Genomic DNA, 144,179 nt, shown 5'->3' with positions numbered 1-144,179 from the left:
AGGATTAGTCTGCCCAGAGGTTTGTTAATTTGGTTACCTTTTCAAAGAACCAGCTCTTGGTTTTATTTATTTTCTATTGCTTTTGAATCTCTATTTTATTGATTTCCTCTTTGATATTTATGATTTCCTTCCTTCTGTTGACTTTAGATTTTGTTAGTTCTTCTTTTCTATTTCTTTTAGGGGGTAGGTTAAGTTGTCGATTTGAGATTTTTCTTCATTTTTGAGGAATGCCTGTATTGCTATGAAATTCCCACTGAGCACTGTTTTTGTGGCATCCCATAGATTTTGAGTGGTTGTGTCTTCTTTATCATTTGTCTCGAGGTATTTTTTAGGTTCCTTCCTGTTTTCCTCATTGATCCATTGGTTTCTTAGTAGCATGTTGTTTAGTCTCCACATAGTCAGTTTTTTCTCATTTCTTTTCCTGTGGTTGATTTCTAGTTTCATGCAGTTGTTGTCAGAGATGATACTTGAAATAATTTATATCCTCTTAAATTTGTTGAGGTTAGTTTTTTGCCCCAGTATGTGGTCAAACCTTGAGAATGTTCCATGTGCACCTTAAAAGAATATACATTATTATTTGGGGGGTGTAATATCCTGAAAATATTGATTAAGTCTAATTTTGTATTGTGTTATTTAAGATTTCTGTTGAATTATTTATTTTCTGTCTAGAGAATATGTTCATTGATGTGACTGGGGTGTTACAATCTACTACTATTATTCTATTTCCATCAGTTTCTCCTTTTATGTCTATTAGTATTTGTTGTATATATCTGGGTGATCCTACTTTAAGGGCATATATTTTGACAATTGTAATATCCTCTTTTTGCATGAATCCTTTTATCATTAAATAGTGTCATTCTATGTCTTTCTTTATGGCCTTCATTTTTAAGTCTATTTTGTCTGATATGATTATTGCAATCCCTGCTTTCCAGTCTTGCCCATTGTCATGAAATATCTTTTCCCATCCCCTCACTTTCAATCTATATGTGCCCTTTGCCCTAAGTTGAGAGTTTCTTGTAGACAGTAGATTGAAGGTTTTTGCTTTTTTATCCAATTTGTCACTCTATGTCTTTTGATTGGAGCATTCAGTCCATTGACATTTAAGGTAATTATTGATAAATATGTATATACTGCCATTTTAAAACTTATTTTCTAGTTGATTCTATGTTACACCTTTGTTCCTTTCTTTTTTGTTGTTATTGGATGATTTCCAGTCATTTTATTCTTGTGTACTTTTCTTTTTTTTGTTTTTGTAAATGTAATTTTTCTTTTTTGTCTTTTCTTTTCTAGGGCCACACCAGTGGCATATGGAGGTTTCCAGGCTGGGGGTCTAATTGGAGCTGTAGCCACTGGCCTATGCCAGAGTCACAGCAATGCCAGATCCAAGCCACATCATCTACCTACACCACAGCTCATGGCAATACCAGATCCTTAACCCACTGAGTGAGGCCAGGGATCAAACCCGAAACCTCATGGTTCCTAGTCAGATTCATTAACCACTGCGCCACAATGGGAACTCCTAATGTTTGGTTTTGATTTGTGGTGTCCCTGTTTTTTGTTATCCCCTTCCTATATCTGCTTGCTGTAGCCTGATGGTCATATAGGCTCAAACACATTATTAAAAAAAAAAAAAAGGAATCTAGATTTTCTTACTTTCCTTTCCCACAGTCTGTGATTTTGAAGTCCTTTTTTAACATCTTTATGTTTGTCATTTTGCTGTTCCTTGTGTTTATCATCACTTTCACAATATCGCGGGTTTGATCCCTGGCCTCGCTCAGTGGGTTAAGGATCTGGTGTTGCTGTGGCTGTGGCTGTGGCAGGTGGCTACAGCTCCAATTCAACCCCTAGCCTGGGAACACCCATGTGCCTCAGGTGCAGCCCTAAAAAGACAAAACAAAACTTTCACAATAGTTTTTTTTTTTAAGTATTGTATTCTTTATTTTTTATGTGACTGCTTTCCAATTGTGATTTCCGCCACCCTATTTCTTCTTACTTGTTTTTTATTTACAAAATCCCTCTCATTATTTCTTTTAGAATGGGTTTGTATTGCCATACTCTTTTAGCTTTTATTTGTTGAAGAAATTCTTTATTCTTTATTTTTCCTTCTATTTTAAATAATATTCTTGCTGGGTAGAGTATGCTAAGCTGTATGATAATCTCTAGTTACAAACATGTTGGTGCAAATGGCATTATTTTCTTCTTTTTATGGCTGAGTAGTATTCCATTGTGTATATATACCACTTTTCTTAATCCATTCATCTGTCAATGAACATTTAGGTTGTTTTCATGTCTTGGCTATTGTGAATAGTGCTGCAGTGAACATTGCGTGTGCATGTGTCTTTTTCAATGAAAATTTTGTCCAGATATATGCCCAAGAGTGGGATTGCTGGGTCATATGGTAGTTCTATATTTAGTTTTTGGAGGTAACTCCATACTATTTCCCAAGTGGTTATACTAATTTACTTTTCCAACAATAGTGTAGGAGGTTTCCATTTTCTCTACACCATCTCTAGCATTTCTTATTTGTTGACTTGTAATTATGCCCATTCTGACTGGTGTGAGGTGGTACCTCATTGTAGTTTTGATTTGCATTTCTCTAATAATTAGCGATTTTGCACATTTTTTCATGTGCTTGTTGGCCATCTGTATATCATCTTTGGAGAAATGTCTATTCAGGTCCTTTGACCACTTTTCAATTGGGTTGTTGGATACTTTGCTATTGAGTTGTATATGTTTGTATACTTTAAAGATAAAGCCCTTGTCAGTTGCATCATTTAAAACTATTTTCTCCTATTTCATAGTTGTTGGGTTTTTTTAATGGTTTTATTCACTGTGCAAAATCTTATAAATTAGATTAGGTCCCATTGATTTATTTTTGTTTTTATTTCCATTGCCTTGGGAGGCTGACCTTGCCAGAGTCCAGCTCCGGCTGCCAGGAAGTGTACATTTTCTCTGAAGGAGATGGACAGCATCGGCATATGTAGCAGATACAGTCTCTTTGTCCCTTCTTTCAGAGTGCTGAACTGCTCAAATTTTATTGGCATAAGTGTCTGATTATATAGACAGTTTCTAACTACAGATTACATCATAATCTGTACATCGGTTAACTTTTACATGGTACACCAGCTATACATTATGTTCTAAGATCGTTATCTTAAATAAATTTAGTGAGTACACTTTAAGGGCAATTAGGTACAATACATCATGTGAAAAGGAGGAGACTCAGTACAAATCATCCCATGGCCAGTCAATCTTTACAAGTTGAAGAGGTCACAGATACAAGAATTTGGCATTCACGAATCTTGATTTTAGACTAGTGCTTATCTTTAAAGCATTATGGCAGGGAGACAGTATGAGAAAATATAAACCAACTTAACTAGCTATTACTTAAAAGATTCTATAATTCATAGCTAGATGTCATGATCAAAAATAATATATGTCTAACTTCTATGAACCTCATTAAAATCCTAACTCTAAAGTTTACTGTAGAACTAGTTAGTAGATAAACACTATGTTTTTAATTAAATTGGATTTGAATAGGAGAAAGTCCTTCAGGATGAAATTCTTATTATATTATTGTTATAATTGTGTAATTTAAATCACAAATCACCACAGGAAAATAAGAAAGGAAAATAAAAATAATAAGTAAATACGGAGTTCCCATCATGGCGCAGTGGTTAACGAATCCGACTAGGAACCATGAGGTGGCGGGTTTGGTCCCTGCCCTTGCTCAATGGGTTAACGATCTGGCATTGCCGTGAGCTGTGGTGTAGATTGCAGACGCGGCTCAGATTCCAAGTTGCTGTGGCTCTGGCGTAGGCTGGCAGCTACAGTTCCAATTAGACTCCTAGCCTGAGAACCTCCATATGCTGTGGGAATGGCTCACGTAAAGGCAAAAAGACAAAAAAAAAAAAAAAAAAAAAAGTAAATAATCAGGAAAGACTGAAGAAAAAACTGAATAACAAATAAATAACAGAAAATACTAAGTCATCCATGGAGCAATCCACACTCAGCAATGCAAAATGGAAATTGTTTCCTGGAAAATTTAGTTCCCCACCAAGGTCAGCGGGTGAGACTTATTGTCTTCTAGGGCCTGTCCTCCAAATTGCACCATACAGGCAGGTATCCCCTTGTTTGGGATTCTGCTCTCAGAACTGCACCATTCAGACAGGCCCCTTTTTTTGATCAGGAGCTTGCCCTCGGAATCAAGCTGTTCAGGCAAGCTCCCTTCCTTGGCTCTTTGCATCTTCTCAGCTCCCTGCATGACCTAAGAAAATATTTGTACAGTTGATGTCAGAGAATGTTTTGCCTATGTTCTCTTCTGGGATTTTTATGACATCTTGTCTTATGTTTAAGTCTTTAAGCCATTTTGAGTTTATTTTTGTTCATGTTGTGAGGGCATGTTCTAGTTTTATTGATTTTCAGGCAGCTGTCCAGTTTTGCCAACACCACTTGCCGAAGAGAATGTCTTTTTCCCATATTATATTCTTGCTCACTCTTCCAAAGATTAACTGGGTTTTCCATCCTGTTCCATTGATCTATATATTTGTTTTTGTGCTAGTACCATACTGTTTTTTTTTTTTTTTTGTCTTTTGTCTTTTTTTTTTGTTGTTGTTGTTGTTGTTGCTATTTCTTGGTTCTTGGGCCGCTCCCGCGGCATATGGAGGTTCCCAGGCTAGGGGTTGAATCGGAGCTGTAGCTACCGGCCTACGCCAGAGCCACAGCAACTCGGGATCCGAGCCGCGTCTGCAACCTACACCACAGCTCACGGCAACGCCGGATCCTTAACCCACTGAGCAAGGGAAGGGACCGAACCCGCAACCTCATGGTTCCTAGTCGGATTCGTTAACCACTGCACCATGACGGGAACTCCCCATACTGTTTTGATGCCTGTAGCTTTGTAGTCTGAAGTTAGGAAGTCTGGTTTATCCAGTTCCAGTTTGGTTTTGTTTTTGTTGCTTTTCTTCAGTATTTCTTTGTCTATACATGTTCTTTTGTATTTCCACACAAATTATAAAATATTTTGTTCGAGTTTTGTGAATATTGTGTTTGGTAATTTGATAGGGATTGCATTAAATCTGTAGATTGTCCTGTGTCCAATCTTCATTTTCACAAAATTGAGTCTTCCAATTCATGAGCATGGCATAATTTTCCATATGCTTGTGTCACCTTTGATTTCTTTCATCAGCACTTTATAGTTTCAGAATACACGTTTGTGTTTCTTTAAGTAGGTTTATTCATAGGTATTTTTTTCCTTTTGATGTGATGGTAAATGGGATGGTTTTCCTAATTTATCTTTCTGTTATTTCATTGTTAGTATATAGAAATAGAATAAATTTTTGTATTAACTTTGTATCCTTCAGCTTTATCAAATTCATTGATGAATTGTAGATCTTTTTGGGTAGTGTTTTAGGATTTTTTATGTATAGTATGTATAGTATTACTTCATCTGCAAACAGTGATAGTTTTACTTCTTTTTTGGCAATTTAGAGTCATTTTCTTTCTTTTTCATCTCAAATTGCTATTGCTAGGACTTTCAAAATTATGTTGAATAGTATTGGTTAAAGTAGACATTCTTGTTTTGTTCCTGATCTTAGCAAAAAAGCTTTCAGTTTTTCCCTTTAAGAATAATGCTAGCTGTGGATTTGTCATATACACCTTTTATTATGCTGAGGTAGTTTCCCTCTATGAACCCTCCTATGCTGTTGGTGGGAATGTAAATGGGTACACACACTCTGGAAAACAATATGGCGGTACATCAGAAAACTAAATATATAGCTACCATATGACCCAGCACTCCCACTCTTGGGCATATATCTGGACAAAACTTTCATTGAAAAAGACACATGCACATGCGTGTTCATTGCAGCACTATTCACAATAGCCAAGACATGGAAACAACCTAAATGTCCATTAACAGATGAATGGATTAATAAAATTAATAAAATGGTATGCACAATGGAATATTACTCAGCTACAGAAAAGAACAAAATGATGCCATTTGTGCAACATGGATGGATCTAGAAACTAAGTGAAGTAAGTTCAGAAAGATAAAGACAAATACCATGTGATATCATTTATGTCTGGAATCTAATATATGACACAAATGAACTCTTCCACAGAAAAGAAACTCATGGACTTGGAGAAGAGACTTGTGGTTTCCAAGTGGGAGGGGGAGAGAGTGGGAGGGACTGGGAGTTTGGGATTAATAGATGCAAATTACTGTATTTGGATCTTGATGTATAGCACAGGGAACTATATCTAGTCACTTATGCTGGAGAATAATGTGAGAAAAGGAGTGTATGTATATATGTATGACTGGGTCACTTTGCTGTACAGTAGAAATCGACAGAACACTCTAAATTAACTATAATGAAAAAAATAAAAATCTTAAAAACACACAGATAAACTGATGGGAATTTAACGGGGATAATATATGACTATATAATAATTTGAGGACAATTTTCCTGTTTTTTTTAATCTTAGTCATGGGTAATATATATTCCTCCTTTAATTTTTCAACCACATTGATTTTTTAAGATGATCTTGCCTTTATTTTTATTTAGTCCTAGGGTTTTGATGATTTTAATGTGGTTATTTGATATTAATTTAAATTTCACATTAAATTATAAAGTTTATAATTCTCATTTTTGTAATTTAGTTTTATGATCATATAGTAGGATTTTTTATTGAATTATATTCTACGTAGAATATAAGACCAAACAATTCCATCCTAAATATCCCTCATCAAAAATGCATTCATATATGTTCACAAGACAAATAATAGGATGTTTACAGAAACCATAGTAATTTCCCCAAAGGAAATAACTCAAATTCCCATCAAAGGTAGAATGCATCAAGAAATCATATTTACTCTTAGAAAAGACTATCCTAAAGAAATTGAATGAACTATTACTAACTATAACTTTGCAGATAAATCTCACAAACATAATGTTAACTGAAAGCAAATACAATAAAGAACACACAATATGATTGCATTATATCATTTCAAAAATATGCTCAAATAATTACCTTTTATAAGTAAATGTAGTTAGTGGCTCTTGTTTGAAGGAAGAATGGTGAAGAAATATGAGAGTATTTGAAGGACATTCTTAATTTGCTACTACTTGCATAGTGCTTTGTACACTATGTGAAAATTGGTCTTATAATTTTGATTTTACAGTATATAACATGTTATTTTCTTTAGTGTGTATAAAAATCATCATTCATATGTACTTGATCCTTGAACAATATGGTTTTGAAATGAGTGAGTTCCATTACACATTTTTTTTCAATAAATACATTAGAAAATTCTGAGGGATTTGTGACAATTTGAAAATAACTTGCAGAAAAAAATGCATAGCTTAGAAACCTCAGGAAAAGAGAAAAATTTAGGTATGTCATGAAGGCACAAAGTAAATGCAGATACTAGTCTATTTTATGAATTACTATTATAAAACCTAAAACAAATTTATTATAAACAGTTAAAATTTATCTAAACATACAGTGTCATTTGTAGTTAAGAGAAATATAAAAAAATGTAATGATGTTGTACTAACATATAACTGCATAAAATTAACCATAGTATATACTGTACTACTGTAATAATATTGTAGATACCTCCATAGATATTGCAGAGCCTAAGTGTTTCAATATTTTCTTTTTATTTTTTGTTTTTGTCCCTAAGTCAATTTTTTTTCCTTCTTTAAATTTATTTTTTATTGTTATATTTCCCAACACACTTTTTATTTTCCACTGTACAGCATGTGGACCCAGCTACACATAAGTGTATACATAATTTTTCCTCCCATTGTCATGCTCCATTGTAAGTATCTAGATACAGTTCTCAGTGCTACACAGCAGGATTTTCATTGTTAATCCATTCCAAAAACAATATTTTGCATCCATTAGACCCAAGCTCCCAATCCCTTCTACTCCCACCCCCCTACCCAGGCAACCACAAGTCTACTCTCCAAGTTCATGATTTTCTTTTCTGTGGAAAGGTTCTTTTGTGCTGTATAGTAGATACCAGATATGAGTGCTATAATATGGTATTTATTTGTCTCTTTCTGACATACTTCACTCAGGATGAGAGTCTCTAGTTCCATCCATGTTGCTGCAAATGGCATTACTTCATTCTTTTTCATGGCTGAGTAGTATTCCATTGTGTACATATACCACCTCTTCCTAATCCAATCAGTCATCGATGGACATTTGGGTGGTTTCCATGTCTTGTCTATTGTGAATAGAGCTGCAGTGAACACGCAGGTGCATGTGTACTTTACAGGGAAAGTTTTTTTCTGGAAAAATGCCCAAGAGTGGTATTGCTGTGTCATATGGTAATTATACATATAGATTTCTAAGGTACCTCCATACTGTTCTCCACAGTGGTCATATTAGCTTACATTCCCATCAACAGTGCAGGAGGGTTCCCTTTTCTCCACACCCCCTCCAGCATTTGTTATTTGTGGACTTATTAATGATGGCCATTCTGACTGAGGCAAAGTGGTATCTCATAGTAGTTTTTATTTGCATTTCTCTAATAACCAGTGATGTTAAGCATTGTTTCATGTGCTTGTTGACCACAGGTATATCTTCCTTGGAGAAATATCTATTCAGGTCTTCTGCCCATTTTTCCATTAGTTTGTTGGTTTTTTTGCTGTTGAGTTGTATAGGTTGCTTGTATATTCTAGAGATTAAGCCTTTGTCAGTTGCATCAGTTGAAACTATTTTCTCCCATACTGTAAGTTGTCTTTTTGTTTTCTTTTTGGTTTCCTTTGCTGTGCAAAACTTGTCAGTTTGATAAGGTCCCATTGGTTTATTTTTGCTTTTATTTCTGTTGCTTTGGGAGTCTGACCTGAAAAAATGTTCATAAGGTTGATGTCAGAGAATGTTTTGCCTCTGTTCTCTTCCAGAAGTTTGATGGTGTCTTGTCGTATATTTAAGTCTTTCAGCTATTTTGAGTTTATTTTTGTGCATGGTGTGAAGGTGTGTTCTAGTTTCATTGATTTGCATGCAGCTGTCCAGGTTTCCCACATCATGTGACACTAATAATATTGACCTGTGCAGTTTTAATCTGCAGTAAAATCGTATTAAAGTAAAAAAGTCATCTTTCTTGGTTCTCATGTATTTTCATGTTTAGTTCAATAGTGGAAACCTTAAACAATACCAAGGTACCCAGTCAAATTCCTGCTAATGAGGCTGGAAGTGCTCTTAAGTAGCAGAGAACAGTCATGACATTATAGCATAAAGGTTAGTTGTTTGACAGTTGCCATTGAGGTCTGCAGCTAAAGTTACATCCTGTTTCATGATATTAGCTTAAGGATCATTTTAATAAAGCTTAAGAAGCATTGTAATAAAATGAAAAACAAATCCATGAGCAAATCTGTGAAGCTATCACCGCAATTACGCCAGCAGTCAAAAAAAAAAAAAAAAAAAGAAAAGAAACAACACAAAAATAGTATTGGCAAAAGTAACTTTTTTCTCATATTTAAAATGCAGCTTTTATGTATGTACAGGATTGCTGTAAGAAAGTCCTACCTGTATATTAGAGTATGATTCAAGAAGAAGGGAAGTCATTGATGTCTTTGGGACTTTCTGGATCTATATATATATATATCTCCACTCCCATGTTTGAAAAATGTTTATACATTATATACTTGAGTAATCTTTCTGCTGCTTTCTTTCTCTCTCCTCCTGATACTACCATAATTTGGATTTGGGCTTATTGTTTTTTGTCTCATAAGCCCTTCAAGCTACCTTCACTGTTTTTCACTCTTACATTTTTGTTCCTCAGAATGGATGGTTCCAATGTCCTTACCTTAAGTTTCTAGTTTTTTTTTTCTGCTTGTCCTATTCTATTCTGCTATTGAATTCCTCCACTATTTTTTTTGAATATAGCATAATCTTTAATTCCACTTTTCTTGGAATTTTAAAATGATTTTTATCTCGAGTCCTCAATTTTTCATAAGTTGCTGTCTTGACTTTCTGATCATTGATATGCTAAAATTAAGAGCTGCCATGCAAGAAAGCTTTATCCACATGTTGATTTTCAGGAGTAAAGAAGAGGTTAAATAAATTCCCAAACAAACAAATCTTAGTTAATGCATCATTGATGAACTGTCTTACAAGAAATACCAAAACTCATCAAGCTGAAATAATTAAGATGTTAATTAGTAACATGAAAACATTTGAAAATATAAAACCTTCTGATAGAGATAGTAAAATTAATAATACTCTAATATTGTAAAGTGATTGTGTTTAATCACTTAAATACTTCATTTGATATATATATTACCTAGTATATTTAGCAGAGTACAATGAACAAAACATTAAAATTATTTATAGTTAAAATAATTTATTAGTTTTTATACAAGAAAGAGAAAATTTGTGACAACAAAAACAAAAAAATGGGGGGGATTTTACTCCTACCCTTTTAAGGGTATGCTTTCTAACGTAGCTAAATATGAGTCATTTGATTAAAATATACTATTATATTCATGTTTTATCTGAGCTTCATGGTAACCATTAAGAAGAAATCAACAAAAGTCAAAAATGAGAGAGAAAAAGGAATCAAAGTATACCATAATGGAATCTAATCAATTGACAACAGAGTAAAAAAAAAAATAGAATAAAGAATCAAAGAAACTACAAAAAAATGGAAAAGATAGTGAGTCCTTACATGTCAACAATTAATTACCCATATATAAATGAATTACCTTATCCAATAAAAATGTATAAAGTAGATGAATGAATTTAAACAACCTATCTCTATATGCTGCCTTATATTAACACTTTTAAAGACACCTAGAGACTTATAGAGAAATGGAAAATTTATTTTGTGGTAATGGAATTCAAAAGAAAACAGGGGTAGCTATACTTATATCTGAATTTGTATAACAATATAGCAAGATAAAAAGAAGCAGTTTGTAATGTAAAGAGGTAAGTTTATCAGGAGAATTTAACAGTTATAAATATATATAAATCGACCATTGATAACTAAATATATTAAGCAAATACTAACAGATATGAAGCGAGCAATATACTACAACACAATAATATTAGGGGGCTTAAGTACCCTATTTTTCACCTTGCATTTAAAATCCACAATAATCAATAAGGAAATATAGGACTTGAAATATAAATAGAAAATTGTAGACCTGAGAGACATATATGAGAAAATCCATCCAACTGCAATAACATACCTATTTCTCTTATGTGCAAACAGAGATAAATATATGTTTGATATATCATGTGTTTAGATTTAAGACAAGTGTTATCAAATATAAGGACCTTGAAAACATACCAAATACTATTCTGTCCAAAATGGTGTGGAGCAATATATTAATATCAGAAGTAAAACAGAAAAAATTAAATAGAAATGAAAGTGCTAGTGAATGAAATATGGGTTAAAGAAGAAACCAAAAGTGAAATCAGTAAATACCTTGAAACAAATGAAATGGAAACACGCAAACTAAAACTGGTGACATATAGTAAATCCACATCTAAGAAATGAGTTTACAGTGATGGCTGAACTGAAAAAAAAAATCACTATTAAATAATGTAACTTTACACCTCAAGGAATTAGATAGAAAAAGCCAAAGCACAAATATAGCAAATGGAAAGAAAATAAAATGAAAGATAAAATAAAACAGAAGAGAAAAATAACAGAACAAATCAATGAAACTGAATTGGTTCTTGAAAAAATAAACAAAATTGAATCTACTTAGACTAAATAGAAAAAGAAGGAAGACAAAAAATCAAAAAGAGAAAAAAGGAGATGTAACTATCGACGTCATAGAAACACAAAGAATCATAAAATATTACTATGAGCAATTACATGAAAACAATTTGGTTAACCGAGAAGAAATGGATAAATTCTTAGAAACATATAACTTACCAAGAATAAATCATAAGAAATAAAATATTTAAAAACAGAGGTAACAAGTAATGAGATGAAAACAGTATCAATAATTTTGTTAACAAAGATTCCAAGACCAGATGCTTTATCTGGTAAATTATACCAAAGAGGCAAAGAATTAGCAAACATTCTCAAAAAATCCAAAAAGAGAACAAAAGGAAACATTTTAAATTCATTTTTATTAGTCCAATATTATTCTGACACAAATGTTAGATAAGGACAATACAAGAATAGAAAACTATGGGCCAAAATTTAAGATGACTATAGATGCAAAAATTCTCAACAAAATATGTGCAAATTGAATCTATTAACACATTAAAATAATCATATATGATGATAAGTTGGGATTTATACCTGTAATAAAAGGATGTATCAACAAAATCTCATCAATAAATGAGATGTATCACTTTAGTGGATTGAAAAATAAAATCCTTATGATTATTTCAATAGATGCAGAAAAGCATTTGACAAAATTCAATATAATTTAATGATAAAATTTTTAAACAAATTATGTATAAGAAATGTACTTTGACATAATAAATGTCAAATAAGACAAACATATAGTTTACATAATGGTAAAAATGTAAAAAACTTTTCACTTTTAGGAACAAGTTTAGAGTAACTTCTCTAAGTACTTCTATTTTAACATATAATGAGAATTCTAAGAAGAACAATGAAGGAAGAAAAATAAATAAAATCCATCCCAATCAGAAATAATGAAATAAAATTTTCTGTCTTACATATGATATGACATTATATAGAGAAAATCTGAAGAATTACACTAAAATCAGTTAGTACTCAATAAAAAAATCAATAAAATGCAAACATAAAATCATTTGTGTTTTTATATGCTAATAGTAAACTACCTGAAAAAGTGAAAAAACAACCTCATTTACAATAGTATAAGTGATAATTTTAGAATAAGTTATTAAAAGAGGAGTAAAACCATATACTGAAAATGCAAGATACTGAAGAAAGAATTTTAAAACACAAAAGGAAATATATCCTACATCAATGGATCAGAAGAATTTATATTGTTAAAATGCTCAACCACTGGATCAATAAAATTCATAGCAAAATTTTACGGCATTTTTATTAAAATAGGAAGGATAATCCTGAATATTTTATGGAATCACAGATGGTCAAATAGGTAAAGCAGTCCTTAGAATGTCTAACAAAGTTGGAGGCACCACAATTCCTTTTTTCAAAATTGATTACAAATCAATAGTAATCAAAAGAGTATAGTACTGGTATATCCAGACACATAGATGAATTAAAAAGAATTGAGATCCCAGAGGCAGAGCAAGATGGCAGAAGAGTAAGAGGTCTTGCTCACCCTCTCCCCAAAACATCAAAAAAAAAATCTACATATAAAATGATTCACACAGAACATCAACTGAATGCTGGCAGAAGAACTTAAACCTCCAAAAGGGGCAAGAAACACTTGACATAACTGGGTGTAACAAAAGAGAGAGAAAGAGAAAAGGAATCAGGACAGCACTAGCATTCCATAGAGGGAGGTGAGTAGGAAAAAAGGAACCCACACCCTTGAAAGCCACCTAACTGATGGAAAGATCAGCCTAGCTGGAGAGACCTCAAAGTACCCAGAAAAGCACAGCAGCAGCACTGAGAACAGAAAAGCAGAGTGAGAGCTGCACAGATCATCTGAACCACTGGCCCAGAAACCACAGCCTGAGATGCTCTGGGTGGAGGCTGGGCACAGAAACTTAGACTCCAAAGGTCAGTCCCTGGGGGAAGGGCTGAGACTGGTGGTATGGAGACAGCCTAAGGGGATAAGGAGCAATGTGCCATAGACAGGGGAGTGGTACGCCACAGGCTGGGGAGTGGAAAACCTCAGCAGAGGGAACCCGGGAGAAGGTGGGGACACATATGAGAAGCAAAGTGCCATTGTTGGGGAGAGAGTGAGGAGGAGGGGCAGACTGCCATAGGAAACTCCATGAACTGGAGTGTGTATGCATGCCAGGGGACTCTCAGAGGGTGGGGAAGTTCTGCCCAGGGCAGGAAGCTGCTTGCTAGTCCATGAGGACCTGGCATCTCTGGTGCAGGCTGCCTGTGGCATAAAGCCCTTCACTAGTCTTCAGGAGACCAGACAGCTCTGGCAGACCTTGTGTGGTGAGAAGCCTCTTGCTCATACATGAAGGATTGGGCACTTCTTGTGCAGTCTACTGGTGGCCAGGCACCTCTAGTGTGGGCTAAGTGCATCAGGGGGCAAAATGCTACACGGTACCCACCAAGCACCATATGCTGTCACTCTCACTCCCCTGGGAACACACCCACCCTGCAGCTGCCACTGCCAAATGCTCTGGGTGGTGCCCAGACACTTGGTCACTGTCCCTTCCCAAGACCATACAACTATGACCTGCAGGTACAGCACCTCTAGCATGGTCTACGTGGAACAGGGGCTTCTTGCATGGCCTCAGGAGGTAGGGGTAAATCACTGCAGTTACCCATGACTCCAGAATTGGGAGTGGCCAACTGCCACTGGGGATACCTGAACAAAAATCACCTGCAACCCCAATCTCATAGGGCACCACAGAGAAGGACATTATAACAGAACACCACTTGTTATTGCTCTCAATCCCCTGGGAGCACACCTGCTCTATTGCTGCCACTGCCAAATGCTCTGGGCGGTGCCTAGACATTTGATCACTATCCCCTCCCAGGAACCTACAATTAAGAGGAGCTTGTGCAGAACTTCCAGTGTGTGCTAAACAGGATGAGGTGCTTCTTGCATGGTCTACAGGAGGTGTGGACAAACCACCACAGTTATCTCTGGCTCCAGAGGTGGGAATGACCTGCCACCACTAGGGGTCCATGAACAGGCACCACTTGCAGCCCCAATCACATCAAGGGCACCTAGAGGAGGGCACTATGACTCAACATCACCTGTTGGTGCTCTCTCCCCCTGGGAACATACCAGCCCTGCTGCTGCCACTGCTGAATGCTCCAGGCCATACCCATATGCTGATCTCTGTTGCTTCCCAGGATCCTACAACTAGGAACCTGTGAAGCACCTCCTATGTGGGTTAAGTGAGATGGATTGCTTCTTGCTTGGTCTACACATGGCAGGGACAAACCACCATAGTTATCACTGATTTTAGAGATGGTCATGGTCTACTTCCACTAGGGGTCCCTGAATAGGTACCATCTGCAGTTCCAATCATCTCAGAGGAGGGCATTGCTACCAAACACAAGCTATTGTTGCGCTCACTCTCCTGGGAACTCACACACCCTGCTGCTGCTACTGCCAAATGCTCTGGTTACCTTGTAGATCAGCCTAGAGCTCATTATCACTTCTCAGGGCACTGCAACTAGGAGCAGCCAGTGCCACCTTCCTGCAGATCCTTGCTGCTGTTGAGAGGCCAGCAACCAGGCACAGACTACTGGCCCTACCCATTGCCTCCTTATCCCTGAAAACACACTGAGCATCCTGGGGATGCTCACACCAAAGTAAAAGACAGCAAATAAGCAAATTCCTACACCAAAAATAAATAATGTCCCCCCCAAAATAAAAAGGGGTGACTTGCTTTGAAGTAGCCTTACAAGACTACAGTTTGGCTTCCCTAAACTCACAGAAAATGAAAAACATAAGCAAGACGAAGAAGCTCAGAAACGATTCCCAGCTAAAGGAACAGGAGACTTCACCTAAGGCAGTCACAATTAAACAGACCACTGCAGTCTAACAGACATTGAGTTCAAAAGGGAGATAGTGAAAATACTGAAGAAATTAAGGCTGAATAAAGGAATTAAGAGAAGACACAAACGGTAATGCAGATACCCTTAGAAAGGAACTAGAAAATATAAGAAGGAGCCAAGAAAAGCTAGAAAACTCATTTGCAGAGATGCAAACTGAGCTAAAGGCAATAAAAAGCAGACTGAATAATGCAGAGGAATGAATTAGTGATGTGGAAGATAGAATAATGGAAATCACCCAATCAGCACAGCAGACAAAAAACCAAATGAATAAATAGGAAAGCAATAATAGATCTATGGGATAATATAAAGCAGGCCAATCTATGTATAATAGGAATTCCAGAAGGAGAGAAAAGAAAAGGGGATTCTTTTTTCTCACATTAGCATGCATATGTATAACTGGGTTACCATGCTGTACAGTAGAAAATTGACAGAACACTGTAAACTAGCTATAATGGAAAAAAAGAAAAATCGTTATATAAAAAAAGAAAAGGGGATTGAAAATACATTTGAAGAAATTATGGCTAAAAACTTTCCAAATCTAAAGGATACTGATTTCAAGACACAGGAAGCACAGAGGGCCCCAAACAAGTTGATACCAAACAGGCCCACCCAAGATATATTATAATGAAAATGGCAAAAGTTAAAGAGAGGATCATAAATACATCCAGAGAAATGCAAACTGTTAATTATAAGGAAACCCCCAATAAGGCTATCAGCTGATTTCTCTACAGAAACCTACAGACCAGAAGGAAGTGGCAAGATATATTTAAAGTGCTGAAAGGAAAAATTTTGTAACCTAGAATACTCTAACCAGAAAGAATATCATTTAAAATAAAAGGGGAAATAAAGAATTTCTCCAACCAACAAAAGGTAAAATAGTATAGAAATGTTAAAACCTTTCAAAAAGAAATTCTGAAAGGGCTTCTCTAAATAAAACAAAAAACAAAGAAGAAGAAATAGAATGGAGGAAACCACAATTGGAAAGCAATTACTTAAATAAGCCAGCATACAGATCTAAACATGAAGATGTTCTAAATAAATAAATAAATAAATAAGACATCAAAATCTTACACTATGGGGAGGGAAAATAAGAAAATGTAGATTTTTTTTAATTTCTTTAAAATTTTTTTTTTTTTTTTTTTTGTCTTTTTGTCTTTTGTTGTTGTTGTTGTTGCTATTTCTTGGGCTGCTCCCACGGCATATGGAGGTTCCCAGGCTAGGGGTCGAATCGGAGCTGTAGCCACCAGCCTACACCACAGCCACAACAACGCAGGATCCGAGCCGCGTCTGCAACCTACACCACAGCTCACGGCAACGCCGGATCGTTAACCCACTGAGCAAGGGCAGGGACCGAACCCTCAACCTCATGGTTCCTAGTCGGATTTGTTAACCACTGCGCCATGACGGGAACTCCAATTTCTTTAAAAATTTTTTAATGATTTGTTTGAGCCTATATGGCTATCAGGGAAAAGTAAGCAGATATAGGAAGGGGTTAACATACTTAAAAAACAGGGCAACCACAAGTCAAAACAAGATCACATTCACAAAAACTGAAAAGTATTTGAGTATAAAATAAATGGAAACCATCCAACCAAAAGAAAAGAAGATAAGAGAAACACAGAATCAACTGGAAAACCAGGTCTAAAATGACAATAAATACATATTTATCAATAATCATCTTAAATGTCAATGGACTGAATGCTCCAATCAAAAGACATAGAGTGACAGATTGGACACAAAAGCAAAAACCTTCCATCTGCTGCCTACAAGAGACTCACCTTAGGGCAAAGGACACATATAGATTGAAAGTGAGGGGATGGGAAAAGATATTTTATGCCAATAGACAAGACAGGAAACCAGGAGTTTCAATACTCTTATCAGACAATGTAGACTTTAAAATGAAGGCCGTAAAGAAAGACAAAGAAGGACACTATTTAATGGTTAAAGGATCCATTCAAGAAGAGGATATTACAATTGTTGTATATATGCCCCTAATATAGGAGCACCCAGATACCTAAAGCAAATACCAACAGACATAAAAGGAAAAATTAATGGGAATACAATCATAGTAGGAGAATTTAACACTCCACTGAAATCAGTGGACAGATCCTCTAGACGGCAAATCAATAAGGCAACAGAGATCCTAAAGGACACAATAGAAAAGTTAGACCTAATCTACATTTTCAGGACATTACATTCAAAAAAAAAAATCAGAATATACCTTCTTCTCAAGTGCACATGGAACATTCTCAAGGATTGATCACATACTGGGGCACAAAGCTAACCTCAACAAATTTAAGAGTATAAAATTATGTCAGAAGTTCCTGTCCTTGCTCAGTGGTTAATGATTCTGATTGGGAACCATGAGGTTGCAGGTTCAATCCCTGGCCTTGCTCAGTGGGTTAAGGATCTGGCATTGCCATGAGCTGTGGTGTAGGTCGCAGATGCGGCTCAGATCTTGCATTGCTGTGACTGTGGTGTAGGCTGGTGGCTACAGCTCCGATTCGACCCCTAGCCTGGAAATCCCCACATGCCGTGGGTGTGGCCCTAGGAAAGGCAAAAATACAATAAGTAAATAAATAAATAAATAAATAAATAAATAAATAAATGGAATTATTTCAAGTATCTTCTCTGACCACCATGGCATGAAACTAGAAAACAACCACCATAGGAAAAGAAGTGAGAAAAAAACTGACTACATGGAGACTAAACAACATGCTACTAAAAATCCAATGGGTCAATGAGGAAATCAAGAAGGAAATTAAAAAATACCTTGAGACAAATGTAATGAAGGCAAAACCACACCAAATTAATGGGATGCTGCAAAAGCAGTACTCACAGGGAAATTCATAGCAATACAGGCCTTCCTCAGAAAAGAAGAAAAATCTCAAATCGAAAACTTAACCCAACACCTAAATGAATTAGAAAAAGAAGAACAAGCAAAACCTAAAGTCAGCAGAAGGAAGGAAATCATAAAGATCAGAGAGGAAATTAATAAAATTGACATTCAAAAAACAATAAAAAAATCAATAAAACCAAGAGCTGGTTCTTTGAAAAGGTAATCTAAATTGACAAACTTCTTCCTAGACTCATCAAGGAGAGAAAAAACCCAAATAAACAAAATAAGAAATGATAAAGGGGAAATTACAACAGATACTACGGAAATACAAAAAAAATGAGAGAATACTATGAACAATAGTATGCCAACAAATTTAACAACCCAGAAGAAATGGACAAATTTCTAGAGACTTACAGCCTGCCAAAACTGAATCAAGAAGAAATAGATCAACTGAATAGACCAATCACTAGAATTGAAATTGAATATGTCATAAAAACACTCCCTACAAATAAAAGTCCAGGACCAGATGGCTTCACAGGCGAATTCTACCAAACATACAAAGAGGAACTTATACCCATCCTCCTTAAAATTTTTCAAGAGGCTGAAGAAGGAACACTTCCAAAGATATTCTATGACACAACAATCACCCTAATTCCAAAATTCTAAGCTTAATCATATTTTAAGAATTTTTCCACTAAAGACGTAAGATCATTATTTTTTTTTTCTTTACTTTTTGTTTGCTTGTTGTTATATTTGTTTTCTGCTTCAAATAGTAATACTTAGACTTTGTTACTTGGAAAAATATAGTGGAAAATAATATTAAATTTAAAATGACATTTTCCCATTTTTATGAAAAATTTTAACTTTTCAAAGCAAGTGGCTCGAGTGCCTAATCATGGTGGAAACTTATGTGTTGTTGCCAAGGGATCTTGTGGGAAAACTTGGTCTCTAGTCCACAATTAATGTCATTATCTGCATTTCAGATGACACTGTTAGATCTGGTGTCTCCAATCCAAAATAAAAATACATTGAATTTGAGGTGATTAATGTGTTCAAAAAACAATTAGATAATAATTTTAAATAGATTTTTTAAAAGATTATTTAACATTATATTATTTTTAAAATATGCATAAAAATTAGACTTAAAATACTTAATAATCAACTGATGTATATTTCCTTTGTTGTGTACAAGATAATTAAGGAAATCAGAGTAATTATAATACAGTGGTAGTAAATATAATACAGTAATTCTAAAGAGCAAAGTTGAATACAAATGCTATAGACATTAAGGTTTAAATATGACAATGTTCAATCAGAAGAATTATATAATGTCATGACAATTAATATTCTTGTATTGCCACAAGAAACAATTAAATTAGGAACAGTAGAGTGAGGTTAATTTAACAAGTAAATTCCTTTTAAAAAATGTATTCTGGAGTTCCCACCATGGCACAGCAGAAACAAATCTGTCTAGGAACCATGGGGTTGAGGGTTCAATCCCTGGCCTTGCTCAGTGGGTTAAGGATCTGGCATTGCCATGAGCTGTGGTGTAGGTCGCAGATGCGGCTCAGATCTTGCATTGCTGTGACTGTAGTGTAGGCTGGCAGCTATAGCTCCAATTAGACCCCTAGCCTGGGAACCTCCATATGCTGCAGGGTGGCCCTGATAGACAAAAGACAAAAAAAAAAAAAAATAATAAAGTATTCTATGACTTAAAAAACCCATTTGCCAAAATATGTAAATAAAAGTGCAATAATTGAAGATGCAAGTTGGTCCCAAACTGTAGTGTATATAGAACAATATTTAAAGACAAGAATGGAAGATGATTCAAAGAATATTGCTTATTTAGGAGTCAAGAATACTATCATTTCAGTAAGTGGATATGTTTACCACAATGTTTTGCATCTTAAAAAGTTTTAATCCTAAATAATAAATGATTCTTACAATCTTTAAAGAGAGAAATGAAGAGGGGCAAGATAACATATGTTAGAGTTCAGAGGAAGATATATAGGTTTATTCTAGCCTTATTGACTTGGATAAAAAAAGCCTCATTAGTTCCTATTAAATGAGTAATGTGTATATAGTATAGTATAATACATATACTATAGAATAATAAAATAATACACTATTTTTAGTTTGCAATAATTTCTCTAAATTTCTATAATATACTTTTTTGAACACTTCCTCAGGGGAATAAAATAAAACTCCACTATTCAGAAAAGTATTAAGTATCAGTTTTAGATGGGAATATACACATATTGTAATCCATAAATCAAATTTTTAAGAAAACATTGAGTCTCATTAATGATTATTTTTTACTTCACTTTAAATCACTGATAGAAAGAGTATTTAAAATATGTAATAGACAAACCTAAGTTTTCAGCAGCTGGAAACATGCAGTTTGGTTCCTTTTCATCAGAGAAAGAAACAAACAATACAAATGTCCCTAGCAGAATGCTATGCAGGTCAGGAACTCTGCAACTTGTGTCTTAAGCTACAACTTTTCCTTTCAAGGAGATTTAGTACCTTGTAGATCTAATTTCCTTTAGCAAATGTTTATTATTTATCATTGTCATGAACACAAATGTTTATGTTTATCACTTTGTAGCTTTTGTAATTTACATCTGAGTTTAAGTAAGAAAATTTTTTATGTCTTTTTGTCTTCTTAGGGCCACACCCGCAGCATATGGAGGTTCCCAGGCTAGGGGTCTAATCAGAGCTATAGCTGCCAGCCTACATCACAGCCATAGCAATGCCAGATCTGAGCCATGTCTGTGACCTACACCACAGCTCATGGCAACGCCAGATCCCCAACCCAGTGAGAGAGGCCTGGGATCCAACCTGCAACCTCATTGTTCCTAGTTGGATTAATTTTTGCTGCACCACAACAGGAACTCCAGAAAATTTTTTATGTGTGTATGTATAAAGAAGAATAAACCACATGGGGTCAATATGGGAAAGTTGAAATGCACAATGGTGCCTGCAGTATAAAAATGAGAATATGTACTTAGAGTTCAATACACTGAACCAGGGAGTAGAAATGCAGTGTCATGGTGGAGAGGAAGTGAAGTGAACATGAGTTAATACAGGCAGACAATTCACAACATTGCCTAGCATTCTTAAAACACTTGCTAATTATTTGTTTAATGATGACTATCAATGTTGCTGTTGCTGGTATTGTATATTTTTTATTATCATCCTATGTAAGCTAAGCAGAATGGACACATCTTCATTACATTGCTCCAAAGTACATAAAAACTCTTTCCGTATTTATCCTCATCACAGTATAACCTAGTTCTGTGAAAGATGCAAAAAGAAATTAACATTAACAAATACAGAACCAAATTCCAGACAGAGAATAACAAAATCAACCTTGTAATATAGTCACTCTGTCAATCTATGTCCAGCCCAACCCAACAACATGGTCACAGACCCCAGCAAACCTCCTTAAGACTGGAAACAACTTCCCTACCTTTGACTCACCATCCAACACAAGGTAGATGCCTATTTTCTTAACAGTTTTAAGCACTCTGAATTTACACACTGGGTGCTTGGACCCAAATAGTGGAGTGAGAGAGATCCAAGGTCTCTTGACATCTATACTTTGACCAATGAAAACAAACAGAGGATATCCTGTTATATTTGATCAAGTAAAATAGAATTTTAAACAAATATATCATGAAGTAGTATTTTAAACAAATATATCATGAAGAAAGCTGACTGGATGAATAAATATGTTCATATAGCTTTCCTTAAGACGTATTAAGACCATGATATCAATTCTGTACCTTAACAGTTCAAGATGATCTGAGGGGCAGGGTTTTATAAAATTATAGTTCAAAAGTAAAATATGATTATCATGATATAAAACTAATTTAAAATAAAGACTTCAAGTTTGGTTTTTCATAGCTGTACTCCAAATAAACTTTACATTGTAACTCACTAATTCTTTTCAGAGAATAATTTCTTAGTTATTTACATATTAATTAATTTATTCATAATAATTTACAAGTTACACAATATTAGTATTAGGAAGAATGTTAAGCTCCTAAAATACAAAGACACCTAAGTAATCCTTTTCCTCAGAAAATCTACAGTGGAAGATAGAGACAATCAGATCATGATGATATGGTTACAGAGATATTCATGGATACATTGTTTTTAGGAGGAAGTGCATTTAACCCTGCCAGGGCTGATAGAGGGAAAAATGATGGAAAGTGTAATAAACAGATAATGAGACAATTTTATAAAGATGTAAAATCTATGCAGAGATCTTAATTATGACTCAATCCAGAAACATGCAAATATGTGGGAATATTTCTGGAAAATTATAATTTTTACACCATTAAACATTATAAATATTCCATATATATTTGGATGAAAATGAGTTACCACATGGGGTAGATATAATTTTAAAAAGGTTATTAGTGGACAACAGTCACTCTACTACAGAGTAATTTAACATTGATACCCCATTTCTGTTTCTCATTTTAAAAAAGCAGACAGGATTTCCTGTTGTGGCACAGCAGAAATGAATCCGACTAGGAAACATGAGGGTTCGATCCCTGGTCTTGCTTGGGGATCCAGTGTTGCTGTTACTTGAGGTGTAGTTTGCAGACGTAGCTAGGATATGGTGTTACTGTGGCTTTGGCGTAGGCTGGCAGCTATAGCTCCGATTAGACCCCTAGACTGGGAACTGCTATATGTCACATGTGTGGCCCTAAAAAGACAAAAGATAAGTAAATAAATAAATAAAATTAAAAGCGGACAAAAAAATTTACAAACAATGACAACACACTCAGTAATTAATTACAACTATATTTCTTGGAAAGATCAGTTAATATGTTGACTTCCTTGGACAAGCTTCACTCTGACATAAGATGGCTACCACCCATATACCTTAGCAAACTGTTTTTTTCATCCATATTCATGATATGCATTATACAATACATTATAATGAATATCATAGTCTCTCCATTATAAAATGAAAACTATTGGATTATTATGGCTGGTTACGTTAACATCCTAGATACCAACACAGCTGTTCTAACCTTAAGTACAATTTTACTAATTTTCATAAATTATGGACATTTATGGGAACACATATGTTATATAATGTGTTTTACTGCAGTGTAAAAGATAATTCTTAAAAGCTTTTTTTTTTTTTTTTGTCTTTTTGCCTTTTCTAGGGCCACTCCTGCAGCATATGGAGGTTCCCAGGCTAGAGATCTAATCGGAGCTGTAGCCACCAGCCTACGCCAGAGCCACAGCAACATTGGATCCTAGCTGCATCTGTGACCTTTACCACAGCTCATGGCAATGCCGGTCCTTAACCCACTGAGCAAGGCCAGGGATCGAACCCACAACCTCATGGTTCCTAGTTGGATTCGTTAACCACTACGCCACAACGGGAACTGCAGATAATTCTTAAAAGTTTTTACAATTATAATGGAAATACTTGAAGGTCTTTGGTCACCTTTCACTTTAATACATGTATTTGCAAAATCAAAACACTCTAAGTTTACTTATTATAACTTTGGAAATATCCACATCTGTCCACATTTTGAAAGATACAAAACTTGATACTTTTCTCAGGAAATCTACTAGTGAATATATTCATGTAGTGAATTTAAAAATCTATAAAACTAACATTCTAAGCAATACTTTACTAATTTATGGAGAAAGTTACATTCATGTGCATATTTTATTACTACCAAAACATCTTTATTCCTAAAAATTTTATGTGGTAGAATTGAGCATGTGTGTGAGGATGGCCTTCCAATTGGCAGGATTTCCTTTTTAATCACATAGGGAAAGATAAGCACTGTATAATATTACTTACATGTGGTATGTGAAAAAGCCATAATGATAAAAGCAGAGGTTGGAATGGTGTGTATCATGGACCGAGGGCTGTGTCAGATGGGGAAGTTTTGTTCAAAGTGAACAAATCTCCACTTAGAAGATGAATATATTCTGAGATATAATGTGCGTTAGGTAGTGTGTAATTAGTAGCTGCTAAGAGAGTAGATCTTAAATTTTCCCACCTCAAAAATAAAATGATAACTATACGGCATCATTCTATGGAAGCATTATGAAAAAGCAAATTCTATGGTAATAATTATATGCACGATTAAGTGGCTTGTATAGTAAGTTTTTTTAACAGTTTTATTCATAAGACTAAACACCTAACAGCAGATATAATAATCATGATACTACTCATCAATAAAAATAATTACATTATTAAGATGTATAAAATGTTTGGATGTTATAAACAGGTTGAGCAAATTCAGCTAAGCTTTCACTCAAAGGGAATGGAAGTCATAATAATGATCATCATTGCTGAGACAAAGGAGCTAATAACAATTGAGAACAGGAACCCAATGATGTGAATGTTCTTGCTTCAGTGTTCTTGAACTGCACCATCAGTAATGCCACAGTTCCAAAGATACAATCCATGATCTTAACCAATTCTGAGCTCTTAATTTCCTTACATTTCCTTTAATTTCCTTATCTGATCTGTCCCAAACACCAAATGTCTGCCTTGTATTAATCTATGGAATCTGACTACTTCTTTCTCCTCCATGATTAACACTTTGGTCCAAGATATTATGTTATCACAGTGAGACTGCTGCAATGGCTTAACAGCCCATTCCAATCCTCTATGAAAAACCCAACAATAATTTATTTTCTTAAATGCCAAAGTTTTATGCTAGAGTACCTTATTTTACAAATTCTGGCTCCATTGCATCTACTTATTTCCTAAGGCCTGGTATTTATGCCTTGATCTTCTTTGACTTTGCCAAAGAAGATTGTCTCCATGCAGGACAATCTCATTTGCTTCTTCCTCTACTGAGAAAATTCATCACCAGATATTCATTTGACTTACTTTCTCATCTCCTTTCAGTCTTTGAGCAAATACAATCTTAGTTTCCATTTTCTAAACAACTTTATAGAAGATTGCAAATTCCCTATCAGAATTTTTTACTCAAATTTTTGATGACAGTTATTACTTTTTGATACTGTATGCAATTTATTTATTTATTTAATTTATTGAATGTCTCCCATACTAAAATGTGAAATTTATATCAGATATATCTATCAAATTTATCTTTCATTACTTGGTTATTATCAGTGCTACGTATATTGTTAAATCTCATTTTTGAATGAGAAGATTATGTATATTGTTCTGTACTAAGGTTTGGTCACTTATATATTCTCTCAATTGTATGTGTTAGAATAAATTATATTTCCTAAGCATTGTGTCTCAGGTGTTAAACTTCCAATTAAAAGCATTTGTAATATGGAAACATTGGGTTAACAGAGCTCAATTTTATTGCTTTGGAAGTTAAGTAATTTGGAAAATACATTGTACCTCTAGCTTCTTTATTGAACATTCTGGTGTTTCCAACAACAGTGCTGGAGGGAATTCTCAAATCAGGAGAATTCAAGATATCACTTTATTTATTTCATAAACATTTCTTAGAGCTCATGTGTTTCTAGACAGTTTTCTTATTTACATATTCCAAAATAATATTCTAAGCACAACTTTTTATGTTCAATCTCAGTCAATAAGAAATTCCTACAGTCAAACTTTCTGTACAAATAATCTCCTCAAGGCCCCCATGACTTCTTTATTCCTCAGGCTGTAGATAAAGGGATTCAGAAGAGGTGTGATAATGGTATAAAACACAGCTACGATCTTATCCTCTTCAGGGGAATGTAAGGAATGTGGCCTTGTATAGGTGGAGAGAGTGGTCATATAGAATAGGCTTGCCACAATCAGATGTGAGGAACAAGTAGAGATAGCTTTTGTCCGTCCTTTTTCTGAACTCATTTGGAACACCACAGTAAGCACACAGGCATAGGAAGCTAGAATGGCCATGAATGGCAACAACAGAATAATAAGGCCACTCAGGAGTATTGTGTATTCATACTGAGAAGTGTCCTGACACACCAATGGCAAAAGGGATGGAACTTCACAGAAAAAGTGATTAACAAGTCGAGATCTACAGAAAGGAAGTTGAAATACATACACTGTATGTATTAAAGAGTTGATAGAACAACTGGTCCACCCACATGTGACCATGAACCAACAGATCTTCTTGCTCATGAGTACAGGGTAATGCAAAGGATGACAGATGGCTACATAGCGATCATACGACATGAAACCAAGAAGAAGAGCTTCAGTTCCACCAAGGGCCAAGAATACAAACGTTTGACTCTCACAGCCTAAAAAAGTAATGGTCTTACTACTGGACAGAAAGTTAATTGCCATCTTGGGCACAGTGGTGGATATGTACATCATGTCAATGAAAGATAGCTGACTGAGTAGAAAGTACATTGGACTGTGGAGTCTGCTGTCCAATCGAATGAGAAGAATCAGTATGATGTTCCCCATTAGAGCCACTGAAAATGCCATTGCAATGGCAACAAAAAGAAAAGAGTTCATTGGACCATATTGGAAAAGACCAAGAAGTATAAAATCTGTCCCAAAAGTTTGATTTCCTGGCTCCATGGCTTAAATAAAAATGTAAAATCAGATATTATTTGAAAATGCCATATTAGAATACTAAATTCCCTTTAAGTAAAAAAGATGATGATTATCCAATGCAAGAAAATTTTTTTGAATCACCTTAGGTGAATGTGTCTCCCTTTGTTACAAATACTAAATCTGTATTTATTAAACAGTAGCCACTTAAATGGTTATGAATTAAAATAAAGTTTTTTACCGAATGTAAAACTAAATATATTTTGAAAAAAAATTAAGACGTTTTGAGATGTTTTGCCAACACAAATTATTTTCCTTCTTTTCAAATATTCAAGGTTCTGTGTTCTCTTTTTCTGAACATAGTCTTCTACTTAATTCATAAGTAATAAAAATTTTCAGAATAGATTTGGTCAAATACATAGTAATTAAAATGCTTATTGCATTTCTCCGTTTTGATTCATATTGGCTATGAATTGATATAAAGAGTTCAGTGACATTTACATCCCATATGACATTACTTCCTGTCAATATAGAACATATTTATGATCACTTTAGGAAAAAATACACCTGACTTTTGGAAAAACTTGAGAATGAATTAATTAAATATAAATTTAAAACTTACTAGTGTAACTTTTACACAAGAAGCATGTTAAAATGATTAATTCAAAGCAAACACATTTAATTTTTTCACTGTTTATTTTCTGATACAAACCTGGCCTTTGTGTATTTCTAGAGCAAATATTGACTTACTAACTAGAGACCCTTTGCTGTAAAACGTATTAATAAATTTACAGAAAATATTAAATATTCCTAGTGTTTATTTTCAATTTCTACTATGAACAAAACATGCTGAGTTTCTATAAATCTACATATGACCCACACTAGTTTTCTCTACTTAAAGTGTACAGCTATTCTCTATCGTGGTCAAGTATGAATACATGACTGCCAGGCCCTCCACATAAAAAAAAAAAGGGATAGGGAAAAGTAAGCAGATTGATACAGATATATGTGTTGATAACAGATATATGTGTTACTCTGAGAAATAATACAGATGTTTGTGAACTCTGAGAATAGATTTTAATAAAGGTAAGTAAGTGAGAAATCATAGGACAGCTTGTGAAAATCTTGGAAGATCTTATTAATATGTTATTACAAATATGAATATCCATGTATACTTTCTTTCCAATTTCTTTTTAAGAAAGAAATATGTCAAGGAGTTCTCTTGTGACCAGTAGATTATGGATCAAGAATTGTCACTGTAGAAGTCTGGGTCACTGCTGTGGCATGGGTTCAAACCCTGGCCCAGGAACTTCCATATGCTGTGGGCAAGGGCAAAAAAAAACTAAGTCAGTTCTCAAAAATAAACAAATATATAATAATAATATCAGCCTAAAGAAGAAACAATAAAATATTTCATATTTGTCAAAAAGTATATGCATTTATAGAACTGTATTTATACATAAAATAAAATGCCTCCCATGATTAATTACAAAATATTGCACAGGAGTGAAATACATGTTAAGGAGACACCTGTACCCACCTGGTAAATTTGAAAACATACACTGAAAGTGGTAAATATGGCAGAAGTATGGAATATTCCCATGGGAATCCTACTAAACCTTAGAATGACAGAAAACCGTAAAATTACTGGATCAAAGTCAATGCTTTACACCTTTCTCTCTCTTTCAAAATCCAAACCTATTTTGAACCTGATTTGTGTTGTTTAATACTGATTGAAAAATTTCCCTTTGAGGCACGGATGAAAGAAAAATTTTAAAAAAGCTGTCACTTAGTTCTCAACCAAAAATAAGAAATTAGAAAATTAATGATATGTTAGTTTAAATATCCTGTTTCAAAACTAATACAAAACAAAGATAAGAAATTCAAAATATTTTCAACAAAACTAAACTTTCAACATTTATATCAAAATATGACAAAGAAAATAAATACAACATAACTGTTAAACAAAACATACCAGGAATTCCCATTGTGGCACAGTGGAAATGAACCCAACTGGGAACCATGACGTTGTGGGTTTGATCCCCGGCCTTGCTCAGTGGGTTAAGGATCCGGCATTGCCATGAGCTGTGGTGTAGTTTGCAGACATGGCACAGATCTGGAATTTCTGTGGCTCTGGAGTAGGCTGGCAGGTGTAGCTCTGATTCAACCCCTAGCCTGGGAACCTCCACATGCCATGGGTGTGGCTCTAAAAAGGAAAAAAACAAAAAAAAGCAAAAAAACATACAAATCAAAATCCAATTATGTCAGGCAGAATTCCATATTCTATTATAAAGTTAGAGTTATCTATAATCTGCCAGGTTGATATAAAACAAAGGCAAGTCCTAACGAAAATAAACATACCAGAATGCTAGATAAGAGAGCTATACACTTTAATATATTCCAAAAATAATTAGACCTGATTGAAATAATTTGTTAATAAAAAGTAATATTTAATAGGCCTATATTATAGATCCTTTGTTCAAAGAACAGAGTTTATATATGAAGTAATATACACAGTGATACAAACTAAAGATGATGACTTGGTTAATATGGAAAACAAAATTAAGGAAGGGTTGTAACATCATTGTACTATTTTCATATACTATCATCCTCTTGTAGTAGTCTAAAATATTTCCACATTACTAACGGAAATTGATGAAAATTAAATATGGTAATTTATATATTTGTAATTAAAATTTGCTTGTATTTTTTAAATAAGTGCAATAGCAACAATTGCTTGTGATTTATGGGATACCATAAATACCATCAGATAGTACTTTTTAGTAAACCAATTAATGGATACTTACTGTAAATTTCTAGTTGTATATTTCAAACCAGATGCAATTATGGTAATAAATATATGGAATTATATGAAAAGCTTGAGATATGAAAAATGTTGACAAGAGAGTAAGAGAAGGAAGTAGTCCCTATGAAATTTTATAGAGATTAAATTATTTAAATAGTGGAAAATTGATCTTATATAGGTCTCTTAATACTTTCAGGTAGAAGGTTATGGATATTCTGGTCTTAATCAGAATCTATATACACAAGACAATTCTGAGATTGTAGTTACCAAGCTACTGCTCCTTCACTCTGTCTTGTTTTTAATCAACTGACACATAAATCATACTTGATTCCCCATGAGTTCATGAGAGTATTTGAAGATATTTTAAATTTCTGTCTTGTTTAAAACATATATTTATTTTTGTCTTTATTGCTATTCAATAAAGACAGAATTCTGATACCTTTCGTTAAGGATTAGGAAGTTAATCAGACTTTTTCTCACCTCAGATTCCAGAGATAATATACACTGTAGAATGTCTTAAAAACATTGAAGAACATAAAATCTTCACCATAAAGTTGAATAACTCAAATTTAGGATATGCACCCTGTCTATTATTTTAAAAATTCTTTTGATATGTGAAGAATAAGTGCCAAAATAAATGTTAAGTTTAGAAGAACCTCAAATGCATCCTGTAGTCACATTCCCCTCAAAGAAAAATCTCCATCATCCCAGCTTCCACTCCCAACATTCAAAGTCACATACCTCATTTTGAAAAAACTCCAAAGGATAGATTCAATTTACATGAATATGAAAGAAATATATTGAATATTGGAAGATTGAATGATTATATGTTTACTAATAGATTTAAACAAATTACAAACCCAATTTTAAAGGAGTTTAATTACAACGTAGCTCCCGTGAATGAAGTAATGGCTTGGACCTTCAATGTGAGCAAGCCAATTAAAATAACATCCACTTAAAGTATGTTTTAAACCAAAGCTAGATTGTTTCACATGAAGACAGAAAGCAATATTAACGATTGTGTTCATTATGGTAGATTTTACAACTATTTCATTATTATCAGATTCATAAACTAAAAATCACAAGTTTCTCCTAAACATCCTCATCAAAGAAGTAATTAAATATGTACCTAATTTTATCATAATACAGCCTCTCTAGATTATTATTTTAATACACATGTATTATGCATTGTTGTCTCTAATACTCTTTTGAATTTTGAGTTCTACTTTCAATAAAAATATTTATTTTAGAGTTGATTTAAGGTAGTAGTAACCAATTTCAGGAGGTGGAAACTAGAGAAATATGTAGAAGTGAAATCCATGGATGTAGAAGAATATTCTTAATATTATAGGGAAGTAATACAGTTTTAAAAATGGAAGTGTTAATAGCTAGCAATCCCAAGGAGCTATGAAAGTTGCAAAATATTCGTTTGAATGGAACTGCATAAAATTTTCAAGTATCTGCTTTTTGGGGAAAGAATTTACCTATTTTACATATTTTCATCATTTACATAAAATTCATAAATATGATTCTGTGCTAACCTTAACTAAAAATTTTGAAGATAAAATAGGAAGAAACAGACATTTTCCCCTCCCCACTTAGGAATATAAGGATGCTCCAGGGTCATGCCCCATCTGGTAGAGAATACAGAGGACTACTGAATCATGGTCTTAGCTCGTTTGAACTAAGATGCTTCCAAGTCTCTTTGCCGTTGTAACCCTGAAATGATTCAAATTTTAAGAAAGACCAAATCAATTTCAAATACATACCTTTATATTCCTTTTGCAGAAATTAGGTAAGTAATATCTGTATAACATAGCCAGCTCCGAAGTAGCCCAAATAAAAATATGTGCATATAAGAAACTTAATACAAGTTAACTATACATAAGCTTCAAAATAAAATACAACATGTTTAAATATAATGTCTAAGAGAAGACACGTGTTTTTCTTTTAAACATGAGTTGCAGGAAACTCAGTAAGGAACTACAATTTTCCTATAACTTACTTCAGAAGAGTGAGCTATCAAAACAGTTGTGTGATACTGAACAATTTTTACTGTGAATGAGACTTCTTTGCCTTCCTCAGTCCCTGTCCTTGATTCTCTCCTTGAAAGCATAGGCTAGATAAACAGACACATCGATTGTCTTCCATTTTCTAAAACATTTAATGTTCCTTTACACTGAGGTGTATTACCTCATACTGAGAAAACTCATTCTCTTAGGATATTGTACTTGAAATAAATTATTAATCAAAGAATGGAAGACAGAGCTATGAAATTACATATGAAAATGAATCCCTACTTTCCCACTTAGAGGTAGTTATTAAAGAGTCATAACAATTCATTTTGAAAATATTTTTAAATAAAATCATACTGAGGATCACAGAAAGTTCAAATATGTTCTTAATAATTAATCTACTTAATTTGGCACTGCTGCAGAGAGGCATAAAGATAATTTAAAAAACTCTCTAGGAACTATTACCAAACTATGAGTTTATAAGACTTTTATTTTTTTTTTTTGCCTTGGGTCATAAGCCTTTAATCATTTAGCATGAACAATTCAGTGGAGAATAGAACTTAAGCAAAATTGTCATCATATACAAGACTTCTAAAATCTCAACTAAATGTGCTGGCTGCCTAATCATAATGGAAACTTTTATTTTGTTTGCCAAAGACCTTTAGGGAAAACTTAGTCTCTAGTCCACAATTAAACACATTGGCTACATTGAAACTATGTTTGGTTAGAGCTATTGTCTGTACTCAAAAACAAAATTGAGTTTAGTATGAATACACAAAATTGATTGACTTTTCAAATAAAAAGAGCCATATGAAAAATTTTTAACTGACAGGTTTTTAAGTATTCACTCTCTATGTGTGTGTATATTTTTATATATATATTAATAATAAACAACTGATACATACTTTGATATACTTTGAACAAAAAAGTGTGATATTTCATGGAATTAAATGACCCAGGGATGTTCTAAGTTAAATATTCCAATTTTTACAATTTTTTCCTTAAATATTCTTAAGAAGATTAACATACTCAAGATAGTAGGTGACTCACATTTCTGAAACTCCATAGGTACAATAAAAATATAACCACTCAAGGTTAATTGTACCCAAATTCATAGAGAGGAAGTTAGTTAACAGCATAGCATAGGGTTGCTATTTTATAACAAAAAGATTTATTTAATCTGTGAAAATTAAAGTTGAATTTTAATAAGTCAATATCTCTAAAATGTTTCTATGAAATGAGATGAGATAAGGCAATCCCTTTTTCAGGTTAAAAACAACAAAAACAACACACACATTCACATATTCACAACTACACACACACACACACACACACACACACACACACACACACACGCACATTGCTTCAAAGTAGCCAATGTGTTTAATTGTGGACTAGAGACTAAGTTCTCCTTAAAAGTCTTTGGCATCAGGGAGTTCCTGTCATGGATCAGTGGTTAACGAATCCGACTAGGAACCACAAGGTTGTGGGTTTGCAGACATTTTGATGATGGCCAATCTGGTTGGCATAAGATGGTACCTCATAGTAGATTTGATTTGCATTCGTCCAATAATAATAAAAAACATATTTTCATGAGTTATATTCATGTAGGTATTCTTTGGATAACTGTCTGTTTAGATCTTCTGCCCTCTTTTTTTTTTTTTTTTTTTTTTCAAATGGGGTTGTTTTTGGTATTGAGCTGCAGGAAGAGTTTATAAATTTTGGAGATTAATCCCTTGTCAGGTGCTTCATTTGAAAATATTTCCTCCCATTCTGTGGATTGTCTTTTCATTTTGCTTAGGCTTTCCTTTGCTGTGCAAAAACATTTAAGTTCAATTACATCCAATTTGTTTATTTTTGTTTTTATTATCATTACTCTAGGAAGTATAAAGGAACATTAAATGTTTTAGAAAATGGAAGACAATCGATGTGTCTGTTTATCTAGCATATAGCCTATGCTTTCAAGGAGAGAATCAAGGACAGGGACTGAGGAAGGCAAAGAAGTCTCATTCACAGTAAAAATTGTTCAGTATCACACAACTGTTTTGATAGCTCACTCTTCTGAAGTAAGTTATAGGAAAATTGTAGTTCCTTACTGAGTTTCCTGCAACTCATGTTTAAAAGAAAAACACGTGTCTTCTCTTAGACATTATATTTAAACATGTTGTATTTTATTTTGAAGCTTATGTATAGTTAACTTGTATTAAGTTTCTTATATGCACATATTTTTATTTGGGCTACTTCGGAGCTGGCTATGTTATACAGATATTACTTACCTAATTTCTGCAAAAGGAATATAAAGTATGTGTTTGAGAGTATTTGAAATTGACTTGGTCTTTTTTATTGATTTTTATTTTTTTATATTTATTTATTTATTTACTTATTCATTTATTTTTTAATTATAATTTCACCAACACAATTTTTTTTCCTACTGTACAGCATGGTGATCCAGGTACACACACATGTACACATTCTATTTTCTCACATTTTCTTTCTCCATCATAAGTGATAAGACTTATTTCCCAGTGCTACACAGCAGGAACTCATTGCTAATCCATTCCAAAGGCAATAGTTTGCATCTAACCCCAAGCTCCCAATACACCCCACTCCTTCCCCCTCCCCCTTGGCAACCACAAGTCTATTCTCCAAGTCCATGATTTCCTTTTCTGTGGAAATGTTCATTTGTGCCATATATTAGATTCCAGATGTAAGTGATATCATACAGTATTTGTCTTTCTCTTTCTGATTTACTTCACTCAGTATGAGAGTTTCTCGTTCTATCCATGTTTCTGCAAATGGCATTATTTCACTCTTTTTTATGGCTGAATAGTATTACATTGTGCATATGTAACACTTCTTCCTAATCCAATCATCTGTCAGTGGACATCTGGGTTCTTTGAATGTCTTGGCTGTTGTGAATAGCACTGCAATCAACATATGGGTGCATGTGTCTTTTACAAGGAAAGTTTTTTTCTGGATATATGCCCAAGAGTGTGGTTGCTGGGTCATATGGAAGTTTTATGTATAGATTTCTAAGGTACCTCCATATGTTTCTCCATAGTTGTTGTACCAGCTTACATTCCCACCAACAGTGCAGGAGGGTTCCCTTTTCTCCACACCCCCTCCAGCATTTATTTGTGGACTTATTAATGATGGCCATTCTGACTGGGGTGAGGTGGTATCTCATGATAATTTTGACTTGCATTTCTCTAATAACTAGTGATGTGGAGAATTGTTTCATGTGCTTGTTGGCCATCTGTACATCTTCCTTGGAGAAATGTCTATTCAGGTCTTTTGCCCATTTTTCAATTGAGTTGTTTTCTTTTTTGCTGTTGAGGTGTATAAGTTGCTTGTATATTCTAGAGATTAAGCCCTTGTTAGTTGCATCATTTGAAACTATTTTCTCCCATTTTATAAGTTGTCATTTTGGTTTCCTTTGCTGTGCAAAAGCTTGTAAGTTTGATTAGGTCCCATTGGTTTATTTTTGCTTTTATTTCTGTTGCTTTAGGAGTCTGACCTGAGAAAACATTGGTAAGGTTGATGTCAGAGGATGTTTTGCCTCTGTTCTCTTCCAGGAGTTTGATGTTTTCTTGTCTTTAAGTCTTTCAGCCATTTTGAGTTTATTTTTGTGCATAGCGTGAGGGTGTGTTCTAGTTTCATTGATTTGCTTGCAGCTGTCCAGGTTTCACAGCAGTGCTTGGTGAAAAGACTGTCATTTTCCCATTTTATGTTCTTGCCTCCTTTGTCAAAGATTAATCAACTATAGGTGTCTGGATTTATTTCTGGGTTCTCTATTCTGTTCCATTGGTCTGCCTGTCTGTTTTGGCACCAACACCACACTGTCTTGATGACTGTGGCTTTGTAATATTGCCTGAAGTTTAGGAGAGGGATGCCTCCTGCTTGGTTTTTGTTCCTCAGAATTGCTTTGGCAATTATGGGTCTTTTTTGGTTCCATATAATTTTTTTTTTTTTTTTTTTTTTTTTGCTATTTCTTGGGCCGCTCCCGTGGCATATGGAGGTTCCCAGGCTAGGGGTTGAATCGGAGCTGTAGCCACCGGCTACAGTTCCAGTGAAAAATGTCCTGGGTAATTTGATAGAGATTACATTGTATCTTTTGATTGATTTGGATAGTATAGCCATTTTTATAATATTAATTTTTCTGACCCAAGAACATGGAATATCTTTCCATTTCTTTACATCTTCTTTAATTTCCTTAATGAATGTTTTATAGTTCTTGGCATATAACTCCTTTATCTCCTTGGTCAGGTGTATACCCAAGTATTTGATTTTTTTGGGGGGGTGAGATTTTAAAAGGTATTGTATTTTTGTATTACTTTTGTAATATTTCATTGTAAGTATACAGAAATGTGACTGATTTCTGAATGTTAATCCTATGTCCTGCTACTTTGCTGAATTTATTGATCGGTTCAAGTAGTTTTTGGGTTGAGTCCTTAGGGTTTTCTATATATAATATCTTGTCTTCTGCATACAGTGACAGTTTTACCTCTTCTCTTCATATTTAGATGCCTTTTATGTCTTTTGTTTGTCTGATTGCTGTACCTAGGACTTCCAGTACTATGTCTTTTTTAAAATTTGAATCATCTCAGGGTTACAAGGGCATAGGGGCTTCGAAGCATCTTGGTGCAGTGGGCTAAGACCATGATTTAGTAGTCCTCTGTATTCTCTACCAGATGGGGCATGACCCTGGAGCATCCTTATATTCCTAAGTGGGGAGGGGAAAATGTCTGTTTCTTCCTATTTTATCTTCAAAATTTTTAGTTAAGGTTAGCACAGAATCATATTTATGAATTTTATGTAAATGATGAAAATATGTAAAATAGGTAAATTCTTTCCCAAAAAAGAAGATACTTGTTGAAAATTTTGTGCAGTTCTCTGATTTCCGTGGCTAGGACTTCCAAAACCATGTTGAATGGTAGTGTTGAAAACCATCATCCTTGTCTTGTTCTTGATCTTACTGGAAATCTTTTAGCATTTAACCATTGAGAATATTTGCTGTGGGTTTGTCATATATGACCTTTATTATATTATATTGAAACAGGGTTTTGTCAAAAGCTTTTCCTGCATCTATGAGTGGATCATATGGTTTTTATTTCTCAGTTTTATAATGTGGTGTATCACACTTATTGATTTGTGGATATTGAAAAATACATCCCTGAGATAAATCCAAGTTGATCATGGTGTATAATTCTTTTGCTGTATTTTTGGACTCAGTTTGCTAGTATTTTGTTGAGGATTTTTGCATCTATATTCATCTGTTGTATTGGCTTTTAATTTTCTTCTTTTGTGATACCTTTGTATAATTTTGATATTGGAGTGAAAGTGGGCTCATAGAATGAGTTTGGGAATATTCCTTCCTCCTCAATATTTTGGAATAATTTCAGAAGTATAGATGTTAACAATTCTCTAAATATTTCATAGAATTCACCTGTGAAGCCATCTGGTCTTGGACTTTGGTTTGTTGGAAGTTTTTAAATCACAGTTTGAATTTCAGTACTTGTGATTTGTCCCTTCCTCTTTTCTATTGTCTTGCTTTAGTCTTGGAAGATTTTACTATTCTAAGAATTTGTCCATTTCTTCTAGGTTATCCATTCTATTGGCATAGGGTTTCTTGTGTTAGGCTCTTATGATCCTTTGTATTTCTTCCATGTCTGTTGCACCTTCTTTTTGATTTCTTATTGTATTGATTTGAATCCTCTCTCTTTTGGAGTCAGGCTAAGGTTTATCAATTTTGTTGATCTTTTTGATGAAGCAGCTTTTAGTTTCATTGATATTTTCTATTTTTTTTTGTTTGTTCCTATATATTTTTTTATGCTCTGATCTTTATGATTTATTTCCTTCTGCTAAATTTGGGTTTTATCTGTTCTTTCTCTGGTAGCGTTAGATGCAAAATTAGGTTGTTTATGTGAGATTTTTGTTTCCTGAGGTAGGTTTGTATTGCTATAAACTTCCTTCTTAGGACTGCTTTTGCTGCATCCCATAGGCTTTGGATTATTGTGTCTTTGTTATTTGCTTATAGTTACTTTTTTAATTTCCTTTCTTTGATTTATTTGTATCCATTAGTTGTTTAGTAGCATGTTGTTGTGTCTCCATGTGTTTGTGTTTTTTGCAGCTTTTTTTTTTTTTTCTCTTGTTGTTGATTTCAAGTTGTAAAACATATGGTCAAAAAAGATGATTGATATGATTTCAATTTTCTTAAATTTACTGAGGTTTGATTTGTAGCCCAGAATGTGATCTATGCTACAGAATGTTCCATGTGCACGTTTGGAGAATGTGTATTCTGCTGCTTTTGGATGGAATGTTCTATAAATATCTGTGTAATGTATAATTTAAGGCTTGTGTTTCCTTGTTGATTTTTTGTCTGGAAGATCTGTCTATTGCTGTAAGTGTTATTATCAATTTCACTATTATTGTGTTATTATCAATTTCTCTTTCCAAAGAGAAAGTCCCCCACTATTATTGTGTTATTATCAATTTCTCTTTCTAAGGTTTTTAACAGTTGCCTTATACATTGCAGTAATCTTATGTTGGGTGTATATATTTTTACAATTGTTACATCTTTTCAGATTGATCCTTTTATTATGTAATGTCCTTCTTTGTCTCATAATATTCTTTATTTTAAGGTCTATTTTGTCTGATATGAGTATTGCTACACTAGCTACTCTAGTTTTTTTTTTTTTTCCATGTGGGATATTTTCTTCCACTTTTAATTTGTATGTGTCCTTAGACCTGAAGTGGATCTCTTGAAGAAAGGATATATATTTATACGGTCTTTTTTTTGTATCCATTCAGCCAGTGTATGTCTTCTGCTTGGGACATTTAGTCTATTTATATTTAAGGTAATTATTGATATTATGTTCTTATTGCAATTTTATGACCTGTTTTGAATTTGCTTTTGTTGGTCTTTTATCTTCCCTTCTTTTCTTGTTCTTTTCTCTTACGGTTTGATGAATACCTATAGTGTTGTATTTGGATTGCTTTTTCTTATTTGTGTGTTTATCTAGTGTAGATGTTTGGCTTGCAGTTACCATGAAGTTTTGATATAGGAGTCTATATACATACAAGTTTGTTTGACGTTGTTGCTCTCTTAATTACTCAAGCATCTCCAGGGTCCTGTATTTATACCTCCCTCTTCTCATGATTTCTGATTTTAGTAGCATTTTGTGTGTGGATAATTTCCTACCTGGTGAGCCCTGTCATTTGTAATATTTTTATTGCTAGTTGTGGCCTTTTCTTTTCCACCTAGATAAGTTCCTTTAGTATTTGATGTAAAGCTGGTTTAGGGGAGTTGAATTCTCTTAGCTCTTGCTTGTCTGTAAAGCTTCTTTTTCTCCTTCAAATCTGAATGGCAGCCTTGCTGGGTGGAATAATCTTGGTTGGAGGATTTTTTCCTTTCATCACATTAAGTATATCATGCCACTCCCTTCTGGTCTGCAGAGTTTCTGCTGAAAAATCTGCCAATAACCTTATCGGGTTTCCCTTGCTTGTCATTTGTTTCTTTTTCCTAGCTGCTTTCAATATTTTATGTCTTTAATTTTGGTCAGTTTGATTACTATGTGCCTCAGGTTTTTACTCCTTGGGTTTATTTTATGTGGTAATTATTGTGCTTCTTGAATTTGAGTGAGTGATTCCTTTCCCATGTTAGGGAAGTTTTTGGCCATTATCTCTTCAATTATTTTCTCTGGTCATTCCTCTCTCTCTTCTCCTTCTGGTACCCCTATAATATGCATTTAACATTGCCCAAAGTTCTCTTAGAAAGTCTTCATTTCTTTTCAATCTTTTTTTTCTCTCTTCTGTTCCACATCAGTGATTTTCATTAGTCTTCCAACTCACTTATTTGTTCTTCTGCCTCCTGTATTCTGCTAGTGGTTGCTTCTAGCAAATTTTTATTTCAGTTATTGTATTTTGTATCTCTGTGTGCTCAATCCTTAAATTTTCTATTTCTTTGCTCAATGTTTCTTGTAATTTATTAATCTTTGCCTCCAGTTTATTCCCAAGATCTTGAATCATGTTTACTATCATTATTCTAAAGTCTTTTTCATTGAGGTTGTTAATGTCCAAATCACTTAGCAGTTTCAATGATTTTTTTTCTTGTCCCCTTATCTGAATCATAATTCTCTGCCTTTTCATTTTGTATATTTTTTGGTGTGGTCTCTTTTTTGCAGGCAATAGTGTTGTAGCCTCTCTTGATTCTGATGTTTGCCCTCATTGTGGCTGAAGTTGGTATGGAGGCTTGCTGCAGGCTTCCTGATGAGAGGGACTGGTGCTTGCCCATTTTAAGTGGAGCTGATTCTTTATACCTTTCAAGAGTAGAGTCTCCATTTCGCCCAGCCCATGGAGCCCTGTGATCCCCACTGGCCCTTAACTTCATATGCTCCATGAGCTCCTCCAAATGCCAGATCCCCAGATATGGGAAAATGACTTAGGGCTCATAACTATCAATCCCATGGGTGAGCCTCTTCTGGATATATTTTTGGTAGGTTGAAGTCCATTTGTTGAAGGTTATTCTGCAGTTGGTTGTAATTTTGTTGCTTTTATGAGTGAAGGTGAGCACCAATCCTTTTACTCCACCATCTTAAACTCATCTCCTTACCTATAGTTTTATATATATGAACTCACCCACAATTAACATAAAATTAAATAATTTCAGAACCCAGATGATGTAGGTTACAGTTTGGAGTCTTATCACACACTGTGTCAACAAAGGTATAACTCTCATTAAATAAACACATATTTCTATCTTCATTTTCCCAAATACAATATATAATATATTGTACTTGTGATATATTCTATCACTTTTCTGTGTAATACCTTAGAGAAATTTCCTCAGAAAAAAACTTAAATGAGTATATAATCATTGGTCGACAGTTTTATGCAGAAACATGGATAAGTTGGAATGCAAAGACCAGATTTGAAATTTTAAAATTAAGTCCATTTGATGGTTACAACTCACATTAAATCCAATTACTGATGAAAATAATTCTAGGATATTAATGGATAAGTCTAAGTATTGAATAGGCTGGAACTCGTGCAATGTTGGATGAAATCCTTAAGAAAAAGGAAACAAAAATAAAAATACAAAAATACATATACAAGATTTCAAGTGTCCTTGGAAAGGACCTATGTACATTTGTGGCCCTGAAGCTTAAGTTTCTTTAGTTTCAATCTGCTTATCATTTAGATCAAGTAACTTTTAGCAGAGTGTATGAATTTATTGTTTTTGCTGTTTTCATTCAATACGGTGTGAGAAAAATAAAAGCATTTCATGCAACAAAAGTAAATTATTTCATAGGTTTATGAGAAAAACTGAAATGGTAACCACAGTATAGAAAATGAGGTATATTTTAGATTTCTATACATTGACCCAAGGAAGTATATGCAGATTGCAGTGTTGGGTAGGTATTGAGGGAGAATAATTTACTCTGTCAAAATAAAAGAATCAGGAAATTATTGCTAATATATTTAATCAGAGTTTTACTTCTAAAGAGAGGATTCTAAAGGCAACTAGAGAACAACAAAGATGTAATTACAAAGAAACTCTCACAACGCTAGCAGGTGATTTCTCTACAGAAATTGTGCAGGCCAGAAAGAGTAACAGATATGTTCAAAGTCTTGAAAGGAAAAAATCTGCAACCTAGAAGTCCCTACCCAGCAAGATTATCATTTAAAATAGAAGAGATAAAAATTTCTCAGAAAAGAAAAAAATACAGCAATAATAAAGCTACTCTAAAAGAAATATTAAAGAGTTTTTCATAAATAGAAAGAGTAAGAAGATATAGAAAAGAGAAAAATCACTGTTGGTAAATCAATTGCTTAATAAGCCAGTATACAGATTAAAAAATGAGTAAATAAAAAAATTGTTAAAGTGTTACGGCGGCTGCCAGCAGCCCAAGACTGGAGTGTATCAGCTCTGGTGTCAGCCCTATGGCCAGTATACCAGCTACAGCGGCTCTGTGGCCACAGTGTATCAGCTCCAGCAGTTCTTTCACCCTGCGAGAAACCAAGCGAGCACTCGGAGAGTTGGAGAACTCAGGTTTATTATGCTGGCAGGCTCAGAGGAGATCACTCTCCGAAGTCTGAGTGCTGAAGAGGGGTTTCACAAGGCTTTTTGGGCTAGTTCTTCCGGGTCCATGCTTGGCGGACTGGAGTGAGAACTGGTGAAGTAATAGACGTAGGAGTGAGTTTTACAGAAGCAAATGTGTAGAGGAGGGGTGGTTAGAGGTAGTTGACTGGGTTAGGGGCAGTTTGGCCAGATTTTGCTTAGTCATCACGGCTGGGGTGTCTCCTTTTGACCTTTTTGTCAGGTCATTTTCCCTTACAAAAGCAGTGATAACTGCAGTGAACAGAAAAAGGATGAACATGAAGATGTAAAAGAGGACATTAAAATCATAAAATGTAGGTGAGGAGAGTAAGAAAATATACACTCTTTTTTAAAGAATGTATTTGAAACTATGTGACTATCAGCCTAAAGCAAGTATATATAAGGAGTTAACATACTTGAAAAGCAGGATAATCACAAGTCCAAAACATACAATATAGTCACAAAAATCAAAAGAAGAAAGCACAAGCGTAAAATAAGAAATTATCAAGTCACAAAGGAAAAATAAAACAAAACAAAAAAGAAACACAAATAGAACACAACATCTAAAATGGCAATACATCATACTTATCTATCAATAATACTTTAAATATCAATGTACTGACAGTGTTCCAATCAAAAGATATTGAGCGACGGAGTTCCTGTCATGGCTCAGTGGTTAACGAATCCGACTAGGAACTGTAAGGTTGCAGGTACAATCCCTGGCCTTGCTCAGTGGGTTAAGGATCTGGCGTTGCCAAGAGCTGTGGTGTAGGTCATAGACGTGGCTCAGATCCTGTGTCGCTGTGGCTCTGGTGTAGGCCAGTGGCTACAGCTCCGATTAGACTCCTAGCCTGGGAACCTCCATATGCTGTGGGAGAAGCCCTAGAAAAGGGAAAAAGACAAAAAAAAAAAAAGATTTTGAGTGGAAGATTGAATTAAAGACACACAAAACAAGAGGCTACAATACACTGCCTACAATAGACCCAGTTGAGGACAAAGGACACACAAATTTTGAAAGTGAGAGAAAAGAAAAAGTCATTTGATGTGAATGAAAATGACAAGACAGCGGGGGATCACAATACTCATATCGGAAAAAATAGACTTTAAAACAAAGGATACAAAGATAAGGACAGTATATAATGAAAAAAGAATCAAAAATAGAATAGTATTTTACTTTAATCAACATATATGCACCTAGTATAGGAGCAGCCATATACGTAAAATACCAATAGAAATAAACAGAGAAGTTGATGGGAATTCAAAAATAGTAGGAGATTTAACACCCAAATTACATTAGTGGACAGATCTAGACAGAAAATCAATATGACCACAGAGATCTTAAATGACACAATAGAACAGTTAGACTTGATATTTTCAGGATATTACATGCCCTCCAAAAAAACCTAGAATATACATTATTTTCAAGTGCATGTGGAACATTCTCTAGGAGTAACCACATACAAAGCACAGAATGAGCCTCAACAAATTTAAGAGTATAGAAACTATCATAAGCATCTTTTTTACCACAACATCATGAAATTAGAAATCAACCACAGAAAAAGAAATTTAAAAAAAGGTTACATGGAAACTAAAAACATATTACTAAAATACCAATGGTCCAATAAGGAAAAAAAAGGAAATTAAAAAATACTCGAAGGAAATGACAATGAAAACATTATACAAAATCTATGGGATGAGCAAATGTTGTTCTTAGAGGGAAGTTCATAACAACACAGGCTTTCTTCAAAAAACAAGACAACTCTCAAATAAACAATCTAATATACCTCCTAAAATAATTAAAAATAAAAGAAAAAACAAAACTTAATTTCAGCAGAAGTATGTAATCAAGATTAAGAGAAAATAAATTAGAAAGGAAAATTTTAAAAAGAGACACAAATCAATAAAATTAACAGCTAGTTTTTCGAAAGTGTAAACAAAGTCTTCACACCTCTTGTCAGTCTCACCAAAAAGAAAGAGAAAGAATTCAAAAATAAGACCAAAAAAAAAAAAAAAAAAAAAAAAAAAAAAGGAGTTCCCATCATGGCTCAGTGATTAACGAATCCGACTAGGAACCATGAGGTTGGGGGTTTGATCCCTGTCCTTGCTCAGTGAGTTAAGGATCTGGTGTTGCCATGAGCTGTGGTGTAGGTTGCAAATGTGGCTCGCATCCCACATTGCTGTGGCTCTGGTGTAGGCTGGTGGCCACAGCTCAAATTAGACCCCTAGCCTGGGAATCTCCATATGCCACGGGAGTGGCTCTAGAAAAAGGCAAAAAGACAAAAAAAAAAAAAATTCAAAAAATAACAAAATAAGAAATGAGAAATAACAACTGATACTGCAGGAATATGAAAAAATTTTATGTATTTATGATTATTATGAAAATTATATGCCAACAAATTGAGTAATCTGTAAGAAAGAGACATTTCTAGAAACAGAACCCACCAAAATTGAATCCAGAAGAAATAGAAAATTTTATTTAGACAAATCACTAGAAATAAAATAGTATCTCTAAAAAAAAAAAAAGTGATTTACCATTGTGGCTCAGTGAGTTAAAAATACAACATAGTGTCCTTAAGTATGAGGGTTCAATTCTTGACCTTGCTCAGTGAGTTAAGGATTCAGCATTGCTGCAAGCTCCAGTGTAGGTCACAGACGTGGCTTAGATGGAGCCGGTGTTGCCATGGCTGTGGCATAGTCCTCAGCTGCATCCCCAATTTGATGCCTAGACTGGGAACTTCCATATGCAGCAGGTGTAACTATAAAACAAAGCACACAAAAACCAAAAACCTCCTTATAATAGTCTAGGACCTGATGGCATCATAGGTGAATTCTACTAATGTAGAAACAAGAACTTATACTGATTCTTTTCAAAAGTTTCCAAAATTTGAAGAGGAAGGAACATTCCCAAAGACATTCTATGAAACCACTGTTATAAAAGTAATATGAATTCTATGAAACCCAAACCAGATAAAGACACTATCAAAAAAGAAAATTACAGGCCAATAGCTTTGATGAATAAACATGCAAAATTTCTTAACAAGATATTATCAAACTGAATCCAACAACACATAAAAAAGATCATAAACTATGACCAAGCAGTCTTCATCCATAGTTCACTAGTTTGGTTCAACACATGCAAATCAATTAATATGATACACCACATCAATAAAAGGAATGACAAAAACCTTATAGTCATCTCAAAATTATTACTCAGATATTGCCTCATCAGTGTCACTGAAAGGAGGATTGCAATAGTAGCAAAGTGGCAAATGTCTATTTGCCCAATTGAAAAATACTGAGAGGTATAAAATCTCTTTCAATGTGTTTATTTCCTGTAGTCATGGTTTAAATATCCAAGCAGATAATATCTGAAAATTCCATTAAACAAAACTGCCTGCACTTTAAGAGGAAAACATGATTATTGCTTAATGCATAAAATTTTCCCTAATCACCTTGGTTGAATGTATCTCTCTCCATTTCATAAAATGAATCTGCATTTACTGAATAATCACACATTGAGAAATGGTGACATTAAAATAAGGCATCTGTAAATTGCAGAAAAATACTCTTTAATGCTAAAAAGAATATACAGCATTTAGATTATTTGTCCACACAAATAATTTCACTCATTTTAAAATATATTTAGATAGTAGACTAGAATCATGTTTATTTTTTAGGAAGTAAGTAATTGCTTTTCATACATATAAGCTTTTCATACATATTTGCTTGTCAGATGTTAAATATCATATAAGAGTTTAGATTTCCCCTTACTGTATTTCTCAGTTTTGAATTTTATTGTCTGTAAACTGAAATAAAGAGCAAATAAACAATTTTAAGTAAGGAATACACCAGCTTTTTTTGAATTAATTAGCTAACATTTATTTCTGTTAGTATAGATTAAATGTTATCAATTTAGGGAAAAAAGTATTTACTATACATCAGAAAAAGCTTAAAGTTATTTATTTAATTGTAAATTAAACTTACTAATTCCCTTCTAATGAAGTAGCATATTAATTATCATTGATTCAAAGCTAAAATTTTTCCCTTTTATCTTCTGACAAAAACTTGCCCTCTTTTTTTATTTCAAGATACCCTAATGTGTGCACCTACAAGCATCTTATATTAAAATATTTACTAAAGGTGTATAAACATTAAATTATCTCAGAATTCTTTATACATTTGTTATAAAGCACAAAACTAAGATATTCTATGACATGATATGATGAATCATAGTGGGTTTCTCCAACAAAAATTTGTAACCATTTTCTATTATATACATGTATGACTTAGTTCAATTTGAGAAAAACTTGGAAGTTGTTCTAAGTTCTGAAGCTAAATAATTCAACGAATTAAATTTTTAAAAAGTAACAGAAAGCATCAAAAGTAGAATAGACTAACATAATATCTAATCAGTTAATCAGAATAAATGAAATGGTAAAATCTGAGAGAACAAAGAAAAAAGATTGAAAAAATAATAAAGAAGAATTTAGTGCACATAGGAAACTATGCAAAGAATCAATATCAGAATCATAGGATTTGCAGAACAAATAGAAAGGAAAAAAGGGTTGAAAAAAAAATGGGGTAATTTCTAAGAACATCCAAAATCCGAGGTGAGGCTTTGACAATGAAATTCATGAAGCTAATAAATCATTCTAATTTAATTTGTAATGATTTCCTCAAAATGAATATAAGTAATACTGTTAAAAATCAAAACCAGAGAATTTTAATAGCAGTAAGAGAAGAAAATAGCTTATAAAAAACAAACAATCAGGCTATGGGCAAATTTTTTAGTAGAAACTTTATGAGAAATAGTATATCCAAAATGCTGTAGGGAGTGACAAGCACATCATGGCAGCTTGAATCATTTCTGTTTTTCTCATTCCCATTTTTTTTTTAGGAAATAGTTAGACATCTACAAATAAACATGTGCTTAAGCACTTTACTCCAAGAGATCTGGGACTCTTGCCCAATGACCACATGAAAATTTATAAGACCTTTCTAAGTCTGTAGTCTCTAGACATCAGAAAAATTGCTTCGTTCCCATTACCATGATTGGGAAAAACACCTCAAGAGTGAAAATCTGGACAGATATCCATGGGTGAGACTGAATTTGCAGAAGTCTAGCTTGTCTAGGGGAAGATTTCAGAATGCCATCAGTGCAGGTTAAAGAAGAGTTTGAAGGCAAAGGAAAGGAAGGAATTGAACAGAATCTGTTCCCTTCTTAAGTCAAAACAGGAAGAGCCTATGCTGTTTGGCAGTGGTCACCAGTGACTTTTCCCACACAGGGAGCAGAAAATGCAGTTGGTGAGTGACTGGCTATCCAGTTGGTGTGGGTTATTTCTAGAGAAACCAATTTCTCTATATCAGCACCCTGATTTTGAGAAGAAATATCTATGATTTGGAGGAAGGAGGAGGACGGGATGGAAACAGTTAAGAATATTAAAGCACATTAAAATAATGCAGTTCCTACTGTCTGATTTGGAATTTAAGCTGAAAGTTGGACCACATCCTATGAGAGTACCCCACATGAAGATCGCCACAGTGGGCTCATGAATATCAGCAAAGCCCCAAATGCTAAACTCACCCCTTCCACCACTCTGCTACTCACTTCCTGTATGCAATCCAAAGCGAATTTGTGAGAGTGGGCTTAAGTAGACAGGGAGCATGCTCATCAAATAATACATTTATAAGAGGAGAGGAAACTAAGATATAAAACATTATAGAAAGCCTCTACAGCTATTTTCTTTTATCAGAAAAGCAAATATTTAAAGAGGAGAGGAGAAGGGGGCAGAAAGTTTATTTTTAAAAAAAATAGGAGTTGCTGTTGCGGTGCAGCAGAAACGAATCTGACTAGGAACCATGAGGTTGCAGGTTTGATCCCTGGCCTTGCTCAGTGGGTTAAGGATCTGGAACTGTCATGAGCTGTGGTGTAGGTCACAGATGTGGCTCAGATCTGGCATTGCTGTGGCTATGGCCAGTGGCTACAGTTCTGATCAGACCCCTAGCCTGAGAACCTCCATATGCTGCAGGTGCGGCCCTAAAAAGACAAAAGACCGAAAAAAGAAAAAATGAAAAAAATTGTATCTGAGAACTTTCGAAACCTAGGGCAGGATTTGGACATAAAAGTGCATAAAGCCAAATATAATATCCTATTTCCCCAATAGAAAAAAGAAAAGACCTTCTCCAGGACACATTTTAACTAAACTCTCAGCAATCAGTATTATGGAAAAAATGTTAAAAGAAGTCAGGAACAAAAAGAAGTAACCAACAATAAAACCCCTAATAAATCCATCAGTGAATTTTTCAGCAGAAATGGTAGCAGGCCTGGAGAAAGTGAAATGACACACTTAACATATTATACCTCTTGGTCTTTTCCAATATAATCTAATGACTCTTTTCTCTTTGTTGCCATTGCAATGGTATTTTCAGTAGCTTTGATATGGAACATCATCCTAATTCTTCTCACTCAACTGGACACCAGACTCCACAGTCCAATGTACTTTCTACTCAGTTAACTCTCCTTCATCGGCCTGATATACACAGTATGCCCAAGATGGCAATTAACTTTCCTTTTTTTTTTTTTGTCTTTTTGCCATTTCTTGGGCCGCTCCTGCGGCATATGGAGGTTCCCAGGCTAGGGGTCTAATCAGAGCTGTAGCCACCGGCCTACGCCAGAGCCACAGCAACGTGGGATCCAAGCCATGTCTGCAACCTACACCACAGCTCACGGCAAGGCCAGATCCTTTAACCCACTGAGCAAGGCCAGGGACCGAACCCTCAACCTCATGGTTCCTAGTCGGATTCGTTAACCACCGCGCCACAACGGGAACTCCCATCAATTAACTTTCTGTCCAGAAGTAAAGTGTTACTTTTTAGGCTGTGATATTCAAACATTTGTTGCCTTGGCCCTTGGTGGAACCGAAGCCCTTGGTTTCATGTCTTATGATTTCTATGTGGCCATCTGTCATCCTTTACATTACCCTGTACATATGAGCAAGATGATCTGTTGGTTCATGGTCACATGTGTATGGACCAATTGTTCTATCAACTCTTTAACACATACAGTGCATGTATTTCAACTTACTTTCTATAGATCTGAATTGTTAATCACTTCATGGTTCTAGCTTCCTACGCCTGCATGCTTACTGTGGTGTTCCAGATGAGTTCAACAAAAGGACAGACAAAAGCTATCACCTTATTGTGGCAAGCCTGTTATATGTGACCACTCTCTCCATCTATACAAGGCCACATTCCTTGCATTCCCCTGAAGAGGATAAGATAGTAGCTGTGTTTTATACTGTTATTACACCTCTTCTGAACCCATTTATCTACATCTTGGGGAATAAAGGAGTCATGGGTGCCTTGACTATTCATGCAGAAAATTTGACTAGGAATTCCTTATTGACTCAGATTGATCAACATAAATACATGGGCCTAGAGTACTGTTGTGCAATATGAAAATGATAAAACTGCCTAGAAATATTTGAATTATAGGAAATGTTTATGAAACAAAGTATAAAAGTCTTGAATACTCCTGATATCAGAATTTCCTCCAGCATTTCTACTGGAAATTCATGGATTTTCAATACAGAAGGTAAAGGTACAGTGTAATTTCCAAATTAGTTAGCTTCTAAAGCAATATAATTCAACTCTTAACCTGATGTTTCCTTATTAGAAATATTTTGAAATGGATATTTAACACCTGAGATGCAATGCATAGAAAACAGTTTCTATGGAAAGGTTCATTTGTGCCATATATTACATTTCAGATATGTGATATCATATGTTATTTGTCTTTCTCTTTCTTACTTCACTTAATATGAGACTCTCTAGTTCCATCCATATTGCTTCAAATGGCATTATTTTGATTTTTAAAGGCTGAGTAGTATTCCATTGTGTATATATACCACACCTTCTTAATCTAATCATCTATCAATGGGGAGGGAGTGGGATGGATTGGGAATTTGTGGTTAATAAATGCAAACTATTGCCTTTGAAATGGATAAGCAATGAGATCCTGCTGTATACCTCTGGGAACTATGGCTAGTCACGTATGATGGAGCATGATAATGTGAGAAAAGTCAATGCACACATGTATGAGTAACTGGGTCACCTTGCTATACAGTACAAAATTGACAGAACACTGGAAACCAGCTATAATGAAAAAAATAAAAATCTTTATAAATGATAAAAAAACATAGTTTATTCTAACACATACTATTAAGGAAATCTAGAAATGACTAAATCTTAATAGAGAGCAAGGTATGTAAACCACTCATTCAACATATATTTAATACTTTAATAATGTGTTTAGCACTGGTGATAACCAAGTAATCAAAGATAAAAATGATAGATATATCTGATATCATAAAGTTCACATTTCAGTATAGGGAGACATTCAGTAAATCAAATAATTTTATCCTACACAAAAAGTAATATTTTTCATGAAAAAATAAAATTTCTATAAAATTCCATTTTCTAAGTGAAAACTAAGGTGGTCAAGAATGAAGTGAAAAAAGAAATTAAGTCAGATGGATATGTGGTGATATGTTATCTAAATAGAAGAAGTAAATGAGGTTGTCCTTAGTAGAGAAAATATTTGGCAAACCAAAGAAGGTCAAAGAGTAAATTACTGGGCTTCAGGAATTGAGTAGATGTAATGGAGACAGAATTTGTAATATGAAGTAGACTAATATAAAATTTGGTCATTTAATAAGATAAGAAATTATAACTAGGTTTTGTCAACAGGATTGAAATGGACTGTTAAGACATTGTAGCAGTCTCATTGTGATAAAATATCTTGGACCAAAGTGGTTATTGTGGAGAAGCAAGAAGTAGCCAGATTCCATAGAAAAATGCAAGGCAGACATTTGTTGTTCAGGACAGATCAGATGTGAAATGTGGGGAAACTGAAAGAGCTCAGAATCAGGCTAAGATCATGCACCGCTCAGCTGGGAAAATGGAATTTCCAATAATTTCATTAAAGAAAACTAGAGCTGTATAGCACTGGAAATTATAACTAGTCACTTATGATGGAGAATGATAATGTGAGAAAAAATAATGTATACATTCATGTGTAACTGGGTCATCTTGCTGTATAGTAGAAAATTGACAGAACACTGTAAACCAGCTATAATGGAAAAAATAAAAATCATTATTAAAAGACAAAAAATAAATAAATTTAATAGAGTAAATAAAAAAAAAAGAAAACTAGAGTTAAACAATTTCCATCATTGTATTCTGTATTCTCCTTTGATGTTGGTTCTTTTGTCCCAGTAATGATAATTATTGTTATTATGACTTTCATTCTCTTTGAATTAAAGCTTGGCACCAGTTTCTCAATATGTTTATAAGACCCAAGTATTTTTCTACATCTCAATAATGTAAATATTTTTATTGTTATGTAGCATTCTACTGTAGGACTAAGTCACAATTGTTGCATCTGCTGTAAAATGTTTGCTATTATAAATAAAACTGATTAAAAACTTCCTATACAAGTGAGTGAATTGTGCATATAATTACTGCCATAGAATAAGCTCCTTTGTAAAACCTCCATCATGTCATATAGTTATTTTATTTATTTATTTATTTATTTATTTTATTACAGTTGACTTACATTGTTCTGTCAATTTCTACTGTACAGCAAAGTAACCCAGTCATTCTGGGCTTAATCAGAATCTACACACACAGGACAACTTTGAGAGGGTGTATTTACTGAGAAGTGTATTTACCAAGAGGGTGTGACCCTAGCTTGTTTACAATAAGTTGACACATTGATCATACTTGATTCCTTACAAATTCATGGTAGTATTGAATATGCTTTAAATTTCTGTCATGTTTAAAAGGTATATTTATTGTTCTCTTTACTGCTTTTCAATAAAGACAGAATTCTGAGGCCTTTTCTTAAGCATTAGGGAGTTACTAATTAGGATTTCTCTCACTTCAGATTCCAAATACAGTATGTATCACAGAAATTATTAAAAACATTTAATGGCATAAAATCTTCACCATAAAGTTGAAGACCTCAATCTTAGGCTATGCTGTATTATGTTAAAATTCATTTGATATGTTAAAGTGCCCCACCAAAACATTCAGTTCAGAAGCACCTAAAAGATACCTGCATCTCCTTTCCCTCAAAAGAAAAAAGTCTCCCACATCCCACCCCCCTATTCCAACACCTAAAGTCATTTCCCTGATTTTGGCAAAATTCCAAACTAGAGCTTCAGTTGACATTAATATGAAAATAAATTTATTGAGGACTGGGAGACTTTATGATATTATATTTACCAATAGATTTAAACAAATTAAAAATCCAACTAAAGAAATTTAATTACTTGGACCTTCAATGTGAGCTAAGAAAATTAAAATAACATCCACTTAAAGTGTGTTTTAAACCAAAGCCAGAACATTTTGGAGGAGAGAGGAAGAAACATTATCATTTTTTTTCACTTTGTTAGATTTTAGAATGACTTTACTCTTATTATACCCATTAACAAATAATCACAAATTTTACCTAAACAAGTTTTTCAAAGTAATTAAATATGTATTTTTATCACAATACAACCTGTCCAGATTATTATTCTAATCCACATATATTTTTTCATTGCATCCCTAATTTTCCCTTGAATTTTAAGATTTGCTGTCACTAAAAATCTTTACTGTACAGTTAATTTAAGATTTAGTAGCTCATTTCAGGAGATGAAAATTAAAGAAATATGTAGAACTGAAATCCATGGATATAGATAATATGCTACATTCTTAATATTTTCAGGCAATAATAAAATAGAGTTTAAGAAACAAAAGTGTAAATAGCTAGCACTCCTCTCCTATGGAGACATACAATTTGCAAAAATGTTTGAGTGGACCTGCTTAAATTTTCAATATGTATTTGTAATTTTTTAAATAGTTGACTTATTTTACATATTTTAATCATTCCCAAAATATTGGTAAATATGATTTTGTGCTAAATTTAGCATAGAAACTTGAAGGTAAAATAAGGAAGAAACAGACATTCCTCCACCCCATTAGAAATACAAGGTGCACCAGAGTCATGCTCTCTCAGGTAGAGTACACACAGATGGATTGAATCCTGGTCTAGACTACTGCAATAAGATCATCCACAGCCCCTTTGCCCTTATAACACTGAAATGATTCAAACTCAAAAAAAGACCAAATAAATCTCAAATACATACTTTTATATTCTTTCTGAAGAAATCATATAATTAATATATGTATAACCTACCAGCCCTGAAATAGCCCAAATAAAAAATATTATGTGTAAGAAAAATAATAAAATTTAACTATACATAATCATTGAAGTAAAATGCATTTTAAATACAATATCTGAGAGTAAACACGTTTTTCTTTTAAATATAAGTTGCAGTAAACTCAACAAGGAACTACAATTTCTTCTGACTTGCCTCAGAGGTATAGACAATTCTAGTTACATGATACTGAATGATTTTTACTGTGAATGAGACTTCTTTGCCTTCATCAATTCATGTCCTTGATGCTCACCTTGAAAACATAGGTAAGCTCTAGATAAACAGACATATCAATTGTCTTTCATTTCATAAAACATTTAAAATTCCTCTCCACTGATATATATTGCCTCTTATAATAACTGCTGTGGTGCAGTGGATTAAGAATCTACCTACAGTGGTTTGGATTACTGTGAAGGCATGGATTCCACTCCTAGCCCAGGGCAGTGGGTTAAAGGATCCTGCATTGCCACAGCTGAGGCATAGGTTGAATCTGTGGCTCAGATCAAACCCTGGCCCAGGATTTTCCATATGCTGCAGGTATAGCCAGAAAAATAGAACAAAATTCCCTTCAGCTCCACTTAAAGGTTGTAATTAGAGATTCATAGTAATTCCTTCTTGGATAATCATTTTTAAATAAAATTGTATCACTTGTAGGTAACAGAAAGAACCACATGTATTCTTAATTATTGAACTATTTAATGTGGCAATGCTACAGAGGCATAAAAAGATTTTTAATATTCCAAAAATTTTACAAACCATAAAGGAAATATTATCACTCTATGACTATTATCATATTATGACTTTGTAAGATTATGCCTATTTTTTGCCTTGGACAATATGCCTTTAATCATTTAGCATGAAAAATTCACACAAAATTCAAATTTTTTAGGAGTCATTTTTCAATCTTATACAAGACATTTAAAAGTCTCAAGTTAAATGAGCTGGCTCCGTAATCATATGGAATCTTATATGGAAACTCATATATTTTTGCAAAATTCCTTTAGGGAAAACTCAGTCTCTAGACCACAATTAAACACATGAGCTACATTGCAGAAGATGTTTTGTTAGAGCTGCTATTTGCACTCAAGAAAAATAATTGTATGAATACTCAAAATATTTTTTCAATGAAAAACATCAGATAAAAATCTCCTGTCAAGTTTTATAAAAGCATTACTTAACTATTTCAGCATATAGATAAATAAGGATTGTATTTCATACTGTAATAACCAACTGATATAGGCTCTGATATTTTTTGAACAGTGACATATGATATTTCAAGGAATTATCTGAGCCAGGAGATGTGCTATGTTGTGGGTGGAAGAAAACAGGGCCATAAGACTCAAGCTTGAAAGCACATAGCTAGAGAAAGGAAAGAGAATAGACTATAAAAGTCATGGAAAACCATGACCTCCTCTTGGAATGTCAAGAAGGTTATGCTAAGAAAGAACTGTAGATAGTTAAGACTTATGGGCCCTGTGAGGGGAACAAACAGGCCTGCTGTTAAGGTTAATGTATGCCTTCCTGAAGGATAAGATCTGATGATTGTTAGAACAGACTCTGTTAATCATAATCCCCCCAGGTTTGTGTTTTATCTATAGTCTCTTCCCCCCATGTTTTTTGTTTACAATTCTAATAAAAGATAGACCCGTTTGCTCTGGGCAATGGCTTGCTACAGCATTAGGCTTCTCTGTGTCTCCTTCAAGCTGATCTCCAGGTGTCACCTAAAATTCTAATTGTTACAGATGATGACAAGTGGTGACCCCCACCCTGCCCCCGCCACATGATTTAAAGAGACAGTGACTCTGGAAGGATAGTTAGCTCCGTTGCTCCAAGACTACAATTTCCCCTGACAAGGTAAGAGAAAAAGAAACTGTATTAGGATTCTCCAACACAGGAATCTAATAGGAGACTAAAATGGGAAACTCCCTGTGGCCTCAGCAGAGAAAATATATGAGTGTTACAAACGTTAGGAATGGCTGCAGGGGTAAACATTCACATGAAAGCTTTGTTAAAATTGTTGTCTAATATTCAGCATTGCTGCCCATGATTTCCAGAGCATGGAACTTTTGATTTAGAAATCTGGAAATAAGTAGGAAGGACCCTTATTAAACAAAGACACACAGAGAAGGGAGAAATAGGCCCATAAGCAATTGTAACTTGACTATGGTCAAGAGTGACTACCCCCGTTGTTTCTGAGGCGGAATATGCCACTTTGCCCTTACACGAGGAAAAAAGAAGTGATAATGAGGAGGACAAGGGGAAGGAAGAGATAATATGGGAGAAGACACGTACTGCCCCTTCCCCTTCTGCCCCTCCATTGGAAACAAAGTTAATCGATGCGAAGCTCCTATGCAAAAAATCTGTAACACCAATTGAGCTACTCTACCATTCTGGTCCAGTGCGTCCCTGCTTCCCAATCTCCTACGGTGATGCAGAAATGTATGTCAGAGGCCTTTAAGACTGAAAAAATAGGAATGTTCCCGGGAATAAGAAGGCAAGGCAGAAATTGGGAACATGAAGGACTTCCTTTTAGCATGGTAAAAGAATTCCAAGAGTCTGTCGAACAATATGGTATACAGAGTCCATACACCATAGGGGTACTTTAAACTATAGCAGCGAGTACCTCTGTGTGTATGTGGGACTGGAGTATGTTAATGAAAACCCTTTTAACCCCTGCTCAGTATGCAGTTTTTACTCAAAAATTAAGGGACGCTTGTATACAACAAGCTATGAGAAATCTTGATAATAGAGTAAATATATCTTATGAACAGTTATTAGGATAAGAGCAATGGGATATGCCTCATCAGCAAGCCCACCTTCCTCCTCTGGTAAGGGAAAAAAATTACAGAAATAGTCAGATGAATCTTTACTAAGATTCCACTGTCAGGAAAATCTCAGGGCTCCTTTGCTCAGATTAGACAAGGGCCTAATCAACCTTACATGGAATTGGTTAATCAACTCCAAGAGGCAGTATAAAGACAAATTGATAATCTCAAAGCTGCTGAAGCCTTACTAATGTCTCTAACAGTGGAAAATGCTAATGAGGACTATAGAAAAATTATAAAATCCCTAAAACTGATCCCCCAATATCCAACAGCGACCATTGCTCAATATATTAAAGCTTGTCAGAATGTGGGCTCAGAATCTTATAAAGCTAAGCTTTTAGCAGTAGCCCTTAAACAAGGACCAAATCTGGCCATCTGTTTAAATGTGGAAAAAGGGGACATTTTTAAAAAGAATGTAGAATAGAAAATAGTAGAGGCCCCCCTAATAATTTGAGAGAACCTGGTATATGCCCAAAATGTAAAAAAAGGAAAACATTTGGCTAATTTGTGTAAGTCCAAATTTGACAAAGAGGGCAATTCTATCTCTTAGTCCTGGCAGGGAAACTGGAAGATGGGCAACCCTTCCCTAGCCCAAGAACAAAGAAGGAGGTCTTTTTCCCAGAGATGAGAGACCTGGACTGCCCAGCTCTAGGAACCTCAGTGGCCACCTTATGGTCTGCCACAAGAGGAAGCACAGGATTGGATCTCCCATTAAGTAATGATGTCATTTGTGATGAACTGGGAAAGGTTTGTCTTCTCTCCACCAGAGTTTATGGACCCTTACCTAAAGGAATGGTGGGATTAATAATTGCCAGGTCTAGTTCTACTTTAAAAGGGATACAAATTCTCCCGGGAGTTATTGATTTGGATTATTTAGGTGAAATAAAAATAATTGTGCAAGTCCACCAACTTACTGCCTTACAAAAGGGCCAAAAATTGTTTAATTATTGCTTCCGCCTTTCTGGACTCCTCACTCAGGCATTCAAGAAAAAGGAAAAGCTAATTTTGGAAGCTCTTCTCATAAAAGAGAGCAATACTGGCTTGCTGAAATAGGAGAACATAAACCTCTTTTCCAACTACTCCTAGAAAATCAATTCTTTGAAGGGTTAATAGACACTGGAGCCGATGGGACAGTTATTTCTTGTCAAGACTGGCCTCCAGAATGGAAAACAGAGCCTGCTCCTGATGGGGAGTTGGGGGACAACTGAGAGATCGAAAAAGTAAAAAGGAATTACAATGCAAAGGACCAGATGAGAGGACTGCTGTTATTTAGCCTTATGTTTTGCCTATTGCAATAAATCCGTGGGGCCGAGATTCACTCTAACAATGGAAGATAAAAATTCAAACTTTTATTTCTGACTGCCACTGCTCAGGCGCTACTATACCCCCTAAACTGGAAAACTAATAAACCTGTGTGGGTTGAGCAGTGGCCATTAAAAGGGGGCAGATTAGAACATCTTAAATGGCTTGTAAAAGAACAGTTAGAGGCAGGACACATAGAGCCTAGTGTTAGTCCCTGGAATTCTCCTGTTTTTTTTTTTTTTGTTTTTTTTTTTTCATACATTAAAAAATCTGGAAAATGGAGAATATTACATGATCTCAGATCTATTAATTCAGTGATTCAACCTATGGGCCATCCAGCCATCCAGGGGTCCCCTCCCCAACTATGGGCATTAGGCATTGATCATTAGCCATTTAAAAGGATCCTTTTTTAAAATACCCTTAGCAGAACAAGATAAAGAAAAGTTTGCCTTAATCATCCCTTATGTTAATTGTGCCCCTCCAGAAAGTTATCAATAGCGAGTTCTCCCTCAGGGAATGATTAAGATCCCAACCATTTGTCAGCTTGTAGTGGAACATGCCTTAAAGCCCATTTATGAACAGTCTCCTCAAATAATGATTTATCATTATATGGATTATATTTTATTTGCCCATCCAGAATCATCTGTCCTTTTAAAGTTATTAGAAAAATTGCCACAACACTTTCCAAAATATAGCCTACAGATAGCCCCTGAAAAAGTACAGCGACAACTGACCTGAAACTATTTAGGACAACATGTGTTTGCTCAATGTACTAAACCTCAAAAGTTGACTTTACAGAGTAATGTAAAAACTCTTAATGATGTACAACAATTGATGGAAACAATTAATTGAGTATGACCTATGTTAGGAATTAAAAATGAAGAAATTAAAAATCTCTCAGTGTTGTTAAAAGAAGAGGACTTAAATTCCCCTTGAGAGTTAACATCTTTAGCAAAAAAAGAGTTAAATTTAATTTAACAAAAAATTAACTCATACTTATCATAGATGTGACCCTTATTTGCCTCTTGTCTTATTTATCCTGCATATGGAAGTATTTTCAGCAGCATTAATTGGATAAAATATCAATCCTAATAAATGTGTTGAATGGGTATTTCTTTCATTAACACCTAAACATACTTTGACTCCCATAATTGTAAATATTGTAAACCTTTTTTTAAAAGCCAGACAGAAATCTATACAAATATTAGGACAGGATATACAACAAATCATTTTTCCTCTTTAAAGAGCATGTTTCAAAATTGCTATTGCCACTTCTATAGATCTACAATAGGCATTAGCTGATTTTACAGGAAAGATAATTATCATCTTCCCAAACATCCATTATTTAAACTTTGTGAAGAACAATTTTTGGTGCCTGAAGGGATTATTAAAACCTTCCCCACTTCAGATGCTAAATATTTGTTTACAGATGCATCTGGAAAAACTCATCACTATGGAATTACCTGGTTTGAAAAAGATTGGAAGTCAGTCAAAGGAACTTCTACGGATCCACTCAATATTTGGAATTGTTAGCAATATTTAAAGCTTTACAAATGTTTTCCGATCCATGAAACATTATTAGTGGTTCTCAATATGCAGTAAAATTAATTCTTCAATTTCCAATGACTGAGTGAAAAATCCCATTGGATAAGCAGTTTGCTTTATTGTTAACTTTAAAAAACCTACTCACTCAGAGACATGCTCTTTTGTATACTGGACATGTCTGGTCTCACACAGACTTGCCCAGTTGGTTACAAGTAGGGAATCATAAGGCAGATAAATTAGTAAGTTTCTGTTCTTTTGAAGAAGCTAAACACTCTCCTAATCTTTCTCATGAAAATTGGAAATCTCTTAGAAAGAGATTTGATCTTGTAGTTCTAGAGGCAAAACAAATTGTAAGAACTTGCCCTGATTGTCAATTGTTTCAACCTATAGGTTTTCCTGGAGGAACAAACCCCAGAGTCTTACAGTCTAATTAGATATGGCAAACATGTTACTCATTATCCTAAATTTGGAAAGGCTAAGTTTATCCATGTCTCAATCAATACTTAGAGTGGTACCTCCCATAGTAAAGAAAATGTCAAAGCAGCGTTTCAGCATTTAGTTTCAGCTTTTGCACAGTGGGGAAAACCTAAAGAAATTAAAACAGATGATGGACCTGCTTCTATTAATAAAACATTTAAAGAATTCTGTCAGCTTGGGGAATAACTCATAAAACAGGAATCCCTTACAATCCACAAGTTCAAGCAATTGTTGATCAGGTACATCTCACACTGAAAATTTTCCTTAAGAAACAAAAAGGGGGGGGGAATAAAGCCTGGTGGCCTAATATAACACCACAAGCAGCATTGGATTTAGCCTTATATACTTATGATTTTTTAAACTTGAGAGAAGATACACTTGCCCCAGCTCAAAAACATTTTTACACTGAAGAAACAAAGTACTCAAGGATTAAAACCAAAAGCATATTTTAGGAATATCGTTTCTAAACAGTGGGAAGGGCCCCTTTCACTCTTAACATGGAGTTGAGGGTATTCTTGTGTTTCTACAGATAATGGACCATTGTGGGTTCCTGCCAGAGACACCAAGCCTTGTCATGGATTGGTGAAATATCCCACAAAGGACTCCCCTGAATCAATTCCAACTTGTACAGCCAATGTAGGAGATGGACTCAGCCTTGCAATATCAGAGGAGAATGGAGATGAGTGACATAGTCGCTAACCAGGGGACAATAGCTACTCATAAAACAGCTCCTAATGTCACCTGAGGAGGAATAAAAAGGTCCACTCAGCAGGCTCAGTGCCAGCTCCAGGAACAAAGGGCACCTATCGATCCTGAGTCTATGTTGCCGGCTATGACAGCCATAATTTCCATTAACACAAAGGTAGTTTTCTGGGGAATATTGCTTAGCTATTTAACAGGAAATCTTGGGCAATATACTTATTGGGCACATGTTATCTACCCCCCTATATTTGATCCAGTGACTTGGGTGTCCTCAGAAATTCCTATAAGTACAAATGATTCATTTGCTGGTGGAATAGATTTAAATCCACAATACCTGAACGAAAATGAGCATTGTGTGAAAGTAAAAAACAAATGTCACTTTTTTGGAAAATTCCTTTCCCTCAATTTGTTTTACAATAAAATCTTCGTTGTCGCCCTGCCTAAAAGTAACAAATCACTAGTTTTTACACGTGTAGGAAAAAGTTGGAAATGAAAAAGCCAATTTGACTTTTATTGGAGCAGCTGGATTTTATATACCTAAAGAAACACCAGTGGAGTTCCCATTGTGGCTCAGTGGTTAATGAATCTGACTAGGAACCATGAGGTTGAGGGTTCGATTCCTGGCCACACTCGGTGGGTTAAGGTTCCAGCATTGCTTTGAGCTGTGGCGTAGGTGGCAGACATGGCTTGGATCCTGCATTGCTGTGGCTGTGGCCTAGGCCAGCGGCTACGGCTCCAATTAGACCCCTAGCCTGGGAACCTCCATATGCCATGGGTGCGGCCCTAGAAGAGACAAAAAAAAAAGAAACACCAGTGATACACTCTCCCTCCATAGCCCTTGTTGGACAAAGATAGTATATCAAAGTGATTGGAATCAGGTCTCCTGCTTAGGCAATCAAGAATATCAATATCCAAATGGTGATTTAACTTTTATAGCTAGAGGTCCTTGAGGCTTCCTAGGATCAGCCAACGATTCAAAGAACATTTTTTGCTTTGACCAACTGGTTAAACAATGTATGTTTTGGTGGCATGATGGTCTCTCTGGACCTATAGCAACAGTTCTTAGGAAAAATGAAACATTACCTTGGCGTACTAAGTCATGGAAATTGGGTCTTACCTTTTTTCCATGACAAGTGAGTCATGGACAATATGCAAAAGTAGAAGAGTGTTATAGTCTCTCTCTTGTAAATAATTATACTTCCTAGATAACTGTTTGTGTTTCTAAGCCTTATATACTTTTTCTTTCTAAAAATCTGATCATAAAAAGGGAGTATGGTATAGATTTTTATATAATTCAAGCCAAAAATGGAGTTTTTCATCATTGCCTTTCTTATAAAAACATTAGTGCATTTAATAATTGTAACCTGATAATCCTTAAACAATGTACATCCTCTTGGATTTCTGTAAATTGTTCTGATCCTTATATGCATCCTTTGGGGGCTGGATTGTTACATCAAATTACTAAATTTTGGCAGTTAGGAAAAACAACAAAAGGATTTATTGGATGGTTAATATTGGGAATAATAGCTCTAACTTCTTTGATAGCTGCAAACTGCACATCATCTTAACCAATTTATGGTAAATGCTGCTCAGGAAATGTTACAACAGACCAACATTGATAAACAAGTCCTTTCTCGACTTGATGCTCTTGAATCTGCTGTTGAATATATTGGCCAGGAACAAAAGGATATGATTTTTCAATCTAAGCTACCATGTGATCCTCAAAACTCACATATTTGTGTGACTTCTCTTGTTTATAATCATTCCCAATCTCGGACACAAATTAAAGCTAACTTAAAGGGAGCCTTTGCTGGAAACTTGTCTGAGGAGATACTAACTCTTGATGACACTTTATACCAGCAGTTATTAGAAGCTCAACAATGCTTAAAAGACAAATGGAAAGACTCATGGCTCTCCTGGTTAGAAAATAATCCATGTGTGCTCCTAAGCATCCTAATAATAAATACTGGATAATTATAATATTTGAAATTCTTCCTTTGCTATTTTTCCTTTGTCTCTGCAGGAAGCTCCTGACTATCCCGTGTCAAATGACCCAAGATACGAAGGATATTATGATGATTGTGGACACCACACCTCCCAAACTTCTGAGACCTAAGAGGAATTTAAAAAACAAAAAATGAGGAACTGTGGGTAGAAGAAAACAGGGCCATAAGACTCAAGCTTGAAAGCACATAGCTAGAGTAAGGAAAGAGAATAGAAGGTTATGCTAAGAAAGAACTGTAGATAAGACTTAGGGGCCCTGTGAGGGAAACAAACAGGCCTGCTGTAATGGTTAATGTATGCTTTCCCGAGATAAGATCTGATGATTGTTAGAACAGACTCTGTTAATCATAATCCTCCCAGGCTTGTGTGGTCCTTGTAAGTTTTATCTATAGTCTCTGCCCCACCACCCCTGACTTTTTGTCCACAATCCTAATAAAAGATAGACCCTGAGTTTGCTTGGGCTATGGCTTGCTGCAGCATTAGCCCTCTCTGTGTCTCCTTCAAGCTGATCTCCAGGCATAGCCTAGGTTCTGATTGTCACAGATGATGACACTATGTTAAATTTTGCAAAGATTTTCCATAAAATTATCTTACATTACCATTTACATAGTAGTAGGAGACTTATATTTCTGAAAGTTCACACATCTCAAAGAAATGCCGAAACCACTTAGAGTTTATTGTGCAAAAGTTCATAGAGAAAAGAATAGATATTGCATGATATTCACTTTTTTTTTCAAAAAACTAAAAATCTTTATTTACCAAAGCAAAATACAAGATAAATTACATTATAACAATAATCGTATGGAGTACCCTAAACAAAATACAAATAAAATCCAGAATACCTTTGATTTATTTTCAATTAAGAATGGTGACTGAGAGTTGATTAATCTTCAACATGGGCAATTCATTAAAGGAATCTGGTTTTAAAAATATGTCTTCCAGAATAATTCACATTATGTCCCACTGCATGATCTGGAGTAGAGTCAAAGGATTTATAATCTTCAATTAACTTTGTTTTAAAGTCTCACCATTTATGAAGGTTTATCCCAGAAAACAGCACTTTCTTGATCAATAAATATACAAAATGGAAAATACTCCAAGTAAAAATATAACTATTAGTGGTAAGAATTTTTATATTCCATAACTACTACCAATTCAAATATTTTTCATATCCCAATTAGAAATTAGGTCAACAAGTGGTTGTTAGGGTTTAATTCTCAAGCGGGGAGTGAAACAAGTCCTCATTAATTCATACTTTCTAATTATAAAGATATAACTATAAAAAGTTTATGAAAAACAAGAAGTGAGAGTTGTTGACAGAAAACTATTTAGTCCCAAGTTTATGCACTCATTTGACTATTAAACTCAAGAGGCAGACTTAGGTAAGTAATGTGGTGTCTAATTACATCAACATGTATAAAATGACACACAACTACAAATGGGAAAAATGATTTCACAAATAATAGAAACAGCATGACATTTTCAAAAGAAGTGAAATGGAATAAATTGTTGGCTATAAAACAACAGGTTTTGAGAATACCTTACTAGGTTAGAATTTGAGGTGAGGTAAAATTTAACACTATTAACTCCAAAGGAAGATTAACAAAGTATTCAGGTATGGTCATACAAAAAATGTAAAGATCACAAATATAAAGGGAAACAGGTAAACAAAAATGACATATGAGAAACATTGAAGGGATTAGTAAAGTAAGAACTGAAATGTCAGGGCCAGTTCTCCCATTGCATGCCCCAAGATTGAGAACTTAGCAGCTGTGTCCCCAGGAAGGTCCAGCGCAGTACTACCTAGTGCACGCAAGAACTGTTCTGCTGGCTGCAAGCCTCAGCTAGCAGGTGCCTACTATCCTCCCCTCTGTGCTTGCTTTCAGAAAATTCATATGCTGAGCTGACTGAACCCTTATCTTCTTCCATCTGTGCCTTTTCAATATTTGGAGGATGGAGCTGTCGGTCAAATACTTTCTTCACAATATCAAGAAATAGACATTTAACAACCATGAGGATTATGGCAAACCAAGCAGAACCACTTGATAGGAGCTCAATAAATACAAAATACATATTTTGGGAGCCCAAAAATGGTTATAGAATCCCTCCATAAAACAATGAAAATATAAAATAGAATAAAATAGATCCCCAGGTAACAAGGTGATTGATCCAGGTCCAAAAATGAGTTTCTAAAGCCATTTTCACTGTGACTGTCATAACCATGACTGTGAAGGCTAAGGTGCCAAATGTCAAGTTTACAAACATTTGGCCATTTCCAAGCAGAGATGTATCTTTCCCTATTAGAAAATAGGATCCAAAAAAGAAAATAAAAGCATGACTGAGACCTAAGATGGTCTAATAAAGAAATGTTTTCATACTCAGTTGACGGTTTTTACTGATGTCTCGATAGAGGGTGGGCTTGTTCTGTAATACATGAGGGTCTATATGCTGTTCCAACAGACTATATATCAGAATAGGTAAGAATGTAAAATAAATATTTTATAAAGTCAGGTACACACTGTCATATAGTGTTTGTTGAGAAAACAAACAGTAGAACTGATATAAAAATTGGGGTGTAATAAAGCACACATTCTTATAAAAAAATACTGTACAAGGGTAGCTATTCTAATATAATAAAAATGACCATGAACAAAAAGCAATTTGGAGAGGAATTTAAATCTAGCTATTGCATAGTCACTGTTCCTTGCAGCTTGTCTTCCTTCTTTCCCCACGATCCCTATGCCAACATGTGCTTCTTGTATCATGCTGACATCATTAGCACCATCACAAACAGCCAATGTTATAGGCTTCTCACGTGAGATTTTTATCAGTCTTATTACCTTTACTTTCTGCAGTGGTGCCATACGACAGCATAGTACAGCTGAACAATTTCTACAAACTTCCATAAATAGTTTTTCATGCTCTCTGAGTGCAAGAGACAGACTGGTCCCATTCACCACCAGGCTATGCTGAATCACATGATCCTCTGTAATCCTTCTGGCAAGCTGCCTCAATTTTTCAGCACATTCACTGTCTGATTTCTGGTTTATAAGTTCCAGAATGTTCATTGTACTGTGAAAATGTCTACATGATAAACTCACCCTAACAGCTGTTTCATGTTTATCTCCTGTAAGTACCAATACTTTGATACCAGCCATTCTCAATGCTTCAATAGTTTCTCGAAGTTTATCTCGTAGTTTGTCTCCTACTGCTGTAGCTCCCAGTAATATCAGGTCTTTCTCTATGAACTGGAAGACATCTGCCAATTTCTCTTCCTGTTGCTGCAAGGCAGTCCTGGCTTCAAATAGGCATCGATCTATTTCCTTATACTCTTTAGATGTAAACTGTCTATAGGCCATACATGGAGTTCTTAGCCCTTTCAAAGCAAATTCGTCTACATGAATTCTGTTTTTTTCTATTTCTCCACCTATACATTGAGGGAGAATTGATGATTCAGCTCCTTTAGCAAATAACAGCTTCTCACCTGAAGGTGCCTGAACAATTACACTCGTTCTTCTGAGATCTGAATCAAATTCCAGAATATGAAACAGTTTGTACCGTTCCAGTTTTCCAAGTGTTTTAACTTCCATAGTTTCTTCAGAATTGCCGATAAATACAATGCCAAATCTTGCAGCAGCTTCCACTAAAGCCTTTTCATCTGGTGAAGATGCATAGTACTCCAACTGGGAGGAAGCAAAGTTGGATTGCCAGGGACCATCACTAGTGCTGTCAGTCTGAACACTGCTAATTTGCACAATGTGACAGAGACTCACTGCTTTAAAGAAGAGATCATGTTCTTTAATCATTAATCAGTTCAATTTCATTTTCAGGACTGGTTCTAAAAGAGGAACTGGTTGCACGATGGGATATACTACTAAAATAAGATGAGTTTCCTTCTGAAGAGTCCATTGTTGGTCCTTCAGATACAAGTCTACCATTGATTTCTTGGTATTTTACACCATTAATTGAACATTGATGAAATTGCATCTCATTTTCCGTCAGTGTACCAGTTTTATCTGTAAAAACATATTCCACCTGTCCAAGTTCTACATTCAAATCAGAAGTATTGACATGAAATTTCTGATCTGATTCTTCATGATAGAGATAAAGATCCCAGCCAATAAAAAATGATCCAAGAAATTTCTGCATTTTGACTGTCACATATAATGAAATTGGAATGATGAAATTGTAGAGTACCAAAAAAGCAAGGAGGTCTGAAATAAATTTCAGGATCTTACTACTATTTCTTTGATGTTCTGTTTTTTGATTATACCAAGGTTCATCCCATTTTTTTTCAGCTTGCATGTATATTTCAAGATAGCACTGATGATGGCTTTGGAAATAAGGATTATTAGATAAAGTATCAAAAATGTATTCATTGACTTCTATTGCAGACCATTTCTGTGATTTACTTTTTTAATTTAATGCTGTCTTGGTTTCCATTCCAGTATATACAGCAACACCGAAAAATCTCTTTTGTGTTTTTTAATCTGGCTTCACGAAGCAAGAGACTCTCTGGCCCCAGAGGTCTTACAATTTCCTCCATTTGTTGAGTCATTATCATTCGTCCCATGAATCTGTACACGTCTGTTTCTGGTTGCTGACATTCTATCACAGATACAAGAGTGTCCAAATTGGCAACTGTTTGTAATACCGCTGTTTCTGGAACTGCCACATGTGTCTTCAGGTTAGTTTCTCCATCTAAACTAGCAGTTGTAATGTAATAAGAACCGTCAAGTCGATCTGAGAATAGAAGCACCAAATCTGCAGGGAAAACTTCATCTTTGGCTACTCGAACAATATCACCCACCCAAATGTTTCTTGATCTAGTTTTCAAAAGGCTACCACTTCGAACAACATAAACAGGAGCTGTGTTTACTTCATTATCTGAAATATATCGTAACCAATCTTCATATCCCTGCTTTATGGCTGTTACTGTTATAACAAAGAACAATAGAAGCCCACTGGTAATTAGACTGGTAGGTGTATCAATCATAAGCTGAACCAAAAATATAATAAGAAAATAAAAGTTTGCCACTCTTCTGAATTGTTCAAACAAATTTTTTGGAACAAAATTCCATACAATATACTTAGATGAAATAATCCGGTTATCTACAAATTTCTGAGGTGTGTAAAGACCATTCAGAGGAAACCTGTTGGCTATGTAAATACTTCTTGTGTCACTTTGATGTGGTGGGTCAAAACCCAGCTGCTGTCGAATCCAGCGCCACATGCCCCCGCCGTCGCCTTCCAGTCCAGCGGGATGCGGGGTCCGAGGTGCTGCAAGTGGAGGCCAATGAGCCAGAGAGGGAGGAGGAGAGCCCCTCTGGCTGAAGTTCCTCTTGACGCTACTGCCACCTCGCTCCCTGTGCCTGGGCCGCATCTTGCAGTGCTGGCCTCCGAGGTCCTACAGGCAGGGCGCCGGCGCCGCCACAGCCACCTTCATTATTGACGGCTGCCACACCCCCATCCCGGGCCCGCCCCCCTGCATGATACTCACTTAATGCTGTTTTATGACAGCAGGATTTATTTAATCTTGAAAATTAAAGAGAGTTTGAATTTTAAAAATCAAATTGTCTAAAGTAATTCTGTTAGATAATGCAAGGAAGTCCATTTGCTAAGATATATATATATATATATATCTTATATATATATATGTACACATAGATGCATGTACACATAGACGCATGCACACACACATATGCAATAAAAACAGACACATATCTACATACAATGCAGTAACTTCAGATGTAAGATGATGTAGTTTATAATTGGGAGGATATATAAATAGCCTTATTAAATCCTATATTAATTAGGATATAACTTCCTATTAAATAAGCATTTATGATTATCTTAATTTTTTCCCAACTGCACAATGTAATATATTATATTTGGGATATATTCTACCACTTTTCTATAATATAGTCTACCACTTTTCTTATAAGTTAAAATACCTTATAACTTCCTCGGGGGGGGGGAAATCATGGATTATACAATATTGACAGGTTTATGCAGAAACATTAGTATTTTGTAATGCAAATATTAGGTTTTGAAAAAAATTAAATCCAATTTATGGCTAACATTTGTCTCAAACCCCATTAATGATAGAAATATTTATAAAATATTAAGGCACAAGCCTAAACTTTGAGTGTGCTGCAAATTGCAGTGTTGGATTAACTCCTTTAGAGAAAGGAAGTAAAGTCATAATACAATATTTCATATGTCCTTAGAAATAGCTTATGCATGTGAGACACCTTGAAGATTAAATTTCTTTAGCTTCAAATCTGCTTTTGATTTAGCTGGAATAACTTTTAACAGTTTGTCAATTTATTGTTTTGTTATTCAATACTGTGTGAGAAAAAATATTTTAACTATATAACAGCAAAAGTAAATTATTTAGCATGTTTATGAGAAAATTAAATTTCAAATGGTGCCTATATTGTGAAAATCAATGTATATCCTTAAGTTTCCACACATTGAGCCAGGGGGTGGAAGTGGATTACAGTGGTGATGGGGGGCAGGGATGATTTGCTGTGTCCAAATAGGAGAACTAGGCACTTATTGTTTGTTATATTTAATCATAGTTTACTTCTCTTTTTCCATTAGGGCTTATAATAGTATCTACTATCATGGGTAGTTCTTAAGAACTAAATTAGTTCATGAAGGTAAGCAACTCACAATGTTGCCTGGCACAAACAAGAACTCAATAGGTATTAGTTTTTCTCTTTTTTTTTTTTTTTTTGTCTTTTGTCCTTTTAGGGCTGCACTCGCAGCAGGTGGAGGTTCCTAGACTAGGGGTCTAATCGGAGCTTTTGCTGCTGGCCTACGCCAGAGCCACAGCAACACCAGATCCAAGCCAAGTCTGTGACCTACACCACAGCTCAAGGCAATGCCAGATCCTTAACCCACTGAGCAAGACCAGGGATCGAACCCGCAACCTCATAGTTCCTAGTGGGATTCACTTCCGTTGCGCCACTATAGGAACTCCCGTATTAGTTTTAATAGCTATTAAAACTAATAGGTATTAGTGGTTATTATAGTTGTAGATATTATAATTTTTTTTTTTTTTTTTTTTTTTTTTTTTTGTCTTTTTGCTATTTCTTTGGGCCGCTCCCGCGGCATATGGAGGTTCCCAGGCTAGGGGTCGAATCGGAGCTGTAGCCACCGGCCCACGCCAGAGCCACAGCAACGTGGGATCCGAGCTGCGTCTGCAACCTACACCACAGCCCACGGCAACGCCGGATCGTTAACCCACTGAGCAAGGGCAGGGACCGAACCCGCAACCTCTTGGTTCCTAGTCGGATTTGTTAACCACTGCGCCACGACGGGAACTCCTATAATTATCTTTATTTTATTATCTTTATATATATATAAACATGAATTCAGGAATGGAGGCATCTCCACTGCTTTATTCCAATGTGGACAAAAACCCTTTCACTATTTATTAACATCCAAGTGCTTATTAAATACTATTAAACACTCAAAATTAAGCAGTCAATTATCACAACAGAGAATAAAGTAAAATCAGCTTTGTAATATAGTTTCTTTTCTGTCCACCTGCTCAGACCAACACAACCACAAAATGACTGATAAGGGCTGACTTCCTCCAAGCTAGAGGGCAGCTGCCCTGTATTCAGCTCACCATTCCACAGACACAGGACAAATAGCCTATTTTCCGCCACATGGCAAACCGACTCCACGTAGGTGTCTGAATCCAAATAGTGGACTTAGATTGAGTGAATCTCTTTATATCAGATTTACTCTTTTAATTCACACAAGGGAAAAAAGTAAGAGATTAACCTGTTATATGTAATTAAATGTAAAAATATAGTTTTTAAGCAAATATGTCATGAACAAAATGGACTAGATGAATTAATATCAGACATAGTTTTTCTTTAGGCATGTAATGACTATGTTAGCACTTTTCTCCCTTAACATTCAGGACAGTTAGTTCAATATTGGATCAACCTGTGGCTCAAAAACAAAATAGTGTTTTCATGATGTAAAAATAGTTAAAAACTGAGACTTTAATTTTAGTTTTTCAGAGTTGTACTCCAAATTAGGTGATAGTTTGTAAGTCACCTTATTTTAAAAAAGTCTTACTTATTCATACACTTGTTAATTTATTATAGTCATCTACTGACTACCACATAAGGACCAGGAAGAATGCTAACTCCTGAAATTCAAAAACACATGTTTAAGTATCTGCCTCAAGAAGTCCACAAAGAAAGTGATGGACAAGATACTTATAAAACAGTTACAGGGAAATACATAGGTGCATTGTGTTTAAGAGGAAGTACATCTTAAAGCTACCTAGAGTGGGGTGGGAGACAAGAACAAAAGGAAAGGAAGGTGGAGTAAGCCTGTACCAGGGGTACTATTTTGGAAGATGTAAAATTTAAGTGGAACATTAAAGGTGGCTCAGATTTAGAATTAGACAAAGGTGTGACTATATTCCAGGAAAGATATTATTTTGGCAACACTCAACTCAGCATTGTAAATATTCCATATTTATTTAGAGGAAACATGAGTTACTACAATCAGGCAAATATATATAAGAAAAGTCACTAAGATATAACAATCATTCAATCTAAAAAAATTTAGTTCTAAACCGATATTTCCACTTCTCATAAATAGCACCACAACAAAGAACAACTACATACTTGGCAGTTATTTATAACTTTATTTTGTTGAAAGCCTTTATTCATATAACTCTTATAAAAGGCTGCCTTTCTGATATGACACTATTTACACACTTCAGCAAATTACCTTTGTTTAAACCACATTCAATAGTCTTCATGATGTCTGTCCTGAACAACGCAGTATCCTCTCCACTAAAAACAATATTAATCATATTATGTCTAGATACACTGATATCCTAGATGTCTTCCTAGGTCTTTTTTTTTAAAAAAAAAACTGGGTTTTTTTTTCTTTTTTTATTTTCCACACCTACAGAAGTGCAGAATTTCTCAGGCCAGGCTACGAACTTGTACCACAGTGGTGACCTGAGCCATGGTGTTTGTTTTATTTTTATTTATTTATTTATTTATTTATTTATTTATTTATTTATTTATTTTCCCACCGTACAGCAAGGGGATCAAGTTATCCTTACATGTATACATTTTTTTCCCACCCTTTGTTCTGTTGCAACATGAGTATCTAGACATAATTCTCAATGCTACTCAGCAGGATCTCCTTGTAAATCTATTCTAAGTTGTGTCTGATAACCCCAAGCTCTCGATCCTTCCCACTCCCTCCCTTTCCCATCAGGCAGCCACAAGTCTATTTTCCAAGTCGATGATTTTCTTTTCTGTGGAGATGTTCATTTGTGCTGGATATTATATTCCAGTTATAAGTGATATCATATGGTATTTGTCTTTGTCTTTCTGGCTCATTTCACTCAGTATGAGATTCTCTAGTCTTCCTAGCTCTTAATGCATTCTCATTTAACTCCATAGAGTTAAAATTACAAGTTTTAGAAGAACAATGAGTATTATTTCAAATCCTAGCATGTTTAAGTATAAATAAATATATGGTCATATATGAAAAGTTAAATAGAATTGCTGCACAAAACATTCCAGACAGATATCAGCCCATTAACATATGAAGAATTCAGATGTGTATATTTGTTCAGTAGACTATAGTTCTACATCAAGGGTTTTGCTGATGAAATTGCATTTGCATGAAGTACTAGATGGTATGATATGAATAATGTTGCTAAAATATCTCCACTCTTATGTAAATAAAACAAGTTCTTAGTTTTTCCTTAAAACCGATATTTCAATTTGAGAAGAAAATCAGGATTGCATTGAATCTATATTTCAGATTGTGTTTATCAGGTATCTTTATAGGACCAGTCTTCTAATCCACCAGTGTTAAGTATCTCTCCATTTATATATCCTTCATTGTTCAGTGATATTTATAGTTCTTGCTATAGAAGTTGTATATATCTTTTATCAGAATTTCTACTAGAATCTTGGTATATTCAATTTTTTAAAAATGTATGCATAGTTGATTGACAATGTGTTAGTTTCAGATGTATAGCACAGTGATGCAGTTATATATTTATAATTTTATATGTATATATACATTTATGATGTGCATGTATATTACATGTATATATAGAGATTTCAAATCATTTTCCTTATATGTTATTACAAAATATTGAGTATAGTTCCTGTTCTATTCAATAAGTCCTAGTTGGTTATCTATTTTATACATGGGAGTGTATATATGTTAATCTCAAACTCCTATTATATGCCTCTCCCCTTTCGCATTTGACAACCGTAAGTTTGTTTTCTATGTCTGTGAGTCTACTTCTATTCTGTAAATAAATTCCATTGTATATTTTATTTTAGATTCCACATATAAGCGGTATCATATAATTGCTGTCTTTCTCTGCCTGGTTTATTTCACTTAGTATGGTAATCTCTAAGTCCATCCATGTTACTTCATTATTTCATTCCTTTTTACAGCTGAGTAATATCCAATTGTGTGTGTTTGTATACATATGCATGTATGTATCCTGTAGGTTGTCTTTTATTTTATGATTTCCTTTACAGTGCAAAAAATTTTACACACACACACACAAATATGTGATATATATATATACATACATATGTGTGTGTATATATATAATATCATTTTCTTTATCCATTCATTGGTCCACAGACCTTTGTATTGCTTCCATGTTTTGCCTATTGCAAATAGTTTTGTAATGAATATTACTGTGCATGCATATTTTCCTAAAATAGTCAGAGATTTCTTTGGATATATGTCCAGGAATGGTATTACTTGATCATATGGTAGTTTTATTTTTACTTTTTTAAGAAAACTTTATACTACTTTCTATGGTTGGCCTATTAGTTTAAATTTCCACCAGCAGTGTAGGAGGGCTTATTTTTTCCCACAGCCTCTAAAGCATGTATTATGGGTAGACTTTTTGATGATGGCTAATCTGACTGGAGTGTGCTGATACCTCAGTGTAGTTCTGATTTACTTTTATCTAATAATTAGCAATGTTTAACATTTTTTTCATGGGCCTATTGGCCACTGTATGTCTTCTTTCAAGAAATGTCTATTTATATCCACTGCCTAGTTTTGTTTTGTTTTTTTTTTTTTTTTTTTGATGTTGAGCTGTGTACATTTTTGTGTATTTTGTAAATTAAGGCCTTGTCAGTTGCACTGTTTCAAATATTTTGTCCCAAATGTAGGTTGTCTTTTATTTTATTATTTCCTTTACTGTGCAAAACAGTTTATATCTAATTGTGTCCAATGTTTGTTTTTATTTTTATTTCCATTACTCTAGGAGACATATTCCAATGGTACTGTTTGATGACTGTAGTTTTGTAGTATAGTCTGAAGTTAGGGAGTTTGATTCCTTCTGCTCTGGTTTTCTTTCTCAAGGTTTCTTTGGTTCAATTGGGTGCGTTTTTTTTTTTTTTTAATAAAAACTCTTTTTTGGTCCTAGAATTTGTGGAAATGTTATTGGTAATTGAATCTGTAGATTGTCTTTTGTGATATAGCCATTTTTACAATATTGATTAAATCTGGAGATTGAATTGAATCTGTAGATTACCTTCTGCAGTATAGTCATTTTGACAGTATTGATTCTTCAATCCAAGCCCATGGTAATGTCTTTCCATTTGTCTGTGTTTTCTTTGATTTATTTCATCAATGTCAGTTTCAGAGTTCAGGTCTTTTCCCTCCTTAAATAGGTTTATTCCTAGGTATTTTATTGTTTTAATGTGGTGGTAATTGGGATTATTTACTTAATTTCCCTTTATAATCTTTCATTATTAATGCACAGAAATGCTACAGATTTCAGTGTATTAATTTGTGTACTCATATACTCAACTTTATTGAATTCATTGATGAGTTCCAGTAGTTTTCTGGTAGCATCTTTAGGATATTTTGTGTTTAGTGTCATTAAATCTCCAAACAGTGAGTTTTACTTATTCTTTTACAATACAGAGATCTTTTATTTACTTTCTTCTCTGATTGTTGTGGCTAAGACTTCCAAAACTATATTTGAATAAAAATGGTAAGAAGTGACATCCTTGTCTTGTTCTTGATCTTGGAAAAAATACTTTCATATTTTCACCATTAAGTATGATATTAGCTGTAAGTTTTTCACATATGATCTTTCTTATGCTGAGGTTTGTTTCCTCTATGCCTACTTTATGGAGAGTCTTTATCATAAATGGATGTTAAATTTTGACAAAAAATATTTTTTTATCTACTGAGATGATCATATGGTTGTTATTCTTCATTTTGTTTTGATGTATATCACACTGTTTTATTTGTGGATACTAAAAATCTTCTTTTCCTAGGATAAATCCCATTTTATTATTGTTTATTTGCTTTTTAATGTATTGTTAAATTCATTTTGCTAGTATTTTGTTGAGGATTTTTGCATCTATGTTCATCAGTGACATTGGCCTCTAATTTTCTTTTACTATGGTATCTTTCTCTGCTTTTGATATTAGTTTGATAGTAGCCTCATAGAATGACATCAGAAATGTCTCTTCCTCTGAAACCTTTGGCATAGTTTGAGAAGATATTTGTTAACTCTTCCCTAAATGTTAAGTTGAATTTGCCTATGAAGTCATCTGGACCTGGCCTATTTTTTTTTTTAATTTTTCAAATCACAGACTCAATTTTAGTATTTGTGATTGGTCTGTTCATTTTTTTATATTTCTTCCTTGGCCAGTCTTGGAAAACTGTTCCATCCTAACAATGTGTCCATTTTCTTTAGGTTGTCCATTTTATTGGCATATATTTGCTTGTAGAAGTCTCTTATGGCATTTGTATTACTATAGTATCAGTTGTAACTCCTCCTTTTCATTTCTAATTTTATTAACTTGAGCCTTCCCCCCTTTTTTTTTTGGATGAGAAAGACAAAATATTTATTAAGAGACCAAGAAGGAAACTATAGAGTGGTTAGTGGATCAAATCAAGAAGAGGTATAATAATTGTTTTATATATGTATGTATATATATATATACATATATATGTATAATAATTATTTTATATATGTATATATATATACATATATATATATTATGCACACACATATATACCCAAAATAGGAGTGCCTCAATATATAAGGCAAATATTAATAGACATAAAAGGATAAATTTATAGTAACACAATAATAGTAGAGGACATTAACACTCCACTTATATCAATGGACAGATCATCCAGACTGAAAATTGTTAAGGGAATGTAGGAATTAAGTGATACATTAGAGCAGATGAATTTCATTGACATTTATCAAACATTACAAAAACAGCAGCAGAATATGCATTCTTTTCAAGTGCTCATGGTATATTCTTCAGGATAGATCACATGTTGAGCAACAAAGGAAGCCTAGTAAATTTAAGAATATTTTAATCATGTCAGTCATTTTTTTCCAACCACAACATTATGAAATTAGTAATCACTTCAAGAAAAAAAAAACTGCAAAAAACAAAAACTCATGGAAGGTTAACAATATACTACTAAACAATGAATGCATCACTGAAGAAATCAAAGAGGAAAATTTAAAAAATGCCTAGAGACAAATTAAAATAAAAACATCCCTATCTTAAACCAACAGGACTCAGCAAGAGCAGTTATAGGAGAGTAGTTCATAGCAATACATCTTACCTCAGAAACAAGAAAAATCTCAAATAAACAACCTAAACTTTCATTTAAGCCACTAGAGAAAGAATAACAAACAGAACCCAAAGTTAGTAAATGGAAAGGAATCATAAAGCTCAGAGCAGAGGTAAGTGAAATAGAGAATAAGAAAACAATCAAAAATATTAATGAAATTTAAACCTGGTTTTTTGAAAAGATAAACAAAATTGGTAAACCAATTGAGTTGATATCAATATCAAATATGATAAACCTAATCACATTTGAAGCTGCATTGCTTTTAAAATTTTTGTTTTTGAATTTCTGACAATTGATTTTCGTATGTTGACCTTGTATTCAATATGCATGATAAATTTTCAGTACCATCCTCTTCTACAAAAATACTTCATCTAGCTTGATTGTCTTTTATTTCCTTATGGAGTTTACATAATGATAGAAATTGCCAAGATATTTGTGAAAAGTTGACCTACAGCCTTCAAAATGGAGGATGTAAATTGAAGCTGAATATAAAAATTAGTTGTCAGTATAAAAACAAAACAAAGCAAATCCAAGTATGTATGAAATAAAACATTATTCCTAGGCTTTAAACATGACTCATAACATAATATTTGAAATATACCTATCAATCTACTCACCATAAGAACTAGAATATTCTAAACTCTTCTGAAATAAAAGAACATCAATAAATGTCATCACTAAAGTGACAATGACAAATATTGCTATTATCTGACATTGAATTTATAGTGACTATTCAAAGACAAAACCTTTTAATAAATATAAAAATAGAAAGTCTCAGTAAAGGAAGAGTAGACAAAAGGAGAAACAAATAGCTATTTAGAACCAAATTAGAGAGTAAACAAATAGTATTAAAAATAATAAAATTCTCACTCTAGGTCAGCTCCGTGAAAATATTTACTGAAAACGTCCCAAATAACTGATCTTTACTGAGAGATCTGAGACTGAAACAATGAACTTTCTCTGAAGCTGAGGTGTAGTAAGCTGAGTAATTGCCCCTCAAGATATTAGCTACCAATCCCTTACAAAGTCTTCACAGATATTGTTCATAAAATTGAGATGACAGGATTACCCCACGTTATCAGGATGGGCCTGAAATGCTACAGCATGTATCCCTACTCTCAATGGCCACTGGAAGTATTGCAGCCCTATTGCCTTCTTGATTTCAGGATTGTTTTTGGATTTCTGGCTTGCAGGACTATGAGGAAAAAAAAAAAAAAAAAAAAAAAGGAAACGTTGTTTTAAACCCCTAATTTATGGTAATTTATTTCTGCATCCTCTGAAAACTAATAGTGAATTTTGAGAATCACTGAGCATCTCCAACTGAATAATATCAATCTGCAATTGATTATGAATTGTTTATAAGAGAAGAAAGTGAAAGAAAAAGAGGAAAAGGAAGAATACAAGAAGGATGTGGAGGAGGACAGTGAGGCAGAGGAAATTCCAACAGCTAGTTTGGAATCATAAATTAAGTTTAAATTGTTTCATTGTTTAGTAGTATAATGTTTACCTTCCATGAGTTTTTGTTTTTTGCAATTTTTTTTTTCCATGAAGTGATTACTAATCTCATAATGTTGTATTTGGAAAAAAAGATATGATTTAAATATTCTTAAATTTACTAGGCTTCCTTTGTTGCTCATTATCTAAATTTATTTTTGTGGTGGATTTTATTTGTATTTTATTTTATTTGTTTTTCTCTTTTTCAGTTTTTTAAATTTTTTTGAGGTATAGTTGATTTACAAAATTCTGATAATTTCTCCTGTACAGTGATTTGGTTATGCAGGCATACACATATATTTTCTTTCAGATTATTTTGCCACATAGATTATAACAGACAATTGGGTAAAGTTCTCTGTTCTATACATCAGGTTCCTGTTGGCCACTCAGTCCATATATCTCAGTGTGCATATGCCAATCTCAAACCCCTATTACACACCCCACCTGTCAGCTTTGGTAACCTTAAGTTTGTCAAAGTCTGTGTGTCTATTTCTGTTCTACACATAAGTTCATTTGCATGTTTGTTTGTTTTTTTAGATTCTACATATGAGATATCATATTATATTTTTCTTTCACCAACTTCACTTAGTATGATTATCTCTAGTCAGTCTATGTTGATACAAATGGCATTAAGTCATTGTTTTTATGGTTGAGTAATATTTCATTGCGTATATGTACCACATCTTCTTTATCCATTCTTCTGTCAATAGACTGCTTCCATGTCTTGGATATTGTAAATAGTGTTGCATTGAACATTGGGGTGTATGTATATTTTTGAACTATGATTTACTCTAAATTTTAACTATTAATTGCATAAGCCAAATAAGTTAATGGAGCAGGGAATTCAGGAGTAATCATCATTATATATTTATTCTACTTTATGGCCTATTTTTTTCTTCTCCTGGAGTGCAGTACTACTTTTGGTTTGCTATTGAGGAGAATGACTAAATTCCCAGAGTTTACATTTGATCTTCCTGTAATGTTAATATGTTAAAGTTTTGAGGCCATTGTGTTTCACCTAGGTTAGAATGTCTATTCTAATGTTATACTCAATAATGAAAAGAATAACTACTCTCTGTGGTGTTAGGAACCCAATCTGTTCATTGAAATATACCAAGTCCAAGACCCCATTGTTCAATTTGCCAAAATTTACCACAGTAGACATGGCTCACCTCATGGCTGCTATGGCTTTCTTTAACTTAGGGTCTACTTAAAATCTCTTTGGAATAGTGATCCTAAATTCTGGGTATTTTCCTTTCACCAAGCCAAGTTCCACACTGTAAATGACATACAGACACTTTAGGGAAAACTCCTAGAATTATTTACAGTATAAATATTTAGACAGTGATATATGAATCCTCCTCAAAAGTACACATGTACCTACTTATCCAACAATGTCAGCAACTTTCTCTAATTATGTAAATACTTGAGATAAGAATTAGATTTTGTGAGGAATGGATAATCTCCTGTAAGGAATTTTCACAAAAGAGATTATCACTAGATATTCAGGTGAGAATAAATTTAAAATTATTTGTAAGCAAAACTTTGACAATCATAGGCTGCTTACTTATTATAGAACAATTTATTAATCTTTCTTTATGTGATTTACATGTTTTGATATACTGAAGAGAAATGTTTTATTTACTCCTAGGTCATGAAGATATTTACCTAACTTAAATTCTTGACAATTTATTTATTTATTTTAAAGCTTTATTTGCCTAAGTTATTATCTTATAGCTTTATTTTCTTAAAGCTATATGTATAATCCTCATATTAAAATCAATTTTATTTCTGTACATGAAAATTCAATATAATTCTCATTAAACATCTCAGTTTCTCTGTGTATATATAAATTTCCAAATTGTTTATGAAAGTCATAAAAGTAGTTCAAAGAAAATTTCAAATTAATAAAATAGAAGAATTGCTTTATGAGATATCAAATTTTATAATAAAAGTAAAATAACTTCTTGATTGACATAGTGATATTATATACGGACCCAGGTAATAAACTAGGGAGTCCAGATATAGATGCATAGATATATTGATAGTTAATTTATGGCAAAGCTGTTCCTGTAAGTTAGTGAAATGAATCTGAAAAAAAAAAAATATATATATATATATATATATCACTTTCCTATATACCCGAAATTAACACATCAATCAACTATGCTTCAACAAAAATAATAAAATACAAATAAGGAAGAATCCTTCTTTCAATGAAACTGCAGTATCAGATAAGACTATGCCTTAAAATAGTTTCATATCATTCATAAATTAAATTTGTAATATATTTATAAATTTTAAAAATCTATGTGTTTATAAATCCAAATGTATATATATGAAGATATCTTAAGGATACTTTGAGCCAATGCCAAGAGAAATAACAGTTGCAGCATAAGGATCCATGAAGGAGAAGAGAGAAAAGAGTAAGAAAAAAAATATATATATGTATATATTTGAAGAAATAATGTCAGAAATATTCCCTAAATAGGGATACAGTCATCCAGTTTTAGGAAGACTAGAGAGTTCCAAATAAGATGAATCAAGTGGATAGACAATGAGACACAATATAACTACAATAGTAAAAATTAGGGATAAAAAGTAGCAAGAGAAAAACAACATATTTGATAGAAAAGAAGCTCTAGAAGACAACAACCAGATTATTTTTAGCCAAGCTCATTAGAGTCTAGAAGATAGAGTTATAACTTACTCAAAGTAGTAAAAGAAAAAAAAAATCCAACCAAGAATTCTCTAATCAGCAATGTTATCATTCAGAATTGAAAGATATATTAATGTATCCCAGATAAGAGAAGCTAAAAGAGTTTACCACCACTAAACTGGGTTTACAAGAAGTGTTTTTCTTCTTTTTTTTAATTTTAATTTTAATTTTTAGGGCTTCACCTGTGGGGTTGAATCAAAGCTACAGCTGCCAGATGATACCACAGTCACAGCAATGTGGGATCTGAACTACATCAGCAAACTACACCACAGCTCATGGCAATGCTGGATCCTTAACCCACTGAGCAAGGCCAGGATCAAACCTGCATCCTCATGGATATTAGTCAGGATACTGAGCCACAACAGGAACTCCTCTTCTTTTTTTTTTTTTTTTTTTTTTTAATGGCCACACCTGCTGCATAATGAAGTTCCCAGTCTGGGGGTTGAATCAGAGCTACAGCTTCTGGCCTACACCACAGCCACAGCAACAGCAGATCCGAGGTGTTTCTGCAATCTACACCACACACTTTTAGTAATAGCTGGACCTTTAACCCACTGAGAGAGGTCAGGGATCAAATGCACATCCTCAAGGAGACTATGTCAAGTTCTTGACCCACTGATCCACAATGGGAATTCCTATAAGAAATTTTAAAAAGACTTAAGATAGCAATTACTGCCATGATAGCAATAAGAAAGGATATAAAAGTAAAAATTTCACTGGAAAAACAAGATGTAAAAGAATTGGAGTGGATCAATTACTTATAAAGAAAGCATAAAAAGTTAAAAGGCAAAAATTAGAAAATTAAATAAATTATAATAATTAGTTGAGATACATAAAAATAAATAAAATACATAAAATAGAGTAAATAACATAAAATAATAATAATTTTAGATATCCATAAAGTACATAAAATTAAAAATTCATAATTAAAAGATGTAAAAAGGTGAAATTTATACATAGTGGTGAAAAGCTGAAAGTTTTTCCTCCATGAAAAAGAAAACAAGGATGCCCAGTCTTTTATCCAATACAGAACTGAAAATCTTAGCCAGAGCCATTAGGAAAAGACATCCAAGTCAGAAATAAAGAAGTAAAATTCAGCATTTGCAGATGACATGAAAATATGTGTGGAAAGCCTTATAGACTACATCAAAAACTGTTAGAATTAATAAAGTCACAGCATAAAAAATAAATATGCAAAAATCTGTTTTTTCTATAAACTCATAATGAACCATCAAAAAGAGAAAGTAAGAAAATAATCTCATTTACAATAGCATAAAAAAGAATAAAATTACTAGAAGTAAATTTAGCCACATAGGTAAAAGACATATATATTAAAAATTATAAAACACTGATGATGTTATCAAAGAAGAAAACAAGAAATATACCTCATGCTCTTGGAAGGAAAAAATTATCATTTTCAAAATATTCATATGACAAAAAGCAATCTACAGATTCATTGTAATTCCTACCAAAATGCCAATGACTTATTTAAAAGAACCAACAAATAATTCTAAAAGTTATATGGAAATACAAAAGATCATGAGAAGTCAAAATAATCTTGAAATAGAAGAACATATGTAAAGGCATCATACTCCCTAATTTCAAACTATGCTACAAATACATAGTCATCAGAAAAATGTGATACTGGCACAAAAACAAGACACTTAAATCAATGGAACAGAATTAAGATCCCAGAAATAAATTTTTGGGTATTTGGACTGTTAAAATACACAAAGTTACAAAGAACATACAGTGGAGAATGAGTGATCTCTTCAATAAATATTGTCGGGAAAACTGGACAGTCATTTACAAAAGAATTAAACCATACTATTATTTTAAACTGTAGCTAAGACACAGAAGCAACCTAGTGGTCTATCAATATACCTGATGCTCTATCAATAAATAAATGGATAATTAAGAAGTGGTTTATATATGTTATTCAATTATAACAAAGAAATCTTGCCATTTTTGACATTGGAGATGAATATAGAGAATACATTAAATGGAAAAAATTAGAGGGATAAAGAAACATACTGTGTGATTTCACTTACATGTGGAATTAACATGATTTTTATCTTTTTAAAATTTGATTGGCTATTTTACACTGATCACTTTTATAATTTTTGTTATATGTGATGTATTTTCTTTAGTAAATATATGATGCTCAGTAAAAAAATACATCTTCAGTACAAACCAGTTAACCAAAATATAATTTATAAGAATAATTCAGAAAGATTAGTCATGGATAAATACACTAGAAAAATAAAAGCAACATAAGAAAAAATTAAAAATAAATGAAAAATAATATAAACATAGAGAGTAAATAAAAATAACCTAATTGATACATAATATGCATGCATTCAAAATTAGCAATGAAAACTAAATGTAATATATTTCATAGAAATAGATAGCAGACATGTTTTTTGGCCCAAAAATGTCCATAACATTTTGGTTCATAACATATATCTCATAGACATTTGGTCAATGTCAAAAAGTATTGATAGGACTTCCTGTTGTGGCGCAGTGGTTAACGAACCCGACTAGGAACCATGAGGTTGCAGGTTCAATCCCTGGCCTTGCTCAGTGGGTTAATGATCCAGTGTTGCTGTGAGCTGTGGTGTAGGTTGCAGACGCGGCTCAGATCCCGCGTTGCTGTGGCTCTGGCATAGGCTGGCAGCTACAGCTCCGATTCAACCCCTAGCCTGGGAACCTCCATATGCCACAGGAGCGGCCCAAGAAATGGCAAAAAGAAAAAAAAAAAAAAAAGTATTGATATTTGCAGAACCATGTGATGCTGTCCAAAATGTCCATGGAAATATTTGTTCCATACCAAAAGTTTTTGATGCTTTGTTATGTGAAAAGCCATTTGGCATGAACCAGATATGCTCATGAATATTTTGGGTATAACTAAATTTTAAGGATATTTTAGTATTGCCCAAATGTCTTATAGACATTTTAGTTAGGAACAGATTTCAAGAACTTATTTTTTGCAGACCAAAATTTTACGGATACGTTGGATGGGACCAAATTTCCTCTAAGGATCTTGAATTTTAAAAAATAGTTTAATTACTTTTGATGCGTATAGCATTATATAGAAAACTATATCTCATTTTTCTAGGATAGTGTTCATTAAATAAAACAATAAAAGATGAGAGATGAATCTGGAAAATCATTATATATAAAGATTCCCTATTACTTACTAGAAGGAACTAGCCACAAATATTTCTTATATGATAAAATGTTAATAAATCATAATATTTAGTATATATATGTATACATCAAAGAGTTACATGGGGAAAACCGTATATACTCTGAAAATTAAACTATTTAATGTGGAACATCTGCAGTGTGGTATGTAGCATAATGTCTTTTCTATTAAAGGAAATCTTGGTTACTCCATTTTGCTCCAGTTTCGCCTTTCTGTGACCCCCTCCTTCCTGACCAATGGGAAGGGGGCAGGCAAATTACCTGCATTAGGGATAAATAGGGGAGGGTCCTTTGTTCAGCATGTGCACTTTTTGGAGTACCCTCGCCTTTCTGCAGAAGTAAAGAGCCTTGTTGAGATCTCCCTGTGTTCATGTGTCTCATTTTTTGACACTGATGATCCGAGCCATGTCCTCAACAGATTTGCGGTCCACTGAAGTGTAGATAATTAAGGAGGGGGGACATGTCCCATGCCTCTTGCGGTGGCCCTAAATTGAGAAGTCCACACCTGTGAACTTCAAACCTGTGAAGGGTTCTCGGCAATGTAGGAAATCACACAACTGACCAGGCAACTTCTGTTAATGGACCAAGGTAAGAAAGATCAAGGGTGTGATCCAGTACCTCCTTGGTGGTCAGGGACAGGGGTCAGTAAGCCTCAAATGGTCTCAGGTGACGCCTGTTCTTTCAGTTGAAACTGGTGATTTTGGGTGAAATTGTAAAATCAGAGCATGACCCTCAAAAGGTCTCAGGTGAGACCAGCGATTTCAGGTGAAATTGGAGGATCAGAGCATGATCCTGGGAAATGGGAAGTAAGTCTTCCCAACCTGTACCTCCACTCGGAGGATCGAATGGGGTAGGGGACCAAATTCCTCCAGACTGTCCTCTGGATTGATATTAAAGTATTGGGGTGACAAATGAAGGACAAAAAGAAGGAAAGAATGATTAAATAGGACGAAGGACAGAAAGAAGGGAAGAATGATTAAAAGTTGTTTTATCTGGACACAGACACTTATTCTTGCCCCATACATCTTCTGGCCAAAGTTTGGATCAGAGGAGGATTGGATCTGTCAGCTGCTCATTCAGTTTATCCAGGACAAGCCACTGGGGTCTCAAGAGGAAACATTATGCTCTCTCTTGGTGGCAGGGACTGGTGGTCTTATTTCCACTCAGAGCATGGGACCAAAAGGGAAATAAGAAGGAAACCCAAGAACATTCTGGGACCTCCTCCCCTCCATGGGACCCCCTTGGCTCACTGCCACCTCCTTCCAATCCCCAAAATGGCACTGGCTCGGCTCCAGCCACAGCCACCAATGCTATTGCTGCCAGGGGAGTGTGGGAGGGGGAGGGGTGCAGAGCCCACCACCCAGGCTCAGGGGCACTGCCACTGCTCACAGAGTCAGAACAGGAGGGTTAGGCCGCAGGCACAAATGTGCTGTCCTGCCTATGAGATCAAAGCCCACCGCCTCAACAAAACTAAAGGATATGGCAGGGCCTTATTCCAGACTTAGGTGAGAGTTAAATAAATAAATAAATATATAAAATAAAGGATTGGAAAGGTGATCTATTAGAGAACTTACTAAAAGAGACATAAAAGGCATATGTGAGAAAGAATGAGGAATGGAATTCTATTTTATCAAGGAAAAGAAGAGTAAGTCTGTCTCCTAGCTTGTTTTAAATGGAAAAACTAATGGATACAGAAAATGATGGAAGGTTTGTGGGAAGTAGACATTGAGAGAAGGGTTATACATTGTCAGAACTCAGTTTAAAATAAGTTTAATTGAGTAAATTAATTTTAAAGTAAGCTGATACAAAACTTGAACTTGGCTTTTCTTTGTTAAGAAAACAAAGTTTCCTTGGAATGCTACTTTGATAACAGATTGTATAATGTTCTTTTAAGTGATCTCCTGTATTTGCTTTTGAGATCTCTTGTAACTTTGATTAAGAAAGAAGTATTATCCACAGCAACCTATAATTCCATCTGACCAAATTAAAAAAATGATTTATTTATGAACACTGTCAAATTCTACTTAAAGTGCTTTTAACTCAGCTAACTTTAAAATGCTTCATGGAATCCTTGAGGTATTAAAAAAAAGAGTTAAATTTACTACAATTATTTGAAATGTTAAAATACATAGAGAGTATTATCAAATGAGTGATAAACCTCAGATTATATAAATAAATACATGTTTTAATATAGATAGATATTCTAGAACTTTTATAGTTCCTGAAATTCAGATATATACTGGTGCTGTGTCTAATTCTTTTCTTTTTCTAGTTATTTCAAATTGTTATGTCACAACAGTTACCAAGTATCATTGTCAATTTGCATTGCAATCAGATTTAAAATGTGCCTTAAGTCTTTTGTCACTGTTAGTTAATGGCTTTACTCAAATTCCTTTGCAAAAATGTTTCCTTTTCTAGAATATCTATAGAAAGAACTTTTTTTTTTTTTAAGAAATACAAGTTTTTAACTTCCAGACCTAATGATGAGCTGAGTAAGAAATTTAGAAAAAAAATCTAAAAGGGAAATTGATGATGTCATAAACTGTTAAACAAAAAGGATTGGTGACATTGTACTGTGTGAACTGGTGAATATGGTTATAATTTTATGGTTTCTATTTAAAATAATATTGGCTTTTAATCTGTGTTTTCCAGGAATAAAGAAATTCTCAACAGGTAATTTGGTAAATTACACCTTTGTAAGTAGAACTGAAACATTTCTCTCTTCTCTACCTGATTTCTTCAGAGAATGGAAATGCTCAGGTTTTCAGAAGATTTATCAGATAATTAGGAAGGCCACCTTGTGCGTAGCCTGTAAAAACCTCAAGGTATCTGAGTATTTAAAAAGGAAGGAATTCACCAAGATCTTTAAGATAAAAATGTTTAAGATAAACCCTTGACATGACTTTCCTAGCCCTGAGGTGCCTTTTAAAAGCTTAGTCCATGATTCATCATAAAATTCCAACAAAGTCAATTAAAAAATTCTATATGATCAATTTTATTTGCATAAATCATCAGGCCAAGGTTGTTGACACCAGACTTAATAGGCAAAGAAATTAGTCTTGGTTTGGCTAATATTTGATAAAAAATGAGAGTAATTTTAGGGAGAAAGAGATGTTCAAAGAAAACTTGCTAAATCTATTAATCTCATTCTTTGAATTGTGGTCAGTATCACTAAGACATACTTCCTAGATAGTTGTTTGCTATTACATTGCTGCAAAGTTTAACTAAGCTTGTAAAAAAACATTCTAAACTTATTTCTAAAGTTTATCTCAGTAATCTATTTTTGGATAAAAATCAGATGCCACAAAACCTAGAACAAGGGGACTATGTATACTAAAAAGAACATAATATAAAATGATTATTTCCATGCTTGTAGAGGAAGACCCTAATACCTTACTATGGAGCCAGGAGGAGGTACAACAATTTAGGGATTTAAGAGAGGCACTGACAGGAGCCCCTCTTCTGACTCTACCATCCTTTTGAAAAATCTTTTCATTTACTTGTAAGCATGGGCTGGGGGATAGCTCTAGGGATCCTTACACAGAAAATGGGAAAGGCCACCAGTTGGCAGCCTTCCTTCCTGCCTCCTGGACCCTGTCACCGGAGGATGGCTGAGTACATATAATCAGTAGCCGCCACTGCCCTATTAACTGAAGGAAGCAAAAAACTCACCTTTGGTGGAAGGCTGACTGTGAGTATAAAAACAGGATATGGGGACACAAATGCCTGGTTAAAATGGATAAAATATTCTGTGGACACACTAGACAAAAACAGCTGTTAAGCTTGTGCCACAGGGATACTGGAGACCCAAGCGGTTCCCTTTCCTTTAGGATGGTCGTCAGACCCACAGGGTCTTGAATGTGTGATGACCCTCTTCCAGGACAAAATGGCATGAAATAATGAGTCCAGTCGGACTTTGTCACTACTCTTCACTGAGGTCAAAAGTTCTGCAGCTCAGCCCCTGAGAACTGTTCAGTAGCCAAATGAAAATGTCAATTTCTCATGTCTAAAATGACAAGAGGCAAAGGTGACTTTCTTATGCACTCTGATCAGGTGCAGTGAAAGCTGGTCCTACATCATCCCCACTATAAATCCCAGTTCCAAGTGCTCCAGGCAGATGTCTGGTGGTATTGTGGGAATTTACTAATGAGCATCCTTCTGAAAAATCCAAGTGACACCTGTACTTTGGTGCAATTGTCCATCCTTTTCACCCTGGCACTTAGCCCCAATCTCAACTCAGCCAATTCTGAGGAAACGAGACATCACCCCCACGGGGGGGGGGGTCCTTTGACCCCCCAGGTCTATATTGACTCAGTAGGTGTTCCAAACAAATTCAAGACAAGAAATCAGGTAGCTTCCATGTTTGAATCTGCTCTCTTTTGGTGGTCAACCATAAACAAAACTGTTGATTGGATAAACTACATATTTTACAATCAACAAAGATGCATTAATTACACTACAGATGCCATTAAAGAAATAGCTGAAATAGCATGGGAAAATAGACTTGCTTTAGACATGATGCTAGCAGAAAAGAGTGGAGTCTGTGTAATGACTGATATCCAGTGCTGCATATTCATTCCCAACAACACTGCCCCAGACAGCACCATCATCAAGGCCCTATGTGGATTAATAAGCTTAGCAGATGAGCTCTCAGAGAATTCTGGTATTAATGACACCTTCACAGACCTTTTAAAAAATTGGTTTATAAATAAATAAAAGGGACTAATAGCTTAAATTTTTACCCCTAAAATTGTTGTAGTTAGTGTCCTTGTCTTAGTTATATGTTGTATAATTCCTTGTGCCAGGGGACTTATTCAAAAATTAATAGAGACTGCCCTAACAAAGCAACTTGGACCCCCTCCCCACCAAGTCAACATGCTCCTGATAGACACAATAGAGCATGAGACAAACCATGCTCAAAGAGTTTGAAGAAAAGATTATTTGATAAAAAATGAAAGGGGGAATTATGGAAAGTAACAATGTCTTTTCTATTAAAGGAAATCTTGGTTACTCCATTTTGCTCCAGTTTCCCCTTCCTATGACTCCCCTCTTTCCCTCTTCTCCCAGTAACAATTTGTTTCAAATTAGCCAACCAGGAAGGATGTGCACCCTCACCTGACCAATGGGAAGGGGACAGGTAAATCATCTATGTTAGGGATAAATAGGGGAGGGTCCTTTGTTCAGCATGTGCAATTTTTGGAGTACCCTTGCCCTTCTGCAGAAGTAAAGAGCCTTGTCAAGATCTCCCCGTGTTCATGTATCTCATTTTTTGACACTGACAATCTGAGCCATGTCTCCAACAGCAGAAAGGCAGAAAAATAGATTCCAAAATAAATCCAAAAGAAATTCAATAGTTTTCAACACTTTAATTTGACATACATTTTTGGAACTGTTATTATGCTATGTGTTTAAGATTATTATTAATTATTATCATCAATATTATTATCATTGTCACAGAAAATAAATCTTCAATCATTTAGCATAAAAATCAGTAAGAATATACTTGAAACACTACAGTCATTTTCTCATTGTTATGTAAGACTTTTCAAATCAAATGGAAAGACTCTAATCATGGTGGAGAAATTTGTTATGTTTCCAACAGTCCTTTTAGTAACACTCTAATCCACAATTAAGCATATTGTACACATTGTATGTGATGCTTTGTTAGAGTTAATATCTGTGTTAAAAAATTTAATCCTGGGTTAACTTGGAAAAGATATTTTTTGAGTGAAAAGCTATGAATTAGGTAAGATTTTTTCTGATAGACTTTTTATAAAGTATTATTTAATTTTACCTTTAAAATATGTGTATAGATTTAGACTAACATAATTACCAACTGATTTTTTTGTGCACAAATAACTAAAATTTTCTGAGGAATAACATGACATGGTGTCATATTACCTTGATACGAAAGGAATAAAAGACACTATAATAAAAGGAAAGTAAGAATTCATATATCTTGTGAGTATTGATGCAAAAATCTTCAGCAAAAATACTACCTAATTCAACAACCTGTTCATCTAATTGTTGGAAAACAATGGTTTGACAAAATTCAACTTCTTTTCAAGATAAAAATTCTTAATAAACAAAGACTAGAGGGAAACTGCCTCAACTTATTGAACTTATAGCAAATATTATACCAAATTCATAAAATTTAATATAAAAAATCCCAAACATCCTAATTAAAAGTGGATAAAGGACATGAATATACATATATTTTTTAAAAAAGACATATGAAGGGCCATCAGTCACAAGAAAATATGCTCAACATCACTAATCTTAGGGGAATGCAAATCAAAACCTTGATTGAGCTATCACTTCATACTATTATCAAGAAGACAAGAGGCAGCTGATACTAGTGAGGATATGGGGATACAATTTGAGGTGAGGAATGCAAATTGTTTGGAGGGACTATAAATTTGTTCAACCAACTATAGAAAACAATATGAAATTTCATACACACAATATAAAATTATTCAACCAGGTGAAAGGAGACTATCCTTCCATTCGCGATACTAGTGATTATGCTAAATGAAATGTCAAACAGAGAAATACAAGTAATTATCATATCATGCCTATGAGGGACCTGTTAAAATAAGATAAATACATGTCCTGTTAAAATAAGAGAAAGAGGAAACTCATGGCCCCAGGGAGCTTATGAGCAGTCATTAGCAGAATATGCATCAGCAAGGAGAATGAGGTGCAAACCTAGGCACACCAGGTTGCTTTATATAGGCATGCCATCTGTGGAAGCACAATGATGATGCTAGATGTTATGCATAGTCAGCTAACACCGGGCTTCCTCAATGCTAGTGATTGTTAAATGCCTAAAGGTCAGACTAAAAGCTTAACCAGCTACCAGCTATGTGACTTTTACAATAATAAAATAACTTTTAAAATAATAAAAAAAATTATATCCTGCACCTACAACCCCCTCCTCACTTAAGGTAATCCTAAAGAACACAATAAAAGCTGTGTGGTTTTTTCAGGCAGTGCTCTTGGTCCCTGAGACCTTAAGTTCCCAGTTCACACCTTTAATTAAGATAAATGTCTCTGTGGACCAAGAGGTTCCTCTTTCTCTTATTCTTAAGAAGACATATCATGCTGTGCAAACAGCATGCCGATCCGCACAGGTCTGGCATGCCTAGACCAATGCATTATGTCCTCATTCATCTCACCATATGAATAACTTATGCCTTTTGGTCTTTGTTCTTAACTTAAGTCATTTACCAGCACTGTGACTCTTTTTCAAGCAGGAATATGGGGTAAAGTAAAGCAGGACAAGATGGAGTTTTCAGCATAGACAATAGAAGCAAAGAGACTAAGAAAGGATTGTAGAAACATGTCTCGCAAGACTTTTTTATGTCTGAGAAGTATTCCATTGTGTATATGTATCATATCTTTTTAATCCATTCATCTGTCAATTGAAATTTATGTTGTTTCCAAATCTTGGCTATTGTGAATAGTGCTGCAATGAACATACAGGTGGATGTATATTGTTCAATGAAAGTTTTGCCTGGATATATGCCTAGGAATGGGATTGCTGGAACATATGGTGGGTCTATAATTTTCTGAGGTACCTGCATACTGTTTTCCATAGTGGTTGTATCAATTTACACCCCCTCCAACAGTGTACACCCCCTCCATTTCTCTACACTCTCTCAGCATTTGTTATTTGTAAACTTAATAATGGTGGTCATTCAGGGCAGTGTGAGGAGGTATTTTACTGTAGTTTTAGTTTGCATTTCTCTAATAATCATTGATGTTGAGCATTTTTTCCTGTGCCTATTGGCTATCTGTATGTCTTCTTTGGACAGGTCTTCTGCCAATTTTTGAGTTTTGGTTTCCTTTTTTTTGTTGTGGAGTTTAATGAGTTTTTTTGTAATATATTTTGGAGGCTAAGCCCTTGGGGATTGCATTGTTTGAAACATTTTCTCCAATTCCATAGGTTGTATTTTTTTTTATGATTTCTTTTGCTGTGCAAATCTTGTAAGTTTGATTATGCCCCATTGGTTCATTTTTGTTTATTTCTGTTGCCTTGGAAGACTGACATAAGAAAACATTTATATGGTTGAGGTCAGGGAATATTTTGTCTTGGATCACTTCCAGGAGTATTATGATGTTTTGTCTTATATTTAAGCCTGTAAGCCATTTTGAATTTTTTTGGTGTGTACATGGTGTGAGGTTGCTTTCTAGTTTCATTGATATACATGCAGCTGTCCAGTTTTCCCAGCACCTCTTGCTGAAGAGATTCTCTTTTTCCTATTTTATATTCTTGCCTCCTTTGTCAAAGATTAATTGACTGTAAGTGTCTGGGTTTATTTCTGAGTTCACTATTCTGTTCCATTTTTCTGTATGTCTCTTTTTAAAACCAGTACCACACTGTCTTGATGACTGTAGCTTTGCCTTATTGTCTGAAGTCTAGGAGATTTATGCTTCCTGCTAGTTTTTTGTTCCACAGGTTTGCTCAGGCAATTATGGTTTTTTTATGGTTCCATAAATATTTTTAATTGTATCTTCTAGTTTTGTGAAAAATGGTATGGGTAGCTTGATAAGGATTGCATTGAATCTGTAGATTGCTTTGGAAGACATAGCCATCTTTACAATATTAATTCTTCCAACTCAAGAGCATGTAATATCTTCCCATTTCTTTTAATCCTCTTTAATTTCCATGATGTTTTATAGTTCTCAGCATATAATCTTCCACTTCCTTGATCAGGCTTATTCCAAAATTTATTTGTGTGTGTGTGCGAGAGAGAGACAGAGAAAGAGAGAGGTATCAAAAGCACTGTATTTTTATATTCATTTTCTAATATTTCATTGTTAGTATAGAGATACACAACCAATTTCTGAATATTAATCTTGTATCCCGCTCTTAGTTGAATTTCTTGACCAGTTCAAGTAGTTTTTGTGCAGTGTTCTTAGGGTTATTTATATATAGTATATAGTATCGTGTCTTCTGCATACAGTGAGAATTTTATCTCTTCTCTTCCAATTTCAATACAATTTATTTCCTTTGTTTATCTAATTGCTGTGGCTAAGACTTCTAATACTATGCTGAACAAAATTGGTGAGAGTGTGTATCCCTGTCTTGTTCCAGATTTTTGTGGGAAGGTTTTCAGCTTTTCTCCATAAGGTATGATATTGGCTGTGGGTTTGTCATAAACAGCTTTGATTATGTTAATATATATTCCCTGTATACCCACTTTGGTAAGATTTTTTTTTTATCATAAATGGATGTTGGATTTTGTTAAACAATTTTTCCAAATCTATTGAGATGAACTTTTTTTTTTTTTTTTGTATTTTTAGGGCAGTACCCATGGCATATGGAGATCCCCAGGCTAGGCATCAAATTAGAGCTGTAGCTGCTGGCCTATACCATAGTCACAGCAACATGGGATCTGAGCAGTGACTGCAAACTACACCACAGCTCAGGGCAATGCTGGACCCTTAACTCACTGAGCAAGGCCAGGGATGGAACCTGCGTCCTCACGGATGCTAGTCAGATTTGTTTCCATTGAGCCAAGGGAATTCCATTTGGTTGTTTTACTTTTCTTTTTTTAGTATGGTGTATGATGTTGATTGATTTGCATATGTTGAAACATCCTTGTGAACTTGGGATAAATACCACATGGTTTTGTTATATGATCTTATTTATATGTTGTTTAATTTGGTTACCTAAAATTTTGTTGAGAATTTTTGCATCTATATTCATCAAAGTTATTGGCCTATAATTTTCTTTTTTGGTAGCATCAATGGTTTTGGTATTAGGGTGCTGGTGGCTTTATAGAATGTCTTTGGGATTATTCCCTCTTCTTTAATATTTTGGAAAAGTTTAAGAAGGATGGGTATAAATTTTTCTTAGGTAGAATTTGCCTGCGAAGCCATCTGCTCTTCTATGTTTAATTGATCTATTTCTTCTTGATTCAGTTGTGGTGGGCTCTGTGTCTCTAGAAAGTGATCCATTTCTTCTAGGTTGTAAAATTTGTTGGCATATAATTGTTCATAGTATTCTCTCTCTTTTTTTTTTTTTTTTTTTTTTGTATTTCTGCAGTATCCATTGAGATTTCTCCTTTTTCATTTCTTATTTTGTTTATTTTGGTTTTTTCTCACCTCTTCTTGGTGATTCTAGCCAGAGGTTTATCAATTTTGTTTACCCTTTCAAAGAACTAACTCATGGTTTTATTGATTTTTCTTTTATTTTTTTTGAATCTCTAATTTATTTATTTCCTTTTGACTTTTATGATTTCCTTCCTTCTTCTGACTTTAGGTTTTGTTGTTTTTTCTTTTTCCAATTCTTTTAGGTGGTAAGTTAAGTTGTTGATTTGAGATTTTTCTTCTTTTTGAAGAAGGGCTCTGTTGTGATGAACTTCCTTCTAAATACTGCATTTGTGGTATCCCATATATTTTGAATCATTGTGTTTTCATTATAATTTGTCTTAAGGTATTTTTAAATTTCCCTTTTGATTTCCTCATTGACCCATTGGATTTTTAGTAGAATTTTTTTTTCATTCTCTGTAATGAAAAAAAAAAAATCATTCAGATTTTTCTCATTTCTTTTCTGGTGGTTGATTTCTAGTTACATGCTGTTGTGGTCAGAAAAGTTACTTGAAATAATTTTCTATACTCTTAAATTTGTTGAGGTTAGTTTTGTGCCCTGTATGTGGTCAATCCTTGAGAATATTCCATGTATACTTGATAAGAATATATATTCTACTTTTTTGGAAGTAATGTCCTGTATATATTAAGTCTAACTTTTCTATTGTGTCATTTCTGTCTAGAGGATCTCTCCATTGATGTGAGTGTGGTGTTAAAATCTACTACTATTATTCTATTCCCATCAATATATTCTTTTATATCTGTTAGTATTTGTTGTATATATTTAGGCACTCCTATATTAGGGGCATATATATTGATGATTGTAATATCCTCTTCTTGAATGGATCCTTTTATCATTAAATAATGTCTTACTTTGTCTTTCTCTATGGCTTTCATTTAAAGTCTATTTTGCCTGATATGAATATTGAAACTCCTGCTTTCCTGTCTTTTACACTTACATTAAATATCTTTTTCTCTCCCATCACTTTCAATTTATGTGTCATTTGCCACAAGGTTAAGCCTCTTTAGGCAATATATTATAGGATCTTTTATTTTTAAGCCCAGTCTGCCACTCTATGTCTTTTGATGTGAGCATTTAATCCATTGATATTTAAGGTAATTATTGATAAATTTGTATTTATTGCCATTTTAAAACTTTTTTCCAGGTGATTCTATGTTTCTCCTTTGTTCCTTTCTTTTTTCTTTCTTGTATTTTTTGTTTCTTTGGGTTTTTTTTTTTTTTTTTTTTTGGTTGTTCTCTCTATGCTTCTGCTGGAACACTATCTATGAATATATTGGAATATATTGACATATTTGATATGATTCCACAGGGCTTATATGTTACTTCCATTTTTTATTAATGATTTTTTTATTATAGCTGCTTTACAGTGTTTTGTCAATTTTCTACTGTACAGCAATAGAACCCAGTCACATATATATACATTCTTTTTCTCATATTATCCTTCATCATGTTCCATCATAAGTAATGAGATATAGATCCCAGTGCTATACAGCAGGATCTCATTGCTTATTAATTCCAAAGGCAGTAGTTTACATCTATTAACTCCAGATGTCCAGTCCACCTCACTCCTTCCCCATCCCCCTTGGAAACCACAAGTCTGTTCTCCAAGTCCATGAGTTTTATTCTGTGGAAGGGTTTATTTTGCTGTATATTAGATTCCAGATATGTGATATCATATGGTATTTGTCTTTCTCTTTCTGACTGATTTCACTGAGTATGAGTCTCTCATTCCATCCACGTTGCTTTAAATGACATTATTTTGTTCTTTTTATGGCTGAGTAGTATTCCATTCTGTATATATACACCACATTTTCTTAATGCAGATGGACAACATTTAGGTTGTTTCCATGACTTGTCTATTGTGGACAGTGCTGCAATGAACATACAGGTCCATGTGTTTTCAAAGAAAGTTTCGTCTAGATACATGTCCAAGAGTGGGATTCTTGGGTTATATGGTAGTTCTATACTTAGTTTTCTAAGGTACCATGTACTGTTTTCCAAAGTGGTAGTACCAATTTACATTCTCACCCCCTGTGTAGGATTGTTCCCTTTTCTCCACACCCTCTCCATCATTTGTTATTTGTGGATTTATTAATGATGGCCATTTTGAGTGGTGTGAGGTGATACCTCACAGTAGTTTTGATTTGCATTTCTCTAATAATCAGTGATTTTGAGCATTTTTTCATGTGCTTGTTGAACATCTGTGCATCTTCATTGGAAAAATGTCTATTCAGGTCTTTTGCCCATTTATCAATTGGGTTGTTAGTTTTTTTTTTTTTTTCTTTGCTGTTGAGTTATATAATTTGTTTGTATATTTAAGAGATTAAGCCCTTGTAATTTCCATCATTTGAAAGTATTTTCTCCCATTCTGTAGGTTGTCTTTTTGTTTTTTGTTTTTAATGGTTTCCTTTGCTGTTCAAAATTTTGTCAATTTGATTAGGTCTCATTGATTTATTTTTGCTTTTATATCTGTTGCCTTGGGAAACTGATCTAAGAAAACATTTGTAAGGTTGATAATCAGAGAATGTTTTGCCTATGTTCACTTCTAGGCATTTGATGGTGTCTTGTCTTACATTTGTCTTCAAGCTATTTCAAATTTATTTTTGTTCATGGTGTGAGAGCGTCTTCCAGTTTCATTGATTTACATGCAGCTCTTCAGTTTTAGCCTTTTTTTTTTTTTTTTTTTTTTTTTTTTTGTCTTTTTTCCATGTCTTGGGCTACTCCTATGGCATATGGAGGTTCCCAGGCTAGGGGTCAAATCTGACCTGTAGCCACTGGCCTATGCCACAGCCACAGCAATGAAGAATCTGAGCTGCATCTGCAACCTACACCACAGCTCAAGGAAACTCCAGATCCTTAACCCACTGACCAAGGCCAGGGATTGAACCTGCAACATCATGGTTACTAGTTGGATTCATTAACCACTAAGCCATGACAGGAACTCCCCTTCTTTTTTTTTTTTTTTTTCAATTTGTCTTTCTGTCTGCTCTTATTATTGGAAGTTTTCCATTGCCATATCTTCCAGATTACATAACTATTTTTCTGCTTATTTATTATGTTATTCCTTGCTCCTGGAGAGATTATTATCTCAACAATTGAATAATTTTGGTTGTTCCCTGTTTACTGTTTCTAATTCCTTGTCAGAGTGATCTGCAGTTTTATTGGTAATCTTTCTTAATTACTCAATTAAACATTTTTATTACCTTCTTATTGAACATAGGGTCTAGTTGACTGGTGACATCTCTTTCATAACTTGTTCTGTCAGTTGATTTCTCTTGTTCATTTAATTGGAAGTGGTTCCTCTGTTTTTCCATTTATTTAACTTCCTCTGTCTCTATGAATTTGGGGAAAACAGTTATCTATTGTGGTCTTGAAAGGGTGTTTTTATGTGGGATCATGGCTGTGTAGGCTGTGAGTCAATATTTTTTCTTTGAAGGTCATTTTTCTTTTGGAAGGTAGCCTTGTTTTTCCTCAGTATATGCTGGCCATTATCTCCTTGTTTTAATTTCTCTATCTCTTGGATGTTTGAATCTTTTCCCAGATTATGAATGTTCTCAGCTACTATCACTTGAGATAAGTTATCTGAATTTTTTTTCTCTTGCTTCTCCTCCTGGGACTTTAATAATGGAAATGTTTGTACACTTAATACTATACCACACATTTGTCAAACTGTTCTTTTAATGTTTTCCTTTTTTTTGAGCTTGGATGATATCCACTACTCTGTCTTCCAGTTTCTTGATTTATTCCTTTTTGTCATCTATTCTACTGTTGATTTGTTCCAGTGTATTTCTATTTCAATTATTTTCTTATTCAGATATGTTTTATTCTTTATATTTTAACTCTGTTAAATTTACCACTGTACTCATCTATTTTTCCCTAACTTCTTTGAGCTTCTTTATGCTTGTTATCTTGAACCCTTTATCTGCTTGGTTGCTCATCTCCACATTGCTTAGTTATTTTTCTGAGGTTTTCTCATTTTCCTTCACAGGGAACATATTCCTCATTGTCTTAATTTAACCTAATTTTCTGTGTTTATTTGTATATACTATTTAAGTTGATTGTTTCTCAATTTTGGAAGTGGCCTTATGTATGAGATGTCCTATGGAGTCCTGCCACACACTTCTCTCTAGTCACCAGAGCTGTATGACTTTATGTGGGCTGAGTCAATCCTCCTATTGTGAGGGCTGAGTACTATGCACATACTGATAGACATGGCTGCTAGGTGCTGCCTCAGGTAGATGTTGCCAGTAGGCTGGTTTGTGGGACCAGTTTTTTGCTGGGTTTATAACAGGGCCTGGGAGTCCCAGGGATGGAGCCAGAAACTGACCAGGTGGTGAGTAAAGCTGGGTCCTAGTGTGACTGGCCATGGACCAGTGCACATCCACTGTTTGGTTCACTTTAATAATTTGTCTATCTCAGTTAAATTTATTGATGTTCATGTATTTTTTTCATTTTTTGAATTATCTTGGGTTTTGTTTTGCAATTTATTGAGTTTCTTTGAAACCACTTTTTTGAAATCTAACTAAAATTTTGCCTATTTCCATGTCTTTGAGTTTGTTTACTAGAGTGTGCTTTTGGATATGTCTTTTTTTTATTTTTCCTTCTTTGAACTGCATGCCAATATTTCTGCATCTGAGGTAATTACCTTTGAAAATTTTACTGTCTTCAGATTGTAAAACCCTTTGTAAGTCCAGACAAATATTCAGAGCCTTTCTCAAATCTTTTATGAATACATTTTCTCCATGAATCTTGTTTCCTTTTGTCTTAGAATTCTTAAGCTTGTCTTGCTTCTCATTATTTCAATGTACCAAGCCAACTGATGATAGCTAATTTTGTCCACTTGAAGATGGTTCTACAGCTAAAGCTTGTATTTTTCCCCTTGATTGGGATAGTGAAAATTTTTTATGTGTCCTCCCTAGCTTTCTACTGTACCTAAACCTCTCTAATATATTCCAAAGTACACAGAGGAATCTGGACTCAAAATTATGGTGGCGTGGGTATGGCTCATGTTGTGCTGGTAGTATCTATGGATGATTGGAGTTATCTGTGTGTTAGGTTTCCCAATACCTCACTGAGAGAATTTTAGTCCTCATTCCCATGATATTGCATATTTTACAAACCACACCAATGACTTCATGCATACTACCCAATAAGCTAGAGGGCAGATACCTCTTGGGAATTCAGTGTATGGCTCTGAATTATAAAACACCCACAGAGGAACTTTCTTAAATTACATTACATTACATTAATAAACAGGCAAAAGATTTCTACAGTAAAACTATAAAATATTGATGAAATAAATTATGAAATACACTAATTTATGCAAATTCATACTGTGTCTGTGATTAGAAAGATCAATTTGAAGTTATCAATTTGATCTAGAAGTTGATTAAATTGAAGTTATAAATTGACCTAGAAGTTGAATACAATTTGTATGAAAAAAACTGATAAACTTTTTACAGATAGAAAAATCCATTCTAAATTGTATGTGCAATCTATAGACTCTGTATTAGTCAAGGATCTCCAAAAATATATATGTAAACAAAGTTAACTCAGACAATTTGGTGGCTGAGAATCCCCATAATTTCTACATGCAAGATAGAGATTCAGGGAAACTGTGTTTGAAAATCTGAACATTTGATATCAAATGTTATATACTGCAGTCTGAGTATAATAACCCAGGAACTTAAACCACCAAGAGCAGAATACTGATACCCAGGTCAAGTGTTAGAAATAGAGCTAATATTCTTTTCCTTCACTTTTTGTTCTGTTGGGTCTTCAACAAATTCACAGAGGGAAACCAAATTTGGGGAAGGCAATCCTCTTTATTCTGTATACCAACACATATGCTAATCAAATCAGAACTCATCCACACATATGCATCTAGCAGATATCTATACATCAAATGATATTCTCAATTTAACACATAAAATTAACTATCACCATCTATAATAGCCAGAACCGTATTGTAAATAAAGTTGGGGGTTTCATTTCTTTCATTTAAAGTCTACAACAAAGTTATAGTAATGAAAACAGTGTTGTACTGACATTAATAAAAACATATAGCTCAATGAGATGGAATAGCAAGTCAAGGAACCATCTTGTATGTAATAAAATTATTCTTGACCAGAGTGCTAGGACAACTCAATGGGGGAAAAGACAGTCTTTTTAATAAATGATTTTATAAAAACTAAATCTCTATATGTACAAAAATGAAGCTTGACTACAACTTAAACCATAAACAAAAAATTAACTCAAAGTTAGTAAATGGGAGAAGACTAAGGTGGCAGATATGAGGACATTGAACTCACTTTTGCCATGAACATATAAAATATATCTACATGTGGAGAAATTCTCACTGAAAAAATGGAGACTGATTCCTATGCAACTTAGATTGTAACAAAAAATTCATATGAAGGGAAGAGAAGCAATCAGGTCAGGAGTTATGACCCTAGGAGAGTACAGGTGAGAAGGAGGATATCAAAGGCCTGAAGGTTTTCCCTGGGTAGTGAACCGTTAGAACTACATATCAGACATTGAGACCTAGTGTCCAACACTGGGATGATGAATACCTTCTCTGGGTTTGAAAACCAGTAGGACTTACAGGAGGGCTGTAAGAAATCTATACTCCACCCATAAAGAATATGCACATACTGGCTTACTTCCAGGAACAAGGTGGAGGAAGCAGATTGAAAATGCATGAGGCTCTGTCTGGTTTCATGCAATAGCCCCATCATGCATCCCAGATCAAGTTGAAAGCCCGCCTCAGCCCCTCTTGATTCATTTCTACTTCCATCTGGGGCAATGGTGCCATTGTCTTGAAGAGGTGGTGTGAGTATACATTTAGAGGGAGTGACACCAGATCAGAATTGACTCTCAGGGTTTCTACTCTAGCACCTTGAAAACACCCTTCCCTGATAGAGCAGTGATTGACAATGAGCATAGAAGAAAACTCAGCTCACATCTGGCTCTGAACTTGCATGAATTTGAGTCTAAAAAGAAAGCAGGGATAAAGGCAGGCCTATAAAGTCTTTATACTCAAAGTATTGGCTGCTCTCCAATAGAAAGAATTTCTGATGAAAACACTTGAGACTGGTTAATATATATTTTAGGTCTTACATCTCTATTACCTAGCTCAAAGAAGGAATATGGTGTTCCAATTTTATTTAGTACTTGCCTCTAATACTATGACTTTTTTGGATCCCTTCATCTGCCCTTAGATGCTAAGTGAGAACTAAAGTAAGACAGAAGACTGATAAATGTTAGATTTATACAAACTTTACAATCAAACAGTTACAAGGACAACTGGTACTCATTTTTCAAATTGCACCATTAATTAAGCAAAAGAAGTAATAGAAATCAATGACACCATTAGTGAGTTACCTTGAAGTTTGAGCACTTACAGAGGCATCAAGGCTCAGGGATTCTATCACTGTCAGCATGTTCTAAAAGGCTAATTTCTAAGACATCAGAAGGGAATAGTTGGATAGCATCCAATTTTTAATGTGGCACCTCAAAAGTTAAGATTTTATAGTCACAGTATATCACTAAATGATGCCAAGGTGAGTCATTTTTTGTAATTTTGGAAACTTCAATTAATGGTGTTCTTTTTTATTTATTTTTAATTGAAGTGTTGTTGATTTACAATGTGTTAATTTCTGCTGTACAGCAAAATAATTCAGTTATGCATATATTATACAATTTTTATGTTATTTTCCATTGTGGTTTATCATAGGACATTGAATATAGTTCTCTGTACTATATGATAGGACCTTGTTTATCATCTCCATGTATAATAACTTATGCCTGCTTATCTCAATTTCCCACTCCATCCCTCTCCAACTCCCTTACCCTTGGCAACCACATGTCTGTTCTCCTTGTCCATTAATTTGTTTCTGTTTCAAGATGATTAATTTGTTTCATATTTTAGATACCATAGGTGAGGCTTACCTTCCATTTTATACCATGGATCTCTATTGAGAGCTATCTGTTTAAGAGTAAATTTAGCTTATGTTAATAGGTCAAATGCAACACTAGGTCTGAGTGACTGATGTATGAATGTTATTAGATAATAAAAAAATAATTCATATGGGGGAGTTCCCATCATGGCGCAGTGGTTAACGAATCCGACTAGGAACCATGAGGTTGCGGGTTCGGTCCCTGCCCTTGCTCAGTGGGTTAACGATCCGGCATTGCCGTGAGCTGTGGTATAGGTTGCAGACGCGGCTCGGATCCCGCGTTGCTGTGGCTCTGGCGTAGGTCGGTGGCTACAGCTCCGATTCAACCCCTAGCCTGGGAACCTCCATATGCCGCGGGAGCGGCCCAAGAAATAGCAACAACAACAACAACAATAACAAAAAGACAAAAGACAAAAAAAAAAAATTCATATGATGTAAACAACATTTATACTTAATAATGCACACTATCCACTGAGGCTTTATATTCTCATTTTAGAATACAATGTACACTTCCATAGGATTTTTCCCAAGGCTCCCATCACATCCTTATTTCTAAGACTATAAATCATAGGATTTAGCATAGGTGTCAAAATGGTATAGAAGACAGATACTACTTTGTCTTGACTGAAAGTATGAGAAGAGATTGGCCTCATATACATGAAAATAATGGCACTATAATATAAGCTGACAACTGTAAGATGAGATGAGCAAGTAGAAAATGCTTTCTTCCTCCCCTCAGTAGAAGTCATTTGGATGATGGTGACCAGGATGAGTGTGTAAGAAGCGAGGATGACTGAGAATGGAATAAGAAGCAAAATGGTAGTGCTAATGAAAACTCCCATCTCATAGGTCGAGGTGTCCTCACAGGAGAGATGCAAGACACTGGGAAGTTCACAGTAGAAATGATGTATTTCCCTCAATCCACAAAAGGAGAATCTCATGGTGTAGACAGTGTGTATCAAGGCATTGAAAACACCACTGGCCCATGAGCTAAAAGCCATCTGCTTAAACAGGGACCAGTTCATGAGAAGTGGATAATGTAGAGGCTTGCAGATGGCAACATATCGATCATAGGACATGAGACCTAAAAGGATGCACTCAGTTCCTCCCAGAGCCAGCCCCAGGAAGATTTGGGTGCCACAGCCAGAAACAGAGATGACTGTTTTATGCAGAAGGTAGTCTGTCATTATCTTGGGTACAATGGCAAGAGTAAAGAGAATGTCAATGAGAGATAGCTGCCAAAGGAAAAAATACATTGGAGTGTGAAGATTGGGATCTATCAGGATCACCAAAATTAAGAGGCTGTTTCTAGTGAGTGTAAAAAGAAATATTATGATTATAAGTGCAAAGAGACACATGTGAGTTGGGGTGTATTGCAGCAAACCCAGAAGAATAAATTCAGTGATTGTGTGGTTCTCCAAATGTGTCATTCTTGAAATATCCATAGGTGTAAAGGGAAAAACATAATATGGAAGTTATTTCTCAATTAATATTGGATTACATAGAATTTAGGCCACTAAACAATTTACCTAAAGAATTCAGAATAATGATGTAACCAGTTGACCTAAATTGATCAAACTATATTTACCTTGTTTGATTTAGGGATTCATCAAGCAAAGTAAATGGATCATTTTTTGCATTTTAGTATATTTTGGATATAAATCCTTTGATTCCAAAATAGGTTGAAAAAAAAGGTTGATTTATTAGTGGTTTACAAGCACTTTTGTTCATGGTTCCCCAGTGGAAATCTAGAAATCAGACTGACTTCCTTTATCTCTACAAATTCCCATTTGAACTCTGATCCACAGAACAAAACAAAATTATGTAAGCAGGTCTGCTAAAAATGTTCAGCACTGTGAACAACAACATGAAACCCCATAGACTTAAGTTCATATGAGTTCTATATTGGTTAGTAGAAATTAATTCTCTTAAATTAATTTGGAATTTTTTTTTTCACTCAAGATATCTAAATTTTTATTTGTATAATGAGCATTTTATAAGTAATTTCCCCACACTTGCTATTCATTCTTTGGTCCATTCACTCAACTTTCAAGAAAAAAATGGGGCTATGAAGAATATTCCTGTTGTTATATAACCCTAATGAAAAAGAAATTGCACACTGGACCTTCATGGTAAATGTTGACTTTAGAGATGCTCTGCTCAATATTTTTTCACATAGTAACATGAATCTTTATCTCATCACATGAAATGCTTTATTCAAATATGCATTTACTCCTCATGCTTTACTAAGCCTCTCAAGAACATTCTTTCCAGGAGTTCCCGTCGTGGTGCAGTGGTTAACAAATCCGACTAAGAACCACGAGGTTGTGGGTTCAATCCCTGGCCTTGCTCAGTGCAGTAAGGATCTGGCATTGCCATGAGCTGTGGTGTAGGTCACAGACACAGCTCGGATCCCATGAGGCTACAGCTCTGATTAGACCCCTAGCCTGGGAACCTCCATATGCTGTGGAAGCGGCCCCAGAAAAGGCAAAAAGACAAAAATAAATAAATAAATAAATAAGAACATTCTTTCAAGTAATTGTCTTAATCCTTCTCTTTAAAATTTTGGTAAAAAAAGTTTTGTAAAATCATTAGATTTTTTTATTATAGGCCATGCCACCATCTAGTTAAATTAGATTACTATATTTTATTTTATTTTATTTTATTTTATTTTATTTTATTTTATTTTATTTTATTTTACTTTTTGGGGCCACATGTGCTGCATATGGATGTTCCCAGGCTAGGGGTCCAATTGGAGCTATAGCTGCTGGCCTACACCACAGCCACAACAATATCAGATCCAAGCTGAGTTTGTGACCTACACCATAGTTCATGGCAATGCCAGATCCTTAAAATGTCTTCCTTTGAATAACCATTATAATGCTATCAAGGGTAGATGGTTATTCTGTGCAAATTATTAACTAACAGAATTTAGTTATTTTTCCTTTATAATTCTTTTTTTTTCCCTTTGGGGGATGAAAGCCTATTGATTTAATATTATTTACTCCAATGAGCAGAGAGTTTGTAAAGTTTGCCAATATTTTGTTCTCCGTAATTTGCGTTATTCTTTTTTGTGTCCCTTAGAAAATGTACAGAACCACATTCTGTGCTATTGAGAAATGTTTGCATTAGAAGCATAAATATTAATCACTATAAACATTAGGGAAATATAAACGTAAAGGAAAAATCATTAGTACAGCTTTGGCTTTTTGGTTAGACATATTTGTATTTGTAAACTCACTCAACCAATTATGGGCTGATGATTTGGGACAAACTTATATCTTGATCCTTGCTTTACTCATTCAAAAAATGGGATTATGATGCCCACCTGTGTGTATATATATATGTGTGTGTGTATATATATATATATATATATATCTATCATCTATCTATCTATCTATCTATCTATCTATCTATCTATCTCTTTCTATCTATCTATCTAGGAAGAGCATTTCTTTAGGATAATGGATAAAATCAAGACATACATTGATATTCTTACTCTTCTTACCTGTCTTTTTTTAACTCAATAAATTGTATTGTATTTATAGTTGTACAACCATCATCATAACTGAATTTTACAGCATTTCTATCCCAACTTACCTGCCTTTTTACTCACTACAAATTTCTTGAATTTTTAGTATTATTTTCTTTTTCTTTTCTCTCCCTCCCTCATTCTTCTCCCCTTCCCAACTTTTCTTTCTTTCTATTTTTCTTTTCACCTATTTTTCTTTCTCCCTCCTTCTCTTACATTGTGTCTTCAATAGTACTTGTTTGAATTTCAAAATTTATATATTAGGAATACATTTTTAAAGAAGGAAACTTTAAGAAATTAAAATAGGGAGTTCCCATTGTGACTCAGTGATTAATGAATCCAACTAGGAACCATGAGGTTGCGGGTTCAATCCCTGCCCTTGCTCAGTGGGTTAAGGATCCGGCATTACCATAAGCTGTGGTGTATGGTGCAGATGGTGTATGTTGCAGACGTGGCTCGGATCCCACATTGCTGTGGCTCTGGCATAGGCTGGAGGCTACAGCTCTGATTTGACTCCTAGCCTGGGAGCCTCCATATGCCACGGGAGTGGCCCTAGAAAAGGCAAAAAAACAACAACAACAAAAAAGAAATTAAAATAGACATAATTCTTATCCTTCCTTCCTCACATGGTATGAGAAAAATGCAATAAGAAAACTTGAAAATGTTATTTATTTATATATTGAATACCCAGGTATTCAATATATAAATAATTGATACTAGTATTCAATACCTGAGTAGCAAATTTTAGCCACTGTAAATGGCAGACATGGTGTGTTGATATTATGAATTACTAATATTGATTATAGTATTAATCTAAGTAAAATATAGAAGCGATATTCTACAAAGTACATGTAAGAATTTCAAAAGGATTGTGTTTCAAAAATATAGAACATTGAAAAATAATATTCAAACAAAAGGCCAAATATGTTAAATAGAAGGAACCTGTAGTAATTTTCTTTCATAAAGTTGTTTAAAATGGAAAATATATATTGTGTTAGATGATCATTTGTTATTATGTTTCATAAAATATTTTTAATGGGAATTTTGACATAACAACCACATTCATGATCAATTTTCCATAGCCAAGATGTTATCACTGTATCATTATTTTGAAGAAATTGCCTGTTACACAAATGCAAAATGTAAAAAGCTGAAAAATTAAAGAAACCATAGACATAAGGCTGAATTTATTCCTTCCCTGGTATTTTGATAATACAATTAAATTATTATTTTGGTAGTATTTTATAGATACAGTCAATTTAGAAAAATGCTTTGTCCTTGGAACGAAATTACATTACCTGCAAGATCTTAGAAATACTATTACATTCTCTCAAATTTAAGCAGTAGAATATTCCTACTCATGAACTTGAAATATATTCATAAATATCCCTTTTTATAGCTACTTACCTTTCTATTGATCAATGGTCTGGTCACAAAAAGTAGGAAACTAAACAAACACAACATTGGCCCCTTCACTTGATTATAAGTGGAATGGTTAGGTAAAAGAAATAGAGATTCCTGCAAACAAGGAATATTTCTACATTATTTTGCTTGTATAAGACACCAGGAAATAAACACTAAACAAAGTCATTTAAACCTGAGGATGTGTAAACATGGGCATTTTACTGTCCCTTGAGTATAGCACCATTTTGAACTATCTCCAGTGAGATTTTCATCATAGAAGAAGAATTTAGTTGAAGGAAATGCCTTATTAGACATGACTGTGAAATGTTAATAAGTCCCTTAAGCCCTCATGTTCCTATGGGAAAGAAGAGGAAATTATGGAACATAATATGAATTAGATAAAATATGAGAGAACAGAATACGTTTGCAATTATTAATATAATAATTTGCATTTTTTAGATATCATCTAACAAAGTGACTAATGTAAAAATATATCTGTGTTCCTCTATAGTTTCATCAATAATATCCAGTTATAAGAATAAATGTACTAGACAGCCCATGAATTTTGTTAACTAAAGGGGCATAAATATATCATACAGTCAATTATAGAGATACATTTTAATTTTCATAAAGTTTAAACATATAATAGGCATTTGATTAGTCTATATGAATCAAAGTGTATTCTAGATATCTTTTTTTTTAGGGCCACAACCTTGGCATATGGAGTTCCCAGACTAGGGTTCAAATCAGAGCTATAGCTGCTGACTTTTAAGTATTAAACAATTTGAGGAAAAGTGTTTTGGGATGATTGTATTTCATTATGAGCACTCTCAGTGTCATGCAATTTGATAATTATTCATTTAAAATTTATTTTGTAAATAATTTAAAATTAAATTCAAATGTATATGATAATTATGGATTGATATTTGATCTTTCAGATGTTGAATATGATTTAATTTAGCAGATTAACAATGTAGTAATTTAATTTTCATTTTTTTATTTACTTTTATTAGTTTCCATTTCATTCTAGACATGGGTCATACATATGACTGGAGAAATATGAAAATAACATCACCAGGCTTCATGTCTGTAATTTACAGTGCTTACAATATGCTACTCAAGTATTTATAACAATAGTAAGGAACATCTTTATTAGAATTTTCCAACAAACACTTGACAAAATAGGACAGGATTTTGTTGAAAATGTGTTCTTCAAATAATCATGAATAATGAGATTACTATTATAAATCAAGTGGTCACTTTACAACCTTGGGACTGACCTTGAGTTCTATTAAATTTGGCTTAAAAAGTCCAAATTTCTGTGGCTCACAATGTGGGAATACCTCTCACCAGTATCACCTATTGGGTTTGAATCAAGTGCACCTCAGCTCCATATCTTCATTCCTGTTCTCTGTGTTGAGAACTGAATAGTCACTAAAATTTGTTGTAAATTTATGTTTAGGCACTTAAATTTATGTTTGGATGAGGAATATTTCACTTTAATTCATACACTACTTGCCAGAGCAAGCCACACAGTAAACCATGTATTAAAAAGAGTTGGGAAATATCCCATTGCTCAGGGTGTAAACAGGGCAATATTCTCTCTTGATAACAAGTGTAAGAATTGTACCATATAAATTATTTAATAACATTCCCTATATGGTTTTAAATTAAAGAAAAGCTATGACACCATACCGTAGAGTGCATATTTATTAGTAAAAGAGGAACAGTAATTCCTGAAGAACACATGAAACACACCACACACACCTTTTATGAAGTGAAAAATGAAAAAAAAGTCTATTAATCAAAAACAAATCTACATTAAATTAAAAATAAAACATTGTTAACACTTCTTTTTTTTGTTTTTTTTTGGGGGGGGGTGGTTTGTATTTTCTAGGGCTGCACCCATGACATGGGGAGATTCCCAGGCTAGGGGTCTAATCAGAGCTGTAGTTGTAGGCCTTCGCCAGAGCCACAGCAACACAGGATCCAAGCCACGTCTGCGACCTACACCACAGCTCATGGCAATGCCAGATCCTTATCCCACTGAGCGAGGCCAGGTATCAAACCTGCAATCTCAAGGTTCCTAGTTGGATTCATTAACCACTGAGCCAGGACGGGAACTCCAAAACATTGTTAACACTTCTAATCAATGTTATGATCCAAAAATTAAGTGCCAGATAATGTGCATTTTACTCAGCATTTTCCTAGAAAGAGTAGTCATGAATACCTTGGTAAATATCCCTACAAATAAAAAATATAAACTTAATTTTGAAAAACAAGCAAAAAGCAATATCACATATGATATAATTAATCCTGAACATGATTTGACTCAACTGAAAAATTAAAGAATGCTCAGAAAGTGTTGTGGACACATAATGTAGAAAAGTAAATGGCCTTAAACAGTAAAAACTCATCTTTACAAAATCATAAATGTAAGAAAATTTACACATTTCTGAAATATAAATTCACCAATAAAATTAGAATATTAACATAAGAATGAATTTTTCCTACACTTATTTTAAGAGTGAGTAAATGTACCATTTTCTAGATGGCAACATATAGGAGTATAAAATAGAACATTTTGTTTACATCTTCCACTTAGATTCCACATATGTGATATCATATGGTATTTGTCTTTCTCTTTCTGACTTCACTTAGTATGAGAATATCTAGTTGCATCCATGTTGCTATGAATGGGATAATTTTGTCCTTGTTGTGACTGAGTAGTGTTCCATTGCATATATGTAATATGATTTTTTTTTTTTTTGCTTCTTTTTAGGGCCACACCTGAACATATGGAAGTTTCCAGGCTAGGGGTAAAATTGGAGTTGCAGCTGCCAGCCTACACTGTAGCCACAGCAATGTGGGATCTGAGCTGCAACTGTGACCTGCACCACAGCTCATGGCAATGTTGGATCCTTAATCCACTAAGTGAAGCCATTTATCTAACCTACATCCTCATGGATACTAGTCAGGTTCATTACTACTGACACACAATGGGAACTCCTGCAACACATTTTCTTAATCCAATAATCTGTTAATGAACACTTAGGTTGTTTCCATGTCTTGGATATTATAAATAGTGCTACAGTGAACATATGTGTGAATATATCTTTTTGAATATTTGTTTAATCTGGATATATGCCCAGGAGTGACACTGCTGGATCATATGGCAGTTCTATATTTAGTTTTCTGAGGAACTTCCATACTCTTTCCATAGCAGTTGTACCAATTTACAGGCCCATGAACAGCATGGGAAAGTTCCCTTTTCTCCACACCCTCTCTAGCAATTGTTATTTGTTGACTTGGCAATGATGGCCATTCTGACCAGTGTGAGGTGGTACCACATTGTAGTTTTCATTTGCATTTCTGTAATAATTAGTGATGCTGAGCATTTTTTCATGTGCCTGTTGGCCATCCATATGTCTTCTTCAGAGATATGTCTATTCAAGACTTCTGTCCATTTTTCAACTGGCTTGTTTGTTGTTGTTTTTGTTGAGTTGTGTAGCCTATTTTTGAGATTAGGCCCTTGTCTGTTGCATTGCTTGAAAAGATTATCTTCCATTCTGTATATTGTCTTTTTGTTTTTTAAAAAGGTTTACTTTGCTGAGAAAAATCTTTTGAGTTTAATTAGGTCCCATTGATTTATTTTTGTTTTAAAAGTAAACCCTGTATATCACAGCCTTGCATGTGTAAATCCTTCTATAAATATTTCTAACAATATGGGTCCTTTAAAACATAATTACTATGATAAAGTCTAAAACAAGTAATATTTCTTAATATCACAGCATAATATATGTTAAAATTTCAATGATTAGCATATACAAATTTACATAAGCAAATATGTAAAAATCAGAATACAAAAGATGCCCACATGTTTATTTTAACAATTGTTTTGTGTCACTTTTAATCTACATTGTATGGCTTAATTAAAAAGTTATATGTTAAAGCAACAGAGTCATTTTTTTTGGTAGAATAACCCACACTTTATATCTGTTGATTTCATATACATATTTTTTTATGGAACATGAAACTTTATCCCCTGTCTGTGAATTATTCTAAATACTATAAGAAGAAAACTGCAGTCATGAATTTACCGTTAGATGTCAAAATACACTATAAAATGCTGCTGTGAATGGAAGACTATCATCCCCACTGAAATAAGAAACAAAGAGGAAGTTGACCAGAATGTAGAGCCCTGGAATTGACATATGTAAATTCAGTATGAAAGAAAGGAAGTTTAAAAGAAAAAGTGATGGTATTATGTTGTTGACAAGCATAAGCAGGAAAATTGAAGAGACAATTGGGAAAAAAAGAAATTCAGATTCTACAACTCACACCAAATTCCCAAATTAATGCCCTGTGTGTTAAATACCAAAATTTATATGATAAAATATTATAGGTATAGATAAAATACAAAGATTGTTTTTATTTATTTTTTTATTTTCTATAAGAGGGAGAATGGTGGCCCTTGTTTAGCCTGACACTAAAAAAACTACATAAAATACATTTTACCATATTTCACAAAATGAAGTGTAAGCAGTTTGGTGGTGCAATTGGCAGGTATGATATAAATTCAAGTAAATACATCAATTTATCAAAAAAATTACTTGAATCATTATTTTAACAAACATTTTTTCAGTAATTTGTATATAGAGGAACATATGCTAAAAACAAGAAAGCACACATATTCAGGGTAAAATTATTTTTTGATTAAATGTTTATAATTGTACTTGTTATAAGTACAAAAAAATTGAATGTTTTTAATTGTACTTATTAGCCTCAATATGCAGGGGTCTGGGTTTGTGGCTTGCTCTTAAAATACTGTATTTTTCATTTACATTTCAAATTGTATATTTTGTATAAACCCATGCTGATTGAAGCAGGCTTCTGACTTTTTTTAAAGGGAATCCATAAATATATGATTTTCAGAAATCATAAATATCAGGGCAGAAATAAATGAGATAGAAATTAAGAAAACAATAGAAAAGATTAATAAAACTAAAAGCTTGTTCTTTGAAAAGATTAACAAAATTGATATTCCTTTAGCCAGATTCATGAAGAAAAAAAAAGAGTGGATTAAAATCAACAAAATTAGAAATGAAATAGGAGAAATCACAACTGATATCACTGATATACAACAGACACAGAAGACTACCACAGATAACTGTATGCCAATAAAATGGACCACCTAGAAGAAATGAAAAAAAGAATTATAGGTAAAATCTTCAAAGACCGAATGAGGAAGATATAGAAAATATGAATAGACAAATCACAAGAATTGAAATAGAAATCATGATTAAAGAACTTCCCACCCCCAAAATAAGTCTAGGATCTGAAGACTTCACAGGCAAATTCCATCAAATATTAAGAGAAGAGTTAACACCTATTCTTCTGAAACTCCTACAAAAAATTGCAGCAAAAGGAGTTCTCATTGTGACACAGTGGAAATGATTCTGACTAGTATTCATGAGAATGTAGATTTGATCCCTGGCCTAGCTCAGTGGGTTAAGAATCTGGCATTGCCATGAGCTGTGGTGTGGGTCACAGACATGGCTCAGTTCTTGCATTGCTGTGGCTGTGGTATAGGCAGGCAGCTGTAGCTGCGATTTGACCTCTAGCCTGGGAACTTCCATATGCCACAGGTCATGCCCTAAAAACAAACAAACAAAAAATTGCAGAGGAAGGAACCCTCCCCTGTTTATTTTGTGAGGCTACAATTATGCTGATACCAAAACTAAAGACACCACAAAAAAAAAAAAAAAAAAAAAAGAGAGAGAGAAAACTACAGGCCAATATCACTGATGAACATAAATGCAAACATACTCATCAATCTATTAGCAAACCAAATCAAGCAGTACATTAAAAGTATCATACACCATGATCAAATGGGATTTATCCCAGGGATATAAAGATTGTTCAATACATGCCAAACAATAAGTGTGATACACCACATCAACAAACTGAAAAATAAAAATCATATGATTGTCTCAATAGATACTGAAAAATCCAACACCTATTTCTGGTGAAATCTCTCTTAAAAGTGGGCATAGAAGGAATCTATATCAGCATAATGCCCTTCTTCACAGAACTAAATAAAAAAAAAATAATTTGTACGGAAGCATGAAAGATCGCCCATAGACAAAGGAATCTTGAGAAAGCAAAAGGAAGCTGGAGGAATCAGTATCCTTACTTCAGACTATGCTACAGTTATGGTCATCAAAACAGTATGGTACTGGCAGAAAAACAGAAATATAGATCAATGGAACAAGATAGAAAGCTCAGAAATAAATCAAAGCACCTATGGTCAAGTAATCTACAAACAAGGAGTCAAGAATGTACAATGGAGAAAAGACAATTTCTCCACTAAGTTTTGCTGGGAAACCTGGACAGCTACATGTAAAATAAAGAAATTAATACACTTTCTAAGATCATACATAAAATAAACTCAAAATGGATTAAATACCTAAATGTTAGACCAGATACTATGAAACTCCTAGAGGCAAGCATAAGCAGAACACTCCAACATAAACTGCAGCAATATCTTTTCCAATCCACCTTCTAGACCAATGACAATAAAAACAAAAGTAAATAAATGGGCATAATTGAACTTAAAAGCTTTTGCAAACAAAAGGAAACTATTAACAAAATTAAAAGACTAGCAAATGGAGTTCCTGTCATGGCTCAGTGGTTAACGAATCCAACTAGGAACAATGAGGTTGTAGGTTCAATCCCTGGCCTTGTTCAGTGGGTTAAGGATCTGGTGTTATCATAAGCTGTGGTGTAGATTGCAGACATGACTTGGATCTGGCATTGCTGTGGCTCTGGTGTAGGCCAGCGGCTATAGCTCTGATTAGACATCTAGCTTGGGAACCTCCATATGTCATAGGAGCGGCCCTAGAAAAGGCTAAAAGACAAAAAAAATAAATAACAATCAAGGAATTAATCTCCAATATACAAACAACTCATAGAGATTTATATTAAAAAAGCAACAAAATTTTAAAAATGGGCTGAAAATCTAAGAAGACATTTCTTCAAAGAATAGCCAAAAGCCAAAAAGCACATGAAGAGAAGCTCAATATCACTAATTATTAGAAAATTGCATTTTTGCCCACATCCATTTTCTTTTCTCCACACATACACTCTTCCTCACCATTTCTAAGGACATTGAGGTCTCCCACTCTCTAAGATTTTTAGGTTAAATTTTCTTTCCATTGATTCTTCCTTGCTCTCCTTATACATCTCTTCCTTGCTTCTCTTCCTACTCAGAACTAGACATCTCTATCAGGACATCACATTTGCTTTATAGTGTCACTGTTTGTGCTTAGTTGTACTCTCTGCACATTGAACATAACCTATACACTCCTTCTTAACCTGGTCCCTGAATTTGCCCTGTGGTCCATATCAAACTCAGTTCCACTTTACCAGTTACCCACTACCCAGTACAGGATATTCTTGTCGAATCTTTTCACATCTAACACACAAGCCTGATTGGTGCCTTAGAGGCAACAAGCAACCTTCTCCTCAATTGACCTTTGCATATGCCTTTCAAGTGTCTGCTTCAATATCACTTCTTCCAGAGCAATTGAGGGACATGAAGTCATGCCTCACCCTAGGCATTTGCTTAAACATAGCTGAGGGTCTACAGGGACATGGGGAACAGATGCTTTGAAAGGAGCAAGGAAAAGCAACTACCTTCTTCTTGTTGGTTCTCTGCTTGTGGTTTGTGGGAAAGAAAACAGCCACTTTTGATAAGGTGAAATGGGAAACTATGTTCTCTGGTACAACCTAAGAAGGAAGCAAAAGAAACATGATGAAATAGTTCCTGTCTAGGGAGTAGGGCCACTGAGAAAGACCAGGTTTTCCTCCAGGTGAAGCAGAACAGCAGTTGTGTCATAGTGATGAGGGGATAGTCTATATAAGCATTGCCTGTACAAAGTAAGATTAAACATTTGATAAAAAGGGGAAAACTGCCTTCTCTGCCCCCTTTCATACCACTCATTTTTAGGCATATTTTATTTCTATTCTTAAGGGGTTGAGAGTCCACTGTCTGTTAAGGTGTCTGTGTATGACCTATCCATTACACTAGGCAGAAACTACAGAACAGGCCACCTGGTAGACCTCACTTTCAGCAGTGGAGGAGGTGAAGGATATTCATTATATACATACCCAGTTCAGTGAAAATAGTTAATCTTCAAGGGAATTGAATAGAAACAGAGATGTCAGAAAATATGCAGTAATAACAAATAACTATATATTTCTATTTTAAAAAATCTGAATATTTCCAAGAACACCATGTGTTGATATCAGTAAATAACCAAATTTTATTTGCTTTAGAAGCATCTATTTTATTTGTGTTTTTGTTTTTGTTTTTTTTATAGTCAGAATGAATCATTCACAAAGGACGATATACAAATAGGCAATATTCTAATGCAAAAAGTCTGCAGCATCATTACACATCAAGGAAATACAAATCAAATCCAAATTAGTTACCACATTAAATATAAGACAAAATGAAAAAAAGATTAGGAATACTAGCAATTGCTGCCAATTTGCAGCAACCCTCTTCATGTGCTTTGCTGTTGGGAGTTTAAAATCGAACATCCACTTTGAAAACAGATTACTTAAAAGTGATTCATGAATCTACAAAAAAGTTAAAACACATGATCACAGACAAAAAAAGGTTAATAGCAGCTTTAGTAATAACATACCAGACTGAATATAGCTCAGATGTCTGTCAGCAAAATGGTACATAAATAAATGTTGACAGACACCAACAAGAAAGTCCTACTTAGCAATGAAAACAACAACAAACTATTGACAGATTTAAAAAAAAATTCATAAGAATCTTTAAAAACATTAAGTTGAGAGAAAGACATAAGATACAAGAAAAATACTATGTTTTCACTGGTATGAAGTATTAGATTAGTTTAAACTACTAGATAGAAAAATCAGAGCAGTGTTTGTCTCTGGGTTAAAGAATTTCATCGAGAAATATTATAAGGGACATTTCTGTTCTGGCGATAGTTTTGTCTCTAGCTACTGGGTGTAAGTTACAAGTTCATATGGTATTGAAACTTATTGAAGTTCACCTTTCAGATATGAGTATTCCAGTGTATAAAAATTATACTTCTATTAAAAATCATCAACAAACTTCAACATTGTTTGACTACTTTGTTCATTCTTTGAACAAATAATTATTATGAAGTTTGTTATGGAAAAATTTTAATAAGGATTTGTCATTAACATATTTTTAACAATCCAGTCTGATTTGTTGATGATAGCTAAATAAATTATACCAAAATATGGAGGTCCATATGCATTCCAAATAAAATAGAAATAACATATAGAGATTTAATGAGTATATAATCTGTCCCATAGAAATCTTGCACATTTTGTGCAGCCTTGAACTTTGGAGCAAATGAAAAGACAACCTACAGAATGGGAGAAAATATTTGCAAAGGAAGTGACTCACAAGGGATTAATCACCAAAATTTATAAATACATTTTGCAGCTCAATACCAAAAAACCAAACAACCCCACCAAAAAATGGGCAGAAGATCTAAACAGACATATCAATGTAATCTTAATCATGATTTTAAAGCAGCGCACTGATCAATACATTTTCTCAGAGCTCCCTTGACCTCACTGTTCCTCAGACTGTAGATGAGGGGGTTCAGCACTGGGGTGAAGATCGTATAGAATGCTGACACAATCTTATCATGGTTTGCTGATCTGTAGGATTTGGGTCTCATGTAGGTAAATATGGCAGCTCCAAAAAAGAGCCCTACGACAGATAGATGTGAGGAGCAGGTGGCAAAAGCCTTCTTGCGGGCATTTTTAGAATGCATCTGGAGAACAGTAGAAAGGATAAGACTGTAAGAAATCAGGATGAGGGAAATTGGGACCAGGAGCATTAACACACAGCAGACATACATGGCATACTCAAAGAGGGATGTGTCAGCACAAGCCAAACGCACCAGAGAGGGAGCCTCACAAAAGAAATGATCAACCTCATGTGAATTGCAGTATGAGAAGGTTAGGGTAGCAGCAGCCTGCATGAGTCCATCAGCTGCACCCAGGAACCAAGAACCCAAAATCATTCTCAGGCATAATGGCCAAGTCATGAGGACTGGGTATCTCAGTGGGTGGCAAATAGCGACATAGCGGTCATAAGACATGGCTGCTAAAAGGAAGCACTCGCCCCCTTCCAAAGTGAGGAAAAAAAAGATCTGCAACCCACAGCCAGCAGGGGAGATGGAATTTCTGCCAGTAAAGTAGTCAGCAGCCATTTTGGGCACAACTGTGGAAACCAGCATCATGTCCATGAGGGAGAGTTGGCTCAGTAGGAAGTACATGGGCCTGTGAAGCTGGGGGTCCAGGAGAATCAGGAGAAGCATGAGGGCATTGCCCACTAAGGAGGTGAAGGCAGTTGTCAGAACCATCACAAAGAGAAATAGATGTGGTCCTGTGTGGTTAAACAGTCCTAGGAGAATGAAATCTGAAGTGAGATTCCAGTTTTCCATGATTTCAAATAAGAGTTACACTGAAAATGGAGAAATAGATGAGTATTACAGATACATAACATACCAAAATTTATTGAAATAAAAAAATACAATACTTTCTCTTGACATCAATTAATCTGGGAAAGTGTTTTTACTTTTCAGACAAGAGCGATTATATTCTTAGGCCTAGGAAGTGAAAGAACTGAGTATATAGATGGAAACTTAACTTAATGTGGAGATTTTAGGGCTTAGTTTAGCTATGCCAAATTCTAATTTGAAAGCAATAATGGTCTTAGAATATTTTACTCGGCTGTAATCCAATTATACAAAAAGCAAACTTCCATTAACTGTAAAAGGCATTTTCTGCAGGGAGAAATTTTCCCTTTAAATTTAGAGGAACTTGATCTTTATGAGGTAAAGAAGAAAAAATAAAACTCCTTACTTCTTCTCACAGCCACAGAGATAAATTAATTTATTTCTCCATCCCAAGAAGACCTAAGTTCTTAAAGGCATTTTCATCTCTTATTTTCTGGAGCCAAACTATTCTAGCTTGTATAAACACAACCATAACTGCAAAGATAAGGGTAGTAATACAGTTTCAAAGACAGAGTGTGATTCAATTAAGTTACATAGCAGGAGTCCACTTTTTCCATGGTCATTTCCCTTTACCCTATTTTTTTTTTTTTTTTTGCATCCATCCCATAGTAGACTGTCAGTTGAGAAGGAGAACAACAATGCAAAAGCCTTACTCAATCCTTAATTCCATTTCTTGAGAATCATCTTTGTACTGGCAACATTCTACTGGCAAGTTTTAGTTGGTTGTTTTAAAGTTAGGAATCATGGAAATACACTTCCTTCTTGTCAAATGTATTTCCAATTTGCCAAAACTTTGTGATCTGTACACCTCATATCTCTAATATGCAGTCTGAACCACTAGTAACTATATGCAATTCCTAATTATAGGCCCGAAAAACCCCAAACCTTCCTAAGTTATTTCTTTGACTTGAGACTTTCTTATTTTCCACTATTTCTATTAATTTTATTGTTAAAAATTGATAGAACTTTAAACTTGTTTAAAAATCAATAGGTAACTTAGTAGTAAATAAGTTAGTAGGGTGTTTGGCAGATTTCTTAAGTGTACTATCAATATAGTGACATTAGTTATTTTCATATTGTTGTGCTTATATCATCAATATCAATCCCCAGACTCTTCATCTTCTCAGACTAAAACTGCCTTTTTTCCTCCCTCCCATTAAGCAGTAATTCCTCATTCTCCTCAGTCCATGGCAACCACCATTCTACTTTATATCTCTATAGATTTGACTACTCTATGACTATGAGATAAGAGAAATCACACAGTATTACTTTTTTTTCTTTCCTTTCTGTTTTATTTTTAGGGCTGCACTTGAGGCATATGGGAGTTCCCAGGCCAGGGGTCAAATCAAAGCTGCAGTTGCCAGCCCATGCCACAACCATAGCAATTCCAGATCCAAGCCACATCTGTGACCTACACTGAAGCTTGCAGCAATGACAGAACCTTAACCCATTGAGTGAGGTAATGGAGGAAACCAGCATATTCTTGGATACTAGGTTCTTAACCCACTGAATCACAAGGGGAACTCCTCAAACAGTATTTTCTTTATTTTTGTTTTATGTTAGATTAGTTTCTTTCACTTATGTTGTCCTCAAAGTTCATCCATGCCTTAACATGTCAGATTTTCCTTCCTTTTTAAGAATGAACAATATGCTTTTGCATGAATATACACCTTTTTAATTAATTCCATCTATGTATGTTTGTGTTGCTTCCCTTCCAGTTGTTTATTAAAACATGGTATTTTTAAAATAAGGTAAACATATATACTATAAAATATAAAAACTTGAGTTAACACTTTGCTTATATCAGGCAAGATAAATTTATGTTTTTGGAAAATAATCACAACTTACATTTCAGTTTGCAAAATACATTTTCTTATGATGAAGTTTCAATTGTCTTTAAGAATTTAATCAAATATGAAATCATTAGCTCTTACTTTTTCTATGATAAAGCATATTATGCACATTATTTTTAGATGAAATAAACACATAGAAGCAACCAGTCATCACAAATACAATTGACTACTCAGAAATGCTAATAGTATTTAGATTATTTAATGGAAAAATCAACTAAATGTGTCAATTAAATGAAAAGACTGGTAGGTGATTATGTTTCCTAGGATGTGTTAGTGCTTTATTATTGATTTAGTTAAAATCCCTATCTGTATTTTCATATTATGTGAGACTATTTTACCTTAATTAGAATGTGGAAAACTATATAGAGAAAGTGGTATAACTGTGTGTTTCTCGACCCCTGGCCTGGGGACTTCCCATGTGGCTCACAACATAACTACTCAGTGTTGCTTCTACGGTGGCTCCAGGCATTGATCCTGCCAACCCTGATGGAGTTTATGAGTTCACTCATGAGTCCTTTCCTTTTAAAATTCTTAAAGAATTAAAACAGAGTTACATTCCCGGATTGGGGTTAGGGCGACATCATCAGGGGAGAGTGGAACCTGTTGCATCTGAGATTAAAATGGACAACAGAAAAACCGGTTTGGGTTGAGCAGTGGCCTCTTTCTTCAGAAAAATTGAAGGTTTTAAATGATCTTGTCCAAGAACAATTAGAGAAGGTCCATATAGAAGAATCCTTTAGTCCTTGTAATTTACCAGTGTTTGTTATACAGAAAAAATCAGGAAAATGGAGATTGTTAACAGATTTAAGAGGAGTAAATGCTGTAATTCAGCCCATGGGTGCCCTTCAACCAGGCCTCCCATCTCCTAGTATGATACCAGCTGAATGGTTGTTAATTATCCTGGACTTAAAAGACCACTTTTTCACAATTCCTTTACACCCAGAAGATAAGGAAAAATTTGCTTTTTCAGTGCTAGTAGTAAACAATATAGCCCCTAGAAAGTGTTATCAATGGAAGGTCCTGCCACAAGCAATTAAAACTGATAATGGTCCAGCTTATATCAGTTCTCAATTTAAAATGTTCCTAGATACATGGCATATTACTCACTCTGCTGGTCTCCCTTACAACCCCCAAGGACAGGCTATTGTGGAATGAGCCAATTTATATGTAAAACAGGCTCTTCAAAAACACAAAAGGGGAGACACAGAAACAGTTAAGTCACAACAGACACTTTTAAACAAAACCTTATTCACTTTAAATTTTTTAAATTTGCCCTCTGATGAAAAAAAATGGCTGCAGAGAGACATTTTAATACAGAACAAAATAAGATTAACTTTCCTCATGCTGAATAGCCCTTGATTTGGTAGCAGGATACATTAACAAACTTCTGGTCTCCAGGAAAACTTATCACGTGGGGTAGGGGATGTGCTTGTATTTCACCAGGTCATGGATTACAACCTGTTTGGATTCCATCAAGAAGAATCAAACCATACATGAGTGAGCCCATGAAGCATCCCTTGACTCCAGACCCCAGAAGGAGGATGATAAAGGTTCATCTTCCCACTTGGGGTCAGATCAAACGTCTAACCTGAGAAGCTGAAAATCTACTAAGAGAAGGAAAGCCTCTCACTCCAAATAATTTGGTCCTAGCTCTCTTTACTTTAGTTTCTATCACAGTGAGTATTCTCACAACTGGCATAGAAATCATTTTATTACTTGGATAGAAGAGGGATTAAAAGCCTCATGAGTAAAGCCTGTTAAAAATTATCAGAAGTTTACTAGGGGAACAAGAGAGTCCATCAGCTCTCTTAGAAAGACTCAGAAAGGCATCAAGAAAACATACAAAGGAACCCAGAAACAATGGAGGGCCAAATAATTCTTAAGGATAAATTCATAGCTCAATTGGTGCCAGATATATGGAGAAAGCTCCAAAAATTGGCTTTTGGATCTGATCAGGGTCTGGAGCACCTCCTCAGAGTAGCAACTGAAATATGTTATAATCAGGGCCAGGAAGAAAAATGAAAAGAGAATAAGAAAAGAGACTGCAAAGAGGCTGAGGCTCTAGTTATGGCACTACAGGGAGTCAACCTGGGAGTTTCCAAGGTGAGAGGACTAGGGCAGAGACCTATGCCCAGAGTCTGTTTCCTCTGTGGAAAAGATGGACCCTTTAAATTGGAATGCCCCAAGACTCAGAGATCACTGGAAGAGGGGTCACCCCTGAAGACGAAGGTCTCTGTGGTTGACCCCACAGGCCCAGGATCAAGACTGATGGGACATTTCCATAATGGCTCCTGTCCTTGTCACTGCTCAGGAGCCCTGGGTGACTGTAAATGTAGGAATATGGAGCCACTTTTCAGTCCTCCATTCCAATCCTGGGCCCCTCCCTCATGAATCTGCCACATTTATATTTCTGGCAAGCTGGTTACAAAATTTTGTACATAACCTTTGAGTTGTGACTGGGAATCCATTTTCTTTTCTCGATGCCTTTCTGATTATTTCAGAGTCCAACTTCTCTTTTAGAAAGAGATATTTTGTAAGAGGTTAAAGCCTCAATGTACATGCCAATGGAGCCTAATCAAGGTTTATACCTGCCTTTAATGGACTAGATTTAAGAGATGCCTTTATTCTGCATTTCTTTGACCAAGGCATACAGATATTTCATAACCAGCCAGAGAAATCAGAAAAATCATATGAGTTACCTGTGCTATTATAAAATCTAAGTGTTGTATTTCTGATTACTCACAGAATGTGTCTAATTCCCTGCTAGATCTTCAACAGTAGATACATGAGCTGTCCAGTCCAGCTCCAGCTATTGCAGCTGCCCTGTGGAACCAGCTGACCTCCTCCTCCTGGTGAAAATATTCCTTTGAGGTATGCAAAGCAATGTATCAAAGCCCACTTGACTGTTCCATGAGTGGAGACCTAACTGCTTTCCCTGATTTCTACCATAGGCTTTATCAGTTTAATAGCTGAGTTTGACAAAATCTTATCTTTTAATAACATACTCTTTAATCTTCCTCTTTTCAGCAGGAAGAAGTTCGAGTGGTCATTGCCCCTTTTCCCACAGTTAGAGTCTCCAACTCAAAGGGGGGGAATTAAGGCAGAATATTAACTCAGGTAGTCAGCATAGAGATATGGGTTTTTATACATTCTTTGTGGCTATTTATTAACATTTGGGAACTGAGGGTGGCATGGCAACCCCAACTGCTATAAAAGTTACAGGTATTGCCCCATGGATCCATCACATCAGAGTGAAGAAGGCTGCATCTGCTGCTGACATGGACACCAGGGAGGCTGTACAGCATGTTGAGAATCTCCTCATGGTCAAGTTCCAGAGACTCCCTTCGCCATCATCAGAGAGCGCTAAGCTTTGGCTCTGGCCACCCCCGGAAGCTTATGTATGAAGCGAGTGATTTAAGAAGTAATGAAAAAAGAGGTTGCAAGATCTACTTTTGTCTTCCCACAAAAACAAAAAGGGGGAGATATTGTGAGGCATGTTTTTATAATATTTTCTTAGCCTCTTTGCTGAAAACTCCATCTTGTCCTTCCTTACTTTGTCCTGTCTTCCTGCTTGAGAAACAGTCATGGTGATGGTAAATGACTTAAGCTTAAAAACAAAGACCTAAAGGCATGGGTTATTCATGGGGTCAGCTGAAGGAGGACATAATACATTGGTCTAGGCACACTGGACCTGTGCAGATTGGCACGCCATTTGCACAAGCATGATATGTCTTCTAAAGAATAAGAGAAAGAGGAACCTTAAGGCCAAGTGGTTTATGAGTGGTCATTAGCAGAATATGCATTAGCAAAGAGAACCAAGGTGCAAACCTAGGCACACAGGGCTGCTGCAAATAGGCATGCCATTTGCAGAAGCACAGTGAGGATTCTCTGAAATGCTATGCATAGATAGCTAACTCAAATGCTAATGATTCTTATATGTCTAAAGTTTAGAGTAAAAGTTTAACCATCTACCAGCTAAGTGACTTTTAAAATAATAAAAGAACTTATAAAATAATAAAAAAGCCCCACTATATCCTGCACCTGCAACCCCCTTTCCACTTGACATAATCCTCAAGAGCACAGTAAAAGCAGTGTGGTTTCTTGAGGCAGGGCTCTTGGTCCCTGAAATCTTGAGTCCCCCGGTTCCCACCTTTACTTAAGATAAATGTCTCTGTGTCTTGTTTTATGTTAACTTTTTTTCCTTAAGTTCCATAGCGCCCATTCTTCAGCCCCATCCTGCTGAGCTGGTCTTGGCAACTGTGGATTTTCTGGAAAACAAATTTCATAAGCAAAACTAATAAATATATACAAATTACTATGACCTACTTACATATAATTAAAATGCTGAACTCCAATAGTCCAAGCTTCATCCCTTCTATGTGGCACCCTCCTAGTGTGCCTTCTGTACCTTTTTGAGTAGAGGAAGGCTCTTCTAGTCTTGAAGCATTAAGCTTGTTCACATCAGCATCTGCAGTGACCTGTTAAGGGGTGTGGCCTAATGCTTATTCTAAAATTACTATCCTATTACTATGTCAGGGTTGAATCATTATGACACTTTGGATGCCAAAGATGTTTAATTATTAGTGATTTTAAAGGTCCCTAGAAGTTCAACATAATTCCCTAAATGCTTTCATAAGGCTATGATTCATTAAAATAATAGAGGATTACAATACAAAATAAAAATGTAAGTAAATGTCCTTGGAAAGAGATGTCTATTCATAAATATATTAAAGAGTGGATAAATCTGATTCTAACATTACTTTTTTAAACTTTAATAAGAAGGAAAGATTAAAGAGTATGTTATTAAAAGATAAGATTTTGTCAAACTCAGCTATTAAACTGATAAAGCCTATGGTAGAAATCAGCTATTTTTTTTTTTTCTTTTTGAACTTGAGTTGATAGAACCATTGTATTGTATAAGTTTCAATTAGTTTGTACCTATGAAATATAATTGTATATTTATGTTATTGTGTCAGTGTAATAATATATATTATAATAGCAAGATAATTATAGTAGATTATATTTTTTTTTTGTGCCAAGAACTTTGCAATTTAATTCTATCTGGGATAATTTGCTTGATTTTATTATTGTTTTACTTTACATTTTCAGGGTCCAGGAAAAACATGGCTTTTTAGGCTCAAGTTTTTATCACTCTTCTGACTTTGTTTTATCTAAAAGTAAATATAAGGATTACTTTCCCCTACCATAAAATTAACATATATATATATATATCAAGGAATAATTAGTAGGAAAATCTACCTTTTAAAAACCATGAGATACTATAACTGCTTAATCTAGGTGATCTGTAATACTTGTAATTTTGTTTATTTCTGTTTGTTTTTATTTGTTTTTGTTTTAGGAAGGGAGCATAGCCTAGATTTTATCTATACTTCTGTCTTTGGATTTTGAATTTTATCAAAGTGCCAAATCTTACTCTGATTTAGAACATTATTGAATACCTGAGTGATATCTACATTTGAAGTCAAGCTACATCATTTGCTGTGCACAACCCCTTACTCCTAGCTAAATAAAAGTACTACATCATTGACAGGTAGTTATCAGATTTCAAGTAAGATCTTCATTTTCAGTAAATTTTCATACTGTCTGTTCTAAACATCACTTTGACTAGGTCACAGATTTCTCAAAACCATGCTTTAGAAGCTCAGGGTTGTCACTGTCAGGTGGGGGAAATAGACTTTGAGCAATGTTTGAGCAAATGATCTGTGGGTTTCCATGGTATGAGAATATCATCAGAAGTTCCACATCAGAAGGGAAAATGGGCATACCTCACAGACTTTCATCAGGAAACTGAAATTATAGTGAGGTTGTGTGTCAAAGTTGAGAATAATATAATAAAAATTGAGAGGAATGGTTATAAGAATGTTGACATAACTTTGGAAAATCCCCAAAGAATAATTTTAGTAAGTAATATATTTTTACATATTTTTGTAAGAACAGGATATTTTGTCCAACTTTTCTCCAGGAGACATGTGGAAATAGAATACTTTCCAGACTTCTTAAAGACAGGCTGTTTTGAAAAAGAAATCAAATAGTTGCTCAGATTGGGCTAGAATGCAAAATCAAGAAGTCATACATGAGAAGGCAGGAAGCAAGGGAAATGAATATCAATCTGCTGTTGTTCTTTCCACTCCAAGGGTTAGGGGGACACACTTGATCATTCATGGGACATAGAGTCTGAGACAGAGATAGACAAGCAAGAAGTTTATTGTGGAGTGACTTTAGGATCAACTCAATTGGAATAAATGAAAAAGAATTGAGCACAGCAAAATGTTGACCTGTGATATAGTCACAAGTTCTCAGCTAACCCAGGAGGAATTCAGACATGCTCTTATCAAGTCTCTGGCAGTAGGGCAAATAGTTCCCTTTGGGTATGCACAGGAGCATTGTTTGAATGTGACCTACCCCCAGGAAGGAAGCATAGCCTTGGCCTAGGTAGTTTTACTCAGCTAAGGACAATCCCATGAGAAGGACTAGCTGATAATGTTTGATACCAGCACTCTGAGTACTTCAGTACTGAAAGGGGAGGGGGAAAATGGGAGCACAGAATAATGTATGAAACACTCTATAAGTCATACTCAATAAGAAATCTAAGTAAAAGTTTTCCTTGCTTGCCATTCACAGAGGTTGGGTTCCTATACAATAGACCAGGTGAATCATGTGATGGGACTCACAGAACATACCTAGCAAGAATGATTAGGTCAATAAAAATATGGTTTCATTACCATATAAACTTTCATGGTTGTTTGCAACTTGCCCATAAGGAGCATGCTGGAATGAGGAGCTCAAATCATCTCCTGGCAGGACTAGCTTTTGGTTAGAGGAAACTTTTATGTACCTCTGATAAAAGCATCCATCATAAAATGAGAATCTGGAGCTCCATCCTAAAGAGATTAAAGCAAATGTAATAGAAAGCACCAATTTCCCATATGAATGTGTGGAGTAAGGAGAGGACATTTTATTGTAACTGAACCCCCTGTTATGTCAATTCAGATTCTGTAGCCAACAGCTGTCAAGAGATCTAAGAGTTTTCCTTACACAGAGTCGGTACTATTGCTTGAATTTCATTACTCATATTTTTATATTGTGTACTCAAACACCAAATATGATGGTATTTGGAGATAGGGCTTTTATATATCTCATTAAAGCTAAATGAGATCATACAGAATTAGTGTGCTTATAAGAGAAGAGAGCGAGAACAGAGCTTACTCTCCCTCTCTTCACAGGCAATGAGGAAAGGCCAGGGGAGAACATAGAGATAAGGCAGCCTTCTGTAAACTAGGGAGAAGCCTGAATGGGAACCAAGTTACCCAGCACCTTGATCTTAGACTTCCCAGTATCCAGAACTTTGAGAAAATAAATATCTGTATTTTGATCTACCCTGTTTATGGCATTTTGTTATGTAAGCTTAAACTAAAAAATCTACTCTGGAATATGGCCACAATTTCTTTGAGAAAGATTGGTCATGAATAATACACATCTACCAAGGTATGCTCTATTCTATGTTTTTTGGCCTTTTATTTAACAGTCAGCCGTAGTGGACCAAACATAGTTATATTACCTATTGTGGGTCCTTGTGATGGCTAGTTTTATAGGTCAAATATTGTATTGAGTTATTTTTTTATTCACATGTAGTGGTAATTTTAACAGTTTTATTGAGCTATAATTGACATATAACAGTGTGTAAGTTTATAGTATAATTAGCTGATATGTATATATATATATATATATATATATATATATATGCTAAAATATTTACCAGAATGTTAGTTAATACACACTTCACCTCACATAAATATCATTTTGTTTTTAATATTATGGCAAGATCATCACCACTCTACTACCACTCTACTTTTTTTTTTTTTTGGTCACACCAGCAGCATGGATGTTCCAGGGCCAAGGATCAAACTTGCACCACAGCAGTGACAATACCAGATCCTTAACCCACTGGGCCACCAGGGAACTCCCTTAAAGCTCTGCTCTTAAAGAAGTTTTAAAGTACATAATATACTGTGTGCAACTGGGTCACTTTGCTATACAATAGAAATTGAAGAAACATTGTAAATCACCTCTATCTTAAATTAAAAAAGTGATGTTCACTAAAACACTGAATTTGCTGCTTGGTAATTGTACCTTAATAAGTTGATTTAAAAAAATAAAGTATACAATATGGTAATTTTAACTATAGTCATCATAGGGTACATTAGATTGAGGAAATGCATTTTAATCAGTTAATCTTCAGGGCTCATATGGTTGTTTTGATAAAGATAGAATAGGGTAATTAAATAATTAGTTTAGAAATACCACTAGGGGATTCAAGACAGAGAGGGAATTTTAAGGCAGATTGTGAGTTTGTGAGTTTGTGGAAAGCTAATGACCATTCAATAAAAGACTCCAGTAACCTGGCAACAATGTACTCTGCCTTAAAGGAAGACCAAGTCCATCCAAGCACTAGGTACACTCCAATCACAAGTCCTGCTAGTTAAAACACAGGATAATAGAGGGTATGAATCCTATGACATGAAGCCAGGGAGTTAATCATCCTTGAAAAGTAGCATTTCTACATGTAGCTCAAGAATACAGATGAAAGAGGAAAGAAACTAGGTGAAAGGGGACATTATACCAAAGCCTGAGATAATCTGCCACATTTTAGCATATGCTACCACTTTTTGCTAATATACATATGATTATATAGTGCCATGACTGTCCTGGTTAAACTTATAGAGTCAAAGGAAAAACAAATATTAATATTAATATTAAATATTAATATTAATTAATTAATTATTAATATTCATCCAACAATGAGGAAGAAGGAGGTCTTCTCCCTCCACTTTTTTTAAATTTTATTATAAAAATGTAGACTTCTTTCATCTCAGGACTGCACTTCCTTAACTGTGAAAAGCAAAAGAGCAAAGTTTGTAAAATAGAAATTAACTCCGTCAACTAACCAGTTGTTACTGTGGTTGTAAACATTACGACTATTTCTTAAATTTCCTTGATAAGGTAAGGGCTTGCTACAAAACTGGTTCACTTACTTTTTTTTTTTTTTCATCTTCAAGGAGTCTGTTCATCAATGTTGTTGTAAAGTTCTTTTATTTTATGACTTTAACTTTTACATGGAAAAGTAGAATAAAGAATTGTATCCATAATTATGAAAACCAAAGACAAATATCACAATAATCTTGCTTATCCAAGTAATGGGGACACAACTATTTGAGATTTAAAAATCAATTGAAAACTTTGTCTTAATTTTTTTGACACTTGTTTACATTAATATAGTTCAGAACTAGATAGTGAATTAATTATATTGGAAGGATAATCTTTGGGCCACTTCAGGATGTTAAATATTTTACATTAAATTCTTTAAGCAAAATACAAAAATTAAAATTCAACAACCAAACAATTATTATTTTTGTTTCAAAAAGGCTTTATTGAACCATTTTAAATTTATAGAAAATTTAATAAAAGAGTACAGAAATTTTCAATACATTTTGCACCCATTTTCCTTTGTTATTACCATCTTGCATTTGTTGGTAAGTTTTTTATTTTTTACAATTGATAAAGAAATGTTAACATTTATTAACTAAAGTTCATACTTTATTAGTGTTTACCTAGGTTTTAATAGATGTCCTTCTGCTCCATGTCCATCCTTGATGCATCATTTTTTGTGTCTTTTAGGGCTGCACTGGCAGCACATGGAGGTTCCCAGGCTAGGGGTCTAATCAGAGCTGTAGCCAGCAACCTATACCAGAGCCAGAGCAACGCGGGATCTGAGCCATGTCTGCGACCTAAGCCACAGCTCTCTGCAAAGCCAGACCCTTAACCCACAAAGTGAGGCCAGGGATCAAATCTGCTTCCTCATAGATGCTAGTTTGGTTCATTAACCACTGAGCCACGATGAGAACTCTGTTACGTCATTATTTTTAATTGTAGTGTCTCCTTAGGATCTACTATATGTGTATGACAATGTTTAAGACATCATTTTTAATGATCCTGACATTGTTGGAGAGTATTGGTGAGGCATTTTATAGTGTGTCCTTTTATTAGAATCTGTTTAATATTTCTCTTATTATTAAACTGTGATTTAGGTTTCTTGTGGAGGAGACCACTTGGAAAATATCATTCTCATTTCAGAGCATCAAGGGTATCAATATGATTTATCACTGTTGATGTTGACCTAGATGATAGAATGAAGAACTATTCTGTCAGTTTTCCTCCATTCAAAGTTACTCTCTTTTCTTCCTTTAATTTTCCATTGTATTATTTGGGATGAAACCAAAGGTCATTTTTAAGGAGTGGGTAATTATACTCCTTTACATTAATGGTGAATTACACATGCCTTATTTGGAATTCTTCAGCATTAAGTTGTTCCTTCCTTCCTCTCATATATTTGCCACTAATTTTCCATGAGTTCAATATAAACTCATGAATATTTATTTTTTATTTTGGATTATGTTGCAATACAATTTGTTTCCTTTTTGTTGTTCAAATTTTTCAAGCCTTAGACATTGGGAGCTCTCCTATTGGATTACTGTGTCTTTTTGACATATCACAAAGAAAGTAGGTTTCTAAAACATATCCTTAGTTCCTGGAATTAGAAAATGCTCCAAGTCCATCTGCATAATCCTAGCCACAATCATAGAATCGGCCTTTTCTCTAAAGAACACTGGTTCCTTTTATTGGGTTATCATATTATAAGCAAAGTGAAGACACTAGGTATGCTTGTGCGACTATTGGTGTCAGGGTTTCTAGGCCCTCTCAAGGACAGAGCAAGGGAATAAATGTGTATATACTAACAAGTGTATATAAACTTAGGTTTCCATATGGAAAAACATTTGTATATATTATGCTAACATGATGTTGTAATGAATAGATTAATATCCAACTCTTTTTAACATATGGATTATTCTAGCCCACTCTCCTTGCTTATCCATAAGCTTCCACTCTAACATTGTGAAACCTTGTTCCCACCATCCACCATCCATTCATTGTTTTTCAGTCTCTTCATGTGTAGTAGTAAAGTTTACACCTTAACCTATAATTAAGCTATAATATGATAAAGCACAGCAATGCCAGAACTGAGCTGCATCTGTGACCTACACCGTACCTCACAGCAATGCTTGATCCTTAACCCACTGAGGAAGGCCAGGGATCAAACCCATATCCTCAGGGATACTAGTTGGGTTGGTTACCACTGAGCCACAACAGGAACTCCCATTGAAGTTATTTCATAAATTTGTACTTCAATTAGATTATCTTGTCATGTCTACATTCCTTCTTGGATGTGTTGACATCTTAACTTTTTAAAATTTTACATACATTGATGTTCATTCTTTGATCTTGAAAGTTTTGTAGATTTTGGAAAATGAATAATATCATGTAGCCAATATTATAAGAACAGGAGATTCACCTCCTTAAAAACTATGCTGTTCACACAATTATCCATCTTTCCTCCCACCTTCCCCTCAAGCAGTTTCTCATCTTTCTAAGGTCTCTATAGATTGACATTTTCCAGAAAATCATAAAATTAGAATGATGAAAGTTACTGTCTTCTCAGACTGGCTTCTTTAAATTCAAAATATTCTCTTAGGATTTGTCATGTATTTAGAGATAATCTGTTTTTCTTATGTGAACTTTAGGTAGATTGCCAAGGAATTTTGTCCATTTCATCCAAGTTATCCAATTTGTGTCCCCAAATTAATTCATGGTGTGCCTTATCTTATAAATTTTTCATATTTTACTTAGTGAGTTTTATATTTTTTCCTTCTTAGTTAGTAGGGTAAGGACTTATACTTTTTAAAGAACCAGTTTTAACTTGGACTTTGTAGATTCTTTTCAGTTGGTTTCACATTTTTATTGTTGATTCTCTTCTATTTTTATTATTTCTTTTCATCTAGTTTTAAATTTATTTTTCAGCCATTGAATACAAAGTGATTAATTATAATCACCATGCTGTATATATATTGGATACTATGGATTACTCATCTTATAAATTTAAATTTGTGTCATTTGGCCAATGTTCCCTAATCCCCACCTCCCACAAGCCCTGGTAACCAACACTCTGTCTATTTTTTTTTTTTTTTGTCTTTTTAGAGCCACACCCACAGCATATGGAGGCTTCCAGGCTAGGGGTTGAAACGGAGCTGTTGCTGCAGGCCTATGCCAGAGCCACAGCAATGCAGGATTCGAGCCACGTCTGCGACCTACACCACAGCTCACAGCAACGCCAGATCCTTAACCCACTGAGCAAGGACAGGGATCGAACCTGCAACCTCATGGTTCCTAGTCAGATTCATTTCTGTAGTGCAATGACAGGAACTCCCTACTATATCTTCAATGTATTTTTTTTTTTTTTTGGCTTCCACGTATAACTGATATTATACAGCATTTGTATTTCTCTGAATTTTTTTTTCACTTTACATTAATCCTTAAGTTTCATCTGAGTTGTCAAAATTAGCAAGATCCATGCATTGAAATATATACATATGGATTGAACTGTATATACTATATATGTATATATATGCTGATTTATATGAGACCCTATTTTTATTTTCTTTAGATATTTAGTAAGAAGTGACATCTCTGGATCATTTGTTCTAATATTAATTTTTAAGAGGTTCCATAGTATTTTCAATAGTAGCTGTACTAATTAACATTCTTACCACTGGCTCATAAAATTCTCTTATTTCCATATCTTTAGCAAAACATTACTTTTTTGTCTTTTTGATGATAATCATTCTAATAAGTATAAGGTAACATTTCATTGTGCTTTTGCTTAGCTTTTTTCTGATAATCCATTAAGTCAGCATTTTGGTTTTTTTTTGTGATTTGCTGATTTAATTATGGTTTTGCTGATTTGCATGTCTTCTTTTTTTTATTTATTTATTTTTTTATTTTCCCACTGTACAGCAAGGGGGTCAGGTTATCCTTAGATGTATACATTGCAGTTACAGTTTTTTCCCCCACCCTTTCTTCTGTTGCGGCATGAGTATCTAGACATAGTTCTCAATGCTATTCAGCAGGATCTCCTTGTAAATCTATTCTATGTTGTGTCTGATAAGCCCAAGCTCCCGATCTCTCCCACTCCCTCCCCCTCCCATCAGGCAACCACAAGTCTCTTCTCCAAGTCCATGATTTTCTTTTCTGAGGAGATGGTCATTTGTGCTGGATATTAGATTCCAGTTATAAGTGATATTATATGGTATTTGTCTTTGTCTTTCTGGCTCATTTCACTCAGGATGAGATTCTCTAGTTCCATCCATGTTGCTGCAAATGGCATGATGTCATCCTTTTTTATGGCTGAGTAGTATTCCATTGTGTATATATACCACCTCTTCCGAATCCAGTCATCTGTCGATGGACATTTGGGTTGTTTCCATGTCCTGGCTATTGTGAATAGTGCTGCAATGAACATGCGGGTGCATGTGTCTCTTTTAAGTAGAGCTTTGTCCGGATAGATGCCCAAGAGTGGGATTGCAGGGCCATATGGAAGTTCTATGTATAGATTTCTAAGGTATCTCCAAACTGTTCTCCATAGTGGCTGTACCAGTTTACATTCCCACCAGCAGTGCAGGAGGGTTCCCTTTTCTCCACAGCCCCTCCAGCACTTGTTATTTGTGGATTTATTAATGATGGCCATTCTGACTGGGGTGAGGTGGTATCTCATGGTAGTTGTGATTTGCATTTCTCTTATAATCAGCGATGTTGAGCATTTTTTCATGTGTTTGTTGGCCATCTGTATATCTTCTTTGGAGAAATGTCTATTCAGGTCTTTTGCCCATTTTTCCATTGATTGATTGGTTTTTTTGCTGTTGGGTTGTACAAGTTGCTTATATATTCTAGAGATTAAGCCCTTGTCAGTTGCATCATTTGAAACTATTTTCTCCCATTCTGTAAGTTGTCTTTTTGTTTTCTTTTGGGTTTCCTTTGCTGTGCAAATGATTTGCATGTCTTCTTTGGAAAAATAACTTTAGTTTTTCTATCCATTTAAAAATTTTTTCAAATTTTTATAACTTTTTGCCATGGGATTGGACGGATTCTTAACATATATGAATATTAACCTTTTCTCAGATATAAATGTAAATATTTTCTCACTTTCTGTATGTTGCCTTTCCATTTTGTTGATTATTTATGTTGTGCAGAAGGGTTCTTTATTTTTTGTTTTTAGTGTACTATAGCAGAACTTACTATTAATTTGCCCTTTTAGTTCTTATCTCTTGGGTATCAAATCTACAAAATAGTTGCAAATGTCAATGTCAAGGAGATATTATGCTGTGTTTTCTTCTAGGATTTTTCCTTTTTTTCATGTTTAAATGTTTAATCCACTAAAGTTAATTTTTGTAAATGGTATATTGTAAGCAGTCCAATTTTATTCTTTTGTCAGTGGTTATCCAGTTTTCTTACCACCATTTGTTGAAGAAGCTATTTTTTCCTCACTATTTACTTTTTTTTTGGCTCTCTTGTCAAATATTAATAATATATGAGTGTTTATTTCTGGAACCTGTTCCCTTCATGTAGGTGTTTATTTTATTCAAGTATTATACTGTGTTGCTTATTCTAGCTTTCCAGTATGGTTTGGAAACATGAAGTGTGATTCCTAAAGCTTTGTTCTTCTTTCCAGGATTGTTTTGACAATTCAGGGTATATTGCAGTTACACACAAATTGCAGTATTGCTTTTTTTCTATTTCAGTTCTATCTTACAGATTTGCAGGGAAAATACCACAGTGATTTTGATAGGAATTGGATTGAATTTAAAGATGAATTTAGATACTGTGGAAATTTTAAAAATATTTATTCTTTTAATCCATGAACATCAGATTATGTCTTCTATTTATTTCTTCAAATGCTTGTAGATTTCAGTATATAGACCTTTCATCTTCTTGGTAAATTTTCTCCTAAGTATTGTATTGATTTTGATGCTCTTGTGAATGGAATTGTTTTATTTTCAGATGTGTGTAAAAATGCAAATGATTTTCATACATTCATTTTACATCATGCAACTTTACTGAAATTGTTGATTAGTTATAACAATTTTTGTTCCTTCTTTAGATTTTTCTATATATAAAATCATATCATCTGTAAATAGTGAAACAGATGTATTTTACTTCATTTTCTTACCCAACTTCTCTGAATAAGAGTAATGAGGCTGAGCAGCTTCAGTTGTCCCTAATCTTAAAGGAAAAACATGTATTTTTTTTTCACTCTTGAGCTATGAGTTTGTTATTTTAAGGTAAAATACCTTAATACTAAATTTATTCAGGATTTTTTATAATGAAAATGTATTTTTGTCAAATGCTTTTCAACATTTGTTGTGAAACCTGTATTATTTTTATCTTTAATTCTATAATGTGGTGTATCACATTAACTGTCTTGCATGTATTCAAACACCCTGGATTCCCAGTATGAATCCCATTTGATCGTGGTGTATTATACTTTTAATGTGCTATTGAGTTCAGTTTGTACTACATTATTAAGAAATTTTGAATGCATGTTTATCAGGGATATTTGTCACTAGTGTTCTTTTCATGAAGTGACCTCATCAGCATTTGATATAAAATTATTGATGGTTTAATAAAGTAAGTTTCAGATTCCTTTCTCTTCAGTTTTTTTGGGAGACTTTTAGAAAAAAATTGATGCTAATTATTCTTTAAATATTTGACAGAATTAGCCAATTAAAGCATCTTGCTCTAGACTGTCCTGTGTTGGGAGGCTTTTGATTACTGATTTAATCTACTTGCTCATTGTTGATCTGATTTAATTTCCTGTTTCATCACAATTCTTTTTTGTAAACTGTATCTTTCTAGGGATCTATCTAATTTTTTAGATTATCAAAATTTAGGGTGTATAATTTTTCATAATATTCTCTTTAGTCCTATGTATTTTGGTGTCATTTTTGATTTTATGAATTTAGGTCTGCTTTCTTTAGTTCTGAGTTGTTTAGTGAACATTTTTTCAATTTTGTTTACCTTGAAAAAAAGTCAGCTTTTGGTTTATTGGTCTTTTCAATTCTCTTTCTAGTCTTTATTTCATTTTCTATTATTTTTTCACTTCTCTTTTGTCTTTATCTACTCTTTTTCTCTATTTGTTTCTTTCTCTAGATTTTTTGAGCTATAATTTATGCTGTATACTTGAGGTCTTTCTTTTTCTTAGTGTAAGCATTTATCAGTATAAATTTCCGCTTAGTACTTCTTTGGTAACATCTTATGGATTTTTAGGATATGTTTCCGTTTTCATTTTATATCTATTTATTTTATATTTCACTTTTGATTTCCTCTTTGGGGCAATGTGGTGTCAGAAAAATGTTGTTGATTCTCCATATATATGTGGATCTTACAATTTTATTTTTGGAATTGATTTCTACTATCACATAATTTTGGTAAAGAGGCTTAATTTAATTCAGTCTTTATTTAGAGAATAGTTTTATTTTTACAGAAAACTTGAACAAATAATAGACTTCCCATGGCATTCCCCTCCCCTGTACACACAATTTCTCCAATTATTAACATCTTACATTATTAGTATGATACAGTTATTACAAATATTTACCCAATACTAATGTAATTTCAATCTTAACTTTACTAAGAGTCATTTTTTGGCCTAATGTATTATCTATCCTGCACAATGTCACATGTGAACTTGAGAAGAATTTGAATTCTAACAGTCATGTGGGATGTTCTGTGTATGTCTGTTAGGTCCACAGATCAAATGGGTAGATTAAGTCCAAAGTTTTCTTATTAATTTTCTTCTAGATGTTCTAGTGTTGTTTAAAGTGGATATTTATATTTCCTGCAATTATTTAAACACTAATTTTTTCCTTTCAGCTCTGTTAACATTTGCTTTATAAATATTTAGGAGCATTTGTGTTGGGTGAATATATTTTTTTAATCTCTCTCAGCACATAAAACACACTTTAAAATGTCCTAATATTTCCTTCTAATTTGTAATCTATATAAGTCAAGTAAATACCATATTAAATAATTTAAAACTATAGAAATCCATGAATAATCACAATATACAATTTCATGTGTAGTGGAGATTGCTTGTGACACATTATTCACAATTCCTCCTTCTCACCCTTTTTATTTGTCTACAAAAGTCCTTAGGTGGATTGATTTCTATTTCTCCATTTTAAATATTTCACTTTACCCCTTTCTTACTTTCATGGTTTCTGATGATAAATATGCTAAAATTGTTGTCTTGATTTTCTAATGATAAGATTTTTTTGTTTATTGTCTGATGTCTTTAAGTTTCTTTTGTGTCCGGTTCTCTGTCATTCTGGATATAATATGCCTAGATGACAATTCTTTAGTATTTATTTTCTTGTGATTAATAAAAATAATATGAGGAGTTCCCATCGTGGTGCAGTGGTTAGCGAATCCTACTGGGAACCATGAGGTTGCGGGTTCGGTCCCTGTCCTTGCTCAGTGGGTTAAAGGATCCGGCATTGCAGTGAGCTGTGGTGTAGGTTGCAGACACGGCTCAGATCGATGTTGCTGTGGCTCTGGCGTAGGCTGGCGGCTACAGCTCCAATTCAACCCCTAACCTGGGAACCTCCATATGCTGCGGGAGCGGCCCAAGAAATGGCAAAAAGACAAAAAATAAAAAAAATTAAAAAATAAAAATAATATGAGTATAAAAAAGCATTATAATTTCAAAATGTATAGCTCATCCATAATTGTAATACCAGAAGGAGAAAAAAAAAAGAGAAAATGGAATAAAATAAATATTTGATGAGACATTTTTGTCAAGTATTTATGCTCTTCCATTCTCTTTTTTTCTCCTTCTGGTATTGCAATTATGGTATGTATTTTTTTGAAATTATCCTAGAATACTTGGTTATTCTTTTATACTTCTTTTATTAATCATATTTATTATCTTTTGGAAAGTTTCTAAAGACATATTTTTAATATCATATATCTTTACCCGTTCATGTTCAGGGTACTCATGTGCCAAAACTGGCTTTGCTTTTAAAAAAATTCTATTACAGTATTTCTGATTTAAATTAAATTTCCAAAATCTATAGTTCCTGCTGATTCTCTCTTACAGCTTCCATTTTTGCTTACATTACTTATCTGTTCTATCATCTTGTATCTATTAGAGCACTTATCATATTAGTAATAGTTATTTTTAATCCCTTATGTAAGAACTAAAATCTGTGTAATATCTAAATCTTTTTCAAATTCTTACTTTGTTTCTTCAGACCATGTGTTATTTTGTTGTTGTTGTTGTTAAAATCAATCCTTGTATTTTTCTGGTGAGAGCCAGATATGATGTATTTGGTCACAGAAATGATGTTAATGGACTTTAGTGCAAGGTTTTATGTTTATTTGAGCTGAATTTAAATTCTGTTTAATGCTTACTGTAGCTGCAGGTGAAAAAAATATAATTCCTCTAGGGTTGATATATTTGTCCCCCCTTCTTTTTGTCATTCCCTAAGAACTCCTCCTTAGAAAAAGTGCATATCTTGCATTTTCTTTTGGTTGTAATCCATTGTCATTATATGAGGGCCCTGTTGATGTGGTAGTAAATTATGTATGTGGAAATGTATATTACAATATTATTAAATTTAATTATTTCCTTGAGAATGTGTCCTTGAGATGGACCTTCACAGTATTTCTTAGCCATCTTCAATTCTTTTAGGAGAGATAGAAGACTACAGTTGTCTGGAGTTGGAGGAAAGCCCTACTTTAAACTGGCTAAAAGCTCTGGTAAAGATTTTTCTCTACAAAGACTGAAGTTTTGTGGGTAATGTTCTGAGTATTTCACAGTGGTTATCCAACCTCTGCCAGACCAGAAGGGGATCTTTCATCACTTTCCATCATATATGCCTGTTGTGAATTCTAGTCTTTAATCCATATGAAATTGGGCCTCTCATCTGAAGCACTGTCCCAATGATTTTTTTTTTTAATTTTCAAGCTAATACAATTTCATCTGCCATCAGTGCAACTTTAGCCTTCACTAATTTGCCAAAATTACTATTTAAGCACCCTTCCCACTTTATGGCTCTAGGATCTTCTACTCCATGTATGCAGATATTAAATATAATGGTCAATATTTTTCTTTCTCTCCAGATATAAGGGTTCAATTTTTCTTGTGACATCAATTGTCTGTTGGTTTAAAGAAATATCAATGAATTTTACTTTGTTCAGCTCAAGTGAACACTTCCACGTTCTTTATATATGAGAGCTGAAAGCTAAAGTTTTATAAAATTTTAATATTGATTTCAGGGAACTAGGACAAAATATTTTTCAAAATTGTATGGAAGCACAAAAGATCCTGAATAGCCAAAGAAACATTGAGAAAAAAAGAAGAAGAAGAACTAGAGGAATCAGTCTCCCTGGCTTGAGACTACACTATAAAGCTACAGTAATCAAAGCAGTATGGTGCTGAGACAAAAACAGAAACATAGTCTAATGGAATATGAAAAAGAGCCCATAATTAAACCTAAGCACCTATGGCTAACTAATTTATGAGAAAGGAGGCAAGAAAATACAGTGGAAGAAAGATAGTTTCTTCAATAAATGGTGCAAGGAAAATGAAGAGCTACATATAAAAATGTGAAATTAGAACACTCTCTAACACAATACACAACAATAAACTCAAAATGAGAGTTCGCATCATGTCTCAGTGGTGAATGAACCCAACTAGTATTCATGAGAATGAGGGTTCAATCCCTGGCCTTGCTCAGTGGGTTAAGGATTCGGTGTGGCCATGAGCTATGGTGTAGGTCAGAGACACAGCTCAGATTCTGCATTCTTGTGGCTGTGCTGTAGGCCAGCAGCTACAGCTCTGATTCAGCCCCTAACCTGGGAACCTCCATATGCCACAGGTTCAGCCTTAAAGAGAACAAAGACAAAAAAAAAAACCCTCAAATGAATTAAAGACCTAAACATAAGGCCACATACTATAAAAATTTTAGATGAAAACATAGGCAGAATGCTTTGACATAAATCACAGGAACATCTTTTTGATATACCCACTATAATAATGACAATTAAAACAGAAATAAACAAATGGAACCTAATTAAAAGATTTTGCACAGCAGAAGAAATCATTAGAAAAAAAAAAAAAAAAGGAGTTCCTGTTGTGGCTCAGTGGAAATGAAACTGACTAGTTTCCAAGAGGATGAGGGTTCAATCCCTGGCCTAGCTCAGTGGGTTAAGGATCTGGCATTGTTGTGAGTTGTTGTATAGGTGGCAGACATGGCTTGGATTTGGCTATTTCTGTCAAATTCAACCCCTAACCTGGGAAACTCCATGTGCCATGAGTGTGGCCCTAAAACAAAAACCCACAGAATGGTAGAAAACCTTTGCAAATGATGAAACTGACAAAGATCCAATATTCAAAATATAGAAACAACTCATACAATTGAACAACAACAGAAATATAACATAAAACCCAATCAAAAAATAGGCAGAAGATATAAATTCTTCTTTAGACATTTATCTAAAGAAGATATACAGATAGCCAATAGGCACATGAAAGGATGCTCAACATCACTAATTATTAAAGAAATTCAAAACAAAATTTCATAGAGGAATCACCTTACTCCAGTCAAAATGGCCATCAGTAACAAGTCTACAAATAACACTGGAGATGGTATGTAGAAAAGTGAACCCTCCTTCACTGTTGGTGGGAATGTAAATTGGTAAAACCACTGTGGAAAACAGTACGGCAGTACCTCAGAAAACTAAATATAGAACTAGCATATGATCCAAAAATCCCATTCCTGGGCATATGTTGACAAAATTTTCATTCAAAAACATGCATGCACCCTTATGTTCATTGAAGCACAGTTTGTGCAATAGCCAAGACATGGAAACAATCTAATAGTCCCACAATAGTCCCACAACAGATAAATGGATTAAGAAGATGTGGTACATATATACAATGGAATACTACTCAGCCATAAAAAGAACAATTAATGCCATTCACAGAAACATGGATGTAACTCAAGATTCTCAAAGGAATTCAGAAAGAGAGAGACAATAAAATACCATGTCACTTATGTGTTGAATCTAAATTATGGCACCAATGAACCTACCTACATACAGAAACAGACTCATAGACATAGAGATCACACTTGTGTTTTCCAAAGTGAGGGGGACAGTAGGATGGATGAGGTAATTTGTGTTTGGTAAATGCAAACTATTACATTTAAAATGTGATAAACAATGAGGTCCTACTATATACCACAGAGAACTCTATCCAATCTCTTGGAGTGAAATATGATGGAAGATAGTATGAGAAAAAGAATGTGTATATATATAATATATATGACTAAGTCACTATGCTGCACAGCAGAAATTGACACATCAGCATAAATCAATTATACTTTAATAAAAATAAAATAAAAAATAATTTAAGCTAGATAGAAAAAAATATTGATCTTAAAGTGTTTATTTTTTCAAACTAGCTAATAATATTTAATGTTTAAATTATATAATTCATTTAAATTCTGTAGAAATTGTTTTGTCAAAAACAATATTCACTGAGGTAGATACTGCATTTACATGTTAGATCACACTAAACATTTCTTTGAAATCACAAATGAAAGCAAGATAATTGAGGCACAGTTTACCTAAGGAATCAAAGCTGCAGCCTGGAGATTTTCTCTCTGAGGAATGCACATGAAACAGTAAATTGAACTTGGATTATTAAAGTAATAGTCTAAAGGTAATTAACCATCTTTGTTCAAGAGCCTCTGCTTCTGATGTTAGAAGGAAGAAGAAATGTATCTAAACATAATAAGAAACATCAATTTTGCTCATGTGCGTTAAGTAGCAGTATATTATTCAGAAATACACTTAAGAAGTCTATTATTATGTTTCTTGAGATACAAAATGTATAATGTTCTAACCTATGTATATATATATATAATAAAAAAAATTTAAAAATCCATTATTTAGAGCCATTTATTTATTAATATTGTTAACAGTTTCAATTGAGTCAGAGTAAGCAGCTTATTCCAATGGGATACAAAGTTATTTCACTCATTTTATTTATTTATTTATTTTTGTCTTTAGTCTTTTTAGGGCTGCACCCATGGCATATGGAGGCTCCCAGGCTAGGGGTCCAATCGGAGCTACAGCTGCCAGCCTACACCAGAGCTGCAGCAACACTGGATCTGAGCTGCGTCTGCAACCTACACTACAGCTCACAGAAATGCCAGATCCTTAACCCACTGAGCAAGGCCAGGGATCAAACCCATGACCTCATCCAATCCTAGTTGGATTTGTTTCTGCTGAGCCATGATTGGAACTCCTCACTCATTTTACATAATAAAACATGCTTGTTTCTATATTGATAATGTGGCTTTATTTTGAAATAAGTACAATGTCCTAACTTTAGGATGGAGTATAGCAACCCATTAGTATAAGAATTTATCTTAAGTATGAAAATATTCCAACAATCTATCCCCAATGTTCAAAGTCATTGCTGAAACACATTTTGAAAACCGTAAGGAATGAGGGTTTTTAACATGTTTATAGACCAATCATCTTAATGATATATATAGTCACGTAACTGTAATTATTTATATATTTCCTCTGGAAATATTCAAAATTTAGCCTGTTGACTGATTTCATTGACCCTCATGTCTAGAGTGTAAGGTGGATACATTTTTCAGGTTATATATATTTGAATGTTTACAAAATTTAGTATGTGAAAATAATATATAAAACCTTGTCCTCTTGGATCAGTTTCATGACATTTCATCTCCTTTGATCCTCTTCTCAATCACCATGATGGATCTCCTGGTGACTGTGTTTGAATAGCACTATAATATCCATCCTCAATTGCCCTAACCCTCTTCCTCATAGCCCCATGTATATTCTCAGCCAGCTGTCATTCATGAATCTCTTGTATATCTATACATTTGTCTCCAAAATGGCCCTAGACTTTCCATCTTGGGATCACTATATATCATTATTGGGTATAGCATTCAGGTGTTCCTGTTCATAACCATGCCTAATGCTGTCCATCATGGCTTTATAACAGATGTACCATATGACATCCTTGCACTAGCCCCTCCTCATGCACGATGTAGTCTATGCACTCCTTGTGTTTTTATCCTAGTTGGGTGCATTGCTTAATATAAACTCTGAATTTCCATTAATATACCTCCAGGAAAATTAATGTTTTCTTTTGTGAGAGCCCAGATCTGTTGAAACTGGTCTGTGCTAACCCTTCCCAATATGAAAAAAATATCTTTTTGGTAGTGGTATGATTTTCCTCCTTTTTCATTTCTCAGCCATTCTAGCTTCCTACGGAAGCATAATGCTCACTGTACAGAGCATAGGATTAAGCATGGGGCTTAGGAAAACCTTGGCTATTTGCTCTTCTCACATGATGGTGATTTTGTATATTCTATAAGGATGGCATACTAAAGTATATTTTGCTGAGGCCCAACCTGTTTCCTGACTAGAAGGGAATGAGCACCATTTTCTACAGCATCTTTGTATTCATGCTCAATCCCCTCATCTACAGTTCAAAACAAGAATGTCACTTCAAACCTCTGGAGAATGATCAGAAAAAGAGCAATGTGAAGTGTTCATATTTGCAATATAAATCCACAACAGGGAAAGCACATACATTAAAATGGGATTTAAAATGTATGTGTATAGGCATGTTCCTTTATATTTAACTCTAGAAGCCAGATGTATTGTGAAACAGAAGACAGACAAAAAGACATAGTCCTATACCTAGATATAATAGATAACATCTTCATTTTCCTCCTTGTCATCATTTATATCTTTGTACTCATAGATAATATAAAGAGTTATTCTCTCTATTCATGTAGTATATGAAAGCACCAGGTTTATAAACATGAGATAACTGTTAGAAAGTAAAAATGACTAATCTATTTAGAAACTATGTCAATATTTAGTTGTCAAGAAATTATAATTTATAAGAGTCTTTGTGGGTGATGGTGATGCAAATAGTGGATTACTTTTTTCTGAATGATCTCTCCAAACACTAATAAAATTTAGCAGTGAGAGCGAATATTTAAGAATTTAATATAATTAATTTTTACATTAACTTCTTTATTAGGATATCAATAAAGGAACCCTTTTACAGCTTTGACCGTATTTTTTAATTTAAATTTATTGGACTATTTTTGATTTACAATGTTGTATTATTTTCAGATACACAGAAAATGAATCTGTCGTACATATAAATATATCCATTCTTTTTATCTTGTATATGTTATTACAAACTATTGAGTAGATTTTCCTGTTATACAGCAATCATCTTGTTAATCATCTGTTTCATACAGTAGTGTGTATGTGTCATCCCTACCCTCCCAATTCTTCCCTCCCCAAATGGTTTCACCTATGGTAATCATAAAATTGTTTTTGAAGTCTGAGTTTCTGTTTAAACATGTTCTTTTGTATCATTTTTATTATTCCACATTAAGCAATATTGTATGATATTTGTTTTCTCTGTCAGATAATTTCTACGTCTATCCATGTTGCTTCAGATAGCATTATTTTATTCTTTTTATGGCTGAATAGTGGTACATTTTATATATGTAACACATCTTCTTTATCCATTCCTCCGTAGATTTACATTTTGGTTTCTTTCAATTCTTGGCTATTGTGTATAGTGCTGCAATTAGTATTTGGGTGTGGATATCTTTTCAAATTAGAGTTTTCTCTGGATATATGGACAGGAATGGGGTTGCTGCATCATATGGTAACTTTATCTTTTATTTTCTCAGGAACATCCATACTATCCTCCATCATGGTTGCACCCATTATGTTCCCACCAACAGTGTAGAAGAGTTCCCTTTTCTCCACACCCTCACCAGGATTTACTGTTTGTAGTCTTTTTAATGATGACTATTCTCACTGTAGTTTTGACTTGAAATTCTCTAATAATTGGAGATGTTGAGAATTCTTTCATGTGCTTTTTGACCAACTGTATGGCTTCCTTGGAAAAAGGTCTGTTAGGATCTTCTGCCCATTTTCAGTTTATTTGTGTGTATTGTGTTAAAGAATATTCTAATTTCATTTTTTTACATGTGGCTGTCTAGTTTTCCCAGCCAACTTATTGAAGAGACTGTCTTTCCTCCAATATATGTTTCTGCCTCCTTTCTCATAGATGAGTTGACCCTAATTGCTTGGGTTTATTTATGGGCTTTCTATTCTGTTCCACTGATTTATATTTCTGTTTTTGTGTCACCACCATGCTGTTTTGAGTATTGTGGCTTTGTAGTCAAGTGCCCTGATTCTCCCAGTTCTATTATTCTTTCTCAGGGTTCCTTTAGCAATTCAGGGTTTTTGCGTTTCCATGCAAATTTTTTTTTCTTCTAGTTCTTTGAAGAATGTCATTTGTAACTTAAATGGATTTCATTGAATCTGTAGATTTCCTTGAATGGTATAGTCATTATGACAAAATTGATTCTTCCAATAAAAGAGCATGGTATATATTTCCATCTGTTTGTGACATCTCTGATTTCTTTCATCAATGTCCCATGTTTTTCAGAATACAGGTCTTTTGTCTCTTTAGGTAGGTTTATCCCTAGGTATTTTATTTTTGTGATGTGACAGTAGATGGGTTTGTTTCCCTAATTTCTCTTTTCTTAAAATTACATATAGGTGATT

General features: G+C 34.3%; 3 protein-coding genes and 3 pseudogenes across 3 annotated transcripts; 1 reads left to right on the top strand and 5 right to left on the bottom strand.

Annotated features, from left to right (window-relative positions):
- On the bottom strand, positions 26,062 to 26,991 carry LOC102163216 (olfactory receptor 2AK2-like). The gene has a single exon (XM_013994602.2). The coding sequence runs from the start codon at positions 26,989 to 26,991 to the stop codon at positions 26,062 to 26,064; it is 930 nt and encodes a 309-aa protein (XP_013850056.2).
- On the top strand, positions 48,280 to 55,606 carry LOC102163098 (annotated as a pseudogene).
- LOC100626360 lies at positions 64,268 to 65,809 on the bottom strand (annotated as a pseudogene).
- LOC110259753 lies at positions 66,408 to 67,247 on the bottom strand (annotated as a pseudogene).
- Positions 67,352 to 102,590, bottom strand: LOC106509426 (olfactory receptor 2AJ1-like). Its single transcript, XM_013994601.1, has 3 exons — positions 101,669 to 102,590; positions 99,807 to 100,019; positions 67,352 to 67,509 (listed from the first exon to the last, which is right to left on the bottom strand). The coding sequence occupies exons 1-3, from the start codon at positions 102,588 to 102,590 to the stop codon at positions 67,352 to 67,354; spliced, it is 1,293 nt and encodes a 430-aa protein (XP_013850055.1).
- On the bottom strand, positions 115,690 to 116,661 carry LOC100626564 (olfactory receptor 2T8-like). The gene has a single exon (XM_013994600.1). The coding sequence runs from the start codon at positions 116,623 to 116,625 to the stop codon at positions 115,690 to 115,692; it is 936 nt and encodes a 311-aa protein (XP_013850054.1). The 5' UTR covers positions 116,626 to 116,661.

The sequence above is a fragment of the Sus scrofa genome, chromosome 2, assembly GCF_000003025.6.
Source record: "Sus scrofa isolate TJ Tabasco breed Duroc chromosome 2, Sscrofa11.1, whole genome shotgun sequence".
NCBI classification, from domain to species: domain Eukaryota; kingdom Metazoa; phylum Chordata; class Mammalia; order Artiodactyla; family Suidae; genus Sus; species Sus scrofa.
This window is presented reverse-complemented; position numbering and strand designations above follow the sequence as displayed.

Excerpts from the sequence above, each read along its gene's own strand:
- LOC102163216 (XM_013994602.2), bottom strand. The coding sequence starts at position 26,991 with ATGGAGCCAGGAAATCAAACTTTTGGGACAGATTTTATACTTCTTGGT.
- LOC106509426 (XM_013994601.1), bottom strand. The coding sequence starts at position 102,590 with ATGACACATTTGGAGAACCACACAATCACTGAATTTATTCTTCTGGGT. Across the intron at positions 100,020-101,668 it reads GGGAAAAATCCTATGGAAGT|ACAATGGCACCATTGCCCCA; the intron begins GTACATTGTATT and ends CACCTCTTCAAG. Across the intron at positions 67,510-99,806 it reads AGATTTCTTACAGCCCTCCT|CATTAAGTGAGTATCATGCA; the intron begins GTAAGTCCTACT and ends GTCATAAAACAG.
- LOC100626564 (XM_013994600.1), bottom strand. The coding sequence starts at position 116,625 with ATGGAAAACTGGAATCTCACTTCAGATTTCATTCTCCTAGGACTGTTT.